At 43.6% G+C, this 144,179-nt stretch overlaps 2 protein-coding genes across 6 annotated transcripts in view; both read left to right on the top strand.

Annotated features, from left to right (window-relative positions):
• NIBAN1 (niban apoptosis regulator 1) overlaps positions 1 to 74,338 on the top strand; it is a 122,225-nt gene extending 47,887 nt beyond the window's left edge. Inside the window, exons 3-14 of the mRNA XM_037145690.2 lie at positions 2,275 to 2,406; positions 5,650 to 5,764; positions 10,254 to 10,421; positions 47,008 to 47,123; positions 53,241 to 53,345; positions 53,663 to 53,825; positions 55,653 to 55,840; positions 58,447 to 58,608; positions 60,239 to 60,349; positions 62,902 to 63,009; positions 66,667 to 66,778; positions 69,654 to 74,338. Coding sequence (XP_037001585.2) covers positions 2,275 to 2,406; positions 5,650 to 5,764; positions 10,254 to 10,421; positions 47,008 to 47,123; positions 53,241 to 53,345; positions 53,663 to 53,825; positions 55,653 to 55,840; positions 58,447 to 58,608; positions 60,239 to 60,349; positions 62,902 to 63,009; positions 66,667 to 66,778; positions 69,654 to 70,762 — 2,589 coding nt within the window. The 3' untranslated portion in view covers positions 70,763 to 74,338. The remainder of the gene's footprint in view (positions 1 to 2,274; positions 2,407 to 5,649; positions 5,765 to 10,253; positions 10,422 to 47,007; positions 47,124 to 53,240; positions 53,346 to 53,662; positions 53,826 to 55,652; positions 55,841 to 58,446; positions 58,609 to 60,238; positions 60,350 to 62,901; positions 63,010 to 66,666; positions 66,779 to 69,653) is intronic.
• A 14,318-nt stretch (positions 74,339 to 88,656) lies between these two features.
• On the top strand, positions 88,657 to 142,270 carry EDEM3 (ER degradation enhancing alpha-mannosidase like protein 3). 5 transcript variants are annotated; one of them, XM_053658277.1, is made up of 20 exons: positions 88,657 to 89,028; positions 93,188 to 93,233; positions 103,876 to 103,976; positions 104,499 to 104,538; positions 105,036 to 105,148; positions 106,137 to 106,290; positions 109,067 to 109,201; positions 111,817 to 111,922; positions 115,092 to 115,189; positions 116,705 to 116,830; positions 117,017 to 117,100; positions 118,583 to 118,666; positions 119,192 to 119,316; positions 123,208 to 123,373; positions 123,613 to 123,767; positions 124,664 to 124,760; positions 126,793 to 126,984; positions 128,392 to 128,557; positions 131,806 to 131,991; positions 138,574 to 142,270. In XM_053658277.1, the coding sequence occupies exons 1-20, from the start codon at positions 88,868 to 88,870 to the stop codon at positions 138,981 to 138,983; spliced, it is 2,745 nt and encodes a 914-aa protein (XP_053514252.1). In that variant the 5' UTR covers positions 88,657 to 88,867; the 3' UTR covers positions 138,984 to 142,270. The 5 variants fall into 5 exon arrangements, with proteins under 5 accessions (XP_053514252.1, XP_053514245.1, XP_053514247.1 ...); XM_053658270.1 differs by having other exon boundaries at positions 124,664 to 124,817; XM_053658272.1 differs by having other exon boundaries at positions 124,661 to 124,760.
• Positions 142,271 to 144,179: the final 1,909 nt, after the last annotated feature.

Below are 144,179 nucleotides of genomic sequence, written 5' to 3'. Positions count from 1 at the left end.
GTGGGGGCGACATTGGAGCAGAAATGGGAGTGAAGTAAGCATAGGCTGTGTGCACATCTGTGGGAAGATGACGTGACCAGGGCACATGACATGACCAGTTCAGAGACCCTGCAGCAGCCTTGGGCACATCAGAAGGCTGGAGTGCAGAGAGCAGTATGAGCAAGGGAGCAGGGATGAGAAATGACTGCAGAGTGACAGGTAGGGACTAGACCATGTGGGACGCATGGACTACAATCAGGTGTTTATTTTAAGTGTGGTGGGAAGTTACTGAAAGGTATTGAAGACAGAGGGACTTCTAATTTTAAGTGATCTTTCTGGTCTCTCTACAATGAGAAGACTATGGGGAAGGACAGAGGGGGAGAAGGGGGACCAGCGAGGAGGACAACGTAAGCAGCTCAGGAGAGGGATGGTGGCCAATGGCACTGGGGTGGTGATGGTGGCGGTTATGAGGACAGGTCCAGGTCAAGGTGGTTGAGACAGAGCTGATAGGACTTGCTGATGGACTGGATTAGAGAGAACAGAGAAGAGAGAGAAATCAGGAATGACTTCCTGCAAATAATTGGATGGAGGTGCCTTTCAGATGGAGGAGTTGGAAGTGGGTGGGAAACATGAGGTCACTTTTGGCATCTTAAGTTTAAGACACTTATTGAATATATACTCGTGGAAATATTGAGGAGGTAGTTGAATCCCCTGATCTGGAGCTCCGTGGAGAGAGTGAAGCTAGAGAATAGAAATCTGGGATTTCTTAGCTTATAACTGGGAAGGATCTGGTTGAGACAGAACAGAGAGGAAAGAAAGGTTTCATGCCCAGCCTTTGGCCCCTCCAATAGTTGGGATCGGAAAAAGAAGGATCCTGCCAGATGGACAGAAAAGAAATAGCCTGCAGAGCAGGAGAAAAGCCATGGAAGTGAAATGTTCTGGAAGGCAAGAAAAAGGACTTTCTGGAACTTGGGGGTATGAAATGGATCACATACTGCCAAGCGGTTGAGTCAGGTGACCAGTGGATTTAGTGGCCTGGGTGCGTAGGGATAACTGATGGTCATCTCCACAGAACAGTGATTCTCAAAATTCAGGGAGACTGTTAAGACACACATTCTGGCCCATACTCCCCAGAGATTCTGTTATATTAAGTCTCCGGTGAAGCCACATTTTAAACAAGCGTATCAATTGATTTCAGTGGCCTGGGCTTAAGAAATGCTACATATAAGGACTGTAAAGAGTTCAGCTTATATATGGTTTAGGTCTCATGTAGAGAGAAAAAATGAGGTCCTCTCAACCTGTTAATGAGGCAAGATAAGAGACTGCCTTATTATTTGTGAGGACAGAATATTAAGCCCCGGACTCTGGAAAGGAATTTATTTCATCCCTCAGACCGTTCTTAGAAAGATTAGCATATATACACTCTCAGTGCAGTTTTTGAAGTGAAGGGCTGAGTTTCTAAAGGTGGTAAGATTTTTCTAATATAGGGAACATAGAAATAAACTCACAGGAAAGACAGAAGGTCCCTTCCTGTATATTGAGATAAAACAGGATTTGCACTGTGAGGCAGGATGGGATTGAGTCCGGACACAGTTAGCCAGGTGGGAGACCTAACTGGGAGTCTCCCAGAAACTCGCCTATGGAACCTGGGCCACCAGAGTTCACGAGAAATCCTCAGACTTTTAAGCACCAGAGGCAGAGCGGTGCTGGTTTGCCTGCCTGTTCTTTGATCAGAGAGCCGACGTTGTCTCCTTGAGAACAGGTACCGGTTCAGGGTGTGCAGCCTGGGTCCCCGCGGTTTGGGGACTGGGAGAACCACTCAGCACAGACTCCTGAGGCTGCCTGGAGGTGTGATGAATAGGAGAACAGCCCGTTAATTCTCCTGTCTTAGGGGAATTAAACCCGATGCATATGCCTGGTGTCAGGATAGAATTCTGCAACTTACACTTAACTGCTTTGCTCCCTCTCCTCCGCAGAGTTTATCAAGGATTTATTAAGTGCCACATGTATACCAGGTGTAACCTTATTACCATAACCCCTGCCACCATTTGCTTCTGTTTCTGTAGCATAATGAAGGGAAATGAAAGCCATAACAATATCAATAAGACACATATGTGCGGTTGGACGGGTGGAGTAGGAGAGGGAAGTGTGGCGGAGGGGAAAAGCAGCCACTTCTCCAGGATCTCAGCACAAGACAGTTTCCTGAAATCGTCCTTGACGTGCATCGACAGCCTTCATGGTAGCGCAGTATGTCAGCTTCTATTATCATGACTAACCGTATTCATCTTCTTTAAGCCACCCTTGGACCCTGGCACTGTGTTATATGAAGCAGAACTATCCCAGTTTGCTGAAGACATAAAGAAATGGAAGGAGAGATATGTGGTGGTTAAAAATGATTTTGCTGTGGAAAGCTATGAGAACAAAGAGGTGAGATATTTTCTTGTTACCCTTGGTTCTTGCAATATTCCTACAAATCCGGTGGATTGATTTTCATGCCCTCTTCTTCAGAACTGATGGTTTTAAGAAGCCCTCACTCTCCAGAAGGTGCTCATTTCAGGGAACAGATGTTTACTGAGCGCCTACTATACGCCACATCATGAGAGGTTCTGGGCACAGGGCAGTAGGTCAGACAGATGTTCGCAGTCTAGTGGACCAGACAGACCTTGAACAAGCAATTGCAAATGAGTGTGGAAATAGGTTGTACGGGTGACCAGTGCAGAAGCCTTTCCTGCAATCATTCGGCTTCAAGGTCACTGTCTTGGTATCTGTCCCTTAGCTCTGTGTCTCCACATCTTCCCATTCTTTAAGCCTCCTACAGGACAGGTGGCTGAGGAGTTATTTAATAAGATTGTGGTTGAATTTGCATGAGTTCCTAGGAATTCAGGACATTTTATATACTTACTTAGCATATATTTACAGATTTTTTCCTTTTAACGAATTCTTGGTTATCACGTTATTTTTCTTGTCTGTGAACATAGGGAGAAAATGAGATAACGTATGCAAAGTGCCCAGCACCTGGAAGGACGTCAGTTTTTATGGGTTCCCATTTGTTTCCCCCGTGGAGAGTATAATACTATAGAGGGAGGAACACTGGGCCATGAGCTTGGGAAACCAAAGTTTAGTTTGAGCTTCAGTTAAACTGGAGAGTTAGGCTGAATGATCCCAACGATTCTGTTCACATCTCCTACCGTACATGCGTTAAATCTACATAGATTCTCAAGCTTCCTTTGAAATGAATAGCTATTATTTATCAGTTAAAAGTAGCAACATCAAAAACTCTGCTCTCTTGACTCCAAGAGCAGCCAGGGTAACCACCACGGATACTCTGAGCAATATTCCTGGTGCTAAACCTTTAGGGGGAGGTTTCAGGCTGATAGATCAATATGTTTCCTTCCCATTTCTGGCAGAAAATAGAAATAAAATGCAATGTAAACTTATTCTACATGTAGCCAGGTAATGCTGTCTTCAGTAGCCTTGTTCTTTTCAACACTCATTAACTAATATTTTCTCTGTTTATCTATGTTAAGATTTTATTCAACTCTTGATATGCTCTCCCACGCCAATTCCCAATACACTACAAATAATAATGATGATGACAAATCATTTTTATTTTGTATGACACATTACACTGTCCTCTCAGGGAAGCTTGCAAAGAGGCAGTATGGTGTAATGGTTAAGATTGGGGGACTCTGAATCACACCTTTATCAGGTACTCGATGTGTTCTTTCATTAGTTATAAATCTTCTTGAGCCTCACCTTTCTCATCTGTCAAATGGTCAGCGTGCTCCCTTGCTCACGATTAGACAGAGGAGCGCGTTGAAGCACTCAGCATGCGACTGAGCCCTGGCAGAGACCAATGCAGGGCACCTGTTGGTACGCTCGCCATGCGGTCATTGGGAGGAAACACTCAGAGAGCTTCCTCTTGGATTTATTATGATTTTCACCATATTTGGCACTAACTGAAGTTTCATTTTGAATCAAAATGGGTGTTTTTCCTCTTTTTATTTTTAAAGCTTTCTCCCTCAACTTTCAATTTATTTGCTCCTTATTTTCAAATGAACCTGATTGGATTTTTAAGATATAGTTACTGAAATGGATAATAACCAAGTATAAATATTTTTTTGCTCATCATTTTCGAATGCTCCTGTTTGGACTTTTAAGAGATAGTTACTGAATTTAATAATAAAGAAGTGTTAAAGAAAACTTAGAAATTAAGAAAAATACCATGCAGCTTGCCATAATTCCTCTAAGTTTTATTAACGGCATTTTTTCATTTATAGAAGAATTTGTTCTTAAAAATTATACCTAACAGTTACACATGAAGTACCTACAACTTGCTGGTTATTTTATGGAGGGTTCAGTTTTGGGTGGTTATCGAGCAGGAAACATAAGCAGTCTCAGCTGATAATCATTTCACTGGTCCACTTGGACTTGAACTGGACTGGACAGACCAAGTATGAATACAGGATTTGTCATCTACTCACCAATGGGCCGTTGGCAGGTTATTTAAACCCTCTTCTCCTTTGTGAAATGGAGATAATCGCTAATTCATAGTGTCATTTTTAAGATTAAGCAATGTAATGCTTATAAAAGCCCAGATTGGGGCCTGTTACAACAAATAACATAATTCAGATTTGAGGTCAGTCAATCACACAGCTTTCAGTTCTCTCTGGGTCCCTGATGCTCATAAGCAGTTGAGTAGCAGTTGGAAACAACCTTCTTAGGTATGCGAGAGTTTGTTTTGTTTGAGTCTCTTCCATCACTGCCTTGTTGATGGAGAGTGTGTTATTCTTACTCTGATTATGTGGCCCCCTGATCAACATTCTTTCAGTTATTCCCCAGAGTCCACGCTATATTTTGGGTCTCCCAGTTCTTCTGTGTCAATTCTCAACTGGCTTTTAGCTTGTCATTCTCAAAATTTTGCCTCGACTCAAGCCCTGCCGTCAGCATCAGATGCGCCCACCTAACTGTACCTTCTCTGGGGTCCCTGTGGGCCTCTCTGCTTTATAAATGCTTCCCAGTGTCTTAGCAATGCTTGCACCTCTTGTGTGTTTCCTGAACCACAGAGCTTTCTGTCTGCTGGCTGGCATGTGTTCTGCTATTGTGATAATGCCCTTCCACCCTAGATCACATTTCTGTAAAACAGTCTCATGCCCCAGGGCCAAGTGGTGGCATCTTCATCATGGCAACCTTTTTTTGTTTGTTTTTGGTGAAAATCCATGGCAACCATGATTGCAGTCACCTGGCCCATGGTCTCGTTAGTCACCAGTCGGCCGGCACTCAGTGTTGTGAACGTCTGTGTGTACATCACCCTTGTGGGTATCAGAATGAGTCGGCTGCCAGCGCCTGCAATGGTACAGTGCAGGACTTCTGGAAGTTACTAAGACGGTGTTTTCCTCATCTGAGAAACACACCTACGGTGACTCTCCCTGAGATGAGGGACTCTGACTCACCATGTTGCGACCATCACACAAAAGCACTAAAGGAATATCTTGCAAGCAGCAGTTATGAAAAATGTATTTTCTTAAATGCATGGCTCGTACTCAGTAACACAGGGTGAGAATTGCTTATCTCTGAGTGCCTGGGTCTGTCTATTTCTAATATTCTTGATCTTTTTCAGAATGCCAAATGAGGGGAAATAATCACTCATGTCTGCCTTTCCTTTCCCAGGCCTACCAGAGAGGAGCTGCTCCTAAAAGCCGCCTTCTTCCAGCGGGTGGCAAAGTGCTAACCTCAGAAGAGGAATACAATTTGTTATCGGATCGGCATTTCCCAGACCCTCTTGGTGAGTGGCTGAGCATTCTTTCCCAAGGCAACGTGCCTAGATTTGCTTTGTTTAGCTAGTGGTTCTCAATGGGGGAGGGAGATTTCTCCCTCTGGGGCCATTTGGCAGGGTCTGGAGACATTTTTGGTTGTCACAGCTTGGAAGGATGGTGCTTCAGGCATTCGGTGGGTGGAGGCCCATGGTGCTGTTAAACATCCAGCAATGAACAGAAACAGCTCTGAAAATGAAGGCTTATCCGAAGTGAAATACCAGTAGTTGCTGAAGTTGTGAAACTCTGGGTTAGATACACAGACTCCACAGACAAACGGGAGACATAATTCTCCTAATATAGGTAAACATTGTACCACTTCTACTATTTTGAGTCGCGTTCAGTAATATGTAAGTCGGTTCCTGTGTTTCTAGTGCACCAAGCACATGCCACCGGTTGGCATCTTAAGGCTTTGGAATATAGTTGCTGCTTTGGTAGCACAGCCCAGGATAACAGAAATGAACGGGCAGGGCTCAGTCTGTACAATGCACAATCTTGTCTTTCAGTAAGCATGTCAAGGGAATATGATTTTCCTAGTTTTAGGAAGACATGCCATAGAATACCCTAATTCAACACAATGTTTTTTAACAAGCGTTACAGTAACTCATAGCTACAGTGTAAAAAAGTGTTGTGTTCATTAGCATTTTTATACGTAATAGCCGAAGGCTGCGGTGGAAAGCACATTGAACTGGGAATTGGAAGGCCGGATTTTTATCTGGCTCTAACTGCGCCCCTTAGTAAAGGTGCTCCCTGGTGTTACTAAGCTTCTATAATTACTGTGTCTCCAACACCAGGGCCTTGAACTTTGAAAATCTAGAAGGATCTTTTCAACTCTGCTGTTCTTGGATTCTCATTCATTCTACCTTTTCCACGTAGAGAAGGTGATGGATAATATGTGTGTATAGACCAAATAGTGCATTTCATAGAGATTCATGATCTGTGGATAGTGTGATAATTCCATCTGTCTTTGTGTAAATCACACCACACGGTCATTACTTGTGCTTTATGAAGAGAGCACTGGTTCTCATTAATGGGTATAATCATTTCATTAGAATTTATGGGGAAAATATAGTCATTGTTTTCCACTGTTATTTTGGTGTGGAATTCTTAGCATAGTGCTTCTAATGGCACTATTATTAGATTGGTACAGGGACCATAAACCTGGGTTAACACACTATTATTAAATATGCAGTAATTCAAGCTAAAGCAATACTTTATGTGCACTATACATATTATTAGATTGTTTTGACATCTACTTACATGTCATCTTGGCTCTGGAGCGACCGCTGGAGATGGGAATACCAACATGCTGATTCTTCGGAATCTCTCTGAAAGGACTTCCCAGTGGAGTCAGTCAGCACAGACAATATAGTGATTGGTTAGTTGATGAAATCATGTCAGAAGGAATGAAGAGGAATAAAAAACACAAGTCCTGTGTGACTGATGCCATTTGGCTCAGGGCTTCAGATTGGGCCATTTCATGACTTTTTCCTTATTGTATGGTGTGGCCTTTTGAGTTTTAAAAATAAAACATTCTACAGTGGATCATTTGTGAAAGTCTTGTAACTCAACTCAGAAAAAATGCAGACGAACGGCCTCTGGAAAGTTGTTGTAAGAGGTTAAATAGGAGTGCATTTTATGGGGCTTTCTGAAGCTTTTAAATGCAGAAGGTCTGTGTTTCTGCCAGCTGTTTGTATAAAACCGTGACATCTTGGAAAGAGCCAGAATTGCTTCACAAAACCATGTTAACAGGACTCCCTGTGAACCACCAGTTCTACTGGAAAGGACGTTACAGACTGGGAAGGCCCAGGAAAGATGGGAGGAATTAACCTCGTGTAAGAAAAAGCACTCGAGGCTTATCAATGAAAATGTCTCTCTGCTAACGTGATGTATTATATATAGGTGCCCTCAGGTCTCGATGAAGTGACTCATTTACTTGGCATTTTATTAGTTAGAATCTAGCTTGCCACGCACAACAAAAAAAAACTCGAATTAAATAGGTAAAGTTCTATTGTCTTGCTAAAAAAACACTTGGCTTTAGCATTCCAGGGTGGGTGGGACAGTACCATGAATGTCAGGGACTCATTCTAGCTTTCTACGCCTTTATTTCTATGTTGTAGCTCTTTTGACATAGCGCAAGGTGGCTGCCGGAGAGCAGGCTGGGCTTTCTCCTCCCAGGCAGCAGGAAGGAGAAAAGGGGGAGGAGACAAACACATTTCCTCTCTTTCAGGAAACTTCCAGGAAGTTTCACTGCCTCTTCCATTCCAGGGGGGCCCAACCCATGCCCCGTGGGCCGTATGCAAACCGGAACGGCTACAAATGGGGCCCAACACAAGATTGCAAATTTACTTGAAAGCTTTTATTTTTTTCTCATCAGTTTTTGTTAGTGTTTGCGTATTGCATGTGTGGCCCAACACAACTCTTTTTCTTCCCGTGTGGCCCAGGGACACCACAAGGTTGGACACCCCTGGCACCCTATTAGCCAGAACTTAGTGCCTGTAGCACTACAAGCAGAAGTGAAGGCTGGACATGTAGTCTTTACTCTGTACAGCATTTGCTCAATGAAAAATCAAGGATTTTATTCCTGAGAAAGAAGGGAGAACAGACACGTGTTACTAGCAGAGGTCTCTGCTACGGTGTTCCGTCATTCGTTCATTTGTTTGTTCATTCACATGCTGACTCATCTTTAGGTTGTTATGGGCCAGGTCTATGTGACCTACAGGTTTCTGGACATGGAAACATCTCCCACATGTACACCGGGAAATCTGTTCTTTTCTAAGCCAGTCTTGACTTATTAACTTGCCAGTAGCAAGGCTCCCTTGTGGAGCACCCTAATGTCGTGACCCATTTCTTGGTATGCCTAGAGTGTTCACTGGCCTCTTGGAGGGTCCTTCTTCCCTTCCTTGCCCTGAGGGGAGAGCATATGGTATAGGCAGGGAGCACAGAGATAATTGTTCATGTACTTGTTCTCCACAACTCAAGGGAGAAGCTGGGTTTCATTTAACCAAGTGCAATAATATCACGTCATTGTAATGCATGAAAGGGAGTAAAGCTTAGCTGGGGCATCTGAGTACTAGTGCAGCTTAACATGAGTCTCTTGGAACTGAGTTTGAGGAAAGAGGTCAAAGTTTCCATTGTTTAAGCCTTTTAAAATTTCCTCCGACAACGTAGCACATTTATTCATTCAGTAGTTCCACATCTACTAGGTTCCATGACTGTGCCTTGAGTGGGGGGTACAAAGATACGTCAGACACGGTCTCCCTCTCCTGGGACTCCCAGGGCAGCGGGGCAGCTTCCTGGGGAGCGTCAGTGAGAGAGCTTCTCTCCATCTGTGCCCCTCGCCCTCAATGTGGGCGCCAGACATGGAAACAGATTATTACTCTATTTGGGGAGAAAAGGTAGGGAGTACCCAACTCTGTCTCTGGTAGCAAAGGAGGTGCCGACAAAGGGACCTCATAGCAGGGGGCTTTTGCATTGACTTTTGCTGGATGTGAGATGTCTCTGTGCAAGATTGTGATAGGAGGGGAGGAGCAGAAGTGACGTGAACAGCAGAAGCAGTCTGCAGAGTCATGGGGTGGATGGTGGCACCTGGGGAGAGTGGAGACCGAGAGTGAGGTGGACTCCAGGACCAAACAGGGAGCAAGTGCCAGCACTTACCTGGGGGATGCAGAGAAGGCACAGAGGAACCAATAAAGGGGACAAAGAAGAAGCAGTTGTTTAAAAGCATGAAGGAGGAAGTAAAAGGCAGAAAACTGTACTTGGAAAATAATTAAATAAGAAAAAAATTTTAAAAATAAATAAAAGCATGAAGGACCAGGAGAGACATGCTTTTAGAAGTCATGGCAAGAGAATGTGTTTCGAAAGAGGGGATAGCCAGCAGTAACAGATGTTTCAGATCAGGTTAACAGTGTAGATAATAAAGAGGAAGCCACGGGCTGGCAGCCAGGGTGACATTAGTGACCTCAGCAGTTTGGTTTTGGGGCTGGTGGGGCAGGAACACGACTGAGGTGAGAAGGGGGGTTCATGGCGTGAAGACAGGGAGGGCAGGGAGGAGGCAGAGAGTGCAGGGCAGAGAGCAGACCCAGTGGCGTGGGAGCCTGGGGCAGAGAAGGGCGAGTGTCTGCAGAGGTGGTCAGGGTAGCTCGGGGAGAGCCAGTAAGGAAGAGGAGGCTCTTTTCACTCATTTCGTCAATTTAAGGAAGTCCGGAAAGATTGTGTCTGATGGCCTTGGTTGTCCCCAAGGGGTAGCAGGTGAGGCCACCTGCTGGAGTGAGACAGGCAAAGCTGGTGGAAGGATACGGAAGGAGCCCACACTCTCATTCCCCCAACCCCCCAAAGGCATTTCAGAACACCTTTCCATCCTGTGTCCTGCCCTAGAAGGTGACCTTCACAGCCTGAAATACTTACTTTAAGAAAAGATACACATTTTAAGACATCTTCGTGTCTTTGATATTTCTGTAGCATCCATGGAGAAGGAGAACGCCCAGCCCTTTGTGGTCCTGCCGAAGGAATTCCCCGTGTACCTGTGGCTGCCCTTCCTCAGACATGGCTACTTCTGCTTCCACGAGGCCGCTGACCAGAAGAAGTTCAGCGCTCTCCTGAACGACTGCATCCGACATCTAAACCACGGTATGGCCCTTGCCCCCAGCTGGGCTGTTTTCTCAGTTGATGTGCTCAGCCATCTGTTAGAATGCTTCCTAGAAAGAGCCACAGGCGGCATTGCCCCAGGTGTGCTGAGCGAGAGTCTTGAGTGCGGGGAGCGTGGAGAACATGCTGGTTGTTTAGTCTGGTCTGGAGGCCTCGGTGGGACAGAATGCAGAGCAGGCGTCTGACCCCACACATAGGCATACTTTGAGGCACCATCTTCCACATGTAATTTTGCATATAATTCATCCTCCTGCTTGCAACTGATGGTTTAAAATCTACATGACAGCAAGAATGTTTCAGGTGTCCCTGGCAAAATCCTGGTCCTTAGGACCTTTCTCACTTATTCCCTCCTTCCTCTGAATACTAGTTACTCAAAACTTGAAGGTACATAGGAATCCCCTACAGAACTTGAACACAGATTTGGGGGCCCAATTCTCAGCTATTCTGACTCACTGGCTCTACGGTGGGTCCCCGATTTTGCTCTTCTAACAAACTGCCAGCGCTGGTGGCACTGTTGGCCCCCGGGCCACCCTGCAGCGGCGTGGCCTCAGACCACGGTGCCTCAAGGTATGGATTTCATTCACTTTATGTCTCTAACAAAGCTTTTCATCCCGATATGTCCTGTTGTTGCTGAATGGATGTGAATGCTGGTTTTCTGGCCTCCACGAAGCTTTCAGTTACAGGCCGTTCACGAGAGAACGTGGTAGTTATCAGTGCGTTAGGGAGTCACTGGAGGTTACCACCTGGGGAGGAAGGGAGCCCAGCGCTTCAGCCCCTTCGAGCAGGTAACAGTGGGGTTGTCCCCTCACCCACTGGGCCTTTACTTCCTAATAAGGCCAATTTCACTGTGCACTCACTTTAAAGCTCTGGGATCTCCCCAAGAGTATCAGGCCCACGGAGTGCGAGTCACTAGTGGTGCCTATCAGCCTGTTCCTGATTTTAGCTCGTGCATTGATACACCAAGTGGGAGAAGATAGTGTCACTTTATATTGCTATAGCAACTCTCAACAACATGGGTCATAATATTGTCTCCTAACTAGCTAGGGGCTTTATAAAAACGACACCGTTATTAATATCTTGCCTTGTGGTTTTGGGGTTTTAGAGACAGAGTCGCCCAGCACTGCCGGCCCAGTCTGGCTCCTTTCTCAGCGCACTCACACCACCTCTGGGTCCGGGGCTTTGGTCTAGTGCGAGCATGCACTTGGCAGTCAGTGCAGACAACCGCAGAGTTTCCTAAGCAGGGAGTATTCTCGGCCCAGCCAGATGGGACTTGCCGCACTCCCCGTCCATGGACATAATAGGAATTTCTCCGGGGAGTCTTTGGCTGGCGTGCGGCCTGCATTCAGACTCCATTTATGGAAGCGTTCAGGCGGCTGAGAACCCGGCTCTGCTCTTCTGTGTGTTATCGCAGGCAGCAAGGTCAGGAGGTCCTGTCACACGGCTCTGGGTCCGTGTCACATTCCTCTGTCTCAAAACCGAGTTTCCTGACGGAGGCTTTATGCAGACTTACTGTGATTTGGCATAATTTCCAGTAGCTCTAGGCAGAGCTGGAGACAATCAAAACATCTCAGGGGACTGTCCCTGACCCTCCCGCGATGAGCTCATGGGTCTTTCCCTTCCCGCCTGTGTTTCTGCGTTTTGGACAGTGCGGCGGAGCTCTCTTCTTTATTGAGCCCCTCCCCGCTTCATCTCAGTCTCTACCTGTTATTCAGTGTTTGATCTTGAATAAACTAATAAGGGGATTCTCAGACAGCTAGTTAACCATTATTTTTTCCATGATTACCAGAAGGGATTAGGCATTAGAGGTGTGATAGCTGCCAGAAACCCTGAAGAGCCTTGGGGAGGCTGCTGGCTTCCACCCTCAGAGTAAGCTCCGCCCCCTGCCTCTATGCTTCCTGGACTCAGGCCCCGCCCACCTCTGTTGAGAGCCAGGAGTGAGACATCAGCTGGTGCTGGGCCACTGTTGATCCTGTTGTCTACTCACAAGTCCTCAGAGATCCTTCCCCTCCCCAGTTTTACTGAGATATAAGGGACATATAACATCGTATCACTTTAAGGGGTATAATATAATGATTTATGCATATATTGCAAAAGGGTCACCAACATATAATTTTAGTTAACATTTGTCACTCACATACTTACAATTTTTTTCTAGTGATGAGAACTTTTAAGATCTAGTCTCTTAGCAGCTTGTATGGACAGTACAGTGATGTTAACTCGAGTCGCCGCATTGCACGTGATATCCCAGAATACCTTTGGGCCCCCTTTCACTCATTTCTTCCACCGCCTACTCCCTGCCTCTGCGACTACCAATCTGTTCTCTGTTTCTAGGAGTTTGGTTTTCTAAGATATCGAATGTCAGTGAGAGAGTACAGTATCGGTTTTCTCTGCCTGACCTATCCCACTCAGCTTGAAGCCTTGGAGGGATATTCCAGGGAAGGTCATTCTGTTGCCTTTGGGCTAAATTCCATTCAGGACGTAGGTCACTTGGGGTTCCAGGATGGCTCCTTAGTGCTCACATCCCACCAGAGCCCGACCCACTTGCCCCGGGAGTTCTGGGCTCGCACGGGTCTCGGTATCCATGACCATTTTGAATCCAGAACTGCTTCTCTTGTTCTTCCTTATGGGTCAGGTTCATTTCTTACTTAACCCTGATGGAGGGCCTGATTACACCCTGTTCTTGGAAAAGATGTGCTAAGAGAGGGAAGGACAAGTAGAGGATTCGCTGCTCCTCCTTCCTTTAAGAGACGAAGCTGCTTCTGGGAGCCTCAAAGACTATTTACACTTCTGAGGAGCACAGAGGCATATGTGATGTGTGCGTGTGTTTTGTTTCTGGCACCTCCTCACTGAACAGGCATAAGAAAACTCCATGATGAACCTTTAGCAGAACCTCCCCTTCCAGCGCACTGGACTAAATATCCACTCAGTGCATGACCGGTGTCCAGAGCACCTGCCAACCCGTGAGCTTGGGAACTAACTCCGTAACCCCTTGTCCCGGATGAGGAAAGGCCAGGATCCAAATGTCCCACGCCACAAAATGGGATTTATGTAAAGCCACGATATTCCAAGATGGTCCTATTGCCCAAAGATCAGCCCATTCTCCAGAATTTTGTTTGCAAAATATTGTATCTATACTATACTGCAGTTACAGGGATATGGCCGAAACTCACAGTGAATGCAGAGAGCTGTACACATGCCATGGAGAGTAATGGTCATTATTACTGCGTGTCCGCCCTTGCAGCTCAGGATAATCCTTTTTCGGCGTGGGAATTTGCAGAGAAGGGGAAAACTGTTTCTGGCAGGCAGAACAGGATATGTAGCGGCCAGGAAGAGAGGGTCAGCGCATGGACCATTAGAGGAACTGAAAGGATTTTGTGCGGCTGGTGCTTAGAGAGGAGACCCAGCCAAGTGAGGATGGGAAGACAGGCAGGATTCAGGCCATAAAGGGCTTTGCAATGCACATTAAGGGATTTGCACTTTATTCTAACAGCAACAGGAAACCATGAAAGGTTTCGAAGCAGATAAGCGACTCAGCCTATATTCCCTTTAGAAAGGTCACCCTGGCTGGCGTGTGGGCAGTGGAGGGGAGGGTTGCATACTGGGAGGCCAGGAGGCCACTTAGGAAGTTTTGGCAGCAACAGATGGTGGCAGCTGGCACCGAAGAGGTGACTGTGGAGATGGCAGGAGGTGGCTGGGTGAGAGAGTTACCCAGGAAGCAGAGTCAACAGAAACGAAGGATAGATGATGTGTGGAGTGGGACAGCAGTGGGGCAACCCAAGAAGAGCCCCCTACATTTCTGCCATTGTCTGAGACGGATCCTTGGGCAAGGAGGAGCCGTGTCCAGGGAAAGGGGGTGGTGTCCTGTGTTGCAGATGTTGTGGAGGAGACCTCTGGGCACAACCAGGTGAGAAGGTCTCTTACACAGATGCACAAACAAGGCTGGAGAGAGCAGGAACACACACTGATGTGGAGACACAGGTGGGAGATCAGCCTCCTGGTGTGGTCATTGAGGGCGGGGCTCATTTTGTAGGAAGGATGTCGCTGGCAAGCCCCCTCCCTCAGAGGCACAGGCTCTCTTTTATCTCTGTGTCCCCAGCAAATGCCCTAGAGCCTGGAGCCTGGTACAGGCTCTGGGAATATGTCCGTCCTCCACCCTTAGATAGACTTGCAAATGTGCCCATGTGGGAAGAAGTGTGGGGCATGTGTGTTCGTGCACCCGACAGCTGCTTGTACTCAAACTTTAAACATGAAAGTAAAAGGGATTGGTGCTTTTGTGTTAAGCACTAACTTATTCACTCGCAGCATGGACCTATGATTTTACCTTTGGAAGTTGAAGCAGCAGATTTATTAGGAATCCAAAGCCCTTGTGAAATTCGGTGACTCAGGCTCTCTGACTCACCCTCTTTGTACTCAATTGCCAGTGTCTCTTCTGTGTTCTATTTCAAGTTTGTTGCCACCACCCTACTTTGAGACTCATATAAAACATGTCCAGAGGCTATTAGTTGATCTTACTTTTGCCAGTTACTGCCACGTCCTTCTGCATGTGACAGTCAGAGGCACCATCTTCTTAAGCACAGTTTTTTTAATAATAATCTTTCCATCACATTGCTGTGGTCCAAAAGAAGAAACACTTCATTCTACAGGACACTGACTGGCTGGGTCTCATTTCCTACTGTCCTCAAGCATAAGCCTCCGTCCCCCCTAACCTTGCTGCACCCTCTCCCACTTGCCCAAGTCAAATGGAAGTTTTCCATGCACATCTTTGGCCTTTTAATACACCTGGAACAGCCACTCCTCACCTACTCCAGTCCTCTCTTGCCTCTTTAAGAATAAGTGTCAGCCTGACCCAAGCCATGCAGGTCACAGGAAGGACTTCACCAGCACCTCTTATCAGTCCCACGGATGGAACACTCATGGCATCCTGCCTTCTATCATTCATTTTCGTGTCTGGTCACCCTGCTTCTCTAACTCTACCCCACTGCCCCATGAGAGCTCATGGCCCCCTTTGTACCTCTGGCTGTGCTCAGATACCTTGTGTTTCCTAAAATGGTTTGAAGATGCTAATAATGTAAGGGTTTAAGTGTGATTTTAGGGATGGTCATTATAACTGGTTTGGGCAAACAGGAACACTTTGGTGTGAGTGAGTAGAGGAATTGGTGACTATGCCAGTATAAAGCTTCCAGGCACTAGATGAATGGTGATTCTGAGAAGGAGATGGGATGCCCGTGAAGTTTGGTCCGGCAGCACTGTGCTTGCTTGAAGGACAGCCAGAACAGCCACTAAATGAATGCCAGCATCTCCATCACCATGAACAGTAAGGAGGAGGGGACAGTAGAATGTCTGGGTAGCATGAAGGCATATGAGCTGAAAAAAATTAGTATAAAAGAAGAGCTCAGAGGATTGTGATGAAAAGAACACAGTCATGAAATGACACTCAGCAGGCTTCACGTTGTCTCTTCAATCGTCCATGACAAGTATGACGTCTGAGGGTGCTTGTGATGGAGTGAGCCAGGCTGAACCTGGAACTAACTTCTGAATCGGTTGCCGTGGGGTTGCATGCCTGGGCTCTTACCCCAAAAATCCCACATCCAATCAAATGCCTTTATTACATCGGATTTTGACGTTTGCACATTTTAGTTCAGTGTTGCTGAATCAAATTGACTTTTAAAACACAAAAGAATCTTACGATTCAAATTAGGGCAAATCCTTTCTGGTGTGTTTATTTGAGCACAATGTTCTGTACTCTTGGTACAACAGCAGATCTCAAATCTGTTTTCACTAACTTAATTTCTACTCAGCTTGTTATCATCTAGGACTCAAGTTCATTACTCGAGGGATTAAGTGTCTGACGTGGGCATCAACTGATTTTACTAAAAATATATGATGAATTTTATTTTGTTACATATGAAAACATACTTCTGATTTTGTGGCACAAGCTTATATTTATAGCAACATCTGTGAGTCTGAAAATTCTAACTATGCTTGGGCTCTTTGGGATACTACAACTGAATAGTGTTTGGACATAGATAAATAAAAGTACAATTTTTATAAACATCTCTTCGTATGCTTTTACTTAGATAAGGTATTCTGTGATGTACTTTTGTTGCAATACCTAAAACCTCTTTGCATTATAAGCAATAATACTTGCTAAATTACTGTTTGGTTCCAGTTTCCATAGGACTGTCCTAAATGGAATTCTTTCAAAGGACTCTTTTTGCGAGGAAACTTCATTCTTTCTTTAAGCTTAATCTGTGCTCTTTGCCTCACACAATTAATACTCTACAAATAATAAATGTTTCTCTCTTTCCCTTTGTGAGTATGGCATTTTCTCTTAAGAAGTTATCACTTCCCCTCTCTGACCCTTGCTTACTGTTCATAGAACTCTAAATTTGAAAGGAAACTTAGAGGTTACCTATTCTAAGCCTTCAGAGTGGATTTATGATAAGGTTGAAATAGGGACTTACTTGCCCAAGGTGACAGCTAGAGGTAAGGGACCAGTTGTCCCAACACCTGGTTTCTGACATCAGTTTCAATTGTACATACCATATTGCCTCTTCAGCGTTACTTTTGAAAAGACTTTCTCCTGGGCGGCGGTGTGCAGGGTGGAGGGGAGTGAAGGGGGGAATAGAACAACTGTAATGGCATAATCAATAAAATAAAATAAATAAAAAATAAAAAATATATATTAAAAAAAAGAAGTAACAAAAAAAGAGAAAAGACTTTCTCATCTCTTTGTCTTTTAAAACTCATCACTATTAAATCAAACTGCTCCTGCAGTACATTTCCATGACCCAAAGAGAAGCAAACCTGGGCGTAGTCACCTCAGGTCGTGTGAGACATGGGATAGGCCTGATTTCCTGATAAGTAATGCAGAGTTTAACTCAGTATTTTGCTCACCAGCTAAGCATGAGTACATCTTCTAGTTTAGATATGCTCTGAAGATAAAATATTTGTTCACGTAGCTTGTTTACTGGTTAAATTTTGTGCAGTGTAAAATGCAAACCATATATGGTTTTTCGAAATGTAAACAAAAACAAAAATGCTTTTAGGAGGATTACACTGCTTATAAGGACATGGATTGGAATACTTTAAAAATAACAGATCTAAAATAAGCCAGGCGGAGGAAAACCAATATTGCACAGAATCTCTTATATACGGAGCCTAAAAAAAGGCTGAGTCGTAGAAACCCAGGAGAATGAGGTTGCTAGGGAGAGGAAGAACTAGGGAGACCCTGGTCCTAGGGCACACGGTCTCAGCTGTAAAATGGGTTAGGTCTGCTGATATCAGGTGAAACATAGCGACTATAACGATAATGCTGTGCTATCTAATTGAAATTTGCTAAGAGAATAGAACTGAAATGTTCTCACCCGCACAACAGGTAAATACATATGATGATGAATGAATTCGTTAACTAGATGGGGGAGTCTTTTCACAATGTATGTATATATCAAATCACCGTGATGTACATCTTAAATGTCTTCTAATTTTATACATCAAGCATACCTCAATCAAGCTGAAATAATCGGTCCAAACATGGTTTATTCGGCCATATTATTTATCCTTATGGATTTATTTTAACCAGTTGAAGCCTTCAAAACAATCTAACAGAACTGACAGGACAGGTCTCCATCAGAAGCTGGAATAAACAGAACTGCTGTCTCTTCACCATTTAGCATTTATCACCACCAGTACACACAGAGCTTTAGAGTTATTTGTTGCCTAAAGCTACGTTGTCATGGAAATACTTCTAAATACTTCTTTTGGCCTGTGAAACACAGCCATCATTTCGGTGAAACCATTGATTCTTGCCCACACCCCCACTGCTTCCCATAAACCAATAGCTATCTTGGTAGGAAGGTCTAAAAGTTGTGTTATTATGGTAGTTAAGGGTGACAAATTGCAACAATAATAAAAAAGACTAAACAGAGAGTTGAAGCTAATTCAAGCAGTCCTTTTTTTTTTTTTTTGTCTGTGCAGTTTGGACTGGGTAAATTCCCAAATCACTGGACAGTTTGTGATGTTATTAGGACGGACTTTGCCAAGCTTAAATAGCTTTCAAGTTGTTTTTTTTTTTTAGTTGTGGGTGGAATGTGGTGAGATTGGACATACTTATTAAAATGACAGAGCAAGTGGGATGCCTGTTTTAACCTGTGGCTAGATATCCAACATTATGAAATAACTCTATTTGGCATACATTTCTGGACTTGTTTTAAAAATCGACACGCAGGGGAACTTGGAGGAAGTTCTCACTGAGTGTTATGTAATGGTGTACCACAGCTCTCTGCCTCAGACTGGGACCAAACTTAGAGAATGGAAGATGAGAGAGAACCATGCTAAGCTGGCTTTTGTTCATTCTATGAGATGTTTCGAGTTTTTAAATCAACTATTGAGTAGTCATAAAAGAATGCTTATGAAGTATGAAGAGCGTTATTGCTACTTCTGTAATTTTCCAGGCACCCTCTCCAATCCTATTACCTCCTTTTCCCATTGAGAGAGCACCATTCTGGATTTTGTGTTTTGCTTTTTATTTTTTTATAGCTGTATTATGTACGTTATTAATCAATTTTGCATGTTTTTAGACTTCATCCTGTGGAATTTAATTACACGTCTCCTTCCATGACTTCCTCTTTCAATATTATACTTCAGTGATTCACCCATGTTATTCCTTGCAGCTGTATTTCATTGCAGAATATAATCTATTCTATTAACACACCGTAATTTCTAATATCCATTTTACTGTTGACAGGCACTTGGGCTGTGTCCATTACTTATTAATAATAATGCTGCTGTGAACACTTTTTCTTTGTTGCTGGCCTATAGAAATGCAACTTTGATTTGGTTCGCCTCTATTTAAAGGAATGTTTACATCTGTGTTTGAGTGTGTTTTACCTGCAAGTTTTCTATTTTACAATGACATCTTTAGATTTTGCTATCAAGATTAATCTTGCTTCACAACATGAGTGAGAGAGTATGCCCCGTTGCCTTTTTCTTTTTCAATAGTCTACACTTAATTGTTCAGATCTGAAATTACTTGTGTTTTTGATATTTGAGAGAGTTGCCTCTCTCAAATATCATCCTAGCTTGGGGTTCTTTTTTGAGGAAAGATGTCAAACTACTGACCGAGATTTTTAAACTGTTAGAGGGTTATTTAGTTTTCCTATTTCTTGAGTCAGTCTCAGTAGGTCGCAGTGTCTACAAATTCACCCACTTTGTCTATATTTTAAAATTTAGTGGCATGAGTTGTGCATAATATCCTCTTATTTTTAAGCCCCTTTTATTCTCTGTAGTGTCTGTTGTTGTCCCCGCGCTTACTTGTACCTCCTCTCTGTTTTTTTAAAATATATTTTATTGATTATGCCATTACAGTTGTCCTATTCCCCCCTTCATTCGCTTCCACCCTGCACACTCCTCCCCCACACTCCCACCTTTAGTTCATGTCCGTGTGTCACAAGTTCTTTAGATTCTATATTTCCCCTACTATTCTTGCCCTCCCCTCTATCTATTTTCTACCTACCGTCTATGCTACTTATTCTCTGTACCTTCTCCCCCCTTCTTCTCCTCCCACTCCCCTGTTGCTCACCCTCCATTTGATCTCCATTTCTATGGTTCCACTCCTCTCTGTTTTTAATGGTCAGTCTTCCTAGAAGTGTCTCAATATTGTGAACTTTTCTAAAAACCAAACTTCCACTTTGCAGATTATTGCATGTTTGTTTTCTGTGGTGCTGATTTCTGATGTTGTCATTTTAATTGCTTGTCCTAGATTTCCCTGGGCCTTATTTTGCTAGGTTTCTCTCCCCTTACCCCTAAAGGTAGCTGCTTAACTCATTGCGATTGTTTTAAAATGCTTGCAAATTCTTGGACGCTCTTTCCTTCAGAATGTTGGGGCCCAATTTTCCTCCTCTTGAATGTGGGCCAGACTTGGTGACTCACTTATTACAAATCGAATGTGGCAGAAGTGATGGCAGATGACTTTCAAGAGTAGGTCACAAAAAGAACAGCTTCTGCCTGGCTCTTTTTCCTCTCCTGCGCCACTCACTTGGGAGAGCCTTGCCGCCATTAGTGAGAACACACAAGCCTCTATGGAGGCTCCTATGGAGAGAAGCCTTGTCAGCCACGGGAGTGAATTACCTAGGAAGTGGGTGCACCTGTTTCAGCATGCCTTCAGATGACGGTATCTTTGACCACCAATGTGCGACTGTAACCCAGCAAAAAACCTTAAGCCGGAACCACGCAGCTGCGTGGCTTTTGAATCCCTGACCCATGAACTGTGAGATGGGATAAATACTGATTGTTGTTTTAAGCCATTGGCCTTTGAGGTAGTTTGCTTTGCAACAAGAGTCAACTAATATACTCACTAATCGTCAGCCCTTTTGGGGGTAGGGTGTTCTGAACCCTGTTACTCTCTACTACCTTTCTTCACTTAGAGATAGCTATAAAATTCCAGAAATAAACATGTACCTCTAGAAGTTATGCAGTGTATCCCTCTTTTTGTTCAGCTGTCTTGGAAGCTGTGCTTAATCAGGGTAGGAACCTCATGTTTTAAAATTTTGAGTTAACCTAGCTGCCGCCTTTAAGTGTTATACAGATCAGAAGTCGTAGTACAGGAAATAACAGCCAGTGAGGGCTTTTTGAGAGCTGCTGTGTGTATAGGAATAAAAAGAACTGTGCTGTGGTCCTGGACAAGTAGCTCAGTTGGTTGGGGCATCATCCCTATATGCCAAGGTTGTGGGTTCGATCCTTGACCAGAGCACATACAAGAATCAACCAATGAATGCATAAATAAGTAGAACAACAAATTGAAGTTTCTCTCTCTATGCCTTCCTCTCTCTCTAAAATAATTATTTTTTTTTACAAAAGAATGGTACTGTTTGCTCTGTAGGCATTAACTCAATGATTCTCCAACTCTTGTGGGCATCAGAATCCCGTGGAGGGCCTGTTAAAACAAAGATTGGTGGGTGGGTCCTGTCCCCAGAGTCTCTGAATCAGCAGGTCTTGGTTGGGTGCTAAGAATTTGCATCTCTGACTTGGTCTTTGATGATGCCGATGCTTGCACTAGCAACGGTACTTGCAAAACCACTGAATTCACTTATTTACTCCTCACTGCAGTCCTGCGAGGTGTCACTCGGATGCTCATTTTGTCCATTTTTATAGAGGAGGATTCTGAGGCAGCTGGGAAGACAGCTGGTGATCAGTGCACTGTAAACCCAGGCGGCTGGACCCATGCTCTGTCCAACCCACTGTACCATGTGACCTCTCAATCAGCAAGTACTTATTAAGCACCTACTGTGTACCCATATTTGACTGACTACTATAAAAACAAAATTGAATCCAATTCTTATGGAGGACCAGATGATTTAAAGTTAGTCACATCTTACTGAACTTGACCCAGCATGGTTAATTTCATAATATCTGTGTGAAAGGGAAGTCAGATGTTGCACATTTGTTGAAATCCAGGTGGCAGTTGAGAGACAGAAGTTAAGGTTTTTCGCTGCTGTGAAACATGAAGTTGTGCTTTAACCCAGATGGGTGTTGCCATGGTAAATTGTGAATATGGTAAAAATGCTCTCCAAAGCCAGAATGTTTTGGCTTATGTAAATACACTGCTAAGAATAATTTTGCGGGGTGTGTTGCAAAGGTGGGATGGTCATGCACTTTGTATGCATGACCATCTCCTTAAGCTTGAAGTACTTAGCCCTGATTATTATTTTCCCCTTCCAGCATTTTCATGTGCTGACTGGATTCCTACACTGGCTACTAGGCGGAGGAAGCTCTGACTTGACCTGAATTTTTGGTGGAGACCACACATTATACTTCAAGTGACCACCATCTGGCTGTTGGTGGGACCTGGCTTTTTGAGGGACTTAGAACAGGAGGTGAAAGAGAAGGAAGTTGGAGCAGAACAATGACATCATAACATCCAGTTTGGGGCCCAGCTACTCCCCATCAGTTCCCTTTTCTGGGGGCAATCAGGGCATGGTCTGTGCTTGGAGAACTAGGCTAGGAACCGAGACTTCTCTTCCTTCGTACTTCCCTATTCCGTCCCAGCTTCCCACAGAAAGTAGAGGACTGCCCAGATGGCCCAAATGCCCAGTTTTGTGCATCTGTGTGATGGGCAAGTGATACCTTCAATGACAAGGTAGGCAAAAGTGCAACAGAAAGACCTTTATTCCGTGTCTGCTGTATCCAGAACATTGTCTCAGGTGCCGGGTGAGGGGAAGCAAACAAAAAACGTGCAGCCCCTGCTTATAAACAAGACTCAGGTGCAAGGGCCGCCCATTCAACTGATAATGGAGATATTGGGGAATCATTTTCTCTTGGTTTTCAAGAAGACATGAGCTAAAAGAACCTGAAATCACACCAGAAACCTCATCTCACCCCATCCCATCTCCCTTCAAGTCGCTCTTGCCAAGCTGGAGTGTCTCTGTTCTAAAGAACATGGTGATTCAGGCCAGATGCCCTCTTATAACACACCTTGTCCTGTCCTGTCTTCCTTCTTCAATCCCTGGGAGGAAGAGCGTAGCTGAGGGTCTCCCCTCCTTTTTTCTTTTTTAAGACATCAGATGTCTTAAATGTTTTGAGAATCAAAAGCCTTTGCACAAAGTTGTAGAGTCCTCTGATAATAGCCGTGAGCCATTCTCGCCAAGAACACAAGTAGTCGGCACCCATCTACCACTTCTTGTCAAAAGGAGCCTCACTCACACAGACCGAGCTGCACTTCCTGGCATGATGTGCCCTACTCACAAACCACACAATTTTGCAACACGTCCTTTCAGAAACGGTGTTCAGCTGGGCCACTTTCGATATGTGTATTGTGTGTGTACACATGCATGTGTTGTGTTGTGTCTGGTGGGGACCACGCCGCAGCTTCTGATTGGCCTTACTGGTGCCGCTCCATTAACATAGGTGTGCACTTTGCACCCTCAGTGTGCGCGCAAGTCATCATATTTGGTTTTTGCCTTTAAAGCGAACCACCTTCCCCATGTGTGTGCTGTTGAATGAGCAACAATAAGAGGAAAAAGAGATATTGAATTCTGCTTGTCTGAAACAAGTGCTAAACTTCCAGTGTTTCCTCTCAAAGGAATTTGCAAACAAAAGCTTTTTCAGATTGCCAGAATGTTCTAAATATCTTTGATTTTGAGATAGGTTGATTGACATTTGTGGTTGGGTTTGGTTGTGATGAAGCATAGAGCAATTTCCAGCATGGATGAGCGAGTTGCCATTGACCAGAGAAAGTGGTCTAAATGTTTTCTGTTTCTGGTTTCTCTTCTGATTTCTAGTTTTATGTAATGTTTCGTGGTTTTAAGTGAATCTGGTACTATGCTATTCATACTGCTTGGCCTTGTACCAGGTCAGGAATCTAAGTCGCTTATGGCCTGATTAAGATGTTCCTAGAAATGTGAATTTAATAACTGTAGAGAAAGAAGCAGATTTGAAATTGAAATATTAAAAAAGAGAGCTAAATGGACTGTTACACATTATAATCTTGAAATTATATTTCGTTTTCTTAAGTTTCCACCAAAGGACATCCCTGTGGATTACAATCTATTTTCACCGCCTTGTGCTTCTTTCTGCCTCAGAAATAAATCCTGGGCCAGTAGCTCACTTGGGGCTCCTTAGTGTGATTTTTCTGAAGGCCTTAACTTACACGTAATTACCCCTGGAAAGAGTTTCTTACTCTTGGTAAAAGAGTAAGATTCTTCTCTGATTTTCTTCTTTCTATCTGTGCATTCATCTTTCCTCCCTGTTCCTGCTTCCACCACAGTGCTCACCATGGCTTATTTTCATGGACTGCTTACTTCTCCAACTCCTAAAACGAGAAACCCTTAGGAGCTGGGCCATGGCCTTTTATTATTTCATCTCAGTCCCTGTCACCAGCCTATGGTATAATAAGCACTTTTTTTAGTTTATTATATTTTATTGTTGTAACTCATTTTGTTTTATCCTTGTAACTGAATGAATGAGCATGGAGAGAAGGAGGTCATTATTTGAAGAAGCACCTGGAAGTAGTTAATAAAGCTGCCCAGAGCATTTGCGAGAAGCATCCCTTTGACTCACGATAACAGCGAAGACAGTTTCCTTGGAAGATTCTGCTTTCTTCCTCCGCTACCCCTGGGGCAACCTGTTTGCTTTCAATTTCCCCCAAAGTGCATCCACTTTGCAACTTTTTTCTCACACTCCTCATCACTTCCCCTTGTTTCTGTTTGGGCTTTCTTCCTGATGTCAAACAAAACTTTTGGCTTATTTTTTTTGGATGATTTGTGAAACTCAATCTTACTAGTCAGCTTTCTGACTATTGAGACTGGCCAGGCAAAGGGAAATTTGTGGCATTGTGCATTTATTTAAACTAATCACTTTGCTGGCTCTCCTCCCTTAAACAGTCCTTCATTTTATTTAACAATTCCTTTAGTATTTTTTACGCGTTTTCATTTCACACATACTTCTTTGCAGTCACATTGTGACCTTAACTGTCACTTTGGTAAAAGTAATTTAGCAAGAGAAGCATGCGAACAGTATCACTTCCCTTCCTGAGCCTTTCCCTCCCGCATCAAAGTGACTTCTGAGACCTTTCCCTTCCATGAAGCTTTAAGGGAATAATGCAAAGGAAGATCGTATCTTCTTCCAGTCCTACACCATTCAAACATGCAGTCCACACTTGTTTGCTAAAATAATACAGGTATAGAATGTTTATTTATTATTACGTAACTCGTGGAGGAAGGAAATGGAAATGAAATGTCTCATACATGACAGCTTGTCAGAGATAAGATTGCTGATTGTAATGGTAAAATTAACACGGGTTAGTATTTATTGAACACCTGCTGTGTGACAACAACTGTGTGGATTACTGCTGTTCTCCTGAGGAATCTGAGGCTTGGACAGGTAAAGGAACCTGCTAGAGGTAGACAGTTACCGAGTGATGCCCTCAGAATTCAATCCTGAACCTTTGACTCCAAAGTCCATGTTCCCAACTGCTGGGTGATAAACAGCTCAGTACCTGAAGACTTACCTTTAGTTTTCCCGGCCACATTCTAGAGGGTTTTTGAAAGTAATAATGCCAGCAGCCAATTATTGAACGTCTGCTAAGACAGCTAAGGTACTCGGTTCTTGATATATGTTCATTAAATCCACATGACAGTTCTAAGGAGGATTCATCTTTAACCCCATTTTGCAAATGAAGAAACTGAGACATGTGGAAATTAAAATTTTGTTTACTGTTACCAGGCTCACAGAGAGCCCAGCCTGATTCCCCCACAGGTCTGCATTCTCATTCTTGCTGCTACAGCGTCAGAATGTGCTCAGAGGGGTGCTGAATGGGCGGGGTCAGGAAACTAGGTGAGGGAAGAAGGGTTCGGTGTATGTTGTCAACACTCTGAGAGGCAAAAGTGTCTCTTGTGCATGATCCAGATTCTGAATTCACAACTGCAGTTGCAGACATTGAATCTGCAATTTAAAACCAAGGGTTGTTAAAGCCCATGAGTGGTTTCTGTCACGTGTATCTTCTAAACGTGCATTTGTGTTGTGTTCGAAGGAAGGGCACTTCTATACCAACAGAGGTAAAACCTCAAGTTTGTTCCATATCTGCCATAAGAAATACAAAAATAATCTCATCTTTCTTCTTTTTGTCCTCCTAGGAATGAGGTGTCAGTAGTCCCAAAGGGACTGGCGGGGTAGACGAGGGGAATTGCCTTAGTGCTCAAACCTGCATCAGGCAGAGGGAAGGCAGTGGGGTCAAGGCAACCACAACGCCTGCCCTGATAGTGTGACAATGAGGTGAGAGTCAGCTGCGAACTGTGACATTTTCAGAGCTCTTTAGAGGAGGAATGTGAGGTTAAACTAAGAAAACCCAGTGAGAAATTGATCACCAACCAGGAATGGATGTGAAGGGGATCCAGACCCAGCTCTACACAGCCTGAGAGTTGGCAGGTCGCTTCCCATCGCAGTATCGTGCTGATGTTAACAGGTCAGGGGGAGCATTTAAGGACAGACAGGCAGTGCGCAGGGCAGGTCTAAGGTAGTTTTCTAATACGGACTTTGGCATGGTCTGACGCTGACTCGGCATCAGGGAGAGACCCAGTGAATCTCACAGTGGGCGCCCTTGTACTTGTGGAGGAAGTGTAGGAAATGAGTTTTTCGTTTACATAAAAGGACTCTGGGTCCTTTGGTTCTTATTGGTCCCGTAAAACTGCACAGTATTGGTCACAGAGGCACTGGGGAAGGTCTGTCTAGAACGCACTAATTCCATCCAGAACACAGAACCAGGTGAAGCAGAAGGCACTGCTGTCCCCCCCACCCCATTCCTTCTGCCGACTCCCTGAGCACCTTTTGTAGGTCAAGTACTTGACAGGTGCTGAGAATCCAGTGGTGTACAAAGCAGATACAGTCCCAGCCTTCTTAGAGGTTGCAAACTAGTCATAATAAAGAAAAATTGAGCCCCGGCTGGTGTAGCTCAGTGGATTGAGCACGGGCCTGCAAACCAAAGGGTTGCTTGTTCGATTCCCATGCCTGGGTTGCAGGCCTGGTCCCCAGTTAGGGGGCCTCTGAGAGGCAACCACACATTGATGTTTCTCTCCCTGTCTTTCTCCTTCCTTTCCCCTCTCTCCAAAAATAAATAAATAAAATCTTTTTAAAAAAGAAAGATAAAAAACAGAAAAAAAACTAAAGAAAAATTGAGATGTATGTATGAAAGATTACCCAAAAAATTGTAATGGCACGACTTGATTTCGGTTGGTGGAAGGGAAGAACTACTTGAAAGAGCAACATGCAAATTAGCCCTGAAGAATGTGTGGACTCTTCTCTAAAGAGCTGGCCAACTGCAGTCTACAAGCCACATCTGGCCACCAGCTGTTTCTTTGTGAAACTTGGCCACACCCTTTGCCTGGGCATCCTCTGGCTGCTTTTGCTGCACTACGGTGGATTTGAGTACTTGCAACAGAGACTGTGTGTCTGCAGAACCTAAAACATTTCCTATTTTGTGTAACAGGAACAGTTTGTTGACCCTTGGTCTAGAACACACTTGAAAACAAGAGCTGTGGTGTTTAGTGTGACCCTGCATTTTCAGGCACCATAGACAATATGACCAAAACACCTGTGGACACGAAATATTATATTTGGACAAGAATAGTGTATGTCTCTTCATGAATAAGGCTTTGAGCAGACAAGAAACTGTCTTTGAATCCTGGCCTTGCCTATTTCAAATGGCTTTTCTGTTTGTGGGGAGTGTTCTGGCCTGGTGGTCCTGAGCTTTACATTTGGAATCAGATAGTTTTGGATTCAAGTCCTGGCTTCCCCACTGAGGTTATCTTCACTGCTTTTCAATTCTCTCATCTGTAAGGGAGAGGTACTCTGAAAATAAGCCCAAGAACTGTGGGGTGGGGTGGGGTTGGAATTAAAGCTGTAGGATTAATGTATTTATTTTGTGAAATATATTTATTGTGAAAATTATAGGAGATAATGCAAGAGAGGACTTAGGGCAATGACTGACACACAGTAATACAGAATACATATCACGTATTATTGTTATTATTATTATTATACACAACTATTTTCATAAAACCTTATGTCGATTTTGTAATGTCATCCCATAAACAATTCTCATGGTTTTTCTTTGTTTTATTTATATTTTTAAAGATTTTATTTGTTTATTTTCAGAGAGGAGGAAAGGAGGGAGAAAGAGAAGGAGAGGAACATCAGTGTGTGGTTGCCTCTCACACGCCCCCTAGTGGAGACCTGGCCCACAACCCAGGCATGTGCCCTGAGTGGGAATTGAACCAGCCACCCTTCTGTTCACAGTCTACTGAGCCACACCAGCCAGGGCTTTCTTTGTTTTATTTTAAAGCAAAAATTTTGATGATGTCTAGGATAAATAAAATTGGTGACTACTCAGTCACAAGTTTTCAATCTTATTATGAAGCTGATCTTATAATACGTTGAAATGTTTAGCCATGTTTACAAAATTAAATTCTTTTTACTCTGGAAATTTAAAGAATTTCCCTGCTATGCCTCCCCGCCCCTTTCCCTCCCCCTCACTGACATACATACTTAGGGGGTGGGTGTGTACTTCTTACTGAACTCCAATCCTTGCCTCCAACTGCCTACAGCCCTGCATATCTCTGAATACCCATCAGTGCATAACTTCCTCCTCACTTCCTCAGTCTACAACCTTGACCTATATTCATCATAGAGCTTTAATTCCAACCCCATTGAACACCACAGTTCTTGGGTTTACTTTTAGCTGGGAATGAGAGGGCCCATTTTTCCAACCTTTTCTTTTTTTCTTTCTCTGTGTCATCTACAGCTCTGATCCACCCACTCCCCCCACCTCACCCTAGCTCATTCTGCGCTGAAGTCCTGGCTTGGGTTCCAGTTCCTGTGTCTCTGATGTGCAAGAGCACTTAGGTGCTGGATGAATACCATCAGAAAAGCTGGGAGGAGAATGGGTGGCAAGGGTGAAAGCTGACTGCCCGCTGCCCACCCTGCTCAGCTGTCCTCTTTCCTGTTCCTGGTCTCAGTTCCCTTGCTGAGCCATGGAGTTCTCACCGTGCTGTTCATGAAACTGGCACTCTGCCTTCCCCTAAAATGATTATTTCATGGCCAGCAACCCGCCGACAGAAACTTAGTCAGCATTGCAGAGCACACCAGCAACGCACGGCAAGTGAGCATGTTTACACATCACAGGGAGGGTCCCATAGCATCGTGAAAATAATAACTGGCTTGAAAAAAATGAGAATGGGCAAAATGGAAATCAGGTAGCGGAATGTCCTCTGTTTCTGCTTTCTGAGCCTGTTTGATTTGTTGCCATAAGCTCCATGGTGACTGGGGACATAAAAACGTAGCCTCGTGTTCTCTGAACTGAGTGATGTGAGATGCAGAAGCATCACATGATGTCAGAGCCAGAAAGAGCCTCAGAGTCAGTCTGCTCCCCTTTGCCACCCTTTGACGGATGAGGACCCAGGGAGGTTGAGCACCCTACCCAGAGTCACATGGAGGGAAAGTGGCATTGACACTATGGGTGGGCGGAGGACAAATTTGCAGGCAGCAGAGAGGGTTTTACTGAGCCAAGTGATTTTTGAGCCAAATTTTGTTTCCTCCTGTTTTGTTTTACTTTATTTAAAAATTCTGTCGTCTATCCATCTATTCATACACTGACATATATAAAATATACACACATCATTTTATATAAATGCATAAATTTGGATCATATTTCAAATGCTAGGCTATTTTTCTTGTTCTCTCCTCCAATTCTCTTCACTCTTCCATAAACAATATTACAAACACTGTGTCCTTCCATTTTCCCCCATATACATATAATACATTACAGGCGTGTTGTTTTGTTGGAGGGGGTTGGTCACTGTTTTGTTTTTTTTTTTTTTTGTCAAACTGTGTGATACATACTTTTCTACCTTCTGATGTTCTTACTCAAGTAGGGCTTCATGGACATCTATCCAAGTCAGCGGACACAGTTATAAACTGTTTATTAGTGACTAGGTAATACCCTGTGGTTTGTGTCCTACCTTATACAACATTGTCCTATCAATGGCCCTAACTTTCTCTCCAGCTTTTCCACTGTAAATCATCATAAAATGAATATCTGGTGCATATATCTCCATGTTCTTATTTTTATGAGACAGTATCCAGGAAGTGGGATTGCTGGGTTTAAAGGTAAATCCATTTTTAATTGAGTGGATGTTTCCAGACTAATTTTCAGGGGGACTGGCGTGTCTCCCATCCCTGCAGGGGAGGAGGGCATCCTTGAGCTGCATTCCTGCCACCAGCGTTGCTGCTCTTTCTCTCTGACAAGCTGATGGGGAGGGAGGGAGTCTCCCTGTTACTGTGAGTGCCTTTTCCCCAAGTGCCAGTCAATCCGAGCATCTTATCCAGTACTTAGTACCGCTGGGATTTCATTTTATTTGAAATGTTCATCATGCTCTTTGCTCATTTTCATTCATTCATTCTCTTGTTCTTAAAAGAACTGTGTAAAAATTTAGACATTAACTTCTTTCTGTATTTGCATCAAAAACGTGTTTTTCAATGTTTGTCTTTATCCCTGAGGAATTATATTGTCATTAACCTTTAATTATACTATATTTTGCTGTGCAAAGGTATCTCATTTTTATGCAGCCAAATATGGTCATTTTTTATGGCTTCTGAATTTCCTGCTTTTGTTAAGATTTCTCTGCTCCTGAATCATTTTTGTAATTTCTTTGATTTTCCTTGAAGTTTTTATATTGCTTTGTTTTTAACATTTAAGTCTTTAGTGGGCCTGGAAGTCATGTGTGTCTACGTATGTCAGAGGGCTAAAACTTACCCTTTTAATGAATAAGCAATTATGCCAGCACCGTTTATTAATTATAACCTCCCATTGAATTAAGCTACATCTTTGCCATTTTAATTACATGTATAAAATATGTAACATTATATGTTACCTAAGTATCTTCTTTTTAATTGATTTACTTATTCCTATGTGAATGCCATTTTGATTCTATTGTAGTAAGTTTTTGTTGTATGTTCTTATCTGATAAGGAAAATTGCCCCTTATAATTCATTCATATTATACTTTCTTAACTCTTTTAAGGTATATATATATATACTTTTTTGTGAATGTATGTTCATTGTAGCTAATTATCCCCTAGTGCCTAGTGGGATTCTAACTGCAATCACATTAATTTATAAATTACTTTAGAAAATCTTATTAGCATGTTGCATGTTCTAGTCAGTGGAGGATTTTAAAAACTCATTTTTTCCTTTATTTTTATTGTTGACACTATTATAGATGTCCCTATTTTCTCCTCTCCTTTGCTGCCCTCCCTCCAGCCCCCCCCCCTCTCCCTTTGGCCATCCCCACAGTGTTGTTCGTGTCCATGGGTTATGCATATATGCTCTTTGGCTAATCCCTTCACGGTCTTTCATTGAGTCTAAAAATTCATTTTAAAGACCAGACTCACCCTGATGGGGATAGTCTAAGTGCAGTAACTCAAGTCTGTAGTTAGGACGCTGAGTGAAGGACAGGAGGGAATGTCACTCACTGCCACAGAGGCCCCGCCCAGTGCCAGGCTCTGTGTTCCCAGCGTCTCACGGCCACACAGTGGCATCTGGGTCCCCGTCAGGACGACCCTGGGCCTCTTGGCCTTCAGAGCCCACGAGCTTGCACCCTGTCTGTCTAGAGCCTTTGTAACCACAGAATCTTATACTTGCCCCTAATATGAGTTAAAAACTCTGCAGGTTGTTTGACAATTTCATAGCTTGGGGGTTTAAACACAGGAAATGCTGTGTGGTTTACCTCTGTGCTTTGGGTTGGGATCTCCCTTTCGCCTTGCACCCAGTCCAGCCTCCCCGGTGGACTTAGGTCCCTGCTCCAGGGCGATGTCCCCTCCACGTCAGAGGGAGCCCACCCCTTCTGAACTCCCAGGGGCCTTTGCTTTCTCCCATAGCACTTAACCCAGGCTTTATTGTACTGTGGACAATGGAGCATCTTTTTGACCAAACTTTTACCAAACTGAGCATCTGCCTTGTGCTTGTGTCAGAGTGCTGGAGATGCAATGACGAACAGGTGGCGGCTTTAGCAGTTTCCCACAGTGAACCGAATCTTGTTCCCTTGTCCTCAGAGTGCTCTCCACAGTGACTCAGACACCGAATACGCTCACCAGTGTTTGGTGAGTGAGTGAGTGTGTGATGGGAAATGAAGTAGACATTAAAAGCCCATTCAAATTATTAGGTCATGAGGCCATAATTCTGGTTGAAAAATGATTTTCTCAGTTCTACATCTATGATCGCTTTTTCCTTAGCCTTTACATTTTTACCCTTATTTTGAGTATACTGTGTTTATTGGGGTTTTTCCCCCTCCAGTGTCCTTGGTCAGATTTTTCTAAGTTTGCCAGAATTAATTTTTCACTAAATAAGTCAATGATGAATTCATTTATCATTGGAGCCCTACTATATTTCGGGTACCAGATAAGCATTGGGGATAAAATCCAAATCAAAAATAAATTCACATCAATAGGATTTTTAAAAAACTGGGTCTCTTTTCTCCAGATGACGTGTCAGCACAGTATTTTAAAATCTAAAACCATGAAATCTAACATAATACACAAAAATATCAGTCATGAACCTAAAATAGATTTACTATTTTATTTCTATATTTAAATTGAGAAGTGAATGAGCATAATTCTGAATATTGTAGGCTTCTCAACTCAGTATTTATTATTAGGAAAATACGGGAATAAGTTAGAAATAATCAGTACTCCTAATCCTTCATTCTAAAGAAAAAAACTTTTTAAAGAATGAATTCTACCAGTATAACCCACTTCCTTCTATACTGTAATAAAATGAACATTTATTTTAAATTTAGACATTTCAGTTTGTCTTGCCCAATATACTTACTAATCACATAGAAACATGGGTAGGAATGAATACTTATATATTCATTTAATTTGAAATTGTGTGGATTTACACTCATCAGATGTACATTCATTTATTCAGCAGATGTTTGTCAAGCATTTACCATGGCCGTGCAGTGTTCCAGGTTCTCAGGGTACAACAGTGAGCCAAACAAACATCCCTGTTCTTGTGACACTTATGTTCTAGGTAGAGACCAATGGTGGAGACAGGAAGTAAGTCCCAAACACACTAAATACACAAATTATGTAACACAATAGAAGGCAGTAAGTGCTATGGAAAAATAGTGCCATAGACTAAGGGGGTTCGAGAGAGCTGGAGGCAGAGGGGTGAGGGCAGGCTGCAGTATATAATAAAGTCATTTTAAACACGCACAGAATTACACAAGGAGAACTATGCCCCACCTAAACCCACCTAAAATGTATGAGATGCAGCCCTGGCTGGTGTGGCTCAGTGGACTGAGTGTGAGCATCAGCCTGTGAACCAAGGGGTCGCTGTTTGATTCCCAGTCAGGGCACCTGCCTGGGCTGTGGGCCAGGGGCATGTGAGAGGCAACCACACATTGATGTTTCTCTCCCTCTCTGCTCCTCTCTCTAAAAATAAAATAAATAACATCTTTTTTAAAAACGTAAGAAACAAAAAATTTTTTTAAGGAGATAGGGTGGGGAGGCAGAAAACTATACTTGAAGAACAATAAAAAACATAAAAGATGAAAAATAAATAAAAATAAAAATGTAAGAAATGGAGTTGTATAACGATGTCAGAGGAGATCCAAAAAATGAAAGCATGGGGTTGAAAAAGAAAACCTGTCAGAACTGTCAGAGAGGCATGCGTTACTCAGCTTGAAATAAGAGGTCTGAGAGACACGATGATTTTGCAATGGTATTTCTAACTCCACTGAACATGCTACTCGCACAAATGCCCTTAATTGTAGTCAATAACATGAGAAATGTAGGGTGCCCAGGAGAGAGAACTGCCTGATAAGGAGACCTCCTGCGCTTTAAAATGTTATCTATGGAAGGATTCAGGGGACGTCTTCTGAAGGAGTTAAACTTGATGAATTTAAATTTGTAAACCCACAGGGAATGCTCTATTTAATAAATATTTGCTTTTGCAATTTGAAATCATGAGCATAGGTCTGGAATTAATTATATGCTGTTTAATTTATTTAATAAATAAATGCCACGCTATCAGGAGAGAAATGAAGTAGACATTAAATGCCCATTTAAATTCTGAGGCTCCATCATGTCTTTCCTAATGGTAAAAATTCCATTAAGAACTGCGAATAATCAAAAAAGACATTTCCTTGTAAGTAACACATCTATCAGAGGTGATACATACATCCTCCCTGTCTCTCTCCCTCCCTCCCCCACCACTCCCTCCCTCTTTCCCCTGGGATACATTGACAAGCATTGACACTTCCAACACAGGGATTGAGGTTTTGTTTTCATTTCCTCTTTCTCTGATTTACCATACGGTAATTAGATCACTGGGCCAATTCTTCCGAATAGTTTCAGGGGATGAATTATTTGCATCTTGTGCGTGGAGTCTACAGCAGCTGCTGAGATTGTCTGAGGTAGGAACTGGAGGCTCCTGCATCCATCAGGCATTTCAGTTTTTTCTTTTTGGCGGAGGCTGAGAGAGGGGTGACCAGTTTGTTACAGTAAATATAGCAGATTGTTGTAAGGCTGTATCCTGTTTGGAAATGATCTCATCTAATGTGCTGGTTGGTGGTTAGCAGTTTTCTGCCGCACAGGATGGTGATAGTGTGTTACAGTTGAAACCTCAAGGATTCCTCGCTGCCCACCGTGCAGGGTTTCTGAGTGAGATACCATTGTCAGGCCCTTATACTCTAACCTTAGTCCATACAGGGACTTGTTATAAGTCATCTTGTTGCTTATTTCTGAGCGTTATTTTGACCCTGGGCTTCATCTGTTAGATGAACTGTGCTGTGTGCACAATGACAAATGAGAGAGTCGGAGGTCTTCCTTCTTTATGGACTTAGAGTAGAAGCATGTCTGAACAGGTCCACCTTGTAATAATGCTGTTTGAACGGGGTTTGGGTGTCTGGTGGCATGCCCCCTTTTATCGCCCCCTCCTCTGTCCCCACGCAGATAAGCCGTGGTCTGAAACCATGGACATGCACTGCTGTGCTGCCCAGTGTGGTGGACACCGGCCCCACGAGGCCGCTGACCACTTGAAATGAGGCTGCTTTGAAATGCAATGTGCCACAGTGTAAAATACATGAGACTTCAAAATCTTAGTGCTGAAAAAAGATTAGAAGATGTCTCGTTAATCATTTTACAGTGCTTACATATTTTGGCTGTATTGGTGTAAATAAAATACATTACTGAAATTCATCTAAATTCTTTCTTTTTACTTTTTTGGTGTGGCTACTATAAGATTTAAAATTGTATATGTGGCTTTTATCATCTTTCTATTGGACAGAGCTGGTCTAGAGTATCCTTGCCCACCCACTTCCCCTTTCCTTACCCCAGAGGAGGCTTTTAAAGTCAGTGTGGATTACTACTGTCTACGGCCCAGGGCAATATTCATGCCTGTGTTGGGGGCAGGAGCGGAGACCAGAGAATGTTCAGGGGGGAGGAGGAGGAACAAAGGGCGGAAGAGAAGGGAGCAGTTCCGACCCATTTCGGTCTGAGATGCCAAGCACTCTTACTTGAAGAAGGAGGAACAGCTGAGCCGAGTCAGTTCCCCACCAGGCAGCTCTGCTCTTTGTTTTAAAATGGAGTGGATCCCTGGGACATCGGACTCATCTGATCGCAAAATAAATACATGCACAGCTTCTGTAACTTCAGTACAGAAAAGCACACACCACGTTTTAAGAATCATTGTCATGGTGTCCTTAGTCAACAAAGATCATCAAGGAATGGCTTGTCTGCCATTGGATTGTGCTGATCTGGACCAAGGATCATGATATGTTTTGTTCTGCCACATTTCACAAAAGGGAAATTTCTCCCTGAGATCTAATTTTTAATGGCTTTATAGTTTAGACTCAGATAAATACCCGAAAGGATAAAAATAGTGGGGTTTTTTTTTTGAGAACTAAAAGAATTTTTGAAAATCACCATGCTTTTGTGAAATGTTAAATTAAGAGATAACAGGCAGTTTCTCCTTTTTTAAGAGGAAAAAATAGGTATTTTAGAGACCAAGCCGATCTGATCACCTAAGTTAATGATTTAGTGTTTTATGTGAGACAGATCAGTTCTATTACAATCTTGTCATGGACAGTGCGGTGGCAAACTCGAATCTTTTCACTCTTTTATTAGCTTAGTTAATTAAACAGCCCATGTGGTGGGCCCAGTGGAAATAACCATGAATTGAACTGTCATGCAGGTTAAATGGAAAGGCAAAAGGGAGGACAAAGAGCCTCAGATCGGAATAGAACTGTAATGAAAGCCACGTATGTAATTCAGTGTTTCCCAGTAGCCATATTGGTTACTTCCTGCATCCCAGAGAGAGATGCGTATTTGAGCGAGAAAGTGTCGCAGAAAGGAAAGGGGGGGGGGGCTGCAGCTGGAGCTCCACACCCCCCACTGGGAGCACTGCCATGGAAAGTGCTATCCAACTGTTGATAAACTAGCTGTACTCGAGGTGCATCACAGAATTACACTATTCCAGAGCTGGAAAGGGAGACCTGACCACCAGTCTCTCACTTTGTACGCAAGAAATGGGGCCCAGGGAAGCAATGTTGCTCGCCTCAGTTCCCACAGCCAAAGTGGCAGCAGTAGAAAGAGCACCCAGTTTTCATGCCCACCGGACAGTTGTCCCTGCTACTGCGTGCTGCCTCCGTATCATCGAGTCACTCATTTCTTGGCTCCCTGGTCTATCAGAAGGACATTTGGCACCAGGTGCTGTGCTGTGCTGTGGCCTTAGGGTTCAATGATGCATATGGCAGCCTTTGACCTCAAGGACATTATAGTGCAAGGCCTATGAGTCACACAGTTGCATCGTGGACAGACCTCCAGCTTCTGACTCATGTCACACTGGAACCATTGCCCTGGACTTTGCTCTGCGTTCATGGCAAGCAGGGGATCCTAACACTACTTTAAAGGACACTTGTGATAAGCCCACAGGTGCTTCAAGGTACAAGGGTTTTCCCTCCACTGATGGAAAGAAAACACGCGCAGGAGGCAGCAGAAACCTCTTCTGAGTCTAGCATGCTGAACAGTGCCTTTAAGGAGAGGAAAAAAGCAATGACTTCTTTGGTTGAAATCACACTGGAAACTGCTTGGCGGACCAGACCGAGAGGAGGAGCCAGGCTCGAGGCCCGCCCCTCCCGGGGGAGAGGCAGGTTGTTCCACTTACATCTGTGAATTCACTTTACAAGCACCTCAGTATGGATGCTGGAACGGCCGCGATTTGGCAGCTGCTGGGGCTTGGGAGCTCCCTGGGGGCTCTGGTAAGCTCACTGCTACAGGACTGTTTCAACTCCGGAAAGGCAACTATTGTTCATGAGCAGATTGGTTAAAAAAAAAAAAAGTCATTAGATCAGCATGGATTTTCCTAAGAATAATAGTATCACATTTCATAAAGTATGAACCACAAAATCCCCCATAACTCACTTTTCATTTCTCATGCATTCTTTTCTAATCATTGCTCATACGGGCGAAGATTTTACCTTGCCTAATCAGGATGTGTGTGTGTAATTTGTATAATATGGTTTCTGCAGTTACAGTGATCTCCAGACCACTTTTTCATGATGGGTCTAAGTCATCGTAATTGTTATTTTAATGACCGCATTATACTGCACGTAGGAATTCTATCGTGGGTTACTTAGACTTGTTATTAAACAAGCTTCCCCTTGGACTTCACTGAAAATAATTATGCATGCTGAGACTTTTCACAATCAAATTGCACCTTTACTTTAGGTGGAAAACCACGCTCAGCGGACCTCATAGTGAGGCAACTTATGCTGATGCAGAGTCATGGGCCTTCAACCATCCCAGTGTCTTTGGTTCAAAGCAGCTACGCAAAGCCGGTACGCGTTGTGGGCTCAGTTACCCCAGAAATTAAAAAGAATTCTGTTGGCAGCGCTGCCGTTTCTGTAATAGGTCTGGAATGCAGACGCTGTTTTTATTGGTACATGACTGCTCAAGTTTCTACAAAACGATCTGGTCCCCAAGACCCCGAGGCCTAAGTTCATACCGCCTCCCGAACCTGGGGAGGAGGCAGTGAGATCCAGCAGGGCCCTGTGCCCGGTGAGGCCGAGGTTAGGGTTCCCAGGTGTCTGTGGCTGCCTCTTTGGAAGGCAGTGGAGCACGGGTCAATTTAATTTTTTAGGTCTTTGGGGAAATGTCACACATAAAGAAACTGAGCTCTTTTATCCTAGACAAAAGTAGATACAACTTCTCGTTGCAGTTGTAAGTTTTAAGTAAGATTAAGTCCTTTTTAAAATGAGTCAGTGTGGGACCAGATATTTGTTTTATCCTGTTATTTATTTTTTTAGTCTCACTTGCTGACCCAGTAAAATGAGTGGTACATTGATATGACACTAGACAGTGACTCAAACTTCATTGATTTTCAGTTATTATTATTTTCCGTTTTCTACCTGGGAAGGATCACTTCTGGCTTACCTGTCTCATGAGACGGCTGGGAGAATCCAGTGAGATGTAAATGATAAAATATTCTGACAAGTACCAACTGGATGCCCTTCTGAATCACTGCGGGTGAGGATGGGCGGGAAATCCCCTGAGAGCACCATCAGAGAGCCCGGTGCCCTGTGGGTGTGTCTGGCTGGGATCTGATGATGCTGGTCGACACCAGTGATGTGTTCTGTAAGGCAAACCCTGCCATCACTCCACCGTCTGCCTTTATTTGTAGAAAACACGCTCCCATGGGTGAGCATAAAGTGGGGCAAGGTGTTCTGAGCTCACAAGATGAAGGTCGTCCATAGAATTTCCCTACTACGCTTGTGTGCTCCAGCGGCCAATTAAACCAAGGCCTGTGCATGAATAGTCATTTCCAGGAAAAAGAGAAAGTGTCATAAAACATAAAGCTTGTGCCTGTGGCTAGCGGGGCATCTTCTCTGTTTATCTGAAAACTCAAGCTGCCTTCTAGTGGGGCCCAGGTTGTGTGGTCGGCGTCTGCCTGCGGGGACTCGGCCACGTGACTCCCCACAATGTCACGGAGAGTCACAAGACCCAGTTTCTGTGGTCAGGGCCAAGACGGGCCTCAGCCTCTCCACTCCCACAGCCCTTTGTCCCGCTCCACAGGGACCACTTTTTTCTAATTTACATTTTAAAGAGGAAATTTGACCATTTGCATTTGTTTTGCTCAGATTTGGGGGTATAATTTATCCCCCCCAGGGCATTTCAGCACCATCTGCACCGGTAGTTACTAGGGGATCGGGTGATGGTTCTGCACTCACGGTGTTAGAATACAAAGTCTCACCCGTGTAAAGCCGAATCTATGTGTCCTGGGCTGGTAGGAAATGATTGTGCCCTTGTTCTCTTGGTCTGGCACTGCCCAGGGATCGATGGTGCACGAGGGGACAGATGAACACTTTCGGGCCACGGGAAAGATAATATTCAGTGGACCCAGCTTCGGGGCACAGAGCACCTTCGTGGCCTCGGAAAGGAGCAGCCTCTCCCATCCCTTACCTGGAGTCTGATGACACCGTCCGTCGTTTTGGAAGAGATGGGAACATGGGTCACTTTTATGTTTTTAAGGCTTTGAAAAAAAAGCTTTTAAGTAAAGGAAACTGCTAGAGAAACTGCCACAGAGAAATACAGCCCGCAGAGCCACCGAGTGCCCCAAAAGGGAAGAGGAGATGCACCCAGGTTACCCCTGAGGATTTATGACCAGCCAAGATGATTGCTTCTGAAAGGAGTGGGCGTTCCCTCCCACGGCCAGAGTTCTAGCCGTTTGGGATAATAATGTCCTTATAAACCTGCCCGAGGTGCTGACTCCTTCTACACAGGCCTTTTGATAGAGCTTCATCATAGGACTATTTTTATACACTGCTTTGAGGAAGTTCGAGGGTTTATCTGTGTTAAGTGGGTGAGCATTTAGAGGGGGTGTTTAACCTGACAATGAGGGGGTGAAGTCTTTAAGACTCTAAGCCTCCAAGAGCTACGGTCTTCCGTTGTGTCTTTTCTAGGCGTATATTTTTTTCTCGAAATATGGTCTGTAAGTCACCTGCAACAGAATCACCAAAAGAGCATCTTTAGATGCAGATTCCTTGGTCTACCCCCGGCCTGCTGAATCAGATTCTCTGGTACGAGGTTAAGGATCCCAGTATTAACCAGCACCATAGTGCTGATGAAGCATTTCCCGTCCCAGGGCGGGAGGGGGAACTTTTGACATCCTACTGGAGCGTACTTCACCTCATACCGAATCAAAATCTGCCACTCTCTACTTTATTTTTTTCACCGTTGTTCATAATAATAATAATAACATATTTTATTTTTCTTGTCTCCCCCCTTTTATTTTTAGGTTAAATAAATGTTTAATTACAGTTGACATTCAGTATTATATTAATTTCAGAGGTGTAACACAGTAATTAGACATTTATATAATTTAGGAAGTGATTCCCCCCAGTAGGTCTAGTGCCCACCTGACACCACGCACAGGTATTACAATATCATTGACTATATTCCATGTGTTGTACGTTGCATTCCTGGGACTGTTTTGTAACTGCAATTTGTGCTTCCTAATCCCTCACCTTCTTCGCTCAATCCAGACCTAAGTCCTTGAATCCACATGTAACAAATCTATTCTTCCCGTACATTGTAGATCTTCCCATCAATGAAAATCTCCTCCCTTCAGGTTCTGCCTTTCCAAGGCTGGGAGGTTCCTCATTCATTTGGTCGTCTTCAGAAGTACTCCCCCCTTTTTTTCTTTATTTGAAAAATGTTTGTAAAATATTCGGCTGCTTAGCATGAGCTGGAAGTATGAAATGGTAGGCGCAGAATCCACCTACGACTGCCCTTGTCCTTCATACTCCGCGTGCCTGGGCCCATCCGCATCGGCCGTGCGTACACCGGTATCACCCCACTGACTTGCTCTGAGCCCACAGTTAAGTGAAACCCTGGAGTCCTCTGTCTGTCTGTCCGTCTATCACCTTTCCCGAGTAATTGAAAATGTGTAAGGGCAGGCCCTGGAGATTTTCCTGTGGCGAATCAGTAACCTCAGCCTTTGAACCAGCACCTACCATTTATTCAGGTTGTTTAATTCTTCGATTGTGTTCATTGCCATTTCCAGCCAATCTAAACTTTTTTCAGTATGTCCGCCCAAATCACGCAAGACTTTAATTGTTGCCTTGCTAAGGTCTGGATGCAGGGCATCCAGCAGCCTCCTCTCCCACCGATCTGACGTGTCGGTGTAAAGGAAGTGACCACAGCCTGTCTTCACGCGTTCTAGTAATTGCCACTTTCCTTTCCCTGTTGGCAAACCGTCTTTTAATGCCTGTGGACAAGTCGAGAATTCGTGAGCTGCACTGCTCTTAGTCACATGAGGTATGTGGCATTTCTCTGTACACTTTCAAATTTCAATCAAAACAATATGCACACTTAGAAACTTCCATTGATTTGAGAAGCCTTTTATATGCTCTGTGGGAGACTTAGAGCAAGAGTATTTGCACCCAGAGAAGTCCCATTATAACCCATCCCAGGGTCCCTGTCTCTCTGTGAGGTATATATATTTTTTCTTGGCTTATGCCTTTTCTCTTCCTGGTAGATGTGTGTCCACTAACACAGATATGATCTGGTCAACAGGTGAACATTTTAGTCTAGTAGTTTACCAGGTACGACTCAGGAACTTCTAAGTAATCCTGGGGCTAGTTCTCAAAAGGGTTATCACTTATAAATGGCAATCAATATTTGCACAGGTTGGTCATAACTAAACACAATTTCATAAAAAACAGAAGTTGGATTACCATTTTGTGAAAGTGGACACCATTCGTTTTTAATTCCAGGGAGGGGCGTTTAATTTGTTTTATTTTTAATAAGGTCACGTCACATTCTGTCACTCATTCAATGAGTGGTTTGGTGTGGATGGCCCCTCTGGAATACTCAGACTCCGGAACTACATGATTCTAAACTTGGAGGAGGGAAGGATATTTAAGATCATTTAAAAACACACGAACACACACACAGGTGCATGTGTCCCCACATCCAGTGATGGAATCTGAATGTGGCGTTAGGTTGTGACAACGTCAGTTTCTTGGTTGTGCTATTACATTATAGTTTTGCAAGATAGTCCCATTAAGAAAAACTGGGTGAAGGCAAAAGCATTAGATATATCCGTATTAGTTCTCGCAAAAACTTGGGAAGCTACAGTTTTCTCAAAATAAAAAGCTTTTAAAAATTAAACCGTAGCATGGTATAACAGGACTCTGGAAGTAAGGAACCTTTCCAAAACTCAGTTGCTTTGTCAGCCTTTAAATGGGAGTATGAATTCCTACCTAATGGGACTGTTGGAAGGATTATGTGAGACAGTGTGTAGACATCTCCTATGGTTCCTGCTCCATGATCGCCTTTGATACACGTTGGTTCCTTCCCCCTGTGCTTCTTGCCCTTCGTCTTAGGGAAGAAACTAGGGCAGACAGGCTTGCCACAGCTCCCCTAGAAAGGACACATGGCCTGAAGCTAAAGGCAGTTTAGACGCAAACATTAGGACGCCGAACCTCATAGCAGCGCGCTGAGTAATGCTGTTACACAACGCGTGCAAATCGCCAGGAGGATCAGCTAACGTGGTTTGGCGCAGCTGACCCGTGAAACGAGGCAGCTTCCCAGCCCAGCCCGAGCCAGGGAGTCCCGGCCGAGCAGCCAGAGTTGAATCCGGAGTGACTGCATGGGCCTCGGAGCTCTGGTATTGTGATCACCGCAGACGTGCTGTAAATCTGTGTGAGTGGAAAAAAACAAAAGTGATTTCTCTCTGGCTGATCCCCTGCATGACTGTCCCCAAGGGGCCTGGAACAGCTTCCCTTCCCTCGGCAAATCCTTAATCATATCTCCCGAATATGAGTTTTCCAGGCAGCTGCACAGATGAGAGATAGGGAGAGACGATGGAGAACAGACGTGCCTTGGTCCTCAGGATGTGACTGCTGAATGAATGGCCAAGATGTGTCTCCCACATGTTTCCCGAAATGTTTAGACTTTCCCAGGGCTCTGTCATTGCCCTTGACCTGACAAACGTTTGCAGCAGGAGAGGGGGAGAAACACAGAAGGTGGCCTCGCTGAAGTTTTTAATGACGCCCAGGCAAAAGGGGGTTTGGGGACAGAATTATACTTTTTAAATGATTTTGGCAGGTTCTGGGGCCCTTAGCTGATCACAGTAAGGTATAATTTAATAGGAGTAATGTCAAAACCTGTACCTCAAAATCCAGAGCAAACTACAAGTTAGGAAAGGCTTAGATGAAAAAGGATTTTATATGAGAAAAGGCATAGGGATTTTATTTGGCTACAGAATGTTATGAGTCAACAGTATGATGTGGCTATAAAAAAAAGGGGGGGGGTTAGGGACCTGGAAAAAGAAAATAATCTTTCTACCTTATGTAATTTACACAAGTTAGACAATACTTGGAGTGGTATATTCAGGCTAGGGGCCAAACTTAAGAAAGATATCGATAAATTGGAATTGGTCACTAAAGGCAGGAAGGGAGAAGAAGGGCCAAATTCAAAAACTCTCAAAACTCCATTCTTTAAAGAATGGTTGAAGGAAAATAAGGCTATTTAGCTATCTTTTACAGTTACCATATGGAAGAGAAATAGACATCTATTTTGCTCTGAAAGGCGGAAATGGGATTCATCAGAGAGAGTTACTGGGAACAGATTTTGGCTCCATAGAAGGAAAAAGTTTCAAATAATCAGAGCAGTCCAGTGACGAAAAGGACCATTTCATTAAATCATGAGGCTCTTCTCACTGGAAATATTCCAGCTAAGGCTGGACTAGTGTCTGTCTGGTGTTCTGAAGACCATTAGCATTGAATGAGAGCTGCCGGGGACCTTTAAGATTACTTCTAATTCCCATAGTTCATGATTGAAGTCAGCATGAATGCCAAGGTCACCTATTATATGCCAGAGCCACTTTGTCAACTCTTGGCTCTGGTTCTGACCAGCTGTGTGACCTTCAGCGAAGAAATGAACTGTTTCTCCGTCCAGTTTCCTCAACCATAAAACAAGGGAGCTGGATTTAATGATGTCCAAGTTCTCCCCAGCACATATGTCTCCTGCAGCATCCTCATGATTACAGCACATTTGGAAAGGAGAATTTGAGTTGATACCTGCCATTTTTTCCTAAGTCTGCTTGCAGGGAGAAGGCTTTGAAAGAACCAACACCATTGTTGATTCTGGGGCCATTCACACGAAGTCTCAATTGTTTGTTGGCAGGAGAGTGGGTGATTGTGACCCTAGACTCTGCTCCCACGAGACCTGTGGCAGGAAGTTGATCAAATAACTGGTAATCTGCTTCCTCTCAAACACCTGCGCTTTCTGGCTGAGTTCAGCAATGCCTTTGCAAACAACTTAGAAGAAACGAAGCTCATATTACCTTTGCAACATAGTTGTACGTTTTGCAAAGCAAGCCTTTGTTCTTTATTTCCTCAACAATCTGGCTGTGGCTGTTGAATGGGGTTTATAATCACAAAAACCAGTATCTATAAAGCAACTTACCATGCGGCAGATGGTGTTCTTAAAGTTTTATATAAATTAATTTAACTTGTTTATAAGCTGAAAATTGAATGATGAATCAGTAGATTATATTCTTCTTCCCCTCTGGAAAAGGATTAGTTAAAATCCATTAAAGTCTGTCTTGACCGGTAAGGAGGCCAGAATTCGAATCCACACCCTCATTCTTTCTGGCATTACTGCTGCTGTTCAATTACTATCATTTCTTCTGTGGTCCATTTGATTACCAATACTTTTCTTTAGCTATGTGAAGGTGGCCCTACCCTTCCACGTCACTGTATTCCAGCACTTCTATTTCTTCTTTGACAACACTGACTCACACACATCATTGTCTCAAATCTCTTTTCTTCAGTTATTTTTTTCCCCGATGATCTCCGGTGATGCAAGCTGCAATGGGAGTGTCATCCTTTGTTTTGATGTAGATAGAAAGAGTATGTACAGGATTACAAATACCTCCTCCAGTTACTGAGATCAGTGGGGGAAGAAATAAGTACACTTATGCTTCTTGTAAGGACGGAAGAATTTCAAACTTCATTCCCAGGCTCGCGGGTCTGGCAATGCTCGCCCCTTCCAACTGCCACATTTTATTCCACCTCGCCGTTTCCTGAGGTTGGGAATGAAGACAGCTGTTAAGAATAAGAGCACACGAGTCAATCTTGAACTTCAACGTGATCATTACAGTTTCTGTCTCAGTGGGCAAAGGCCCTCCCGGGGTCGTGAGCCCCACGCCACAGCCCACTTACTGTCAATTTTATACGAAGGCCTTCATTTTTGTTTTCCAAGCCTCTAAGATTAAAGACTAAATCAATTGCCAAACCAGAAAAAAAAAATAACAAGGAAGAAAATGCTTCAACTTAAAAACTTGAGTCTTGGGACATGCTTTAAAAACTACAATTTAGATTCTGACCACATCTCTCCGTGATATTAGAAATATCAGTTACTGTTCCACATTTTCTTTTACTTTTTTAAAAAGATTTTATTTATTTATCTTTAGAGGGGAAAAGGAGAGAGGGAGAGAAATATCAACGTATGGTTGCCTCTCGTGCGTCCCCTGCTGGGAACTGGCCTGCAACCCAGGCATGTGCCCTGACTGGGAATCGAACTGCAGTTGTTTGGTTCCCAGCCGCACACTCAATCCACTGAGCTACACCAGGGCTGTTCTACATTTTGTCCTACACGGGCAGCAGCAGGAGGCGAGAGATGTGGCTTGGAGTCACTCCACTCCGCCCGCTTTGTTTCCCCTTCCTGCAATTTGATTTCTTTGTTGTTAGATGATACTGTTTTTGTAATTCATTACCTGCTAAGATATGTATAATTCTGTTATCGCTGTACCCTCCAAGGGCTGGTTTTATGTGTTGAAAATTGGCTGAGTTGGTTTGGACTGTGGTAACAAAAATGCCGTCTCCTCGGAAGTCCAAGATCAAGGCCCTGGTAAATCCAGTGTCTGGAGGGAGGGAGGGGCACAGGGGAAGGGAGGGAGGGAAAGACTCCACATTCTCTTTCATAAAGGCACTAACCTGGGCTCGACCAGCCTAACCTAGTTACCTGCCTTTGGTTCCATCTCCAGATGCCATCCCACTGAGGACTAAGGTTTCGGCATGTGAGCCTGGGGGGACAAAAACACTCAATCCACAGCAGAAATGAAGACATTTGCATGTGCGCTGCGTCTTGTGGAATTCTGGGAAGGCCATTGAGCCACAGTTAAAATCCTGCCATTAGATATTAATCTCTTTGCGGTGGGATATTACCTCTCAGATACAACACCTTTCAAAATCCACTATGCTCGTGAGGGTGAACCCATACAGTCCGTATGTGCGGTCGTATAGTGTAGTTCTTAGAAGCAGGCTCTGCAGTCAGACTGCCCAAATTCATGTCCATACTAGTTGTATGACTTTGAGCAATTAATTCATCTCTCTGTGTTTTGGGTCTCATCATCTATAAAACAGGGATGGTAACTTCTTAGAGGTTTTTGTGAGGCCGCAGTGAAATAAGTGATGAGCTTAAAAGAACAATAGCCTGCTCTGTAGTGTTAGCAATGATCACTCTGCATTTGCATAAATCAGCATATTGGTATCCGTGTCCTTTTGACAGTAAGCTGATGGCATGTCACAGAGAAACTGGAGTTTTGTTCAGGAAACTGGGAAGAGATGGAGACCATGGGTATACGAGGCCTTGCTGAGGAAGGGCTGGCCTCAGCGTGAGGGGTTGTGGTGGGTCGTGTAAAGCCACCAGGTGCCTGAGACGGAGAAGCAATTACGAGAGAGAAAGAGGGACGGATGTGCCTGTAGTCCTAGGAAGTACGCCCAGTAATTGATAGACTTAATCAGCTAGTACGCTAAGCAAGTGGCGTGATGTGTACACCTGCAACCGGACTCTGAATTCAGTATCCGCTTAATTTTTCTGTCTCATAATTCTGCTCCTTGTAACAATCGGGTAATGCTAGGTTTCGGAAACAGTACATGTGAGGAACCACAGACGCCTGTAAAATAAAGTCTTTATCTCTGCTAAACGCCCTTGCCTCTTTCTTTTAGATTACATGAAGCAGACAACGTTTGAAGCCCAGGCCTTTTTAGAAGCTGTGCAGTTCTTCCGACAAGAGAAGGGTCACTATGGCTCGTGGGAGACGATGACTGGAGATGAAACCCAGGTAACACGGAGCTCGGGGTTTGAGGTCTTGTTCTCTGCCTGGGAGGCAGGAGGTCAGGGTCACCACAAACAGTCAAACGAAGTTGCAAGGATGGAAGATGCGGGACCAAAGACCATTTCTCTCATGGCCTAGAAAGTGATTGTCAGCCTCTTCATCTCATGGCACATATAAACGAATTGCTGAAACCCTGCAGCACGCCAGAAAATATATTTTTTGTCAATTGGACAAAAAATTATACCTATTTTTGCCTATTATCATGTTGGCTGTTGTCATTTTTTTTTATTTGGCAGTCTAAGGGAAAAGAGGGCACGCCCCTAACTAAGTAGTCAGGTACTGCATGTTTTAAACATTCTCGCACACACCCGTGCGCGGCGGCACACTGGCCGACAATCGCTGGTCCACAAGCCTGTGGTCTGCAGGCCCACAGCTGGGCACCCACTCCAAAGACCGCCAGTTGGGCATGAAGTAGGGCAGCCGACAGACTGCACGGGCAGGGAGAAGGGTTGCTTCTCCTTCTCCTGGAAAAGGGATTATTCTCTCCAATGACCTCCTGCTTCCAGCGCGGAAGCAAATGTGAACGGCATGGTTGAGTGAAAAGTTTGTGGTGGGGGTTTGGGGCAGCGGCCTTGGGTTAAATCTCCCCAATTACTTCACCTCTTTCAGTCTCAGGTAACTCCCCCAAAGAAAAAATACATTTCAGCTTGTAGGGTTGGGAGAATTAAATGAGATGTTTGGAAAAACAATTTGGCACACGGTTACCTTTATCTTTTGAATGATTGATAAGTGAAGTCATGAAAGGAGACACATTTTAAGAGCACGAGACAGTTTTCATTTGCATTTTCTAGTTTTGCATTCTCTGTGGCGCAGTATAATTTTTTTATGACCTTAATTGAATGCCAGTCACAAGCTTAGTGCCATGACCGGGTCCCTGGGACCTTGTTACAAATCTCTAATGAAACCGTGTTTCACGACGTGAGCCCATCCTACATGAGGGCGACGGTCACGGAGCCGATTCCACCCGTGGGAGGGAGGGAGGCTGAGCACAGCCGTCATTTAATTAGAGACACACAAGAATGGTACTCATTAATTTCCCCTCATCTTCGAGTGCCTCTTGTGGGGGCCAGTGAAATTTGTTATTAGGGGACAATATTTGGAAGATGCCAGATGGTGCCTTGCCTGTGGATGGTTATTAAACAGCCACAGCCACCAACATGCTCAGTATCAACATGATGAGACTATTCTTTATTGTTTTACCATGTGACTCAGAATCCTTTTATTCTTTTTTCGGTGGATTCTAAACTCCTTTATTGCCTGCCTTGAGACTTACTCAAGAACTTAAACCAATTATTTTTTTAAACAGTATTTTTAAATGTTGGAGAAGTGCCTTTTTTTCATGAAGATTTTATTTATTTATTTATTTATCCATTTATTTTTAGAGAGAGGGCAAGGTAGGGAGAAAGAGAGGGAGAGAAGCTTCAATATGTCTTTGTGTCTTGTGCGCCCCCTACTGGGGGGTCTGGCCCACAACCCCGGCATGTGCCCTGACTGGGAATCGAACCGGTGATTCTTTGGTTTACAGGCTGGTGCTCAACCCACTGAGCCACACTAGACCAGGCAAGAACTTCAAGCAATTCTTGGTTTCTGATATTTTGGGGAAACACCTCCATATATTCATCTGAGAGGACTAACCACTAATCGTGCTTATGTCAGTAAGAAAACAAAAGGATAAAAGAAGGCTGGAGTATTTAGACCCTGAATGTTCTGTCATATGAACAGACATATTTAGTAGATTTGCCATGATTAAAATGCGTCTGTGCAATACTGTTTAATGTTCATATCCTAACTCTATCTGTTCATCTTACCCGTCTCATAAGGTGAATAGAGCAGTCATTGTTATTCTCATTTTGCAAATGAGAAAATTCAGGCAGGCATTTGGCCGATAAGCAACTTACCCAGTTTCATTCATTCAACGACTGTTTACGGAGCCACCCTATGCCAGGCCCCCACTGTGGGGGGGGCAGTGACCCAGGGGCAGGCAGGGCAGATGGGGCCCTGTGCTGAGGAGCTGACTGTCTCGGGGCCCACGCTAAAGGGACAAACGACAATGGAAACTCTAGCTTTTGACTCTGACTCTGACTCCCGTGGAAGTTCCACACCAACCGTGGGAATGCACTAAGTTGCACGATTATTCAGCCCCTTGAGTCCAGCCGAGCTACTGCTTCATTTTTTCCTTCCATTTCAAATCGCATGTCAGTTCCCAGCCCTCCACCATTGAAAGCAGGAATGTAGTCAGCCCTCTCTGGGGTTGGGTATGGGGTTGGCTGTCTTTGCTTTTATTGACTTTCTGCACTTTGCTCTGGGCTGACATTCGTGAAGTGCTCTGAGGTGCGAGAGGACTAAATGACTCATCCCCTGCCCCCGGTGAGGCATGGCCTACCTAGAAACATCCAGAGAGCAAGGCAGCACTAGAAGTGTGTGTGGGTGCGCAGCGGGCCTGTGCACAGACAGACCTCTCAGAGCTTTTGCACAAAGCAAGTGTGGGAAGGTGCTAATTTGGTAGTATCACAACACCCTAACTGGGAAAGCAAAACACACGCCGGAGATCAGGGAAGCTGGTGTTAGCACGTGGCCCAAGAAGTTTTGCTCCTCCTGGAACCTGAGTGTCTTTCATGAAATCATAGAGTCCCAAAATGTGGGTGGTGGGCATGGGGGTGGCATTTCAGGACCATTTGCCCAGCACCCTCCAGGGGAGAGAAAGAACCTGCAGAGAAGTTAGTTGGCTGAAGTTGAAGTCGCCAAGCCAGTCTGTGATGGAAATGCATTTTGAGCCTTGTCAGGCTATCCTTGGAGGAACTGGGGAAGAAGTGGCTTCCAGAACTCTCCCTGTGTGGGGCCTGGTGAGATGAGCTTCCCCGTAACCCTGTACACACAGAGCCGAAGCATTGGCCATCCTCGGACTCACACAAAAGGAGAGGCAAGCGGCCCTAAGTGTCTGCCAAGTACTTAAGGAATGTGGCATGCCATTACCGGTTTGAGAATATGACATCTTTTGTTTAAAGCACTGCACTTATTTGTGCTGTTTCTGCTAAGAGCTTAATCATAAAGCTATCCTAACCCCCTTTCCCGAGGGGCTGGTATTTTGATTTTCATCATTGTTACTTTATTATCTTCTTAGTCGTGAGTCACACAGCAAGTATGGCAGGCCCTCGTGGTCATGGTGATTTTAGGCACAAGTCCAGGCAAAGCAAAGGTCCTAGACTAACTTGCCTGACAGACTGTTAATACAAAACATTCGTACGGGTGAGATTATAATAGTCCCCCTTATCTGCAGGTTTGCTTTCCACAGTTTCAGTCACCCGTGGTCGATCACGGTCTGAAAATACTGAATGGAAAATTCCAGAAATAAACAATTCATACGTTTTGAATGGTGCACCGATCTGAGTAGGGTGATGGAATCTCTCACACAATCCCACTTCATTTTGCCTGGGACGTGAATCATCCTTTTGCCCACTGTGTCCCTACTATGTCCCCACTGTGTGTGTCCCCACTGTGTTCTCCATCATCATGAAGTAGCGGTCTTGGTTGTCAGATTAGCTACCAGAGAGAGAGTGAAAGAGAGAGACCCCATTCACATAAGCTTTTATTACAGTGCACTATTATAATTGTTCCATTTTATTACTTGCTTACCACAGGTATGCATGTATACCATCTGCAGTTTGGGGTATCCCCTGGGGGTCTTGGAATGTATTCCTCACAGATAAGGAGGGACGACTGTGTTTGTAAACCAGTAAATATAGTTTTCATCCTGGCTGGTGTGGCTCAGTGGATTGAGCCATGGCCTGTGAATCAAGGGTCGCCAGTTCAAACCCAAGTCAGGGCACATGCCTGGGTTGCAGGCCAGGTCCCAAGTAGGAGACCATGAGAGGCAACTGCACACTGATGTTTCTCTCCCTCTCTTTCTCCCTCCTTTCCCCTCTCTCTAAAAATAAATTATATTCACAAGTAGAGATATACATATATTTCTACTTGTGAATATAAATGTGTCATTGGAAAGCACTTTGCAAAGTGTAAAGATCTAGTTATTTGTTGTTTGCCTTTAAATTAAGCCCCTGGGCCAAGAGAGAAGCACCCCTGCAGAACAGGGGGCTTCAATCCAAGAAAACTACCCCATCGTTTGGCCTTGTCCCCAGGGTTTCAGGCTTAGAGGAAGCCACACTCTGCCCCGCCCCGTGGCTGATCCTCAGCCCCCTCCCCCGGCAGCCCATTCTCATCCCCTCCTTTTTTTTCTAGATATGTTTCCTCTTCAATTGCTTAAGTTATAAAAATAGAACAAAATCACTTGAAACATTACATGGGAAACACTGAAAGAAAACCCTAAGCCCACCCAAATGGAACATTTACTTTCTTTGGCCTTTGTAACATTTTCATCTTTTCAAACCCATTTCAGGCTTATGCTCAGATTCAAGCCAATCTCTCTGCAAAGGGATGAATTAGTATAATTCATATGAGTAGGGCAATTATCTTGCATTTCACACTTTTCAACCGAGGTAATATTTCCCGCTGGTTTTAAGTTCTGGCCTCAGTGTCCGTATGCTCTGAGCTCACGCTCCCCAAATCACACGCTCATCCCTCTCGGGCAGTTGTGTTCTGAATGAGAACGGACTGCACTGAGCCGGGTGGGGGCCAAGGATGATTAATTACTCACTTTGATACACTTGTTGGACCTCCTGATTCCCGTGGAGTTTGTACACGTCAAGTTCTTAAGTTCCTCCAATTGCTGGTTCACCTTTTGGCTCCCCCCAGAGAATGGTTAAGAACGTCAGAAATGTCCCCACCAGTGGATTACCGGGACCAGTGGAAATCATGTCTCCCGTGTACTCTGTCACACCACGGAGTTCCACATCACAGATGACAGGCCCCCGCAACTTGCTGCATTGACCCGAGCAGCTGTCTCTCCCAGGAACCCACAGGCACACGGGGGGGGGGTCTGGATGGTTTGCCCACCTCCACACGGGGAGTGTTCCTCTTCAGCTCTGCTCAAGCGTTACACCCCGCTGTGGCAGACCCTGAAGAAAGGCCGCATGTAATGAGTTCATGAGTATTTCCACTAGCAGGTGGCTGAGCAGTGACCTCAGAGAGACTCTTTCTTAATTCCCCCAGTTTAATTTGAATTTCTATGAGGTCAATTATTTTGGACAAATATTATTATAAATGCTTGCAGCAGATGTCAAATGATTCTGCAGTGTTGTACCTGCCTCCATTCCCCTAAATGGCGCTCGTTTTTTTTTTGTGAGCCTTGGTCTGTAGCCTGACCTTGGAAGCTGAGCTGTGAGCCCGGAAAGATTCATGGCAAAGTGACTTTGAACAGGAGGACTGCTCCAATCGGGGCAGGGTCGGGGTGCAGAAGGAAGGGCCAGTGCAACTTTGAGTATTATCTGGGGACCTGTGGAATACCGCTGATTCAGCAGAAGCACTTTCATGAAACTAAGCCAAATTTTAGGAGAGACTTAGGATCAATTAAAAAAATCACCCTGAAAACTTTAGCACTCCCCCATGTATGTGCTGCCCACCCCACAATATCTAGTTATTCCAAAGCATCTGTTAAACCCTACTTTTTCTGAACTTTCGAGAGAATGGAGGTGGGGTTCAGGAGACAGTCACATCAAAGACGGGAAGACACTCAGATCCCAAGGGGAACAGCGGTCTCAGCGGCCACAGACCAGGACTGAAGGCACCACAACCATGCCTGCCCCCTTTACCCTTTGGCTAAGGATGTCCTCCACCAGATTGAAGTTCCCCCTCTTTTCCTAAATGCACTGGCTTCTTCTCATTTACACACGAGAAGTTTGAATTTGAGGAATGTGTCCTTTCTAACAGGAAAACATTGCTCCTTGTGGATGTTGAAGAATGTTTAGCCCCCGCCGTTGCCTTAGTTGAGGTTTCCGTGGCCCGAGGAAAACTACTGACCTAGCAGGTGTCAAGTTGTTCAGGACAGTCTTCTGTAGCCAGGATGGGCACGGCCAGTCTCGATGTTGTCAGTCGCCGTGAGGCTCGGAATTCGCTTTCACCAACTAACAGACTGGGGGGGGGGGGCTCTCTTCCTCTTCTGCTCCGCAGATCCTGAGTCACCTGGTGATGGAGGAGCTGCTGCCAACCCTCCAGACAGACCTTCTGCCTAAAATGAAGGGGAAGAAGAATGACAGGAAGAGGGCCTGGCTCGGCGTAAGTGATGGCTTTGCCCTGCCTCTGTGCTACTCAGAATAAGCATCCTTTCTCTTCTCTTTTTAGGGTAGCCTTTCTTTGAAAAAAAAAAAAAACGAATCCCTTCCCTGGTACAGAACAGACTATCTTGAGCTTGCTCATTCTTACCTCAATAAGGACTAATCCGAACAGACTCTGACTTCGAAAGAAAAGTCAGAATGTGTGTGCAGTTCTGTTTAAGTTGCGATTACCTGGGATTAATCCTCCTCCCTGCACGGGACCCTGTCAGGCTCTCACACTTGGCGGAGCCCCGATTCACGTGTGGGTCCCCGTTGCAGCTCCTGGAGGAGGCCTACAACCTGGTGCGGCAGCAGGTTTCCGAGGGCCTAAGCGCCTTGAAGGAGGAATGCAGAGCGCTGATGAAGAACCTGGAGGGCACCATGCGTTCCGACATGGATCAGATTGTGAACTCAAAGAACTTTCTAACTGGGAAGATCAGAGGTGAGTGGCGATAATTCATGTTCTGCTGACAAAACAAGCTGGTATGTTCACTCAGGGCTGCTCACATAGTCAGAATTTGTGGTTTCAGGGAGGAATGGAGCTGAGGGAATTGTTACAAAAGAAGGGGTAACAGTGGTAACAGCAGCTTGGAGCTGCCAAGGGCCCCACCCTCCCACGGAAGCTTCAGAGAAACCCGGTGGAGGAAACTTTGCTTCTCGCCTTGGGTGGGGCCTCTGAATTCTGACAGCACATGCACCTTCCCGGTTGGAGCGTTTCTTGCACTGAATAGTCATGGCTTATGACCCGGGTTCATGATCATTCTGAAGTTTCAATTAGATGCTTTTCAAATAGGTCTTCTCTCAAAGTTTACTGATAAAATAATTCATTATTCTCCTGGCAGGAAAATGTCATAGTTGGGGAGCAAGCCAGCCATTTTGAGAACTCACAGATGGTTTCTTATTCAAATCATGCAATGAAAGGGTTTTTTTCCTAATAATTCTAAGACGTGATTAATACTTCATATCCCCAATATTTATGAGTTAAACATAATTTTAATAGTATTGATCACCTTCAGTTGTCAGAATACAAGGCAGCATGATCCTCTATAACTCTGTGAAATACATCTGTGAATCGAAATAAGAATGTGACCAATCATCTCCCTGCAGGATAGTTACTCACCAATAAAAAATTAAGACATACACTTGAAGTGTAGTTCCGTTTCTGCGCATTAGGAGGTGGCCCGGGTCCAGCCAGCGAACACCTCCAGGCTCCCGTTTTCCCATCTGTACCATGGAGGACTGGACAGCCAGATGAGCGTGAGCCCCCTTTTCAGTTGGGCGCTACTGGGACTAGCCCACGTGACTTTCCTGGCCCCTCAAAGCCCCGCCTTCCGGTCCAGCCTCAGGCTTCCTTCCTGGGGTCGCTGTTCCAAACCCGGCCAGTGGTCAGGGTTACCTTAGCGCTGAACCACAATGACAAAACTAGTCACAACACAGATTACCCTGTCCCTGCCAGGCTTCCTGAAGCAGACTCTTTGCTGGGCTCTTCCTCTGCTAATCGGAGGGTGGTTTTGCCTCTGGGAAGAGGGAGTACGGTTACATTCGTTTCCGTCCCTCTTTCTGATTTTTGGGGGCTCTTTCCATTTTTTTGTCACTGCTCATGCTGTCCTTGATTACCAGAACCAAAAATAGTGTTTTTTAAAAATCGGGAGTGGGCATGGGATGTGGGGTAACAAACTGAGAGGAATTTATTTTCCATTTGCCCTAAAAGACTGTCTTTGAATTTTTAAGAAAGTCTCTTGAGGAAGGGAGAGGGGAATTGAACTGTATTGATTGATTCTTAGAGGAATAAATTAAAACATAATAAATTGTTGTATACAAATGATTAATCATTATTTTATGCACCTGAAACTAATATAATGCTATGTGTCAATTATACCTCAATTTAGAAAAACTTAATGAATTGTGTTTTCAGCAAACTCTGTATGTACAATGACAGTGATTGATGGGCCACTGGCCTTTTCTTTTTTGCGTTGGGCATGGCGTGTTTATAGGGCCAAGCAGGAAAATGTGTTTTGCCCCAGCAGAGGAAAGCTGGGGGGGGGGGGGGGGGGGGCAGAGAGATCCTGTTTGTTTCCATTTTCAAGGCACCTCATGGTTTTCTTTTCTGGCGAATGCCAGTGCGGAGCTCACTGTGCTGGTCTGCAGTGCCGTCAGAGCTTGCTGGCCAGGGGCTCTGTGGGGTAACCAGCCCCCTCTGGCCGGGCCCAAGCGCCCTTGAATCCGATTTTGCCGTAAGTCGCAGTTTTCTGGTTCTTTCTTCCCGCAGCGATGGTGGCCCAGCCAGCAGAGAAAAGCTGTGCGGAGAGCGTGCAGCCGTTCCTGGCATCCATTCTGGAGGAGCTCATGGGGCCCGTGAGCTCGGGGTTCAGTGAAGTACGCTCCCTCTTTGAAAAGGAGGTGGATGAACTGAGCCAGAACTTTCAGACCAGCAAAGACGGTGCCCAGCTGAAGGAGGTAGGATGTGAAGCCAAGGACTTCAGTGCGAATGGTCTGCCCGAGGCTGCCTTTTCCATGGGCTGTATCAGCATCCATCTCTTCTTCCTTCCTTCCCTCCTCCCACTGCCCCTCCCTTCCTCCCTTCTGCGCATCTGCCTTCCATCCCTTCATCTGGTCTGCCTTCCATCCATTCATCTGGTCTGCCTTCCACCCCTTCACAACCCACTCATCCATCCAGCCATCCCTTTTCACTTATTAATGGTTTTAAGTCGCAAAAATAATTACATGAATATATATATATGTATATGTATATATATATGCAAAATGAACCAGCCATACCCACCTGACCCTTGTTCACCTCCAATTCCTAGGCCACCTCCCCGCCCAACTCCCTGAATTAACTAACATAAGCAGCTTAGAATGTGTTTTCACATACTTTTTCCTTGTTCATACAAATATACAAGCATGTAGCCTCATTTATATAAGTTTTGTTGGTTGGTTGGTTTGTTTCTGAAAATACAGGCTCATGATAAAAACCGATGTTTCTCAAAGTGTGGTCCTTAGACCCACAGCGGCATCATCACCTGCCTGTTAATCATGCAAATTATTAGCCCCGCCCCCAAAGATCTACCGAATCAGAAGCTCTGGGGGTGGGCCCAGCAGTGCATTCTAATGAGACTTCCAGAGGGTTGATGCACCCGGAAGTGTGAGAAGCCCTGACAGACACAACTTGTTGACTTGGCTTTACACTTGACACATGATGGACATCCCTACCAGTCAGTGGATAAGACCAGATATGTCTGTCCCTTTTCCTTTCTTACTCCTCTGTGCATACCCACGCATGGCATTGTCATCAACGAGCTCATTTGTATCTATTTTGACGTTTTTTATCGCAGCCTTCTTTTTAAATGTGACTTTACTCTCGCTCCTCCCCACACGCCACCCACCTCCCCTCAAGTAATCAGTGTCCACACCTCGGCACATGCCACCCTGTAACTCCCCACGGTTTACAACCTGTAACACGCGCACATCCACAAGCCATTGTTTTACATTGCTTGGTCTTAGCCAACTGGGATTATATCACCCAGACTACTGTGCTTATCAGTATTCTCACTCCACAGTGCCCCATGGAACTGTTTCCAAGTTGACTGTTCTAGTTCTAAGTCATTCATTGTAATGGCTGCGTAACATTGCATGTGTGATTTAGTCAACCGTCTTAAGGTCACCACCATAGGACAAAGCTGTGGCAAGGAGCCTTGTAATGTACATTCTCACACCTGGTGCTTCTGTTTGTACAGGGTAGATTCCTAGGACAGGATGGGTAGGTGGAAAGGTGGGTTCATCCCTCACATTAACAGATGTTATCATTTGTGTTCCAAAAAAGGGGTTTAAAATCCACATTTCTACCGACTGTGTGTGGTGGAAAGATGTTCCCCTCCATATTCCCATCAGAAATAAGTCTTCTCACTGGTTCAAACTTTCACCAACTTGCTAGGAGCAAAGTGGCAACCCATTTTTCCTCTCTTGTCTGCCTAACTGGTGTTTCTTAAAAATAGTCCCATGACGTGTGTTGTGATGAGGGTCAAGTTCAAGCACCATTAATTCCACCTTAGCTGGGCTGTCTGTTACCACTTCTTAAAGGGGGCGATACTTTCCCATTACGAACACAGTGACAACGAGCCCCCTTTAAACTTCTGTTCAGAGCCATCGGGGAATGCCGACTGACCTCTGACCTGCGCCCTGAAAACGAGACAGCACCCCCTGGACTCTGCAATCCTCCCCTGGCCTCCATTTCCAGCACCTTTCTTCCTGTCTATCTGCACCTGCTTTCTCGTTTATTCCAGCTCTCCAGTATTCGGTTTTAACTCATTTTAGAATAAGCGTGGGAAGTAAAACTCACGCTGTTGGCGACAGCACTCATAGTGTCTGAGTGTGTCGGCGACCCCTGGGGTCACTGGGAGAACAGGTCTGTCGCCAGCCCCTCCCTGGAAGCCTCCGTAGTCAGGTCTGCGCTTGCACAAACTAGAGAAGGAGGGACCCAGGTGTATGAAACTGGGTACCGCTCCCTGACCAGGCTCCTCCTACCTCCTACGTCCTGTCCACTAGCACCATAGAGAGCCTGAAGCAGTGGGAAGTGCCCTGCGTCCTGACAGGGCCTCAGGGAACTCTGGGGACTCTGGCCTCACGTCCAGCAGTCCGGAGGTCACTCTGACCTCGCTGGGATTTTCTGAGAGGGATGGCACTCCTTTATAAAGGCTGTGGGAACTCATGGGCTCGGTAACATCTCATGTTACAAAGGACCTACCTGCTAGCTCTTGAGTTCTGGAAGTGGGAGCTGGGAGGCAGTCCATCAAAAGCATATGAAGACTGGACACCTGGGTGCATCCCTGGGTTGTCCCATCATCCCCTTGGTTCTTCTCCGGCCTCTGCCCGAGCAGCAGGGCTGACCTGGGGACCCACTGCAGGGAGGAAGACATCTGAAGCAGTCACAGATGCAGTGATTGGGAAGTGATTCACTCTAACAACACCTGTTGGACTGCTGAGAATTTACGGAGTATGTAATATGTGTGTAGCATTGCTCCTGAGTCTGAAGATGTTTCATTTTCCCCCTTCCCCAAACGTAGCATCTGGACCGGCTTATGAATCTGCCACTGGATTCTGTGAAGATGGAGCCTTGTTACGTCCAAGTCAACCTGCTTCAGGAGCGCCTGCAGGACCTCAAGAGCCGCTTCAGATTCCCCCACGTCGACCTGGTGGTGCAGCAGACACAGAACTACATGCAGGAGGTGGGCGCCCCGGGGGCATCCTGGGGCTGAGGACGCAGCCAGGGGGAGCGGGCACTGGTGGATGGGACCGGTGGGCTGGGGCGCTCAGGTGTGCGTCCATCACCTCTGTCGTCACAACTGTCCTTCCAGCAGGGCTTCATCTTCCCTCCATACTGATGAATGTCCTACACTGGGAACATCTCCAGGAAATAAAGTGACAATTAACTGCTTCATTGAAGCTCAGGTGCACATGGGAATTGTCTGGGGGGCTTTTAAGAAATGCTAGGCCCCACCTCCAGTGATTCTGATTATACATATATATTTTTTGAAATGATTTTTCAATTATTGAAGTTATATATCTACAATTCAATCATTTCAGATTTTAATAATTTAAAATGATGTTTTAAATGATTTAATAATTTAAACATTATATTTTAATAATTAGAAAATTTCCTACTTGTTCCCACTGCCTCTAATACGTGTCCAGGACTGAGCCCCACTGGCTACAGTCAATTCCCTAACCCAGTGTAGAAGCGATCAGGGCCTCAGTCACAGCTGTATGTTTGGATCTCTTGCGTTTACCTGATGGGTTCCTTCCCCCCACGAGGAGCAGGAGTGAACAGCCCGGACTTTTCCGCAGTCTGGCGGTTTACGCATGAGGAAGGGGTGTGCTCACTGCAGCTGTGAGAGCACAGTCCTGTCTCACGGATTCGCCGGGGGAGCCCATTGTGGGGCTGGACACTGTGCCCACTCCCACTTCGGGGAGCTCAGGGCGAGGCAGGTTCTCAGATAAATGTACCCCTGCGTTGAGAATGCAGCGAGGAAGGTGTGTGTTGGAATCATGGGCATGGAAAAAAGAGGCACACTATTTTTCTCAAATGTTATAGGCAGGACTAAGTGACCCACCTTATACTATCTAACCTCTGAGTTGTGGGGTTAAAGATGGAGAGGAACTGCCCTGGGCAGTCATTTCACAGAGTCCCCGTCAAACACTGGTGAAGCTTATACAGGCACAAGGACAGAGAATGAGGAATGAGCTCCTGCTGTTGCCCACCTCCAGAGCCTGTTGCCACGTTTGCCCCGAGCCCCACCCCTGCCCCGTCCAACCTGGCAGAGTTGTGAGCGGATGGGTGGGAGGCGGACAGAGAGATGTTCTGGGTGGTTTACCTCCACCTGAAAGTGTGTGTGCAGAAGTAAGGCAGCCAGAAATCATTGGAGAAGACTCCCTCCTCAACCTGCTAAGCCCTGGACGCAGGTACCAGAGGGTGGAGGAAGGGGATGGCCACAGGGGACGATGGCATTTTCAATCCCACGGTCTTGGGTTTTCCAGTCCAGAGTGGAAGGAGCAGAGATGCGAAGAAAGGATGCACAGGATACACACAGGTATACACACATACATATGCATGCACACATACATGTGCGTGTGTGTGTGTATTCCTGGTCTCTTACTGACCCCACAGTGACCATATGCCTATTTATGTCACAGCTCAGGTAGTGGGATGAGGGCCTGTCACCCTGGGTCACTCTCAGAGCAGTGGCTGAGGGGACTCCTCTCAGATGCTCTACCCCTCCCTCGGTGCCGCTGTCCTAGACGGACCGGGGCAGTGCCCCCTCCCTGACTGTGCTGTCTCTGTGTCGCTTTGGCCTCCAGCTCATGGGGAATGCGGTGTTCACCTTCGCACAGCTGCTGGCCCCACATCTCGGGGCCGAGGCCCCCAAAACAGCAGTCGCCATGGAGAAGGTTAAGCTCCGAGTCTTAAAGGTAAAACCTTTTTTTCATTTGTGGGAAGCACAAAACAAGGGTGTGACCCCTGGGGGAGGTAGAAGGGGTAAAGGGGGGACAAATGGTGACGAAAGGAGACTTGACTTGGGGTGGTGAACACACGGTACAATATACAGGTGATGTGTTACAGAATTGTACGCCTGACACCTACATCATTTTACTAGCCACTATCACCGCAATATATTCAGTAACAAGGAAGCAAAATAAAAGAACATGACCACTGTTTTTTTTTTTTTTTTTTTTTAGTGGAAAATACCATGTTCTTTCACTTGCCCGCTTTTCTTTCTCATCTTTCCCATCAATCCTCCCCAGGTTCCAGTGACTGGCAGGCGGTTCCCCAGCACGATTCTCAGGCCTCTTCTGCCATCTAGTGGCCTTTTTAGGGACCACAGGTCCTCAGCATCCTGGCCCAGCAGCTGAAGTGACTTGTCTCCGTTTAATTTCAAAGCATTTGCACTTGATATGTATTGGCTGCCCCCTACAAGCAATTGCATGGAATATAAAAATAGACCAGGCACAGCCTATTTCTTCAAATAGTTTACATTTAAATTAGCCAACATATGTTAAAAAAAATACCTCATGGCAAAGGAAATATACTCCAAGTAAAAGATAAATGTCAAAAATTTTTTTAAAGAAAAAAGAAGAGATACCTGCCACATGAAATTGTTTTATTTGTATTAGGCTTCCTGTTTAAGTATCTATGAAAATGGTTTTAATAATAAGAGCTTGCCTAGACATGCTATATTTTTAAAGCCTTTTAAAAGCCTAACTAACCTGTTTCATTTGATCCTCACCGGCACTTGTGAGATAATTAGAATATGTGCCCATTTTAGATATGAGGAAACTGACTCTCCGAGAGCTCATGTGACTTATGTAAGCTTCATGGGCCAGTCAAGGTGAACCGGAGCTTAAACTATACTTAAACCCGACGAACTCATTTTTTACTTCTTCTTTCCCCAAAACCAGTGATTTTCAAAAGGTGTGGCAGGAGAATTTGTAAAACATGCAGTACCTGACTATTTTGTCAGGAACACTGTCCTCTTTCCCCTTAGATGATCAAATTTTAAAAATGACAACAGCCAACACAGCAGTTGCTGTCTGGTGTGAATGAATCAAAATCATACCTATTTGGGTGGGACAGATCAGCAAAAAATATATATATATTTTGGTGTGCCACAGAATTTTGTAATGAGTTTATGTGTGCTATGAGGTGAAAACCGTTGAAAATTGCTGCCCTACTCAGTGCTTGGAGCAGAAGATTAAATTCCACGGAGCCTAGAAGGGGGTCCCTGGATTTCAAGCCTGATTTCAAAGTCTCACAGGCAGTAGAAAACTCTGGCAATTAAATTATTGAAAAGAAAAGCAGCTCTGGCTGGTGTGGCTCAATGGATGAGCATCAGTCTGTGAACCAAAGGCTTGCCAGTTTGATTCCCAGTCAGGGCACAACGTCTAGGTTGTGGGCCAGGTCCCCAGCAGGAGGTGTATGAGAGGCAACCAATCAATGCATTTCTCGTACATTGATGTTCCTGTTTTTCTCCCTCTCTTTCCCTCTCTCTTAAAGAAATGTCTAAATAAAATCTTTTAAAAAAGAAATTAAAAGCAATACTTATCACGGTGACACAACTAATAATGAACTTATAATTGAGAAAGAAAAGATATCAATGCCAACACCACCCCTAGTGTCAGGACACTTTCTGCCTCTCATGACAGTCCATTCCTTCTCTGGACACAGGTACATGCTTCCTAGTGTTAAAAGTCAAGGTTCTCAGTGGTTGTCAGTCTAGTTCTGCCCTGTTTGTTAATGTCCTTCTTCCACATGGCAGCCTCCTGCTGTTTGAACAGAGCTATAATTTAGCCCCAAATTGCTACCTCTGGTATAAATGGCTTCATCTCTTTGACCATTCTTTACGGGGCCTGACCATTCTGCTCACGTGTATGTGTCTGTGCTTCAGTGTGTCTGTGACCCCCTTAAAGTGACACTGAAGACCACACTCTGGTCTCTCAGTTTGGATGATCCATGGGGTACAAAGCGAGTCCTCATCTTTCTTGTTCTAGATGTGGAACTCCTTTGATTAACAGCCACAGTGCCCGTGTAGCTATGAGCCAGAACCTCTCTTCCCTCGCAGAAATCATTATAGCCCACAAAGCCTGCTTTTAGGATGTAGAATGAAGGAAGTAGATGACCAGGAGCCTTCAGGACCCACCCAGGACTGGGGGGGACAAAGCACAAATCACCCCCCAGTTCTATCCCCAGCTTCTTTATAACTTGGAAATTGCTGTGTTGTTGGTCTCGTCTCGGTTTCTGTATCTATAAGAGGGGAGGGTGGGATGAGTGATTAGCAGTCATAATCTCCACCTACAGCGTGAGAGAATCGCATAGAAAGGTCTCCAGGACCTCGGAAACACCACAGGGTGCTCAGAAATCAGAGGGGAAAAGGCGATGAAGTGAGTGGCTGGGATTTTTGCTGAAGGAAAAGTGAACAGATTGCAGTGTTGCTATTGAGCATATGTTTCCATCTCTGTATTGACAGCAATACGATTATGACAGCAGCACCACGCGGAAGAGGATATTTCAGGAGGCGCTGGTTCAGATCACACTTCCCACCGTGCAGAAGGCCCTGGCGTCCACCTGCAAACCAGTAAGGGCTGGGTCACTCCAGAGAGACTGCTCTTATCGCCTGTGATGTCCAAGCGCTTTTTTGAGGAGAGGGGGGGACCAGGATGTGCTTGCAAACAGTAGAAGGGGTTGGCAAACTTTCTCTGTAAATGGTCCAACAGTAAATATTGTAGGCTTCATGGGCCATGCTGTTTCTGATGCAACTACCCAGTTCTGTTGTAGCAGCCCTGAAGCAGCCGTAGACTGTGCATAGACAAATGGGCAGATCTGAGTCTCAGCATTGCTTTATTTACAAACCCAAGCAGCTGGCGAGCTTGGCCGACCCCCGGCCCAGACAGAAATCTTGGAGGGTGACGACGTGAGCACAGAGCACCTGCAAATGTCACGTGTTTGTCATTCAAGTATGACTCGTGATTCCTACATGGCCTCTGAAACTTGACCACCCCGTCCAGGAAAAGATCTTAAGTAACATGATTGACTGCAGGAGATTTGTTCTGTGAAATCCAGTAACATTTGTTTGGTGAAATCAATGAAGCAACTCGTTTAAAGCTGTTATGAACCCCAGGTGACCAGTGACAGCCCTGATTACGAAGTGTGACTTAGTCTGCAGAGCAGAGTAATGACTGAGCTCACTCGGGGGGCTGGGTCTCTGGGTTCAAGTCCTGGCTCCTCCAGGTATCGGCTCTTGGGCCTTGGTTCAATCACTTTTGCTCTTTTTTGGTCTAGACTTCACTTTCCAGAAAATGGAGACAGTAATACCTTGCAGTATCCTTGTTCAGACGGAGAAGACTAGAATGAAGCAATTAACACCCGATGAGTGCTTACCACGTGCCAGGCGCTGTGGGAAGCACTGGGCATGGGTTAGCTCGATGATTCTCCGGAAACCCTGCGAGGAGGTTCTATTTATATCCTCACTGTAGCAATGAGGAACCCCGAGGGCTTACGTCGTGGGCCCAGGATCACAGAGCTGGCCACCGGCTGAGTCTGCACCCAGCTCACATGCATTGGTCCATGGGATGCCCTCAGTGAGGGGCAAACACTGCTTTTACTATTTCTGCATCTCAGAAAGGATCCATGAGCCAGGACATGTGCGGGGCTCTTAGAGCAAAGGAGAAGGAGCGTTTGGAATTTAAACAGGGCTTTGTGGCAGCGTGGAGCTCTCCAAGCATTGGACCATTGAGTCCCTCTCACGAGTCATGTGCTGGGGCAGCGGGGCAGTGTCCTCGGTCCCTGTTTTTACATTCTGTCAATGCCGTTCTTCTTCAAAGTGTCACCAGCATATCTCGTCCATGGCGTTTATTCCTGGGGGCATGTTTCCTTCATAGAAAGGGATCAGACGATGCCAGGGCAGCAACCCGTCCACACGAATGGCCCTTGGCCTACGTGGTTGGAAAAGTTCAGCCGCCGAGTGGACGACTCAGCCCACCTCCGGACGTGTGGGCACACCAACTCTCTGTAAAGCCTGTTTTCCTCTTCTGCTCCCAAAGGCGGCCCTGGTGGCCTTGGGACCTCCTCCTCCCCCCAGAAAAGGGGGAGGGTGCAGAAAGCCTTCTGTCCTTCTGCCCTCCTCTTTTCAAACACCAGCAGAGATGTGCCCAATTTGTAAGGAGCTCTTGTGACTTCTAATCAAGAGAGACCAGTTTCTGAAGAACCTGCAACCCACAGTTTTCTGTCCTGAAGGACATGGTATCAGGGTCAGGAGCCTTTTAAACATCTGGATTTACAGACTGGATAAACTAGAGGCATTCCAGCCTCAGAGGAGAGTTCTTCATTTTATTAAAGTGTAGTTTTTCTTGGCTCTTTAAGTTGCAGCTTCCTAGACCTGGGATATTGAACTCAAGATGCACGTCAGAATTGCCTAGGAAGCTTTGAAAAACACTGATTCCCCAAGACCCTCCCTCAGGGATTCAACTTAATTGACCCAGGGAATTCAACACAGGAGTGTCGTAGTTCAATGTATTTCGTCAAGAAGGTCTGTTTTGTGAAGCCAGCCATGTGACAGCTGTATAAATATCCCTAGAAATTATCTCTCTCCACAGAATTCTTCAGCTGGCTGAAATGTTGAAGGTCTTCTGTTTATTCATCGAACATGCATTCAACATGTCTCAGATGCGATCCAGGCCCTGGGCCCGGCCCACGGCCCTGCTGTCTGTCCTGAGGTCCATTCACAGCCCAGAGGCAGGAGGCACACAGGGTGCCGTGTGATGGGCTTGGCAGGAGCCGGATGGGGGCAGCTCCTCCCACTGGAGTTCCGAGGAGGTTGCCTGGCTCTGCTTGTGGGTTGGGGAGGGCCACCCGGAGTCCTGCTTTCGCCTAGTTCTAAGGGCGAACAACTGTCAGGGGAACACGGAATGGGAGACCAGGCGGGAACATGGAAGGGCGCTGCAGACATGAGCCTGTGCCCCTCACTTCACAGAGGAGGAGAGGGGCGCAGAGTGGTCTTCCCTCCAAGATGCGTATATGTAAAGGGACCCCGTGAGAGCCCTCTGTGACCTGGTCCCGCCTGCAGCAGAGCCCCCAGCCCTGGCATGGGGAGCTGTCTGAAGTGGTGGCCTCTGACCCCTGTCGTCAACCCTGTCACTCCAGGCCAAAGGCATCAAATCCTGCTGCTAAGTCCCTGGCTGTCTAGGAGGCACAGGCACTGTTTCCAGCACCCTTGGGTGCAAGGGTTACTGAGTTAAACACGGGAATGGGATTGGGTGCTTTTCAGTCCCTGCTCCAGTCTCGTGCTGATAACAGGCAAGCCGTTGGGAAACGCTTGGGAAGAAGGAAGGGTTAAAGGGTTTTGCATCCTGCCCCGGTTGTCTTGGAGGAAGAAGTGAGTGCCAGAGCCAGCCAGAGGGAAAGAGGAGAATGTCCCTGATTTCCCGAAGAGTCCTTGACTAGAGATTCTTACACCTGGAAAGGGGCCTCAGTCTAATAAAGTCAGACACACGTCTGCTCCCCACCCAGCAGTCTCGTTTCCAGGAACCTACCCAAGACGAGTCAGTCCTTAAATCTACAGAAATCATGCACGAGAATGTTCGTAGCATCTCTATTCCTCACAGTCAAAAAGTGGGAGGAAAACCTCAATATCCATCAACAGGAGTGTGGATTAACAATTTTAGTTTATCCATATGAGGGAAGTCTTATCCATAACAAAGAACAAGCCACTGATAGCCAAGCAATCAGTTTGTTTTCATGGACGACTCTCGAAAACCAACACAAAGAATAGCCAACTCATTCTGCTTACATGAAGTTCAAGAACAAGAGAAACTAAGGCCACTGTAATAGATGTTGAACCAGTGCTTATCTCCAGGGAGACGTGGATGGGAAAAGGGCATGCAAGTGATGCCCTCTGTCTTGATCTGGGCTGGGGTTTCATGAGGTTACTTGTGTATTTTAGATCATTGAGCCATACTTTTCATGTCTGCATTTTATTGTGTGCAACGTATACCTCGGTAAGTACTGTTGGCACTTAAAAAAAAAATGAAGAAGCCAATACTCTGGTTAGGATGGGGTAGAAGGAGACCTCCAGACCCCTGACACTCCCTGAGGTGATCAACTTTCTCATCTACCCCCTTAAGTGCTCGAGACGTGGGCCCCGTGTGAGGAGTGGCATCCCGGGTTTTGTCCTTCCTGCATCTCCCACACGCACTGGCAGCTCATGCCTGGTCCCTCTCTGTCTCTCACGCTCCAGGAACTTCAGAAATACGAGCAGTTCATCTTCGCGGATCACACCAACATGATCCACGTGGAAAACGTGTACGAGGAGATTTTACACCAGATCCTCCTCGATGAAACTCTGAAAGGTGAGGGAGGTTTACCTGGTGCTAAGGTGGGGGGGAACTCTGGATAGAGGGGAGCGCCCCGGAAATGGGACCCAGTGCGGCCAGCTAGGTTTCCGCAACAGAAACGAAATGGGCAGGGCCAACATTGCTGCGGAGACGACCATCAGGTGGTCTTTCTCTTTCAGCACAAATAAGGACACTGTGGGATGGAGTGTTAAGCTTCATTGTTCAGATGAGAAGACTGAGGTTTGGAGAGATCAAACCTAGGGTGCCTCATGACCAGCAGCTGTCTTCTGCCAGCTGTTCCAGGCAGAACAAAGGACAAAGGGCTCCTCTTAGTCACAGGCCCACAGCTCCGCCTGGAGCGGGAGGAGAGGTGACGGCCGAGCAGCTGCTCAGCACATTCCTCACCTCCTCTCAGCTGCACAGAAGAGACCCAGGCAGTGACACCGTGCGCTGGGAGGCTGGCTGGGACTTGGGCAGCGCACAGGGGGAAGCAGGCCTTGCTCGGGGCAGGGTGTGAACAGGGAAAGCTTGGGTAGAGCTGGGGAGGGCCACCCATAAACCTGCAGGCCCGACCCATAGCTGGTCTCCGTGGGAAAGGTGTGGAGCACCCCAGAACTCTCCCACAAAGGAAACTAGCCAAGCGCAAGCCCCCAGGTCCCAACGGCTCATCACTGGGGATCTAATGAGATAAGGGATGGAAAGGTGTCCGCAGTGTCTACACAGAGGACGGGCTCAGTCAAGGCCACTGCCAGGCCACCATGGCACCTGGGGACAATTAGAAAAAGGCTCCTTTCACCTGAAATCTATATAACTTTTATTAACCAATGTCATCCCCCAAAAACTCAATTTAAAAAAATTAGAAGTTACAAAATAGTCACGGGGATGTACTAGAACATAGGAAACAGTCAGATTATATCGTAATAACTATGTATCAGGGCCAGCTGGGTGCTGGAAATGCTGGTGGGAAACACCTTGTAAAACACGTGATAGGCTAACCACTACGCTGTGCACCCGAAACTAATACAAAATAACACTGAACAATACTGAGTATAAACTATAATTGAGAGAAACATTGATCGGTGGTCTCTCACACGTGCCCTGACTGGGGATCAAACCCACAACCTTTTTCAGTGCACAGGACGAGGCTTCAACCAACTGAGCCACCTGGCCGGGGCTGAATGTAAACTATAATTGAAAAATAACACTTTAATTAAAAAAAAAAAAGAATTTGGCTAATCTACACAGGGACATGATAGCAACAGCAATAAAAGAATTCCTTATTAAAAAAGAAAAGAAAAAGGCTCCCTTCCTGCAGGCTCGTGATGCTCTCTGTCCAAAAACGACCACGCTATGCCGAGCGTGTGCGAGCGGACCACGCATCCGCAGCTGCTGCAGAGACTGCGCTCGAACCCGTGCTGTTTCTGACGAGGAGGCCCCGCCCCCCGGGATGCGACACCGTAGCACTCAGTGCAGCGTGCGCCGCCGTAATAAGCAGGGGTTCGCTGTCAGAAGTGTCCGCTGCTGTCGTTATTCGTGTCGTTGTCCCTCCTCTCCAGGCCTCAAAGGCTGAGCTGGGGGAACGTGGGTCTTCGTTTTGGTGTGTCCGGTGTTTTTGCTGCAGCATCTTTGCCACAGGCATTTTTGGCCCAGAACTAATTGGCCAAAAGGCAACTTTCCCGTGAGAAAGATTAAATTATGTCACACAAAAGAGGGACATGAAAGCGGAATAACAAAATAGAAAAAAACCTGATTGCCAAATGCAAATATTTGAATACATTTCATATGCGTGTCGATTCATGGAAATTTACTGTGCAAATAACAGGTTTTATCTTGTGGAGTGTGTCTAAGGCCTTGCCTTTGTTTCATGGGACACGTGAGTTCAACTCTGCACCCTCAAAGGCCCTTGGGTGCCCCTCTTTCTCTTCCCAACGTAGTGTTTCCAAATAAGAAACCGACTGACTCTTGGGGCAAACATCACCATCATCTGGGAAAAAAATGCCAACTATTTTAAGATCACCACTATTTATTTCCTCCGCTACTTTGTCAATGGAGAAATGAAACCAAACCTGAGCAAAAATAAACAAATAAATAACCCTACAACTAAAAATAAACCAATGCAAAAAAACAAACTATCAGCTACTTATTTAAAACCTTTTATGGTGATTGGTTCATCAATGAAGAAATGAAACCAAAAAGACCAAAAAAGACAGTCAACCAGCTATTTATTCTTTTTTATAGCAAAATAGCCTTATGGCCAGTTAGTTAGTTATGCAGCAAAAAACGTTTGCAGCAAAGTTGGGTGTGGCAGAGGCCTCTGCAGCGAAGAGGCCATGGCCACAGTGCCGGTCAGCAGGGCTCCTGTCTCCGGGTGCTCGGGGCTGAGAACCTGGCGCACACTCAGGACTGCACTGTGCGGTACGCGGAGAAAAGCAGGCCAGCTCCTGTCCTCAAGGGGTCTCAGGCCAGGCGGCTATAAACTGGTGCCGCACAGATCGGCCGCTAATAAAATGCGGTGGGGGCCGTGTGTGTAATCCAAGCGCTACCGTCATGGATTGCAAGCTCTTCAACAGCAAAGGCTGTATTTTCTTCGTCTCCAGGTTCCCGGAACCTGCCCCGTAGTCACTGCCCAGTGTTTGCTGTTTGAATAAATGAATGCGTGGAGGAATGAATGAAGGAACACTGGGGAGATTCAGAGTTTGGTGTGTGCTTTTAGGCTTCCACGTTCGTGGCAGGCTACCCAGAAGAGGGTGAGTGTAAGCCGGAACTTGAACTTGAGACATTTGGATAGGTAGAAAAGTTGAGAGGAGAGTTCGGCTTCTGGGTAAAACCAGAAAAGCCAAATCCACCGGGGCAGAGCTCTAACACCCTGTTCTGTTTTCCGGTGCCCCAGTGATAAAGGAAGCTGCCGTCCTGAAGAAACACAACTTATTTGAAGACAACGTGGCCTTGCCCAGTGAAAGCGTGTCCAGCTTGACAGATCTGAAAACCCCCGCGGGGTCGAACCAGGCCAGCCCTGCCAGGAGAGCCTCCAGCATGCTGCCAGGAGCTGCCGACAGCGAGACTGCCAGTAACGAAGTATTTCAGGAACCAGGGGAAGCGAGGCAGCCTGGGGGCCCTAGTCCATTGGCCCAAGAAGAAAGCCTTTCTTTGCCAGGTAGGGATGGGCGGGTGATCACGTCAAGCATGGGTGACCCTGTTGAGAATCTGGTGGCTGTAGAGGATGTGGCAGGAGCCCTCAGCACACGCCCGCCAGAGCTGGAGTTTGGAGGGACCCCTGAGAACAGAAAACCTGTCCAGGAAAAGCCAGAATCCACCTCTGCCTCGGGCTCCTTGAAGGAGCTCCGAGATTTGTTGACGGTGACCATCGAAGTGCCAATGGAGTCTGCGGCCCCCGAAATTAAGAGAGATGCACCTCAGGAGACCCTTGTGCCCCAAGAAATCGAAAAAGAAGAGGAAACAACCCCAGCTTATCCAGAGGCCAATCAGACAGCTGCCTCCAGCCAGGACACCTGTGAGGATGCTGGAATCAGAGAGAGAGAGGCCCATTCTCCTGTTGCTGCGGAGGCCGAGGCTGGTGGGGCGGAGTTGGGGGTCTGTGCAGAGGCTCAGCCAGCTTGTGGAGGGCTCAGCCAGGGCGCCAGGGGCCCAGGCACCACAGAGGAGCACGCAGAGGCAGGGGAGCCCCGTGGGAGGGAGCCCCCGGGCAGGCCTTCCGGCCCTGATGCCCAGGAAGGAGGTGTGGCCATGCCGCAAGGAGATTGCATTGTAAGTTCCGAGCCCAGTGGCCCCGGGGAGAGCCAGGTCTCTGTGGAAGAGGAAGCGGCGGGAGGGGAGGACGGCGAGGCCCAGGCAGCTGCCACCACAGATGCAGAGCAGATCAAGGGTGCCCGTGTTCACGAGTGTCAGTGGGTAGTCGAGAATGCTCCAAACACCGACCTCCCAGGTCCACAGAAAGAGGACGAGAGGGAAAGCCGCCCAGAGCAGCCCTCGGAGGAGTGAAAGGGACAATTTGGCCAAAGTATTTCTTTGAACAAACTAACCCTAAATGGGTGAGCTATGGATATATTTAGGGTTTGCATGTGTGTTGTTACCAAACAAAAATTTATGAAGTGCTCCCTTAATTTGCATTGAAATCAGAGGGAACATAAGGGAGGGTGTGAGCGCAGAGGCAAACCTTTGTGGAATCAAACTGTTCTTCCACGAATTATTGCTTTAGCATTTTAATCAGAATTACAAAGGTAACGCAGTGTCTGGGGTGAGAGGGAGCTGAGGGTGTCCAAGGGCGGGAGTGGGTGTCGCATTGAAGACGGAGGAAGCAGTAGGAGCACAGTTTTCAATACACTCTGCACACTTTCTTCTAATGCACTTTAAGGCTTTTCAGTCCTTTGTGAGAATGCCCGTCTACTACCCCCACTTCACCGTCTCTTAAGGACTCAGCCGTTGTCCACAGTCTGGCTGGCCTGGCTGCCCGAAAGCGAGCGTGGCCATCAGCAGGGCCCTGCCGTGTGCAGACACCGCAGAGCCGGAGCGAGGGCAGGAGAAGCCAAGCAGAAACCAAGGCTGGCTGTGGTCTGCGAGACTGCCCGGGCCTGATACTAATTCTGCTTTCCACGTCTTGTCGATTAATCTTGTGGATTCTTCTTCATTAATCACCTCTTGGGGAAATTCAAACAAGGCGAAAAAATTTCCCTTGCACATTGGAGCGTTCCAAATTAGCCTTAGACTGTGCAGAGAATGAGCTTAGCTAAATTATTGGGTGTGAAGCCTACCAATTAAACAAATGTTATTGAGACAGCTACTCTTTGCCTCACGCTAAGTTAAGCATAGTACCAAAAAAAAAAAAAAAAAAACCAGAGAGAGAGAGAAAAGAAGAAGAAGCGATAAGGTGCTTTTGTTCAGTATAAATTAAAAGGCCCAAGGGAATTTAAGAAAATGTCAGTTTTCAAATGATAAATTTTCTGTGCTGCCAGGGAAAAACTTTCTGTCTTTCTACTGAAGCCATCCTGGTTCATTCCCAGAAGGAAATAAAGTGAATAAATGAATTCAGTGAATTAAAAAAGAGAAAGAAAAGAGAGAGAGAGAAAAGCCAAGATATATCCAAGCTCTGAAGATGGTACCAAGGGTAAAGATCACTTGTGCAGTCAGTTAGCAGGTTAATGGAATCCGTTACGTCCCAGGCACTGGAGGTCTGTGCTTTAAAAGATCTGTTCCTTTCTCCCAGAACCTACACATTAGCAGAAATAGACACAAATACATCTTCCACATTGATTGTGACCTATTCCTGTTAATGTTACAGGTGGAATGGACTTCCAAAAGATTAAATGAAGAACTATTCTATTGTCCTTCAGAAAATATTACTTTATTGCCTGGCCGGTATGGCTCGGTGGATTGAATGCCAGCCTGCAAACCAGAAGGCTGCAGGTTCAATTCCCAGTCAGGTCACATGCTCAGGTTGTGGGACAGATCCCCAGTAGGGGGCAAGTGAGGGGCAACCGATTGATGTGTCTCACACATCGATGTCTCTCTCCCTTTCTTTCTCTTTTCCTTCTCCTCTCTCTAAAAATAAATAAAATCTTAAAAAAGAGAAAATATCAGTTTATTTCCTAAAAGCTTCAGAGCCAGCACTTCATCTTCTTTCTTTCCACAAATTTTAATAATAGATCCCAATATCTTGCCCAAAGACCTGCATTTGATCATCATCAACAAGGAAGTTTGCATCAGCTCTTTAGAGGATTTATCCCACAGTTCAACCATTTAAGCAGGAATTCAAAATGGATTTCTAGGTCTTCAAGGATGAACTATAATCAGTATCAGTATAATCTCCTGTTACAGCTTTCCTGCGAGTGCTCCCATCCTCACACCTAGGAAGGCTCTCCCGACAGGTGGAGAAGGTGAAGGCCACTCCTCCTGGTCCTTGTGACACCAATACCCACTCATATCTTTGCACTTAGCATGAAATACTGAAGTTCTCTGTGCTTCCTGTCTCTTCCAAGGGCTCTTCTCTTCCAGGGCAGGAAGGAGGGTTTAGCCATTAGATGTGCTTCCTGCGAGAAACACACAGCCTTGAATAATGGCTCTCTGCCTCCTGGGGTCACATTAACATCCCTAGTGCCCAGCAAGGAACTGGCCTGTGCCAGGCTGCTCAGGAAATGTGAGAACCGAACACCCACCACTCTGCTGTGCCGCGGCTATTTGGGGCTTGCTGTCAGCCAGGGAGATGTTTTCCAGTTGGGCTTCCTGCCCTTGCGAAGTCGTCCCCTAAATCAAGTCCAGATGGCCACATGGTCAGATGCTGTGCCCAGCAAGGCAAGGCACCAGAGGAACAGTGCCCAGCCCTGCCCGGGGCTGTCCTTCCCTCCAGGAGAATTGCGGCGAGGGAGGAGGTCACGGCTCAGGCAGCCGCCAGCCCGGAGCTCCCCAGCTTTCTTCCTTTTCACATCAGGGCTTCTCGAACTCTCAGAAAGCAGAGTGATTCTTTCCAACCCTAAAAGAGAGTGCGTGTCACTGCATCGGATGGATGGACATCAGTGTAGACCCGAGGGACAAGGCACGAAGCGGGAGGATGCACTTGAGCATGCAAAGCACTTTTTTGTACGTGTTTCACAGAAGACAAATTCACTAGACTACACAGGGTGATTGTCCCATTCGCAGGTGGAACAGGAAACTAAAGTGCATTAAAAATATTCCTTGTTCATTTTAACGTTGCACAGAATAACTTCGCATCAGTGTGGGTTTGTTGCTTTTCGCAAGGACTTCACCTGGGCGTTGCAGTGGTTTCCAGGTCAGAGCAAGGTCACTGGGATTCCGTGAGCAGCATGGACGAGCCTCTGCCGGCTGCACCAGGGCTCTCTCCTGCGGGCAAGTCTGTTAGAAAGGCATCAGACCACAAGACATGCTGTTGGGCAAAAATCCCATGACTTTAAATGGGCTATGTTGTTGTTGACCTTCCACAAATAAGGAATACATTTCTTTCCTTAAAGAAATTAACTTGTCATCTTCTCCTTTGCAGCTTAGACTAGTGCCTTGCATTATGGAGAGTAAATTCTCTTTTCAAAAAAAAAAAAAAGTATTTTGGTGACCACGAGGATGAAATTCCAGTTTGTCCAAAAGCTTTCTAAAGAGTCTGGGTGTGAAGACCTTGCAGGTCGGTGGGCCTGATCTTCTCCATTTGATTAAGAAGGTCCTCAGGTCTGGTGTTGTAACCTCCAGGCTGGAGCCAGTGATTTCAAAGGGCTTCCCAATTCTCCCAGACAGGTGACTTTATTTCTTTATAGTAAGCTCTAAGTGATACATGCTACACGGCAATTTGAACGTGGGGAAGGGGAGGGCGCCCCTGACTAAAAGAGAAACACGGTCCATTTGATAAATGTGGGCTACATACACCTTCTTTACCATAAACAAACAGGTTTGGGGAATTGCCTTCCGAGGTTTGCAACTTCAAGAAAACAACAACAACACTGCAGATTGATATTTTTTTAGCCACTGTGTAAAGCAAATATCTTGAAAACACTTTGTAACCATGCATTTACTCTGTCGAGTGCCTATATTCCAATAAAATGTTCATCCTCGAAGAGATGTCCAGATGTCCTGTTTCTTTGGAATGGGGCTCTTTTTGTTGTCTTTTAAGCCGATGTGGTCAGTGTGGAGCTGGGAGGAGCAGCCCTCAGTGATGAAAAGGTGAGGCTCTGTTGCCACATTATGGAACTTTTCATTTTCTGTCACCGGGAAGAAATCCACAGGGAAGTCCCTTCATGTCAGATGTAATTATGCTTCCAAACTGCATGTGCTTGTTTCGCTAGGAATTAGATTGTGTCTAACTACAGCCATGGGCAATTACTCTTGACGTAATTGAACGGCTGTGCAAACAAATTTATTCTCAGTGGGTAACACTGAGTGACACATTCATTCTGTCTCTAATTGTAAATAAGACAATGCTTACTTGCCAATGTCAATAGTTGCTCATTCTTCCATGAGTTCCCTTCATCCCAGAAATAATGACGGCGGATCAATTACATGCCGGCGCTCCAGTGGCTGCTGGGGAAATGAGTGCACAGGGTGGACATGGGCAAACTCAAATTCTCGGGGTGAACATGGCCAGGGAGAGCTCAAGAGGGGTTCTTTGCCCCTTGCCTGGCATAAACCTTGTCTATTCTCTTAGCTTTAGTTCTATGGCACCAACAGCTTCAGACTGTGGGGGCAACTTTCCTCGCAAGTCCTCCCAGCCGCCACAGATAAGGGTAATCATGACTGAGACATGATGTGATCTGTTTGGGGAGGAAAAGTGGTCATTTTCCCAGAGGAAAAAGGCTGTGAGCAATGGCCAATTTCTCAGGGAAAAAAGGTGTTGAGCTCCTTCCTCCAAGGGCTTTTATTGGGTTGTAATACACAGGAATACAGGCGGCAAGGATCAAACAGTAGATAGCATTTCAAAGAAATCTGAGGGCTTAGTACGAGTCAGTCTCAAGAACAGAGTTTTAGGATTTCCTGCTCGAACTCTTGACATATGAATGAAAGCACTCTTAGCAGAGCAGATTTCACAGGTTTATCAGGAATTCTTTGTGATGCCAGATTTTTCCCAGTACATGCTGTAGCAAGGCAAGGAGCTGCACCTCCCCCCAACAGGTATTCAGGTTTAAGGGGATTAGAGCCAGGAAGTGCTTCTCCCAGAGGACATGGGGACTTGGACTATGTCAAAGCCAGGGGGCGAGAGTCCATTGCTCCCTCTTTGTTGCAGCCCCCTGAGTACTTCCATGAAGGCCTCCCAAGTGATCGAGTCTGGCTTAGGCTGCCTCCCACTGTGAGGGGTCTTACCCGTCATTGACTTCCAACCAAGCTTTGGGGGCAGGGAGAGGAAACTGAGGCAGCGTTTGCTACCAGAGACAAGCTTTGTCTCCTGCAGCTCCCATTCCAAAGGTCCTCCCTTGCCTTAGCCACAAGGGGTCGAGATACAATTCATAGGACCAGGCAGAGCTGTCTACAACACTTTAGTTCTATGGCACCAACAGCTTCAGACGAGAGAAGAAGGGACATTGGAGGAATGAAGGCAGGGGTGATGGGACAGTGGGTGTGGTGGAACCCTCACCACCCCTTTCTTCCCACCATACCAAGCACCCAGTACCCGAGAACCCTTCCCAGAGCAACTCCTTTGCAACTGCTATTGAGGGCCAGTGATCAGATTGGAATCGGAGGGGACCAGGTTGGTTTGAAATGGCTTCTGCATAGTTTTTCTTAGATTATATGTTTATTTGGTGTTGCTAGGATGGGGCTGATGGGGGTCTTGAGAGCAGTCAACTAAACTTGTATGCCGTTTCTATAGTTGCGGTATCAATAATTGTCAAAAACTAGGAAACAACCCGTATGTCCTTTAGCTGGTGAATGTACAAACTGTGGTACATCCATACAGTAGACTGCTCACTACTCAACCGTAAGAGGAAGTGTTCCACCGACATACACTGGAACACGGACGAGTCTCAGAATGATTACAGCGAAAAAAGCCACGAAAAGCGAAAAAAGGAAGCCTATATGCTTCCTTTTATACAACATGCTGGGAAAGGAAAAACTATAGAGCCAAAAATAGATCATTGGTTGCCTGCAGTTGGGGGTAATGGGAGGGACTGATTGTGAAGTGGCAAGTAAAAGAATTTGGGGGCGAACTGTTTTATATCTTTCTTTAAAGATTTTATTTATTTATTTTTAGAGAGAGGGGAAGGGAAGGAGACAGAGAGGGAAACATTAATGTGCAGTTGCCTCTCATGCGCCCCCTCCTGGGGACCTGGCCCACAACCCAGGCATGTGCCCTGATGGGAATCGAACTGGTGGGAGGCCGGCACTCGATCCACTGAGCCTCACCAGCCGGGACTTGATATCTTGATTACAGTTCTCTATCTTGATTACAGCGGTTGCTCCAGGACTGTATATGCATTTGTTAATTCTGATGTAACTGTGTACAGAAAGGGTGCATGTTAGTTCTATGTAAATTATACCTCACCAGACATGACTAAAAATATATTTTCTTAAATGGCCCAAGTTTTTAACAATAAGGAAGTTATTAACTATATTGTGAAACTCTATACAGTAAAGCATCACACAGCTGTTTTGGACTTTGTTAGACGTTTTCTCTGCCTAGTAGGTTATGAATATCCTTTGTGCATGGGTGAAATTTCTGTTTCTAATTAGAAGCAGCCAACGTGTTTTTCCACTTTCCCTGGTAGCCACGGCATGGGTACATGATGTATGCTCTGCCAGTCAGTCTCACTCTTATAACATTTCCATTCCATAGAGTGGTGAGAAAAAGGAGGTGTCTGTGAAAACTCTGTCCTGCTGCAGTGGTGGACTGTGGCAGAGAGACCCCCCCGGCTCTCAGGGGGTCGGTGACAGAGGGTCTGGTAGTGAGTGTCCCACCTCCAAAGCCAATGGTACAGTTAAATTTTTGAAGCATTCTGCAGCTATGAGTTGAGATGTATATTCCTCAAGCCTGGTTCTCATGCCCTCCAAGACTTTAACATATTTACATTCATTTAAATTTTAAATGAATTAATTGAATGAGCAAGAGCGTTGTTTCCAACCGAGAACCTGGACTGACAGAACAGTTGTTAAAAATTATGAGTATGACCAGATCCCCACCAACGTGAGCTAAGACTGCATCATGGATACTGTGGCTTAGGCCATCCCCGTGCAACGTGACTTGTGCCCGGCGATGACGTCCTTACCACGAGCACATGGTGGAGGTGAACTCCATCATCTCCAGCAAGAACCTCTACAACAAGATCCAGCCCGAGTCACTCCTTTGACGAAGTGGAAGTGAAGTCTCCACTTTAAATGCAGGAGAAAGACAGAGGAGAATCAACCGTGTTCTCCACCTGCAGATCCCCTGACTCACAGATGCCCTGAACGTAAAAGCACCAGGAAAAGCCACTTAGAGCTTTCTGCTGAGCTATTTAATTTTCACTATATCGGGGTGTACCAGCTAACCTGGAAAAGAATTGTTTACAAACAGTTTGCAATACTGTGGGAAAGGCTTAGTTACAGTTTTGAGTTTTTTAAAAAATCACAACAAAATTACTATACATGCACAGGCCAAAAAAAAAAAAAGCCTCCAAGAAAATGTAATGAAATAAAAAATGTAGTTTGAGCTGCTGAGATTTTAAATGGTTATTATTGTCTTTTGAATCCTCTCCCTGCCCCTTGCATTCTATAAGGAAGATGCATTACAGTCAAAATCAGAAAAACCTGAATGTTTAAAAATATCTAAAATTTGAATCTCAATTTGGCCAAAGGTTCCTCTGTTTTCCCAGGATCCTATATCTCAAGGATTTATTTTATGTTTTAGGCCCGTTAACAACAGTGCGTAATGGGGAGTGATATATAAAGCAAAGGGGGAGGAAAAAAACCCCACACTAGACACAGTTGTCCAGATAAAATTGGCTCCCTAAAACAACCTTTTGATGGGCATTGTTCCGAAGGGCAGAGCTGCTTCTTTGAAGTTCTGATCTTGACTCAACTCTTCTTCCCCAGAATTCCTGGGTGATGTCCTGGCATCTGCCAGACCACCCTGCCGATGCTGCCTTCCCACCATGGGGGGCCAGACAGGCGCCAGGGGCTGGCAAGTCCTGACAGACGGCCCAGTGGGGAGGTAGGAACTCCTAGGTTCAACTTTCAGTCGCGTGTTACTGATGAATCTCCCCAGAGGTCTGACATGAAAGACAACTCAATTTATTCAAGGCCAATGCCGCCTGCTTGATATGCTTTCAGAAATTACAAACTGAATTTCTGAAATCACACTTGTTAACGCACAGCGCAGCGCCTGTGGAAAACACGACAGATGTTTATTTGAACTCTGAAAAGCCTGAGGTCGAAGTTTTTCTTCTGAACAGCCTTTGATGTATAAACCTTTCTTTCTTTCTTTTTGATTCTCTAAAAAATAGTGATTCCTAGATCAAAACCACAGGGGGAAACTTTCTCTAGGTGAGTAAAAAACACCGGAAGATAAAATTGCTAGACTCCATTAATGGATGAGGTTAAACACATGGACACAAAGCATTTTAAACAAATCTCCATGAACAAGACAATCCCATAATTACTCTATAAAATTTAATGAAACTGTAAAAATTGGAGAGACACTCCTTGAAATGAAATATATATATTTTCCATTTTTAGTTCTATAACAGTCATCATAAAAGCAAAACTCTGTTCCACCGAACTAACACTGATGACCCCTTATAAATTATACCCAGCTGTCATCATTGAGAATTATTTTCGAAAATACTAGTTTGGAATTAGTAATGCTATACTAATGCCCTTGACAATGGGATTATGCATTAAAATTTTGTGTCAAAGACCTCTTCGTAACAAAACCAGTGCTTGGATGTAAGTGATGAAGTTAACTGGGAGGTACATAAAATTTGCTTTCTTCTCCTCTCTTGTTTTCCTGGACCTTCAGCTAGGGTTTGTTTTTCTCAGTACTTTGTTCTCTGTCATATTTTAGCCACACCAATAAGATGTTAGTCACCAAGTGCTCCTCTCGGTCACTACTGTTTTGGATGCTAGTGACAAAACCCTACTCAAACTGGCTTCGGCAAAAAAGAGCAGTAAGTGTCACATGGAAACTAAAGAACCTGAAATTCATCAGCAGGTAATTTCCCCATCTTTCTCTGTGATGCCTCAGGTGACCAGGTCTCCCATTTTTGCTTCTCTGTGCACATCTGTTCCATTCTCATCTCCGAAGTGTAGCTTTCTCTACTTGCCTGTACAAAGGGAGGCCTGTGACTAACTTACAGTCCCTGACGTTTTTACTCCCACATCCAGGAACCAGCTAAGACTATAACTTCTGAATCTTGATTTCAAATTCCTGGGAGAGAGATTCTGTAAGACCCAGTTTGGATCAGGCGTCTGTCTACCTAATCTGTAGCCAGGTGTTGGGAACTGCCCTACCTGGTTTCAGAAGCTGTAACCCCATCATGGCTAAGGCTGAGTGAGAGACCTTGGGACCCTAAGCCACTAAGGAGACAGAGCTTATCTCCCTGGCAGGGGCGCCTACTCTGTCCCCTTTACTTCACCCTGCTTGGCCCCAAGCCTGATGGGTTAGCCAATGACGAGTAAGATTCCTTAAGGAAGGGACGACCTAAGACAGAGACAGTCACAAAGGGGCCCCCAGAGAAGGACTTGGGGCGCTACAGAAAAAGGGGGTGATGGACCCTCGCCTCTCAGCTTTGACATAGCCTGAGTCCTCATTCTATCTGCAAGAAGTCTCCTAATCTCTTGGCTGCCTTGCTTCCCCTGCCTGACTTAAGCCTGAAACAATGACAGAGGGCAGTGCAGCCCTGTGCTGAGAAGGGTAGGTTCCCCTGGGTGATCGTGCCTAAGAAAGAATACATAAAATCCTGTGAAACCTGCTTTGATAAGAATGCTCTCAATTTTCTGATAAAGGTCTGAGCAGGAAATGAGTTTGTTTTCCAAAGTTTTATAACCCCTTAGCTAACTGGCTCTGACTCAGAATAAGCCCTCATTGTTCTTAGTATGTTATCTATTGTTTGACCCTTACTGCCTGACAATGACTGATGAGCTTCACCTGTATTCCTGTGAAAACTGAGCCCAATAAAAGCCCATTGAGGAAAAGGCTCCTGGCCCTTCTCCTTTGAGAGATTGGCTACTTTTCTTCCCCAAGTAGATCATGTCTTGGTAGACTTATTCTTACCTGTGGTGGTCAGGGGTGCCCTGTGGACAGAGCCCCCCAGCCAGGGGGTACGGTGATGTTAAAAAGGTGAAAAGAAACAGGTGAAATTAGTTCATAATGTATTTTATTTAACCCAACACATCTAAAATATGGTCACTTAAATAATGTAATCAACGTTAAAATCATCAGATAGTCTCCATTACTTTTTCATTGCGGATCTTTGAAAGCCAGTATACATTGATGAAATAACCACATTTCATGTGCTCAAGAGCCAAATGTGGCAAGTGGCTACCAGCCCAGTTCTAGAATCTGCCATTAAGGAAATCATGAATCAGATTTCTGGGAGTGAAAAACAAAGAAAACTTCAGAAATGCATGAAAATGGTGCCTAACCCCAGGTTCCTTGGCATCCAGAAGGGATGGAAGAGCTAAGAGAGCACTGCTGTTTAACTAGGGTGTGTTCATACCTCCTTGGGTGCCTCCCTCCTAATGTCCCTGCTTTCTCACCAAAACCTAATACTTAGTAAATTAAATGACTTGGCAAACCATTAAGATTTCTTAACAACTTCCAACAGACTCCACCTGTCCAAGTGGACCAGTGAGTCCTTTTAGGTTAATCCTATTATATTTAATTCTTTTATTCCACAAGCAACTGCAATGACTCAACTCATAGTACTGCTTCTACTGTTTACTAGCTGCGTCTTTTATCACCAAGAGATTGAAGTACTCTCGAGGGAAGCTGCCTGAAAGTGTTTCTAGTAACACACTATCTCTTTGCATCTTATACAGAGAGGAAAGAAAAAGGCAGGTCCTCCAGAGAAGCAACTGTAAAATCTACCCAAGGCTCAGACAAAATAATGATTTTTTTCCACACCTCTCCAAGGAGATCCTATTATTTGTTGATAGTACTTAAGGATTTGAGAGATAAACTATACATGATAAGCAAAATTAAAAGTAAAATGGCACAGGTCTTTCAGTTAGCCCATTTTAGGAATCCATGAACATAACAAAAAGTCATATTTGCATCTTCATTGTGAGTATAACCATGACTGTAAAAATACCAAAGCAAGGCTTTGGCATAGAATAACAAGGGTCTCCTAATATTTGGTATCCTCTTCTCCTTTCTAATTATAGAATTGACGTTTAAGCTGGGTATGTACCTTCCCAGTTAGAAGCAAAAATGTCAGTTGATTAACTCCTTTCCAATGAGCCATGAGCATCAATGAGGTGTGGACCTCCTGGTCACATCCTTTGTGACCCTCCCCTCTCTCCTTCCCATCCAGGCTGGCTGAAAGGTTTATGGGATGCTGGTGAACCAGCATCTACCATAGAAATGCCTAGCAGGGGACAGAATAGCACCCTGAGGTCCTGGATGACTTTGCAGGGTAGAATTGCCCACTAGCCCTGAACCACCTTCCTGTTTCTGATAGTTTCTGATATTATCTGGGAGATAAACAACTTTCTTGTATAAATCATTGTATGTGGGATCTTCTTCTTGTAGCACCTTGGCTTATACTGTAACAGGGTACAGCCGGGGGGGGGGGGCGCCAAATAGGGATATGTAATGGGGTCCAGAACTCAGGGTGTTTAGGAAACATTAGAGAAATATATATATATGATGTCCTCACCCCCACCAGTCTGAGCTGGGGGATGGGACACATGGAACAGGGCCATTGAGAGCTGCTTTGAACAGCAACAGCTTTGCAGCTAACCTCTGGCATGGTCATTTAACATATCTATAACCTTTAACTGGTTGCACAGATATGTTAAATAGCTGTGGCCCTGCTTTGAGCCAAGGGAACAGGAGTGACTTCAACCCAGGATATAACTAGGAGGCAACTCCCCCTAGTTACAGAGTCTGCGTGAGAGATTAGAGATGATGGGCTCTACGCCAAGGGGCCATGCCTGCCCAGACTTACTATGGCAGTTCAGTAAAACCAGAAGACAGGAATGCTGGCAGGTGTAACTGATTATGGGAGAAGTTGTAAATGGGGCTGCAGAGGAAGATTGGCTCGAGGATTTAAACCCTGGTATGGCAGCCGTACCGAGGAGGATTACAAGGCTTAGATGAGAGTGAGGACCACGTGGCTTTGGGTTGCTCCCTTTTGCCACATGGCTTAGGCAGCAGGAGAGACTTTGCCTGGAAGAAAAGGGGATATAGGACTCTTGCTGATGGGCCATGAGAAGGTGCCACAGGGCTCTGAATTAACTGGAGATCATGGCAGCAACACAGTGGATGGTGCAGGAACCGAGGGGCTGCCACGGACTTCTACTTCTTTTCCTGAGATACAGTACCCTGGACTGGGCAGAGGGAGAAGGAAGGACTGTGTGTGTCTGTGGGTACTCTAAAGGACTTCAGTATTTTAATGAAGACATTAAGTCACTACTCTAAGTCTGTATAACTTTTAAATAAATAATTCCTTTCCTCTTCACCAATCTCTAGCATTGAGGGACATCTTTCCTCTGGCAGCAGGCAAAGCAAACCTAGTCTGTAGGGGGAAACCCCTGGAGAAAAAAGTGGGGGTCCTTTTGGTAATAGTATTTCATTCACTACCCCTATCTGTTCTGTAATGATACCGTTATAATGAAGAGTTTATTATTATTATTATTGTCACTATCATTTGTGCTATATTCAAACCTTTTGTCTATTTTTAAGCATTTTTATATATGAGACTATCTTTTTAAAAGACAGAGGGCCTTTTTTTTTTTAACTTAGAAAGAAGGCTTCCATGACTAGTTGCTCGAGGGAATTGTTGCTATTTATTAAATGATACGCTACAGCGTTTATGAAACCTTTGTAAACTTAAAAGGGTTGCAAAGCAAAAGTCATTATTTTAATCTCAAACTAACAATCCATGACAGCAGGCGGTTCGTGGTATTTCTGCAAACATTTTAGCCAGCTAACCTGGCCCCCTCCCAGGTACCATTATCTAGTGGACACGCGTAAGCTTCCAGAATAATGAGTGTTTCAGGCATTGTAATGTAGCAGAAGAATGGATGCCAAGGTGCCTAGAGACACCACCTTTTCGATTCCTTCATGAGAGTGGCTGCTCAATTTACCTGTGTGTAAGGGTAGCTCGGCTGACTTCATAAAGTAGCCTCATAAGAACTGTCGAATTTCATGTTTCATTTGTTAATGTAAGAGCAAATCTGCTTCATCCTTTCATTGACATATCATTTTACTTGTACTTTGCTCCCCCCAAATTGCTTAATGGTTAAATTATCTTGTCAACAGTTACGGAGCATTCAGGACTTACACAACCCACCCTGAGGGAATGTGCAAGTAAGATAAATACCTTTGGTTCTTATCTTATTTGAACTTCCTGCAGCTTGGGACACCACGGGCCACGCCCCTCGGGACATTTCTCACCCTTGACTTCTGTGGCTCTTTTCTCTGGTTCGATTCCCAGCTTTTTGATCTTCTTTTCTGTGGTCTCGACTGAACGCATCATCTATCCCCCTCTCCCCAACTGCCCTTCATCCTCTGGTTTCCATCTTGGTGAGTGGCACCACCACCCAATAAATGGCTCCAGTGATGAAAAAGATTCAGGACTGAGAGTAAAACCAGGCCCCTGGGGGCTGGGGAGCAGCTGCATCGGCCCTGGAATCTTACTTTCAACCCTGACTTTCTAGCCCATAATAATGAGAGTATCGATAGCTGCTATTTATTGAGCCCTTTCAAACTGCTAAATATTTTACATACATCTTATTATCTAGACAAGACCCCTGTAAGGAAAGTATTCCAACAATTAAACCATTTAATCTTTCTAAAAAAAAAAACCCACTGAGTGAGGTACTCCAGCTGTCCCTTGGTATCCTTAGGGGATTGGCTCCGGGATCCCACAGATCACCCAAATCGGCAGATGCTCACGTCCCTCATGTAAAATGGCATAGTGTTTGCATATACATCCAAGCACATTCTTCTGTCTACTTTAAATTATCTCCAGGTTACTTATTACCACCAAATGCAATGTAAATGCTACGTAAATAGTTGTACTGAATTGTTTAGGGAATCACGTCAAGAAAAAAGTCTGTGCGTGTTCACTACAGAGGCAACCATTACAGGCCTAACTATGTACCACACACCAGCAACAATGTAAGTTTGTGACGGAGTCTGTTCAGTCCGAGGTTGGTTGAACCCTGGAGGCAGAACCCAGAGATACAGAGGGCCCACTGTGTTCTTGTTCCTGTTTACAAATGAGGAAACTAAGGCACTAAGAAATTCAGTAAGCTACTTAAGATAACATAGCTATGAAGAAGCAGAGCTGATTGGGAACCCTTGTTCTCGGCCACCGGGCCACCTCTGCTACCTGTGTGGATGCCGTTGAATGGGGCTGACTTAACATCTGTGTGCCTGGACTGACATGTCAAGGAAAATCTGTGTGAATAGTGCCAAATGAGGGTTTCGGAGAGGGGCCAGGGGCAGGAGGAACCAGCTTGTGAAGAGTCACGTCACTTGCCTTTTTTTTTTTTTTTCCTGATACATAATGGAAAATGGCTACAAACTGACAGACCCAACGACAGCAGTGAGCTTGACATTAAACATGACTCGGGAGCAAAATCTCTTGCCTGAGAGAGCTGGTGTGGGTGTTATTGAGAGAAATGAAACAATAATCTGGAGCTGAAGTGGTTTTGAGGATCTCAAATCGTGATCTGGAAACATCATTAGGGGTAGTAAATCACCCAAACTTCCCACTCTCTTTTCTTTGCATTTGGAGAAATCAAGCAGACAGCCAGGCATGGAGTCAGTCTACAACACTCCCCGAGTACCTTTTTTATGAAGTACTCTTTCCAGCGCCTTACAGTCTCAAGCTGTGAATGTAGAATAAGTACTGTCTTTTTTTTTTTTTTTAATGTTTGCAAGATCGGGTTCTCAAAAAGAAAAGTGTTCTGTGAATGCCAGACACTATCATATAATAGGAAGAGTGATTTGAAGAATGACAAAATCACCACTCCCAAATTCCACACCAGAGTTTAGGAGTAAACAGATCTGTCGTATTAAAGAATTCAAATCATTTAGGGGCAACTGCTGCTCCATTGTCAGTGTCACACAGCTGGTGCAGCCTCCTGGGACTCTGTCTGAGTCACAGTATTAAAGTGGAGACTATCCCTTGTTTGCGAACCCATAGGATTCTAACCAGGATTCCCTCCCCTCCCTAACTCCAGGTCCGACCAGGCAAGTAAACAAAGAGAACACCAGGTGAGCATGCGTATTTACATAAAGCCACAAGGCCGAGCAAACAAACTCTTAACTGGTTAAAGGGCATCTTATTAACGACTCTTATTTCTTGTCGTTTTTAATGAGCCTTCCTCATCTAAAATCTTGTCCATATTCTTTAAAAGTCCTTATCCCCCTTCTCCTTAATGCTTCGCACAAGTGTTTCTCCCCCTGCGTGACACGCCAAGGGCTCTCTTGTGTAACTCCGATATCCTTTTCATCACTAAGCGTGAAGGTTCTAAAACAATGTGTGTTGGTTTTTAAATAATGAATGTAAATTTTTCCCCAGTGTCTGCAAGCTGCCCATTAGCTGAGAATTTCTATTTTTGCCATGAAGGGGTTAAAATGGATTCTCTTTTGAAATGTGCTGTGCAAATATATATTTTCTTTCACTTCCAGGGGTTCTACTTCAGATATGACAAACTGCCGCCCCAACCTTCCCTCTCAGGGGTTTGCAGAGATCAGGAAGAAATAGACTCAATCATTGGCTAGAAACTGAATTTCAGTAAGGGAGCAAAAGATGCTCATGATTTAGCAAGTCAACAAAGAACATATTCTAGGTTCTCATTATGCATTTTTAAAATGCAGTGTTAGTTTGAAAACAAACAAATAGGCCAAGGAGGAAAAAAAAGAGAAAATTCTACACATGAAAGGCCAGTATTAAAGGTCACTGATGATTTTGCTGTTCCCTTTGTTCCGAGTTTTCAAATACTGGATGATGGGTGTTGACCTTCAGCTCGTCCTGTTCTCTATGCCAGGACCCAGAACGATTCACAGGCGTTATTTATTTAGCTAACTTCATCATTAAAGCTGCCAAAGAGGATCCAGGGTGGAACCAACATAGGGTTCAGGTCCATAAGAAGGGCTAAATTAAATATTGTACAGCAATGACCTCATGGGTTTTCACAACCTCCATGGTAAGTAGATAAGGGAACTGAAGGAATAAGGAAACAAGTATATCCAACACTTATTGAGAATCTGTAACAGGAGAGGCACAGAGCTGAGTTCTTGAACAGACATATAAATAAGCTAACGTCAATACCCTCCAAACAGTCACACTGTAGTGGACCTGGCTGACTGAAAAACAATAATACACACAGAGCGCAATGGAAGAAGAGGGGCCAGGGATGACTTGTAAGGATTGGACGTTTTGGAGGGGTTTTTTGGAGATGGAGCCTGAGACTTAATGGGTGGAGAGTGTTATACAAAGATGGCAGGATGATGAGGGGATAGTAAGAGCAAAGGCACAGAAAAGATATGAGAACCTACTAGTTATAGTATCGGGGTCTAGGGCAGGGCAGGGGTAGAAGGGAGACGATGTGTGCAGAGGGTTTACAGTTGTCCTAGAATGCTAACTCAGGTAGCAACATACAGAAAAGTAGGTTGGCAGGGAAATAATTTAGGAGGCTGTTGCTATGGTTCAGGAAAGAGGTGATGGAGCTTGGGACTGAGCAGAAGTAGGAGTGAAAAGAAAGGCAGTGATCACAGGAGTAGAATCTATCGAATTTGGCAATGGATGGGGCATGAACCACGAAGGAGGAAGATGAGTTGGAGATGATTCTGATGCATTCATTTCACCAAGTGAACCCGTAACCCTTGAGCCACCCTTGGGCCAGACAGAAGGGAATTTCTACTAGGGAGGTGGAGATGTGTGTCTAGAGGTCAGGACTGATACTGATTTAGAAATCAACCGCAAGGATATGACAGTTGAATCCACATGAGTGCAAGATCTTACCAAGGAACAGAGAGTATAAAGGGCGGGGGGAGACAAAAAGAAAACTTTAACATGCAGGGAAGAGAGGCAGGGAAGGAAGAGGAGTCACTGGTGTCATCAGTCCCAGAGGGAAGTGGATGATGCAAGGTGACTGAATTCAGGGAATACAAGTTTCCAAAAAGAGAGCTGAATGCGGCTGAGGGGGTGAGTAAGCAATTTCTTGCGGTCACAGAACTCACCTCCAAGATCCCAAACTCTGCACATACCTATTGAATTATCACACATTAAAAACAAAGTGGTTTCTCAAGGGGAGCCTACTCCTCACTTTACAAGTAGTTAACACGGGACTCTGTCACCAAAAATAAATTGCAGGTTCCAATCTCCTACATTAAACTTTCTCTGCAGCTCACACCACTCTCCTTCCAGTGAGCTTTTTAGATAATTGTTATTAATCAAGTCTGAAGCCTCACATGCTCTTCTTCACTCTTGTGGTATTACACCGTGGTTACATGCAAGGGCTCCCAGGCTCATAAGGCTGGCTGGACTCCGATCTAACCTAGCAATGTGACAAGGGCTTGTTCCCCAACTTCCCTAGCCTGAGCTTCCTCATTTGCAAGTTGCAGATGGTCTTAGCTATCACAGTTGGGAAGAGTGCATGAGAGACTGCAAGTAAAATTCTTGGCAAACTGCGGTGGAAGGCTCAATTCTTTATTGCTGTTTCTGTTTTATAATCTCCCTGAGGGCAGAGGATCACTCCAAACAATGCTATTCCCTAAAGTGTGTGGCACTGACCAGGGACAGTTGTGCCTCGTCCTGCCAGCCGTCGGGGAAACGTCATTCCCGGCAAGACCGATAAAGAGCTGGCCAGCTCCCTCACAGAAGGGCTGGCAGCAGAGACCCGGGCAAAGGCGGATCCTAGGACCCCCCCCCCCCCCGTGACCCTCCAAGGGCCAACGACCCAGGACGCAGAGTGCCCACCCAGGGTGACAACTCAACTAGGCGGAGTCGGGGTGTCGGACCTCCGGGGAAGAAGCAGGGCACGCTGGGACCGGTAGTCTTCAGGTCCCCAAGTTCACGGCTGGGAGGAGGGCCCAAGCGACAGAGCCCTGCCCAGTCCCGCCTTTTGTCCACGTCTCACGTCTCCGGGCCAATGCGGCCTCCCGCCCCTGGAGCCAGCCCCTCCGCGATCCGGACCCCATTGGTCCAGAGGCTCAGAGGGCGCGGCCCTACCCGGAAGTAGCGCCTGGGGAGGTGGTTTCCTAGACTACGACACCGGAAAGCTGGGGGAGGTGCTCCGGCTGGAAGGGCGGAGGGTGCAGGCGGCGCTGGCTGGGGACCGGCTAAGTGGCTTCGAGAGACCGTCCGGCGACGGCGACAGCGACAGCTCGCTCTCTTCCGCATCCCGCCCTCGGCACGGCTCGCAGCCCTCTTGCCACACGCGTCCGGCAATGTGTCCCACCGGCCGGGCGTAGCCGCTGCGCGTGCGCGGAACCGCGGGGCCATGAGCGAAGCCGGTGGCGGCCGGGGCTGTGGATCCGTGGTCCCCCAGCGAGCACCATGGAGCCTGGTGGCGACGACGGCCGCGCTGTGCCTAGTGACGGCCACGTCCGTGTGGACGGCTGGGGCCGCACCCATGAGTAGGGAGGAAAAACAGAAGCTTGGGTAAGGGTGCTTGGCAGACTGGGGTGGGTTTCCTTGTGTGTCTGACCACAGGTGCCTGTCATTTCGAGCCAGGCATTTAGTGGCCTCTCTTTGCGATGGGATGTTTGTGGCCTCCAGAGAACCCCCAGGGGTGGACAGGTTCCGGGGAGGTGGGGGCCGCCGCCCGCTTTGCGACCTCGGGGGACTGTAAGGGTGTCGCCTTGGCCGTCGGTGACATGTGTAGGTTCCTTGAAGGCAGCCGCGATGTGTCGACGCGGCTGCCATGTCAGTGGCCCGTGAAGTGGGCTACAGCCCCTCTTGCTGGGCGGGAGAATCCTGCAGTTGTTTGTCCTGCGAGATATGATGAGATACCTCGCACAAGTGAGCTTCCCGTTGGGAAAATGTTGCTGATATTACAGTAGTTGAGGAAATAATGTTTACACGTGTTATTGAGAAAGAGGGTCATTGGCACTTGGGCATGACACGTTTTACCGTTTCTTGCACTGCTTATTCATAACAGAACAATAGTCGGTGGTGTTTTCAAAAGCCACAATTAAGTATACCTATTCACTTCAAGTAGTTTTATCAGTCTGAAAGTGTCATAATCTTATCAGTTATAATTACAGCATTTCGGAGTCAATATTCCCAATGTACACTAAGTCCCAGGAATGTATTAAAAAAAAAGCCAAGAACCTGTAGAAAATGGGCAAAGGGCTTGAAGATTTAACTCATACAAGAAGAAATGCAAATGATCAATAAACATGAAAAGTGACTCAGCCACATAAATGTGAAAGAGGCATCTTAAAGCAATGAGACAGCTGGTTTTTTAGATCATCAGATCAATACATAGAAAACATATGGATAGAACACTTGGCTAGTTGAGGTGTGAGAAGCAAACCTTGGTGGGAGTGATTTGCTATAACTGCTAAAACTTAAATTGTATGTACTCTTTGACTCAGTAATCCCACCTCCAGGACTCTATCCGATAGAAATAAAAGCACTGTTAACATAGAGATAGGTGTACAAGGTTGTACATTTTGAAAGAACAAAATTGTTCCTTGGAGTATCCACATCATGGAATGACATTCAGACATTAAGGGGGAGGTAGCCTTCATTGGAAGGCTATCCAGGATGTATTATTCCAAGACCAACAGCAGCAAAAAAAATAGAATAATAATGTGTATAGTACCTTCCCATGTTTTTTTAAAAAATAAGAAAGAAATTGTCTAAGCTCAGAAAAACATAGAAAGACGACTGACTACCTTCAGGGGTTGGGAGGTAAGGTGAAATCATCAGGTTTTACTTTATATAATTCCTATTATTCATGTTGTTGCAAGAGTCTTGTATTTTTAAGTACAATAGCAATAAAAGACCTTGGTGGAAAAAAAGATCAAATATCAGCTATTAAAACAAAATCACCACTAAACTCTTAATAAGCATCTTTAATTTTCCCTTTTGAATTGAATGTGTCACTGGTAACTTTCTGAAAACTGTACTCGGTGCCAGGCACTTTCTGTTATCTCTGTAATCCGCCCTGTTTTTTAATGAAGCTGGATGTAATCCCCATTTTGCAGATTTGGGAATGGAGACGCAGGGTTGACTTGTTCAAAGTCATTGAGCTACTAAATGGTAGAGCCTGGTATTCAAACCCATAAGAATTGGAGAAGGAAGCTTCAAGTATCTTGTTTGTCTACCCCTCCCCCTTCTCCCTCTTCTATTAAAATCTTCTAGTTGAAGAATATGCCGCTTTTGACCCAAGATAATTTTTAACTGGAAAAACCCAAGGGATTCAGATCAATTTTGAGATTGTGTGTGAAAGGAAAGTTACAATAACTTAGGCTTGTTGATTTACATTTCCTTATAATATGCTAAGTGTAGAATTAAGAGTTTAGAGCTATAAACTACAAATACACAGTTGCTTGACTGCTTTTCCCTCTGGAAATTTTCAGCAAATGAACCCTCGATTCATGAAGTTTATGTGTAAGATATTTGTAAATCCCTAAGAATGATTTATGATAGAAAGCAGAATGCCCCACCCCCTTTCTCCTCCCCTGGAATCAAACTGGCGATAAAGACTGGAATTGTCCAGAATAGCAAGCAATTGCATAGTTGCTTGAAGTTTATAGTTCCTGGAATTATTTACCTAGTCCTCTGTAGCCTTCTCCTTCCTGGAATAACTTACCTTTTGCTTTTGTGTTTTAAGTGTTACAGCGGTTAATACCACCTTTTCATTAAAAAGAAGTATAAAACAATCCAATTTCTGTAGCTTGTTGGCAGGCAGTGTAACTTTAGAAAAAGCTGCCTTACAGAAATTATTTAGAAATGAAGAAAGACCTAATTTTTGAACTATGGATCTGATTTCCAATATATTTTAATCCATTCTGTGAAATAGATATACAACTTTACAGAAACACTTTTTGTTTAATACAGGAATTACCCTACCATTCTGTATTTAGATAGACTTTGTTATGACTTTTATGATAAAGTAAGAGAGAAGGTTAACTGAACATTAAATGCCTTCAGTTTGAAGTATGTGTTGTGGAATTTGTTGATCATGTGCTGTATAACTGTAAGGACTGAAAAATAATGTGTCCTTGTACGCATTCATAATATATTCATAGTCTTGAAAATTGAATGCTCGCAAAGTTGGGTTAACAGGTTAAAGCTTATGTTGTCTGTACTACATATGACTAGGCACCGCCATTGACACAGGAATTTCTGCGTCTTGGTAACAGTCTTGTATTTTACTTCCAGGGAAGGAAAAAGCATTCCTATACATGACAATAAATGACATCACTTATTGATGTCATTGCCCGAAAGGGAAATTTTAATTTCTTATATATTTTTTGGTTTATTGGCTGATTTGAGAGATCTTTATCACTTGTAAGGCAATAAATGTCTTGAAGGATTCTTTAAGATACTCGGTAATTTTCTTAGATAAATCAATCCATATCTTATTACACATATAGACACAAAGAATTACATTTTAGCGAAGGGATAAAGTCTTGTTTTTGGTGAGTAGGTGTCGCTGAACAATTAATATAAAAAGTTGTCAGGACTAAGTTTATTCAGTTCAGAAGTTTGAGTTTTGATTTCGTGGCCGTAGGATCTGGAAATTAGTCCTTTTCTGTTTGCTAGCTTCATTATTACCAGTATTTCACCATCCATGGTTCCAGTTTTTAAACTGACAGTTGCAATATAACAAGAGGCAAAGTAAAAGTACACCCAGTCATTTCCTATAACACTTCTTCAGTTCTTACCATGAGGAACTTGGGAATAATAGTAAGAGTTAATAAGATATTATTAAATATTTTCCCTTCCTAATTATTGAGAAACTTTAGCCATAACATTAACTTTTACAGTTTTTCCGATAGTTCTCGAGTCCCCAAACTTGAGAGCATTTAATGGAAGGCTGACTTCTTGGTTCCAGCCTTGCCTGTTTGACTTAGTAAATCTGGTGTGGGCACCAGAAATCACCATTTTCAACAGTCAGTTTGGGGATTTTGACAAACAGCCAAAACATGCAAATCTTGTTTTTGAGGATAAGTTTTCTCATTTTAGAGGTGAATATCTTTTATTTGGTTTTTGACAGTTTTTTTTAAAGGAGATGAGAGTACACCATCAAATCATCAATGTATCTTCTGAAAATGTGACAGACTAGACATTAGTGATTTTAGCCAGTTTAAGAGGAGAGGCGGAGGCTTGATAGTATCGTTGTTTCATATCAATATATACACATACCCACGCCTGTCTTTGGCTATAAGCAGTAGTCATTGCCATAAGCAATAGTCATTTCTTCTGGGGGCATTCTAGCAATAGTCTTCCTTTCAGAACAGATGTTAAATAATTTCGTTAAGAGGTAATTGTTTTTCAGCAACAGATTTCCTTCTTTATCCATGGCATGCATCATTCATCAATTTTCTTTGGGAAAACTTTAAGATGAATTTTACATGAATTGCTGGGAAGGAATACTGATAGTCTGTTCAAGCTGTGCGTGGGTCATGAAAGCTTATTGACTAATGCTGATGTACTTCCTGACTCTGCTTTTGTCTCTTTCTAAGTAAATATTATTATTATTATTTCTCTATTGTTGTGTGTTTGCAAAGGAACATTTACTTTTTGGAAGTAGAATAAATAGAATATACTTAACTTTTTTCTATTTCTGCTCTTTTAAAATTAGGAATCAAGTACTGGAAATGTTTGATCATGCTTACGGTAACTATATGGTAAGTAGAAAGCTTATCTTTATATATCATTTGTGTGGACAGATTATTGTGTGAGCACAGTCCTGGGAATTTTGAAACCTGAATTAATAGCACTTTTTTTTTTAAACTTAAATTTTTGAAAATCAGTGCAAACACAGACTGACAATGTTCCTGGGAGTGGTCATTAGAGAACCAGTTTATTGAATAGGTAAGAATAAGTTGAGTTAAATTAGGAAACTAAACAGTTTCCTCTGATGCCGTCAGCAGTGTTCATTGCGTGCTTTCTGTAGCTAGATGTTGTGGCCGTAAACATGCACAAGATGTTGTTGTCTCTGGCATTAAGAGAGATGACTTTCTTAGTAAAAAATATATACGTACAAGAATGTTTCATATACTCTATAAAGAAAATCATTACTTAAAAGAGACAGACTGTTTTGTGCACCTCTACTCTCTGTCCCAGTTCTGTCCCCATGCTGGGCTTAGATTTGGATATATTTTGCTTTCTGATCCACACGGTTTTAAAATGTCTTCGTGCTAGCTTGAGATGAAATAGCAGTTTTAGCTTTAAAGGATGAAAAAGTTCTGGAGGTCTTTTGCACAACACTTAATATACTCAAACTTGCTGAAGCTCCACTTAAAAATGGTAAATTTTATTTATTTGTTTTTTGCCACAATGAATGTAATTCCCTCGTGGTACAGGGAAGGTGGGAGGCCAGGAGGAGGGTTTCCCACGTGGGACTTGGGGGGGAGGTGCCACAGCTGCCCCCGATCTCCCCCTGCTTCTTGCCCTTCAGTAGAATGATCTTAAACTGCAAAATTGTTTTTTTTATTTTTAAAAAGATAAGTTAGCAAGCAGATTTTAGAGTTCAAAAGAAAATTTCCTTTGTAATTTTGTAATGACTTCAATCAAGTTATTCTGGTAATTACTGCTTAGGACCTTGTTTTTATTCCTTAAAATATCAGCATGTTTTCTTTTGACTAAGGCCTGTAAAAATGTAGTTGGGAGAGAGTTGACAGAGAACTAACTTTAGTTTGCTTTTAAATATTTTTAGGTGAGTTTGTGAATTCATTTTTCACTATGTATTACTCAAATATCTTCATGTAGAAACATTATAATATCCAAATACATATACTTTTTCCATTTTTGTATTTTTTAAACACATTTGTTGATCCTTATTCCCTTTTATATTGAACATTTTTAAGAGTACGTACTGATTTCTTAATAAATGTTTTTAGACTATGATGGCGATGATGTTTTAGGTATTTTTAGCCATATTGAAAGCACAGACTTAAATTCATTTTGTGGGATCTCAGCCATTTCCTTCATTTTTTTTTCCAGAATCACTTATTTAAAAAAGCACGTCTGCGGTGCGTGGTACTTGTGGGGCAGCTCGCCTGCTCTGTGTGCCGAGGGGACAGCAAGAGGTTTTGAAGCCTCATTTTCAGTGTCTGGGCAGCTGGCAATGGTTGGTCCTGGTGCCCATAGGGATAAAGAAATCATTTATCCCCGATTAATTCAGTTTGGGCAAAGCGTAATCTAACAAGTTGTTTTTTTTTAATTTATTAAATTTTTTTCAAGTACAGTTTTCTTTTCTTTCTTTCTTTTTTTTTTTTTTAAATGGAGCTGCCTTCTTTTTTTAAATTTATTTATCTTTAGAGGGGAAGGGAAGGAGAGAGAGAAACATCAATGTATGGTTGCCTTTTGTGCGCCCCCTGCTGGGAAGTGGCCTGTAGGGAACTGGCCTGCAACCCAGGCATGTGCCCTGGCTGGGAATCGAACCTTCATTGTCTGGTTCTGAGGACCGCACTCAATCCACTGAGCTGCACCAGCCAGGGCTAAGTACAGTTTTCTATTTCTCCCATCCCAGCCCACCCCACCCCATGCTCCCCACCTCCCTCCCATTAACAAGTCTTAGCTAGTGGTTTTGAGGTGGCCCAGTGGGTCCATGCTATACCCTCCAATCTTAGCCATCTCAGAAATGCCTGCTTTTGGATCCAAAGTTAAATGAAATGCTATATAGCTACATCAGTTCAATACATCCCACTGTGAAGAGGATCTTTTTTTAAATAAAGCACAGTATCTTTAATACCTTGTCACTTACTAGGTAAACAGCAGAAAGGTTTATCAATATAATTTTTCTGCCTTGGCAAGTGTGGCTCAGCGGCTTGAGTGCTGGCCTGAGAATCAAAGGGTTGCTGGTTCTACTCCCAGTCGGGGCACGTGCCTGGATTGCAGGCCAGGTCCCCATTGAGGGGCATGTGAGAGGCAACCATGCATTGATGTTTCTCTCCCTCTCTTTCTTCTTCCCTTCCCCTCTCTCTAAAAATGAAGAAATAAAAATTTAAAAAATATATATATATACACTTTTCCTATTATAGAATGCAGTTAACGAATGGGTTTGTGACAGAGCAGGTGTTGAGGGAACTCCCGAGAGGACCTCCTTTTCCAATTTCTACTTACTGGACCCTGGCTGGGTACCTTCCTATTACAACTACTCACTTACAAGACCTAAAGGAGAGGAATTTTGGCTCCAAAGACTGCGAACTACCAGAATTAATCCTCCCCTCTTTTTTCCTGGTAGAGGGACACCCGTCTGCAGTTGGTGCAATACTTATTTTAAAACGTTCACCTGCTTTACAACAAGTGTGACCCTCAGTGTACTTGTATTATGCCCATTTTATGTGAGTTTTGTAACCCAAGATTTAGTCTAGAATTTACGCTTCCCCTTTCCATGTTCTCAGCTAACATGAAATAGTTCTAAAATATTAAACACGGAGTAGGTGCCCCGTATTTGTTATTTGAAGTCAGTGGAAATTTCTTTCTAGTTCTTACCCTCGGCAGTGCTCTAGAGTAAAAGTGCGTGGGTTTCGGGGTGAGATGGGTTTGAGTTCCAGTCCCACCTCGGTGGTTTCGCAGCCTGGACCCTGCATAGGTCATGTAACCCTGAGCAGTGCTATTCTGTGGAAAATGGGGATGGTCATAGAGGGTGTAAGATTACAGATACAAGATTTTTGGAAACAGGGACACTTATTTAATATTAATAACTTCACCTTTTATATGTTCTGTGTCTAGCACCATGTCTGGTATGTAAATACTTACTAAGTTATTATTTTTTTTCGAGAGCACTGAATTGAATTCTTGTGAAGATTCAATGAAATAGTGCTTAATTTTGTGCATTTGATTATTGTGATATGTCTTTGCCTTTTAAATGCAAGGAAATCATTTTATAAATTATTAAAAATATGTTTGTGGTAAATTGGAGGATATATAAGCTTTAAATTTAATTTGATTTTTAATAGTCAGTTGCCCACTGTGCTAAAATGCCAACCTGCCTGGCACATGGTGGGCTTTTAGTAAATGCTGACAGCTTTTCATTTTTCACTAGTTTTTTTAATATTACTCTCCAGTCCAGTCTACAATGAGAGTAGATCGTTTTTACCTTCCTGGTTCCCAGGAGAACAGTGCTATTTTCCAAAGGCAGGCAATGGAATATGACTAAGAGCAAGAACTCTGGACACGGACCAGGACAGCTGGCAGTGGCCCTGCCGCCTCCCAGCTGGGCCGCATCTTTCTGAAATGCCCGCCTCACAGGGTTGTCGTAAGGGTTCGACATTGTAAGTGCTTCACACCAGTGTCCGGCGAGTAGGAAGCACTGGGTGACTTCACTGCTGCCACTGACCACTGCTGTCACGGTTCATTCTCTGCCCGAGGTGGAAATTGCCTCTTAAAATTCAGCAGCTCATTCCCCAGATCGTACATAGAACTTCCTTAAAATGTACATGTCCTTCCCTGTTCTAGGCATGTGCTTTTTGAGGGTGTTTTTTTTCCTTTTTGGTTCCCCAGCTTCTGTTAACACGGTTCCCCAGAAATGGTGGCGCTCTGCCAGCCTTAGGTAGATTGCTACGTCTCTGCCATCCAGGAGTTTTCTGATTTTATCTGTGATGGGCATATACATCGACATTAGAACAGCTATGTTTAACAAGTCTCTAGCCCCAGTCAGCCTGCAGTTTATTCCCAGTGAATTGCACAGATGGCTTTCTCTTTTCCCTAAATAACATGGAATCAGATTGTTTTGGCAGTCTTTGTGTGCTCTGCCTTAACCCCAGACTACAGGCATTTTAGGTCTTCTGTTCGCCTGTTTTCAGCGTTTGTGCTGAGGTCAGCCTGCAGATCAATTTAGACGCGGGAGGATGTGCATCGAGGCTCCCAGCTGCAGACCCGTGCTGGAGCTGGGCTCTGGTCTGGTCCCTGTCCTCCAGCATTTTCCCTGTCCGCTGCAGGCGGCATGGTCAAACCATGGTGAACGAAAGCTGGACTCAGTGGAGCTCTGAACGTTTCAAAAGGACTCTGAAGGAGCAAGCACACTTCCCTTTAACTAGAGAATTGTGCCTACCAGCCGCTTCTACAGAAACGGATGAGTCTTTTCGTCATTCAAGCCAAAGGAACCGTTCTAAAGTGTGTCTTCTTTATGGATTTGTGTGCATCTTCTTAGAACTACTTTTTTCCTCCTAATGTTTATTTTAAAACATTTTTATTGTAGTAAAATGTTCATAACAAAATTTGCCATTTAAATCATTTTTAAGTGTACAGTTTTATATAGCATTTAGTACATTCACGTTACACAACCATGACTGTCTCCAGAACTTTTTCATATTCCCCATTTGAAAATCTGTACCTAATGCTTTCTTTTGATAGCTTGTTCATTAAAAGGAGTAATCCTGTAAATAAAGTAGTCTAGAAGTGGTATTGATGACTCAGAGGAGGGAAGATAAAAATTTGTCATTTTTTTGTGTGCAGATGATTGTGGGACTACTTTTTGTTAACCATTGTTCCTTGTTCCTTGGCCTGTACTTCTAGAACACCATGAAAATGACATAAGAAAATCTGGCTCTGGCTGGTGTGGCTCAGTGGATTGAGTGCCCGCCTGTGACCCAGGGGTCGCTGGGTCGATTCTCTGTCAGGGCACATGCCTGGGTTGCGGGCCAGGTTTCTAGCTGGGGGTGTACGAGAGGCAGCCCATCGATGATGTTTCTCTCAAACATCGGTGTTTCTCTCCCTCTCTTTCTCCCTCCCTTCCCCTCTCTCTAAAAATAAATAAGTAAAATTTTTAAAAAGAAATTATGTAGTATCCTTTCATAATGTTTTATCGTCACACTCTGATACTCCATATAACTCAGTAGAACCAAATCTTTCTGCTTAATTAGGTATAGTTCACAGAGAAGAATTTTCTGATTTTAAGTGCTGACTTTGACCATTGTATGCCGTTGTTTACTCTCACAGATGTGTTAATAGAGCATTTCCACCACCCCAAAAAGCTCCCTGGTCCTCCTTTTAGTCACGTGTCCACCCCACCCCACCCCCAACCAACCTCCAGCCCCTCTGTGACCTGCTTTTTTGTCACCGCAACTTTCCCTTTTCCGGGATGTCATATAATTGCCACCATAGTGTATGTGCTCTTTCCGTTCGGATTCTGTGGTTAGCACGATGCTTTTGAGATTTATCCGTGTTGTTGGATATATTGTCACTTCTCTGTTTTTCGCAGGAGTGTTTAGTTGATTTGATAGAATACAATTTGCTTATCCATTCAACACTTGATGCATTTTGGGCTTGTTTCTGGTCTTTGGCTGTTATTAAAAAGACTGTGAACCCGTGAGTGTGAATTTTTGTGTAGGCACATTTTCATGTATTTCCCACCCAGGAATGGGCTTGCTGGGTCATATGGGAAGGGTAAGTTTAAGTTTATAAGGAACTGCGGACTTTTCTAAAGTGGCTGCTGCAGTTTGCGTTCCCCACCAGCAGAGTCTTAAGAGTTTCATTTACTCCACAACCTCTCCAACGCTTGGCGTTTTCAGTCTTTTAATTTTAGTCATTGTAGTGAGTGTATAGGAATGATTTGTTATGATTTTAATTAATTTTTCTGATGACTAAGGATGTTGAAAATCTTTCCATGTGCTTTGTATATCTTTTTTTTTTTTTTTTAGGTGTGTGTTCAAATCTGTTACCCATTTTAAAATCAAGTCATTTGTCCTGGTTCTACTGAGTCGTAAGAGTTGTATATTCTGGATGTCAGTCCTGTATCACATATACAGGGGTGGGCAAAAGTAGGTTAATCATAATAAATAATAACTCAATGGTTAATAAATAATGATACAAGAATAAACTGTTTTACGTACTTAACAACTGTACTTTTGCTCATTCCTCACCCCTAGTCTATGCTTTGCCTTTTAATTTTCTTACCAGTCACTTGAAATGCAAATGTTTTCAATTGTGACCAAGTCCCATTTACCCTTTGTTCTTTTATGCTTCATATCTTTTATAGCCGACCTAAATAATATTTGCCTAGCCCAGAGCCATAAAGATTTTCCTGTTTCCTTCTAGGTGTTTGTAACTTCAGTTTGTTTATTTAGCTCTCTCACCCATTTTAAGTTATGTTTGTATGTGGTGTAAAGTAAAAGTTGATTTATATGTATTTTTTTTCTGTGTGGCTGTCCAATTGTTCCAGCATTGTTTGTTGAAAAGAATACCGTTTCCACGCTGAATTACTTTGGCACCTGTGTGAAATCAGTTAACCTTAAATGCTTGGGTGTGTTTCTAGACTCTGTATTTTTTCCTCCATTGATCTAAATATTTATTTGTACACCAGTCTCACAGTGTCTTAAATGTGATACTAAGTCTTTCAGCTTTGTTCTTTTAAAAATTGTTTAGAATATGTTAGATTCTCCGCATTTTCATGTAAATTTTAGATCATAGAGTCAAGTTCTAAAAAAAAAAAAGTGTCGAGCCATTGATTTGGGTTGCGTTCACTCTGTAGATCAACTTTGGGAGAACAGCTTGGCAATTTCGAGTCTTCCAATCCAACACGGTGTCTCTGTCCATTTAGCTCATGTCAGCATGTTTTGTAGTGTTCATTATACAGACTTGCACATCTTTTGTTAAATTTATGCATAAATATTTTATATTTTTAATGTTATAAATTGCAGCTTTTTGACATTTTAATTTCCAGTTGTCCATCAACATTATACAGAAATAAAAAACGTTTTTACCTGTCAGCTCTGTATTCTGCAGTCTTGCTGAACTCACTTATTATTTCTAGTAGCTTTTGGCAGTAGATTCCTCAGAATTCTCCACATGGTCAGTCATGTCCTCTACAAACAGAGACTTTTCCTTCTTCCTTTTCAGTTGTTAACCTTTTGTTTCTTCTTCTTGCAGTGCTTAGGACTTTTAGTATTATGTGGAAAAGACATAAAATCCTGGCTTTACTCCCGATCTTGGGGAAAAAGCGGTTTCCTTTCACAATATAGTAAGTGTGATGTTAGCCGTCGGTTTTCCTAGATGCCCCGAACTAGATTAAGTTCCTTTCTGTGTCTCGTTGGCTGATAATTTGCATCATTACAGACTGTTGAATTTTGTCAAGTGCGTTTTCTGCATCTGTCAATGTAATCTTCCTGAAAAAATCTGTTAATCCCAGGACTTCATTTCATTATAACTTTATTACTTATTATCATCTCTTTCAAATAGCATTTCATAAGGTTGATACAATAATTATCATTGATCCAATTCAAATAAATGCAGTCTTAAACCTGAAAAATAGTTTGTTAAGTGGATAGAAGTAGTGAACAAAAGGGAATAGAGAAATTTGACCTGGAATGAAAGGTAACTGGTAAATTATGCAGGTTCACTCATTAATTAGCATGTGCGATTGGTGGGTGATAGATGGTTTGTTAAATATTGTTTAGTGTTTATTTCAGGAGGGAATACCTTATCTGCCTCAAGGAGGGAGGTCCTTATTGATCTAGAATAAAACATTTAAAAATGTACATAAGTTTATTGGAAATGAAATAGATTTGATATTTTTAGTCACTTTAATAAATAATGCTTTGGTTTTATTATTGTTAGTAGAATAAAGTCTCTCCCCTTTGCATAGTTTTGGTGTCGGTGTTACGAAAAGTCAGTTTTTGAGGCTGCTTTGACTTGTTTTCAGACGGAGTTTTATTGCTTCAAAATGCTAGTAGACTGAGAATCTAATGTGAAGAGTCTACCATGTTTTGTTTTGTTTTCTGTCTTGCTTTTAGCAAGGCGCACTTTCTATTTAGTTCATTTTGAATCCTTACCACCTGAGTTTTGTTCCTGAGTGATAATTATTAAGTGCTCTTCATGGCTCTGAGTCGTAGCAGTGTGAATTACCCCTAGTTCTGGCATTGCCTCGTGAAGAGAAAGTGTTACTGCACCTCAGAGAGCCAGAGTGTTTGGAGCATAATATGGCTGTTTGTTTGCCACGTATGCATTATTCTGCATTTATGCAAACCAACTGCAGTTCGATTTGTGGTTAACCCAAAGAAAAGGCTGTGGTTTCCTTTTTATTCTTAATCTTGAAACAGGAACATGAAGTATTTTTACACCTTGGTTCAAAACCCCCTGATTTGATTATTCTGCTTTGCAGTTGCTGTTAATATGTTTCTTATCTGGATAAGCTCAGGGTTGGCGTTTCATATGTAATGGCGGCATTGCCGCCCGTCTGGGTGTGTGTGTTGCAAAACCCCCAAAATAGCAGCATGCAGCTTTCTCAACAGTGGCTTCAGCAACTCTGGATTTTAAAGGAACTTCAAAAAATCAAATTAACATCTGAATGCTATCTTTCAAAACACATCAGCAAGTTTAAAAAATATGACTTTTCTTGAATTAATTCTCAGTGTTTTTCTCTGTGTTAAATACAAAACTACAGAGCAGTGGAAATAGTGGGTGTTCTGGGAGTCATAGTGCTATTGGAATTAACACCGAAAAAGTAGCAACTTGACATGTAAAAGATGCATGTTAAAATAATTATTAATTTATACTGAAAATCTGTGATAATTAAAATGGCAAAATATTCAATTCAAAATTTAATAGTTCCATGTGGATTCTAATTATATCAAAACATTTGTTGCCTGGAATCTTTTAATTAGGAAATGAATTATTACAGAGCACTGAAGTTTTTAAAATACCTAAGGTGTTGCAATCTTTACTGCTTTTTGTATTCTTTAGCCTACTTCAATTATTTGGATTATGTGGGGGGGGTGTGTCTTTTCCTTTCTGTTGACCGCCTGTTCAGTGTTTTTGCCTTCAATTCTAGTTTTCTGCGGCTGATGTGCTGGGAGTTTGGGATTACGTAATTGAGTGTAATAACAGGTAGTAAGTTAGAGTTGGACAGGAAATCAAGAATATTTTTGCTGAACTTTAAGACTCATATGGCTGCACAGTATGAGAGGGACGAGAAAGAGTATAAATTGATGTCTTCAGTTTGATAGTAGCTACCAAAAATTATATATCTACACCTTTGACCCATTGGGTCTGTTCCTAAGGATTTAATCCATAGCAGTACAAGCATATGTGCAAAATATATATGCATATAGAGGTTTATTGCAGTGTTGTTGATGTAGTGAAAAACTGAGTTCAGCCTACGAGTTTATCAGTAGAGGAATAAATAAACTCGAGCATGTCCGTACTTTGGACTGTGAGGAGAAGGCACTGCGCAGCGTGGACACTCCGGAGTCAGGTGGTCAGGTTTGAATTCTGGATCTTTCCTTTGCTCTTTGCATGCCGTGGGCTCACTTCCCTCCTCTGGGCCTCGGTTTTCTTGTCTATAGAATAGAGGTACTTGAATCTGTTTTGGAGGGTTGTGTGACAGTGAAATGAACTGAAGTGTCCGGAACAGTGCTTGCAACACACGTACTCGGTCACATCAGCCTGCGCAGCAGTGTGACCCTGCAGCTGGAGCGGCACTGCGGCGCCAGTTAAACTGTCCGGGAACTGCGGACGGTGCCGAAACCGAGCACCGAGCGGTGAAGCGTTTTCTCTTGTGGTGGTGTCCTGACTCGTGCTAGTTCTACAAGTGCGACGCGTCCCGAGCAAGCGCCGAGCGGGAGAGTTTTTTTCTTATCAAAATGTGACGAGTACAGGTTTGGCGAGTTCTGAAGCCGACGAGTACCGAGGAGTATAGAATTCTCGTAGGAAAACCGTGACTTAAGTAAACAGATTGTGGAGCGTTGTGTTCGTATGACAGGCACACCGATTGTGAATAAAATTGCAAAGTGACATGTGCTCATGTATTTTGATATGTGCTGATAAATCTGGGAGGATAAACTCCAGTCTTAACAGTAGTTCTCTCTGGAGAGTGAGGTTGGGTGGAGGGGAAGCAGATTACCAGATTTTTCATTTCATTTCATTTCTTTATCCTCACCTGAGGACATTTTTTCATTGCTTTTAAAGAGAGGAAAGGGGGGGAGAGAGAAACATTGATGTGAGAAAGAAACATCAAGTCCCTGCCTTCTGGTATGTGCCCCGACTGGGGATCAAACCCACAACCTGGGTATGTGCCCTGACTGGGAATTGAACCCATGACCCTTTGGTCTGCAGGACAGTGTTCCTACCAAAAGAGCCACACTGGCCAGTGCTAATTATGAGATTTTAAAGAAATATTTTCTTATATATTTTTTTCAAGCATGTATTACATTTACAACTAAATTTTTTTTGTAAAGAAAAAAAGATTCAATAGACCATAAGGATAGTAGAATATTTTTGACCTTTATTATACTCTTAAAAAAATGACTGTGAAAAAATTACGTTCTTTAAGTGATGCGTGTTTTCTCTTACTTTCCTAGTGACTCACTCAGATTCTCCTTGCAGGAACACGCCTACCCAGCCGATGAACTCATGCCTTTAACCTGCAGAGGTCGTGTCAGAGGCCAGGAGCCCAGTCGGGGTGATGTGGATGATGCCCTGGGCAAGTGAGTGTCAACACAGGGCTGGGGTGGCGTCACCAAGTCCCCAAGCCTGGGGCTCTTAGAGGCAGTCGACAGTAGTATTCCTGGGGATTGCTTGAATTTCAAGGACTGCTTTAATGTTACATGAGGTTTCCTTGTTCCCTGTGTTAGCTTTTGTAAAAACATCAGTTTGGCTCTTTGATCAGTGGAAAGTTGAGTTGTTGAAGTAAGATGAACATCACTTTTAACATGTATGTAAAGCCATTGACACGTTACAAGGTTTGAGGCTTTAATGTTTTTCTTTGCTCTGAAAAGAGCTGATGAATATTTCTATTCATTTTGAAGGGTGTGGAACTGAAAATAAATGTAGCGTTAAGGCTTTTCAGGTCCTTCCAGTGCTTTTTGGGTTCCATTGTGCTATCGATGCGTAGAGTACTGGTGAACAGGGACTGCCAGTCCGTGGGGTATACTTACGCCTGCCTGTGCATTCAGAGATGAAATACTCAGAATTCTAATGTTTTGTATCTCATTATACTTGTTTTTTAGGTTTTCCCTGACACTGATCGATTCTTTGGACACTCTTGTGGTAGGTTTAATTCTTCTCGAATTGACTGACTTTATAAATTTCATAATATACACATAGTAAGTCTGAAATTCTGAAAAGCCTTCGATCTTTGCTTCTAAATAAATCCTTCACACTATGGAATGAATGATGTCATGTGATTGCCAAGTGAAATTATGTAGAATCATGGAGATACTTGAATAATTTATGGGTGTGTCAGCTTATATGATGGCACCTTAATCAGGGAGGTTGTTGCTGCGCAATTTATTGGACTCTGAGATTGAGAAGGGAAAGCAGTCAATTTAAAATCGGGTTGCATATTATCTTTTACTTGGGGCATACCCTGAATTTTACTGGCATTTTACTCAGGTATTCTTGTGGAATGTTTTCTAAGTAGAATTTTTAGTGAACGTGTCAAATGAAGTGAAGAAAAGCACTACAAAATATTATCAAATGTTAAGACGAAACAGTCAAGGAAAGGAAAACTACTTTTAATGGTTTATTTTCTTACTTTCTTCTAGGTATTAAATAAAACGAAAGAGTTCGAAGATGCAGTAAGGAAAGTTTTAAGCGATGTCAATTTAGATAATGATGTAGTCGTGTCGGTCTTTGAAACAAACATCAGAGTTCTCGGGTAAGTGCGAAGACACGAGGCTATACCTCTAGTAACAGACAGGCTTAGGGTATAGTGTTTATTTCCCGATGCTCATGAGTAAAGCAAGACAGTTCCTATTTTTAAATGATGAAAGGTGGGATATTTATGAACAGAGGCTCTCGGGAGGCCCTGCATTAAATCAGGATCAGGCAGCAGCAGGTTTTGGAAAAAGTTGCAGACTCAAATCAAAGGTAGTCCCTTTGATTTTTGTGTATTGTTAAGAAAGGACCATAGGTGGAACATTCTCATATTAGCCACAGTACAGGTTTCTCACTAGCAATGTGGTTTGCTAACCTTTGCTAGCACCTCTTCAAGCCAAATGAAAGTAAATTTATAGGACTACACAATTTGAAGTACTCTTGCAACATATAAAAATATAGAATTGTAGGATTTATTAACTCAAACTTCAACATTATTAATTTTTATATTTAGTAAGGTTACTCTTGTGTTATTGTAATTCATTTCCTTTTGTCAAGGTGAGTCTATTCTTCAGTTAAATTTAAGAAATAATTTTTTTTAATTAAAAAATTTAAGAAACAGTTATGTAGCTTTTCAGAGTTTGTTACATTTAATGTTAGTGGGGGTTGTTTTTTATTTTTTTAATGTTACACTAAGAATTAAAGCTTTCATGATGGTATAATTAAATTAGTTAACTTTAAATTGTGTTAAGATTAAAATTTTCAAATTTGTTGAAATAAGTGGCTTCTTTGACGTTCTTTTCTTTAGGAAAACTTAAGGTTTTACAAAATACAAACCCTTTACAACAGGTACAGCATCCGTATTCTTTTTTGTACTTGCTTACCCAATATAGAGGTTTGCCGTAAATGAGAAGCCAGACTTAAGTAAAAAATTAAGTTCTTCTGTGCCCTTTCCCTGCGTGTGTGAGGTTGACAGGACGCCTGCGTCCGTGTGGGCGGTGACTCGCAGGCGCCGTAGGTGCCGACGACGTCTCCCTCTGTGATTGCAGGGGCCTTCTGGGGGGCCACTCGCTGGCCATCATGCTGAGAGAGAAGGGCGAGCACATGCAGTGGTACAGCGATGAACTCCTGCAGATGGCCACGCAGCTGGGTTACAAACTCTTACCAGCCTTCAACACCACCAGTGGCCTGCCTTATCCACGAGTAAGTAATTTGGAGAAACTCAGAAGCGTTTCGATGCTTCCTTTGCTGTTTAAGGTAAAAACCAATCATGAATTTTTGTGATTGGAGCCATTGTTTCTCACCGGCTCGAGGCTGAAGGAAAGGGCCCCATAGCCAGATAACAAGTTTATATGACATTTCAACTAATTTGGATCTGAGTGGTGTGAGAATTTAGAAGAGTTTTAAGCCTTTCATGGGTCACTCATGACACATTAGATTGTGCCATCGAAGGAGGAAACTGTGCCGACTGCAGTTTGGGCACGGAATGACCTGTGCAGAAGGTACAGCTGAAGCAGTGAGAGCAGGTGTGGCCTGTCCAGAGGAGAGGATAGTGAAGGACACCGGATGGAGGGGACCGAGGAGGAAGCAGAGCCATGAGCAGAGAGAGCAGAGACGGAGGAGGAGAACCACAAAGTCGTGCAAGGTGTCAGAAAATCATAACCAGAAGGCTTTGAGAGGAGATGTTCTAGAAAACATGAGCGCTATGTGCAGAGAGAGCCTTGAAGAAGTGAAGTGGTAGGTAGAGTCCAGGGGAAAGAAGCGTTTGGGCAGTGGAAGTGCAGAACCATTGGTTTTGAGATTTCTTCTCCGTTAAAGAGAGTTGGCAGCAGAATCATTTGAAGGAGTTTTATGTTTTTCCCCCCAAGAAAAAAAGGTTATGTTTAAAGTGGAGGGAAAGAAGCCATTGAAGATAGAAAGAACTCTTCTGATTTATTTCATCCTTCATCAACACTATTACTTTCTCTCTCTTATTCCAGACAGACCTCAGCCATTACCAGGCCTATTTTTTCATGTCTTGTTGCTACTACACAAGTTAAAAGTGATATAATTTCATTCTGAAGCTATTGTAATTCTTGTCTTATTCTTTTCTCTCTGATTTATGGTTCAGAGCTTTAAAAATTAATCTTACTAAAATGTTTTTATCAAAATGCTCTCAGAAATTTTACAGACTCTTCCTGTTATACTCTTCTCGTCTTTTAACTTTCAGAACTCCTTGTGGTTTGCCAATCAGCTTCCTTTCTGATTTCTCTCCCACCCAGAAGCTATTAGTGTCCCTCAAACCACCTCGGGTTTTATCTTTTTGGTTTAGTTTTATTATTTTTTCATTGCTCTGCCTTTAAGTGTCCTCTCAATAGTCTGGAATAACTTCTCCACCGACACAAATCAAGTAAGACTCATCTCCTTCATCAGGACACTTCCGGCCAGAGATAACAGTGCCTCTCAAATTAGAGGTTGCAGCCCATTGACTTCACCCCTCCGTTTACTGGGTTGTGACCAACACCGTTTTTTTCTGAAACAGACTAGTGTTAAATCTCTTATTTAAATTTTTAGTTTTTGATGTTTGAAATTGCCCTTCTTTATACACATCTTTTTACCTGTTTCTTCCTTGGGATACAGTTCTAGAAGAGGAAATAAAGTCCTCTGCCCAGTTGTTCTGCAGAAAGTTTCTGCACTTGCAGCTCCTGAGTGTTAGTTGTATAAAAGCACGTGTCACTGTACTTTGCCGTTGTAATAGTTATTACCATTCTTTTGTCAGTTTAACAGGGACAATGGGGCCATTTTTTGCAGTACCAAAGCCCACACAGTGACCCATGTCTCACCTACATTTCACGTTCGTCGTTTTCTGCTGACATCTGTCTCTGGGCTCAGACAGTCCAGTCTGTTGACCGACGCCGTTCGGGTCAGATGCACACCCAGCAGCTGGGTTCTGCAGACCAGTAGAGATAAAGTTACTTGAGCTTCTGTTTATAAGAATTTGAGTAATAACTGATTTGGAAATATACTCATGATGTTTAACATTTGATTTTTTTTGTTTATTTTATGCAAAGTTATTGGCATGTGCTTGGTTTTTGGTTATTTATTTGGACTTCAGAAAAACATCCTATTTTTAGTCAGTTTAGTTTGGTTAATGAAGGTTTATACTGTGGTGTTATAAAAAGGCAGTATGACTGTCTTTGAATTATAAAACAAAATAGTCCTTTAAAAGTAATTTTTTGTGTGTTGATTTGTTAGTCCATTAGCAAGGCAATGTATTACATTTTAAAACTTTTTAAACCTGAAACAAAATTTTAATTTCTTTAAAAATACATATCATAACTTAATCAGTGTTTTCCCTGTGAAGACCCATATAATATAGCACTGGTTTCTCACAAATTCTCAATTAAACCCAGTTTCTTCTAGGGTTGGTCTATCTAGTTGTCTGTTCTTGTACTAATTAGTTCAAACTGTCCTGCAAACAGAACTGTTATAGAAGTTATTTTCTTTGTGTAATTTTTATAATGATACTGAATTTCAATATCATTGAGGAAGGAACTAAATGAAAACTTACTGTGTGCATAGAATACATTTCCCTCGATAATAATAGGAAAGTCACAAAGATCGTCAGATTGAATGTAAGGATTTAGTTATTTTGTGAATTATTTTCATGTTTTGATAAAAAGTCTTTTTTTACAGTTTTTTGTTTGTTTGTTTGTTTTAAAGATTCTATTTACTTTTAGAGGAGAAGGGAAGTTTAAGAAAGGGAGAAAAACAGCAACTTTCGAAAGATACCTCAGTAAGTTGCCTCTTGCACGCCCCCAGCTGGGGACCTGGCCTGAGCCCTGGCTGGGAAACGAACCAGAACCTTTTGGTTTGCAGGCCAACACTTAGTCCGCTGAGCCACACAGCCAGGGCTGATAAGAAGTCTTGATTGAGAAATATTCTGATGCAGGAGTCAGTATCTCTTTAATGCTAATAACCATCTCCTGATTTTATTTAGATTAACTTAAAGTTTGGCATCAGGAAGCCAGAAGCCCGGACGGGGACGGAGACCGACACCTGCACGGCCTGTGCAGGCACCTTGATCCTCGAGTTCGCGGCCCTGAGTCGGTTCACGGGAGCAGCGGTGTTCGAGGTTCGCTCTTCACAGTCTTCCGTCTCCCGGGCACTGGGCACAACTAACTTGGTGTCTTTTTCCCATGGGTCAGTTATTAGGATTAATGGTCGGAGGGGCACTGTTGTTTTAGTGAACTGTGTACCTCCCATCACAGTTTTTGTCAGAAACATGGAAGTCATTGTGAGGTAAATACATTAACTGCAACTTCACATTTTTTCACAAACTATAAAATTTAGTTTTGTTCTCAGATTTTTTAGCCATATTACTATGAATTTGATGCCACAAATGTCTTACATGAAATAAGACATCTCCAGGTTTTTTATTTTCAGACTGTGAGGTGTTCTAACGCATTTCTAAAAACTTCATTAATCTAAAACACGATGAAATTTTTACACTTGAGTCTTGATCAAGAGTCTTGTCTTTAATTACATCAAGGGAAATGTTATTAATTGTCCAAAAGACTTAGTGTCCTTCACGTAGTTTATTGTGGACTAGCAAAGTCTCACATTTAAAAAAATTTTTTTATCTAATTGTTTAAGCTTGGCATTGGAGAGCAATATTAACACAAAACACCCTTTTTTTTAATATGTGCGGCAGGAGTCTTTTAAAAACTCGTCAGATGGTGCAGGTGGAACAAGAAGAAAGAGGGAAATGTGTCAGCTTTAGAGACATTAGATCGGAATGTAAATAAAACAAGTCACATTGTGTGTGTGCGCGCTGAAGTGTCTCTCGGACAGGTGTATCATGTTTGGTTTAGTTTTCATTCTATTCCTGGTCAACTATTAAGTAAAGACACTCTTGCACACTAATTTGAACCACAGACTCTGAGATTCGGGTGAGAAGAGTGAGCTCAGAGGGTAAGATGCACAGCCGGTGGGTGAACGAATGGAAGTGGAGTTAGAATCCTTGCCTTTCCGAAGTCAGAGCCCATACTCCTTCCTCCAGGCTGCTTTGTGTTTATGAGTAACTCTGTTGAGAGTCACGATTTTTGAAGCTTCTTGAAGGGTCAGTGATTTACTATGAGCAACCGAATGCAGGTGGTAGAGCGCCGATCTGACCCAGGACTGGAAACCGCAGTCTGCAGCCACGTCTAGCCAGCGTCTGTTTCTGTGAATGGAGTTTTACCGGAGCAGAGCCGAGCTCATCTGTCTGGTCTTGTCTGTGGCTGCATTTGTGCTACAGTGACACAGTTGAAAAATTGTGACAGCGCCGAGAAGACTTACTCCCTGGCCCTTGTCAGAAAAAGTTTGCTGACCTTTGGGCCAATCTATAAAGAGACCTCATTTAGTTGTCCTATAATTTAGTTTTAAGCTGGGTTAATCTTTGACTTTTACTAGGACTGTTTTCTTAGCTGGAGGATAGAACAGGGAAATATAATCTTGATGACACTTTCCAGCTCTGGAACTATGGCATGTAATGAAAGTTGTAGTCTGCCTTGTTGTACAAATCAGCTTAAATAGTGTGAGGCAAGAATTAAATGTCTGCAAAGTGACATGTTGGTTTATGATTTCTTTTTTAGAATCTCTGCAATGCTAAGTAGATTTATGCTCTTAAATTAGTTTGAACTTGGAAACTATCCAGTACATGTCCAAAACCAAGAATTTGATCAGGAAATTAGTGTCCAATGGGTAAAAATAAATGAAAAAAAGAAAAGAAACTATTATCATAAGGTTAAAAGTTTGGTTGTCAAATGAATACTAGTTGATTTACTGACTCTCTAACAAAGAAGAGTTGTTCAAAAAGTGGGATCTTTGCCCTGGCTGTTGTGGCTCAGTAGATTGGGTGCCAGCCTGTGAACCAAAAGGTCACTGGTTCGAGTCCCAGTCAGGGCACATACCTGGGTTGCAGGCCAGGTCCCTAGTTAGGGGCATGTGAGAGGCAACAGATCGATGTGTCTCTTGCACATTGCTGTTTCTCTCTCTTTCTCCTCTCCTTCCCCTCTCTCTTTAAAAAAAAGTGAGATTTTAAAAAAAGATTTCATTTATTTATTTCCTGAGAAAGGTGAAGGGAGGGAGAAAGAGAAGGTGAGAAACATCAATGTGTGGTTGCCTCTCATGTGCCCCCAACTGGGAACCTAGCCTGCAACCCAGGCCTGTGCCCTGACTGGGAATTGAATCATCAGTCCTTTGGTTCACAGGCCGGCGCTCAATCCACTGAGCCACACCAGCCAGGGCAAAAGTGGGATCTTAAATGCCTGTTTGTGTTTCAGAGATGGTGTACAAGCTTTCAAAGCTCTTCCTATTTTCTAAATAAGAATATCTGAGGAGATTTTCACTTTGCATCTAAGTGACACATCAAGTGCATTTAATTATGTCAGCAATTAACTTAATTTAATAATACGTGTGTGTGAATGTGAACTTGTACTACAAGAGCAGATGAATCCGCATGGTTTCAGACTGAGATCATGGCCACTAAATAGCATTTTCAGAGTCATTGTTTTTAACTAGATTTGACTGGCTGCAAAAGAGCCGAGATTTGACTTGTGTGGAAATGTAACATAAATTATTAATGGTTATCTTAGAAGTTTAGTTATTCCTTAAAATAGTCTGTGGGCCTTTGATATTTGTTTCTTTGTTCCTGTTTGCCAGAGACATGAAGTTATTAAAGTATGCTTTTTCTTTTTTTAATTATAGGAATATGCAAGAAAAGCTCTCGATTTTCTCTGGGAAAAAAGACAGCGAAGTAGTAATTTAGTGGGTGTGACTATAAATATTCATACTGGAGACTGGGTACGAAAAGGTATGTAAGTTAGGTTTTTTTTAATCAGAACTTCACATCCTAGAATGGTTGGGATTTGGATTTGTTGAAGTAGCCCGGGGGTCAGTATAAAGCACATTTCTCACAAGATTGCCAGAATTATGACTAATTTAGCCTTACTCTTTTCTCGGTGTGCCAAACAAGAGCACACTTTTTCTAGACAGCTTAGTGTGCTATTTCATAGCTTCCTGGGTGTAGCATTTTAGGAAGAGGGTTAGAGGGACAGTAGAATAGGTTTCTTCGACGGTCTCCGCCGTCTGCATCCTCAGCCGTCTCACACGAAGGTGTAAGTGGAACTCCGTGTCCAGCAGTGTTCTTGCCAGTTCTTATTAAATGAATTCGAATCGTGAGACAAAGCATATTATGATGTTACATGAACAAACAGGGTACAGGATTGTGTAAAGAATGTGATTTCCTCTTTACAAGACCCCTTATAAAACATGCAGAGATGAATGGAAATATACTGGATATTCCTTACGACATTATCTTGCTTATGTGAGTTTCTGTTTCCCAAAAGTCTTATGATGTTACATATACATAAAAAAGAACCACCTGCTATTAAATAAATTAAAAATATAATTATTAATTTGAACCTATGAAAATTACTGCCTCCATTCACTATTGTATAAAATTTTTCTAAGTTTTATCTAAATGGTTTCTGAAACTAATCAGAATCCTGGCTTCCGATTCTACAATCTTTTTCTTTCTTTCTTTCTTTCTTTCTTTCTTTCTTTCTTTCTTTCTTTCTTTCTTTCTCTTTTTTTTTAACTTGCTTTGGAACTCAGGTGCAAATTAATTAATCATAATTCAATCAGTTATAATTGTTGGCTTATGACAGTCTCATCATGGGCCCATGTGTGGCCCATTTCACTTGGTCATTTTTAATGTGTAACAAGCACCACAAATGGACCATCTTCTGCAGAAGCAACCACTTGACAGCCTGTTACTCCTGTGTGTAGTCTGGACTCTCCCTGCTTCTGCGATTATATTTGGGCTGACTTACACCATTCGTAATTTCAGTGCACCCCATCTTTTCTGTTTCTTTGATGTGTTTCTTTGTAACTGAGCCCTGTGTTTGCCTCCCAGTGAGACAGGAACTTGAATTCAGCACGCACTCCCGTCCCTGTGTCCCCTCCCCCTCCCTCCAGTCCTCATCTGCCTTTACCCTGATTTGTGTAGTGATTGCATTCTGTTCACTATGGATATGTTTTCTCTCTTTTCTTTTGGTTTTTCTTCCTGTTTCTTTAAAGATAACAAACTATATTAAGGTATTTGGTCACATGTACTTTGTATATTATTTGCAACATCTCTTAGATTTGTCTCTTCTTATTTAAGTATTTATCCCCAACTTTTTTCAGTAGTTTTTAATAGTTTCTGAGGCCTTACATGCCTGACAGCAATTTTATTATGCTTTCATGTTTGAGCGACAGTTAGGCTGGATATAATTTTAAGTTCTTTTCTTTCACATTCTTGAAAATACAATCCATTATCTTCTTACATCCTATTAAAAATCTGGTATTCTGATTTCTATGCCCTTGTATGTGATCTACTTTTTTTCTGTGGAAGATTAAGAGTATCAAAGCCAAAGAAAAAATTCTAAAAATGTTATCATAATTTTAGCTGTAGACCTTTATCTCTCCTTTTGGTATCCTCTGAATCCTTTCTATTTAAAATCTTTGAAAATCGCTAAGAAATTGGTCCTTATTTTTTAGATATTTTATCCTTTTCATTTTTATTTATCTCTCTTTTTGTAGTTCCTATTAGGTAAATTCCTTCTATTTCTATCCTCCATATATGTTAACATACATATTGTTTTTTCCTACCCTATTTTTCTTCTAGAATAAGACTGCTGTGGTCTTCAGTTTGCTAGTATGTTCCTCAGCTTTTGCTTCTATCCGTGATGTTATTGAAACTGTTACGTTTCTTATTCCATATATTTCTGCTCAATTAAAATAGTTTTTTTTCTTATTTTGTATTGCTAATATCTTCTCCATCACTTTAATATGTCCATTAGAACAATTTAAATTTTTGGTGTGCCTATTCTAAGTTTTTCTCGCCTGATAAACTTTTATTCTAGCATTCTTTTTCTTTTAAAAAAGTCATGCTGGTTAAATGTTTTGGACTCATAAGTTCATGTTTCCTTGTCATGTACTTTGTGGCAAATTCACACTCGAATTCCTGTTCAGCCCAGTGATTTTAGAAATGAATTCCAAGAAGTTTTAAAAAACAGCAATGCCTGGAACTCTGGACATTCTAATTTGAATGTGCCCTGAATATAGGGATTTTTAAGATTGTTACTATAATTATAATTTAGATTGTAATTCAGTGGCCTGAGGAGTTTGGAGGGGAAACGGTGGGGAAAGAAGGGCTAAAGTCAGTTCCGACTTCGTTTGTTCGGCTTCTCATGCAGGGCTCTGTGCTGCGTGGATCTTAGCCCTGAGAGTACCTGGAGCGTGGATCTGAGTCGTGGCAGGAGACACTGTGTCTCAGGCCGTGGCGGGGAGAGGCAGGAGCCAAGCTCCAGCTGTGTGTCCCTCCTATCTGACCCTTCATAGCCAGGCTGGCTGCCTCTGCTCCGGGCCACAGCAGCCCTCTTCTCTCTCTCCTCCCCTCCCTTCCACCCCTGTCCCCACCCCCTGCCACCAGGATTCATCATTTTCTTGTTAGTTTCTCTCTTTGAACCTCTGTGATGATCTTGGAGGAAGAAGCCAACAATCAGTGCTAATTGTAGCAGTTAGAACTGACAACTCCAAATAGTAGCATTGTTTTCATGCCTGTTATAACTGTAAAGATTGATGTCTTCGTGATTAAGGGTCTCATTAAAAAAATACATAATTTAGTGCTTCCTCTTTGGAATTCCTCCCTGAGAAAATGATCTTAAAAAATTCTTAAAGCTAGTATTTCCTGCTTTTAAATAAGACCTTTGTAAGCAGTTTTGGCAAGTAGCATTCTAAATATATAAACTATTAGCAAAGGAACTATTATTCATATAGTAGGGTTAATAGTTACGGCTGCGTGTAATTTTTACTTTAAACAGTTTCATGTTTAGACTGATTTTTCATTCTTAGTATACTGGTACCCTCATTTGTACTCTGTAAAAGAATTTTTGACTAGTTTAATAAAGACTCACATTTATACTCATTTTCCGTAGATAGCGGAGTTGGAGCGGGCATTGACTCCTATTATGAATATCTATTGAAAGCCTATGTCTTGCTTGGAGATGACAGTTTTCTGGAAAGATTTAATACAGTAAGTTGATCCAGTTTTGTATTAACTCTAGAGCCAACTTAATCTGAGTACCAGATTTTGATAGAAACCCAATGATGAGGGACATTCTGAAAGTAATTATTTTTAAATGTGTGGCAGGTTTTTAGTCAATTTTTCCTGGCGGTGTCGGACAGGGACAGGGGAAAAGCCACATACATTCCAAAAACTAGTCTACAGAATAGTTTTATTTTCATCTCTTGTCAGGAAGTTTCAAGATCTGACAGTAAGTAATATGTAGATTTGAGTTTTACCTAATATCTCATACAAAGAAGAGAATTTATTGGAATAAATTACTGGTTCGCTTTTGCCTTTTTTGGGGGGGAAGTTTGGTCCTCGATCACATCAAGTATGTAGGGCTGTGGGAACGAAACTTGGAGAATCTTCCGGGTGTTCATTTTAAAAGCTGTCTGCAAGTCTGAAGTCTGGATCAGGGCCATGGGCAAATTAGGGGATGGGGGATATTATTGAACCCGGTTGGATCACCTTTGTCTGTAATTGAAGGAAACTGAAATGAGCAGACTCATTGGCCATATCACTGTCCTTTTTGAAATACTCCGCCGTTTCTTGGCCCTCCCATCAGTTCAGCCACATTACTGTGAGACAGTGTGGCACAGGGGTTAAAGGTGCAACAGTTTTCCTGCCTGGGTTTCAGTCCTGGTTGGGCCACTGGTTTTGTGACTTTGGTCAAATAACTCTACACCATTTGCCTCTGCTCCCCCTTCCACAAAACGTGAGTTCTGGTACTATGTATTTATAGAGTTTGGGGAGGATTAAATGAGTTAATGCATAAGGAGTGATGAAATAGTAGATGAGTTAGGGGAAAAAAACTACTAAGAGTGCTAATAAGCCATCAATTGGATTATAACAAGATTTTCTTGAGGTTAATGAGGAGAGGTATTTTTTTTGGCTCATCATTCATGGACTCGAACAGCTCAGCTTGTTACAGCTGAGGAACAAGCAGGAGAAGAAGATAAAAGAAGGGGAAAGAGTTTAGGCGCCTGAACGGCAGACCTAGCAGGATCGCAAGAGCAGCAGTGGAAGTTAGATGCGTTAGTTCGGGTAACGGTGAGCACCAGAATATTGTTAGCCAAGAGTCCAAAGTTCCCAGACACAGGAGAAAACAAACTAATTCTGTTAATCTAGAAGCCTGAAAGTACATTTCAAGAGGATGTAAGAGCGCCCTTGGGCCACAGGGGTATACTCACCATGGGCTCATCGCACAGCATAGCCAGACTCAGATCTGCTCCCCCGAAGGTCCCATGTCAATGGCAGTCTTTCATATTCTGCATCAGTTAAAGCACACAGGGTGTCTATACCATATGTTTTAGGAAAATTGCGTATATAAATAAATATTTACATAATAACGGTGTTGTAAATGTATTTATAGTGTATGAATGCAGGTTTAATTTCTTTGCAGTGCTGTTTAGTGAAATCCTGTGTTTAGAATAGCTCCCCTCTTTTGGTCTCCCTTGCTGAACACACGCTGTGCTCTTGCAGCACTACGACGCCATCATGCGGTACATCAGCCAGCCCCCGCTCCTGCTGGACGTGCACATCCACAAGCCGATGCTGAACGCTCGCACCTGGATGGATGCTCTGCTCGCCTTCTTTCCAGGTCTGCAGGTAAAACGCCACACACTCTGTTGTCCTGACACTGAAGTGAAATGATTATAACTAGTGCCCTTGTGATCTCTGAAAGAGAATTACCAACAGAGTCACATTTTAAAATTGTGTAAAGCTACATTTCCTTGCTATAAAATGATTATAATTAAAAAGGCAGGTAACGCTGTTGTTAATGTTGACTTTTAGGTCTTAAAGGGGGATATTAGACCTGCTATTGAAACTCATGAAATGTTGTATCAGGTGATTAAAAAACACAATTTTCTACCAGAGGTAAGTAAATTATCTTTGGGATTCTAATTTAAATATATAGTAAATTGCTAATTTTAAGGTAGAAAATGTCCATTTTTTACTATTTATTTTTTCTGCATTATATAGTTTATTTTTGGCTTACAGAGCATTGTATATGTTTTTTCTTCGTGTATTCAGAAAAGTCTAGTTTATGGTAATTCTGACACTTGACTTATTTTATGTAAAAAAAATCCTGAATTAGTTTCTCAACCCTTGCCAATCCATAGCATTCCATGTTATTTCATTCTAACTTTTACATATACCCACCAGGGAGACCTTTTTACTTTTTATTTTCTGAGGCTTATTTTATAGAAATGATATACATCGACTGTCCTCTTGCTGATCACACATGTTCCCTGGAAGTATGGGGAATACAGTTCTTCCTTGTGCTGATTGACGGTTACTCCCCCTGGCTTTTATACACCATCAGTAATAGGTGTTCTTGCTAGCTTCATATGGCAAGATTTTAGTAACATACCTTTTGGCTTTCCAGAGGTGTCCATTAAAAATCTGCAAATTTGCCCTGGCTGGTGTAGCTCAGTGTATTGAATGCGGGCCTGTGAAGCAAAGAGTCACTGGTTTGATTCCCATTCAGGGCACATTCCTGGGTTGCCGGCCAGGTCCCCAGTAGGGGGCGTGTGAGAGGCAACCACACACTGACGTTTCTCTCCCACTCTTTCTCCTTCCCTTCCCCTCTCTCTAAAAAATAAATAAGTAAAATATTTGAAAAAAAATCTCCACATTCATGAATGGCCTTATTCTGCCCCTGCTTGTTCCCTGTCCCCGGTGAGAAACCCAGGCATCCCACCAAGTGCTTGGGAATGCTTCCCCCAGGGTTTGCCTCGGAGAGTAGCATTTTATTAGCCTTCAGGTGAGTAGGACTGAGCATTGTAGAAAATTCACATTCCCTCAGAATAAGCTAAAGCTTCAACTGAATACATATTATCACCATGGAGATTTTATTTGGTTCTCATAAGGGTTTTCATTGGCCTTTAAATCAGTTGGCTCTGTTACTGAGTACATTTCAAGTGAGACTAGTTTTATTTTTAAATAATGCCTTCCTTATTCCACAGAGAGTTTGAGGTTGTTATAAAAGAAAGCATAAGCAAAAATAGAAACATGAGAACTGGGGACTCCATTCAGAGAAAAAGTGGAAATGGGGAAAGAAGACACAGCTGTGTGGGCTGTCGGGCCCCGTGTGGTGTCCCTGCTCAATGTCACAGTGTCCTCTGAGCTTCCCAGCAGCCACAGTGATGGTTCAAATTTCATCCAATAGAAGCCTTAGCAAAGACGAATTGTGGTTTTTCAGCAATGGAAATTTTTATTGTGTAGATGAAAATTTTTATCAGTATTCTAATTATTTTTACTCGTTTTTGATCTAATTTATATACTACTATATATTCTAGGCCTAGTTTATTATTTCTTAATCACTCTTTTTTTCTATTTGTATATTTTTTTCTCTAGGCATTTACCACAGATTTCAGGGTACATTGGGCTCAACATCCTTTAAGACCAGAATTTGCAGAAAGCACCTACTTCTTATATAAAGTAAGCTAATTTGCCTTCCTTGTTGCTGGTTTGTCTCCCCACCCCCATTTGCTATTGTGAGAGTGACTGGGCTTTCCAAGTCCTCGTTCAGTGTTGTAGTGGTTGGATATATCAGGGCTCATACTCATCCAGCTCCGAGAGTTATGGGGAGATGCAAGAACTGATACTTGAGTTTTATGCCTTTTCATGATAGCCATGTAATCATTTCTTTAAAGAGAAATTTTGTATTCTAGAGCTGCTTTCTAAAGCATGCCTCTTGCCTTCCTTTAATCAGAAAACCTTTTGGGCATTAGAAACTTACTGTAAAGGTTAAGATACACAATTGGATGGCTTTCCAGTGGTGTGTTTAAGTCATTCTGTAAAGCAGATTCCATGGCTTATTTTCAGAGCTAGGTTCTGTGTAACTTGTGTTCCTGTGCCTGATACAATGCCTGGCACCTAGTAGGTACTCAATAAATATTTGAGAAATGAATGTATGGTAATACATAAGCTATATATATGTGTATATATTCTCCTTTTTAATAGGCTACAGGAGACCCTTACTACCTTGAAGTAGGGAAAACACTTATTGAAAATTTAAATAAATATGCTAGAGTGCCTTGCGGATTTGCTGCCATGAAGGATGTTCGTACTGGAAGTCATGAGGACAGGTAAAACATTCCCCGAAATGCGGCTGGTGGAGTTTGGACACGCGTAATCTTCTGCAGAGGGTGTGTGAAGGTGCAAGCCATAGTTTGTTGGTTTTATTTTTAATTCTCCTGAATAGGCTCATTTTAAATTGTTTGAAAAGTTGATTTTTATCATAGTACCTGGCATATAGAAGATGCTCAAATGATTTTTAAAATGATGAACAAATGAGTGTTAAATATCAGAACCTTGGTATTAGGAGTATTAGGAATATTGAGGTTTTATTTTTCCTTTGTAATAGTTTTTTTATGTTACATAAAATGTTAGAAATTATCAAGGTGCTGATGAATAATCTGGATTATGATTTGTGTTCGGTCAAGAGTTCCTCAAAAACAATGTCGTGGTCAGCGTGTGTATGATTCTGTTGCAGATTTGGAGGCTGGGAAGGGTGGTTGGCGGTTTCTGTGTCGCTGGGCACCAGATAGATGTAGACGGCACGAGTTACTCCAGATACAAAAAGCACACTTTGGTTAAGGTGATACTCAGTAGCATTTCTGTTCTGAGATCCCTTATCTGGCTATTTTAACTCTCCAGAACATAACAACATACTGCTACAAGAATAGTAAAGCTTCTTTGTTTATTTGGTTAGCAAATGTTCATTCCACAAATACTTACCCAGGTGTCTTATGTGCCAGAGTTACAGTATTTTCGAGGATTAATGATATGGGAACCTGTCTTTTCTGTCATTGAATTGCTCAGGACAGGCAGATAAATGGGCTTTAAAACATTGTGTAAGTGCCATGAAACGTATTAAAGGGACATGAAATGCAAAGTGAGATGTGGCAGTCACTGAACAGTTTCTGGAAGGTCCTGTGTCCTTCATCTACTCGGGGTTGTCCCTTGGTCCTTCCCTCGGAGTATTAGGTTGTGGTTATTAGCACTGGCACCTCCTTCTCTGACCACAGCTGATGCACGAGAAAGGACAGGTTCCCGGAAGCAGGCAGAGAGCAGCAGCAGGGGATGGGAGCAGACAGCCTGTGTGTTCATCCTGCTTCCTGCGTTCCAGGCACTCTTCTAACGAAGCACTTTGGATGTTGACAACAACCTTCTGATGTGGAATTTCTATTATAATCTTCCTTTTCCACATGAAAAGACCAAGGCACAGAGAGGTTAGAGAACTTGCCCAAGGTCACACAGTGAGTAAGGTTAAGTCATTCTAATCGAGGCAGATTGGCTTTTGACTACAATGCTAATGAGTCACTTAACTATATGCCAGGCACTGCACTTCATTAAACTTGAGGACAGAAAAATAAATTAGAATCAGTCCCTGTCCTCTCATGACTTGTAGTCAGCGAAGAAAATGGTGTGTAAAGAATTAATTGCAAATTACAGCCATGCGGTAGGTAGGTGCTGCAATAGAAAGAGGAGTAGTAGGTTGATGTATTGGAGAGGAAGCCATGATTTACTGTTCAACAAGTTCCAGTTTTCTGAATTTAATATGCCCCCCTACTGAATATTCCTTACATGACATTGTTTCAGGAGCTCTTACCCCACTGCCTTTGCTCCATTCTGATTGTATTCCAGCATATGCAGCGTCTCTTAAAATAGCATGTCCAGAACAAACCACGCTCAAGACATGCCTGGCACATCAGCACCGTTACCGTCTGGATCCAGGCCCCAGGTTGCTCATTTTCCCAGGGGCCGATGGCCTTGCCCTCTATGCAGTTGAGGGTCGCTGTGTCACCGACTCCCTCACCGCAGCGCGCACCCGTCTTCGTCATAGGGTGCTGCTGGGCGAGCTTTAGATCTTTCAGCAGCTTTACTGTGTTCAGCTCACAGTGAACTTCTGGCCAGTTGATCTCAGACACCTCATTATGGCCTGGTGACAAATGGGCGTCCCCCACCCTGCTGTGCAACTGGCTTTTTTTTTTTTTTCACTGTGAAGTAGAACTTTACACTTATCCTGGCAGAATTTCATGGTTTTTTGTTTGGGGTTTTTTTTTAGTGCTTTTAGACCAAAAAGAGAACTTGATTCTCGTCTCAGTCGTCCACTGTATTGGCTAAGCTTCCTGTGTTTAGTGATCTGCAGTGTAGGTAAGCATGCCTTAAAAAACGTCCACCTACAGTTTCGGGAAGGATGTTGGCCAGGACCACGACTTCGCCGCTTTCTCTTATGAGCTCCCCGCCTGTGGCTGCCTCCTCCCCAGCGGGCCTTCCAGTGCGTCGCCTGGCTCCCCAGTGTCCTCACACACACAGTTTTGCACACAGAAGTGTCTGTAGTTTCCTGATAGTGGGTGACCACTGGACAGAATTTAGATGGCAAGAGGAATATGAGGATCTTCCTAAGACACTTCCCCTGCTTGACCGCCCTAAGATAACCACCACTGGAAATTTGATCAGCAGTCTTCCAGACATTTTTAACACCTGTGTGTTTGCACGTGTGTACATGTTTATTGGTTTTTAATACAAATTAGGTAGATAAGACACCCAATGTGCCAGTTTTACCCGACTCATACGTAGTGACCAGACCGTGTCCTTATTCTTTTCCTAGTGTTTCCAGGTGTTTCTCTGTTTTGCAATCAGTTCTAGAATTTGTCAAAAATCAGCATCCTGCTTGTGAGTCTACTGTTCTCAAGCTGGCAATTGCTTGTAATAATAACTGTCATTCCTTCAGAAAATGTTAACTTGTCGTAGGTGTGCGGCAGGTTGAAAGGGAAGTGGCTTATCTGTTCTGTAGAGACTGACATCTAAAATGTTCAGAAGGGTTCTGAAGCATGTCAGGTGAGTTGTTTCAAAGTAAAACATCATTAATGTGTAGGGAGAAGAATGATAGTTCTGTTTTTGAGCTCGTATGTATATGCCGGGTACTATGCTACATAATAGATACAGTATCTCATTTAGTGTTTACACAAGTGTTAGGTATGTAGTGATGATGTTCTTGACAGAAGAATGTGCTGAAGTTCACAGTCCCTGTACAATATAGCCATGGTCAGGGGAAGGTCTTTTCTATTTCCAAAGTTCATTACCACTATGTTTCACAACCTTTCAAGTTCATTCTTTAGTAATGCTGTGTACACTTGCATTCAATTCATTAAATGTCTGTTGAGTGCCTACTGTGTGCCAGGAGTTGTGCTTGGCCAGAGGTATGAGACTGTGCAACCTGTCCAGCAAACTGCAAGTTATTTATTACTGTCAAAAACCAAGATGCTCTGGGAGGTGGTCCTTTAATTAAGGCTCATATTACTATCACTCCAGCTAATAGCCATGCTCTTTTTCTGCCACTTTTAATTGTATGAAAGCTTTTAAAAATTGTTTATTAAAACATTATAACATTAAATAGTCCATAACATTACATATTTTTATTGCTTTTATTTTTCTTTACAGGTATTTATAGTTATACTCTATGTGATTTGTGCTATTCTTTTTTCATGCAACTTTTTGTACAAAGCCCTTGCCTTCAAAGCCTTTTTGTTTATCACTTAAATAGCTGCATAATAAACTCCATCAAAGTTGTATTACTTCATCCCATTCAGTTAATATTAATTGAAGATTATACGGCTCCCAGTAGTAGCGTTTGTCTGCATTACCTCCCAGCTGTTGGTTCCCTATAGAAGAAGTGGAACTCTCCCTCACTGGAAGGCCAGTGGGAGAATCTTGTCTGCAGGATTGGCAAGATTCAGGGTACCCGTGTGGTGGGCAGGTGCACTGGTGGTTTGATTTCTTTGGGAAGTACGTGGAGTCAGGGCTGACACCCCCGGGGACGGATGTGTTCTCTAGTTCCTTGGACGTCCACATTGGTGTAGGTAGATCAGCGCCTCCACGCTGGTAGACCAGCGCCCTGGACTCTGGCCTCCAGGTCGTTGGCATTAGCATACCCCTGTGCTCTTACATTTACTTGTGTCCTCTTATTTTAGAATGGATTCTTTCTTCTTGGCTGAAATGTTTAAATATCTTTACCTGCTATTTGCGGATAAAGAAGATATTATTTTTGACATAGAAGATTATATATTCACAACAGAAGCTCACCTTTTACCTCTTTGGCTCTCTACGACAAATCAAAGCACCTCTAAGAAGAACACAGTAGGTTACATTTTTAATCACAGTCTTATTTCGTATTTTCTTCTCTGAGTTTGTTCTATTTTTCCATGTGGAAACTAATCCGTGACTAGAATTCAATAAATGTAGTGTGGTAGGAGGAAAAATATACTCGCTGTTTATTGCATCCTGTATACACTTACATGTTATTTAACATCTCCTTTGAACAAAGTACAGTGTTAGGTGAAATAGTCATGCTCACGTAACTTTCTTTTGCATCGTAGACTTCAGAATATATAGAACTGGATGACAGCAATTTTGATTGGACTTGTCCAAATACTCAGATTCTCTTCCCTAACGACCCGCTGTACGCTCAGAGCATTCGTGAGCCCTTGAAAAACGTGGTGGATAAGAGCTGCCCCAGAGGCATCATCCGAGTGTAAGATGTTTGTGTTTTGTACCATTATCAGAGTTATTCTTAGTAGATGCCAGGGAACACGGGGGACATAGAAGGGTGGCGACAGTCGTCTCTCAGACCAAAGCTGTTGAGGTGTGTAGTCTTGCTGATTCAAATAAAAACTGTGAGTAAAGTTAGATAGCAAAGTTTATTCTGCAGTGTCTTTTATTATTGTGAAAATTTTCTATTTATCTCGTTTAATGAACTTAATAGTCAGTGGGCAGCATATAATTTCAACTTGTATAGCTCATTTTTATATGAAATGGTTTCATCAAATATTTTCATGTATCTTGTATATGTAGAAAATATTCTTCCTTTTACCTGTAGTTTTTGTGTAGTGCAAATATAGTTTTTCTTTTGTTTGATTTTATTTTTTAACAGGGTGCTTATTCTTAGTTGTTAAGTAAGATTTTGGCCTTAATGAGTTCATTTTTTCCAAGTGGTTAAATTAGAAAGGCCATTAATAGAAAATAAAAATAAAAAATTTAAGTGAATGTTATCATTCACCGATACAACTATTGTTTTGCTTTTAAAATATGGGGAGAAAAAACTCTTTTTTAAGGAAGAAATCAGTAGTAACACATCCCAAAGCCAATCTACTCTGTGCTTTCAAATGGTTCTAATTTTGCTTACCAATAATACCTTACAGATAGTATACATGGTTTTACAACTGTAAAATAATTATATTTAAAAGCTGTACCACTTATTAATAACCTAAGATATATATATAGGCAAATGCCTGTTTTCAGTTAGTCCATTTTCACTAGTTCTAAAACTAGCAGTTTTGCAAGGATCTAACATTATTTTTATTTGCTTTATGTTTTTCCCCAGTTCTGATTTGTAGTTTTTTAAGCCTTGCCTATCATTGCTTTTAGCAGAGAGGAGAGTTTCAGGAGTGGAGCTAAACCCCCTCTGAGAGCCAGAGATTTCATGGCCACTAACCCCGAGCACTTAGAAATCTTGAAGAAGATGGGGGTGAGTCTGATTCACCTGAAAGATGGGAGAGTCCAGTTGGTTCAACATGCAATCCAAGTAAGACATCCCTGCGCTAATCAGGTCCAACTCCGCTGTTCTGGTCTCATTTGCTTAATAAGAGAATGACATTGGGCTTTTAAAAACCATTTGAAGTGTGGGTTAAAATTATAGACTCAACATTTTAGGACTTGAAAATATGTTGGAAAGCCATCCAATTCGGCCCCTGCATGCTGTAGTGGGTCCAGTAGGTTGGGTAGTTTGCTTTAGTTAATAAAGTCAAGTACAGGACTCACGTCTCAGTTCTCTGTTTCTCCGTCTCGTGTCTGCATTACCTTTATTTACAGCAGAGTCTTGTGATCATTGGTTTTAATATTTGTATCCATATTTTACATTATGTTAGTTTCCAAAGAGCTACTGAATCTAAGTATTTTATTCCCTATAGAAATCAAAATTTGCATTCATTTGTTTATGCATAGAAAAGATAACATGTCTTCTGGGGAAGTTTTTATTGATTTTTACTTGAAAAGTATTTATAACATGGGCTCTTTAAAATACTCATCTTATTAGTACATTACTTCTAAGAAAACTACGTAGTTTGCTAAGTAATTTCAACCTAGGACCATTATCAGGTGTCTGTAAATCTTACATTCAGACCTCCCACAGCCTCCCCTGCCCCTCACATTTCTGTCTCATCTTCGTTCTTGCCACGTCCACCCTTTCTTCAAAGAACGTTCTGCCTGCTTCCTTATGCGTCACTCACTCTTTCACTCCTCAGTAGGAGGAGTGGCATCTCTAACGACATTCAGGCCACCAATGACATCCTTGCCACCCACTGGCCTCCTAATCCTTATGGGATGGAGCTGTTCTGTAGCTGTTGACTGACCCCTTTCTGAAGCAGTCCCTTTCCTCGGCCTCCAGGGAAGCCCAGCTTAAAGGTTGTCTCCCCAGGGTCTAGTCAAGTGCTGGAATGGAATAGTCACCTGATAAATATGTTTTGAATTTAATCTGGTAGTTGGTTCATAATTTCAAAGAAAGGAAGTATGGATCCGGTATGGGTTTTACTTCCTGAAAGGGGAGACCCTGGTGAAAACTAGCAAAATGAGCATTCAGTATTGGGTGACAGTCAATTCTCAATTTGTATCAAAAGTGTTTTATACAACAGTAAAAAAGATATTGGTAAAAATTACAGACATAATTTCCAGGAAATATTTCTAGAAGTAATATTTTTTTTTAATTTATTGAGTTATTTTTCAAGTACAGTTTTCTTTTGTCAATTTCTCCCATCCCAACCCCCCCTCCGCCCCGTCTCCCCACAGACCTCATCCCTGTGTCTTTCATACTTGTTCTTCAAAATCCCTCCTCGTTTTTCCCCTTAAATTCCCTTCCCTCTCCCCTCTGGTCGCTGCCCACTTGTTCTCTATTTTAGTGTCTTTGTTTTTATTCTATTTGCTTATTTTGTTATTTAGCTTCCTGTTAAAGGTGAGATCATATGGTATTTGTCCTTCAATGCCTGGCCTATTTCACTCAGCATAATGCTTTCCAGTTCCATCCATGTTGTTGCAAAGGGTAGTAGCTCCTTCTTTCTCTCTGCTGCATAGAATTCCATTGTGTAAATGTACCACAATTTTTTGATCCATTCATTTACTGACGGGCACCTAGGTTGCTTCCAACTCTTGGCTATTGTAAATTGTGCTGCTATGAACATTGTGGTGCATAGGTTCTTTGAAATTGATGTTTTAGGATTCTTGGGATATAATCCTAGCAGTGGAATTGCTAGGTCAAAAGGCAGGTCGATTTTTATTTTTCTGAGAAAATTCCATACTGTTCTCCATAATGGTTGTACCAGTCGTAATATTTTTTAGAATGAATTAGGCCATAAATATTTGGTAGGGACCAAAACTGAAAAGAGAAGATTTAGAGTGAAACACTATAGTGCAGTAGTACTTGAGAAATCAAAAAGTTGAATGTTTCCAAAAAAAGAAAAAAAAAGGGGGCCGTTCCCTGAAAGGATGACGTCGAGTTTCTTTCCCAGGCCGCTAGTTCCGTCGACGCGGAGGACGGCCTGCGGTTCATGCAGGAGATGATCGAGCTGTCCAGCCAGCAGCAGAAGGAGCAGCAGCTGCCCCCGCGGGCCGTGCAGATTGTGTCCCACCCGTTCTTCGGCCGCGTCGTGCTGACGGCCGGCCCCGCGCAGTTTGGGCTCGACCTGGCCAAACACAAGGAGGTGAGTGCACTCACCAAGTGCTAGTGGCGGCCGAGTTAAAAATGCCATTAGAGTGTTGTCTGATTTCTTAGTCTCTTTTCAAACTTAGTAGTTTGAATTCATTGTAAAAACCTAAGTCTTCAATGTCTCAGAATAAAGTTAAAAACATATCTTAAGGTTTTTGAGTCTTAGTTTATATACACGATATGTTTTCAGAATTTTATGTAAAATATTGTTCCGATACTGTCCCAATTCTTGGTCTCTTCTCTAAATCAGTACCTTGAATCTAAAATGGTTTTCAGTTTGTTTTTTTTTTAACAACTGCTAAAACTTTCTCTGGACAAAAATCAGGGTTGGAGGCTTAATGCCGAGGTGCTCAAGTGAAACATTTTGAAACCTCTTCTTTGCTCATCAGTTTTCGTTAGTGTTCGTGTATTTAATGTGGGGCCCGAGACAGCTCTTCCTCTTCCATTGTGGACCAGAGATGCCAGAAGGTTGGACACTTCTAAAGACATGCTTAAAAAACTCCTATTACCCCTAATTTAGACCAAGTCTAGTGTGCATTTTAAAGCTAGGTGGGTTTGCAGATTGCTTTGTCCAGTCAACAGCCCTTTATTGAGCTGCTGCTACATCGAGGCACTGTTTTAGATGGTTACTGTCTGTCAAGTTCACAGACTCTGTGAAGACCGTGCCCTCCCTCATCAAACTGACATCCTAGAGCAGTGGTTTCAAGCACGGTGCTGCAAGTCTGTGTAAAATACATAACACCCGACCATCCAGTCAGGGGCACTGACCTCTCTTCCTTTAGGTTGTCGGATACAGACATGACAGCAGCCAACACCACAGTAGCCACCTAGTGTGAATGAATCAAACTTATACCTACTCTTTTTCAGAGCAGCAAAACCAGCATTTTTTGGTGTGCTGCAGAATTTTAGTAATTAGTTTGTGTGCACCATGGGATGAAAAAGGCTGGACATCGCTGTTCTAGAGGGGCATTAAACACTGTCCCACCACCGTCTCTGCGGCCGGCGTTTGGTGTGCAGGCGGGTGCGCCGTGAGTCCGCCTTCAGGTCCCAGCGCTACCACTTACTGCCATTGTGTCCTGGGGCAAATTATGTAGCCCAGTCTCAGTGTCCGCGAGCGTGGAATGAAATACTGTCTGCACCATCTCGCTCAGGGTCGTTATAGAGATCAGGTTTAGTAGTTTATGTAAAATGCTTTATAAACGTCCAAGTACAATAGAAACATTGGCAGTGTGCTATGACCTGGAAAATGTTCAAAGCTAAAGTTTATGCAAAATATGTATGGGACATGATGTCGGTACTAAGAAAATGAGGTCCACCTAAAGCTCTAGATATGGAACTTTTTTAATGACTAGATAGTGATTTGAGAAGGTAAAAGAGTATTTGTCATCTTCATTTCTGACAGACGCGAGGATTTGTTGCAAGCAGCACACCGTACAATGGTTGTTCAGAGCTTACTAACCCCGAGGCAGTGATGGGGAAGATCGCTCTGATCCAGAGAGGCCAGTGCATGTTTGCGGAAAAGGCACGCAACATCCAGAACGCTGGAGCCATCGGTGGCATTGTTATCGGTACGTCGTCCTCCGCAGCAGCCCGTTCTGTTGACTAGAAGGAAGTCATTTGTAGGACTTTTCCTTTTGTTTTCCAAAATTGTACAGAAAGTTTATCGGATTTTTACTTCACTAGATGGCATACTGCGTAGGTAATCCAGCGACTCTCTCAGTGATTTCTGTAGGTCTCATATCTTTTTTGAAGGTACTTAGGGACAGGCGTGGAGATGAGTAGAGGTGAGTGGTAAAAACAGCCAACACCGTGGATAAGAAAAGGTGCCCACAGGATCCAGAGCCCCCAAGGGCAGAACTGCATCCTGCCGCCCCCATGGGGAGCCACCGAAAGTGTCTCTTCTGCCACAAAGACCTGGGTCTGGAGTCGGACCCGTGGCGGAGCACCCCTGGCTCTGCCACAAAGCATGGCATCGTGCCGGCCCGGCTTTCCTGGTCTGTGTCCTCAGCGGAGTGTTGTTTGAGCTCCAGTGACAATGGTGATCAATACCTTTCAGGTGGTTACAAGGTTTGAAGATAGTATATATAAAATGCGTTAGCGTAACAGCTGACATATCGGAGGGATAAACCCTAGTTGCTAGTAGATTTTATCTCCTTGGGCCTTTTCCCACCGAAATTACAAACTTCAAATCACTTCACTTGTGTATTTCAACCAGTGTTCTTTGATTTTCATAGAAAATCACTTAATACCATGACCCGCAGGCCATGACTGTCAGGGAAAACAGAACTTCTTCTGTGCTTTAAGTTGGGAGGGGTTCACAGTTAGAAAGAACCAAAAGTCCTGGTGTCACATCCTCATCGCAGAGTTGGTTCGTTTGCCAGCTTCTCTCACAGGGGAAACCCACTTTGAATCTTTTTCTATTTAGTAGGGATTTCCATTTTGAGTTTAGGGTAAGTAAAAATTATGACATTGAAAACATTAGGATTTATTTCAGTGAAAAGGTATTTACTGTTCCTTTTGTTTATCACATGTGGACACTCTGGTGTTGGTAACTTCATCAATGCATAAATTTCATTAGTTAAGTAAGTACTGGGAGAATTCGGCTTCCTAACTTCAATCAGTGGTTGGCAAACTCCAGCCTGCAGGCCAGCCACTCGCTGCCTGTTTCTGTAAAGAAGGTTTTTCGGCACCTGCCGTTCCAGCAGCTTACGTCCTCCCCGTGGCTGCCTCCCTGCCTCGGTGGCTGCAACAGAGAACTGAAAAGCTGCAAATATTCACCGCTTGGCAGATTACACAAAATGTTTGCTGGTGCCTGACTTAAATCCTTTTACCCTCCGCTATTTTTCGGACTGAGATTGTTTTTTAAAGAATTTAATAGCTTGACAACACTGTCATTTCCAACATCTCTTATTGAGAGTAAAGGTATATTAAAAATAAAGTCTGGAATGTATGTAGGAGATTTTAGAGTCCCCCTGTTTTGTGGTGACGTCTCTAATTCTCAGGTATTCTCCGCTCTGCAGGATTTTTCAGGTCAGACGTTTTCTGTTTATTACAGAATCCTATACTGAGTTCTGTGAGTTAGTCATTTAAGAGGCAATGGTCCTTATTCTCAGAAAATTTAATTTTTGAAGGGAAATTTTCTTGTGTTGTAGCTCGTTTTCCCTAAGTATTTTTTCATTTGTTTCTGATAAGGCATTTGGTTTTTAGTGGTTTTAATTCAATATAAATGAGCAGATTAGGGCTTTGTTGTTTTTTTTATTGCAAGTACTAGAAGTGCAAATTATCTTAGAAATCCTCTGGCTGCCAGAGACAGTTTATTTAAGCTGGTTTAGGAAGAGAGGTTGGTTTACGATATGCAAAGCGGATTATTTTCATTGAACCCAACAGTGAGAAATGAAAGTGAACATTCTGAGGAAGTGGAATTGGGCCCTGAAAGTCATCAGGAAACGTAATGAGTTCACGGTTTTCACATCTGTCTCTCTGGGTCCTGCCTGAGGTGCAGAGGGCTGAACTCTGCATTTCTTCGTAGTTCGGCTTCATTCTCCAGCTTCTCACCAGCCTGCTCCCTTTTTGCTCATCAGTTCCCAGATGGCCATTCCCACTGCTAACATTCCCACTGCTAACATTCCCACGGATTTCTTCATGTCACTTGCAGGTTCCCCAGAGACACTGAGGGTCAGGAGCCACCCTTTGTCTAATCAGTGGTTGCTAAGGGGTGGGTATTTTACATGATATTTTCCACTTAGCCGGGCCTATCACAGCAGGCCCTCTGAGAAGGGACAGACAGGTTCTCCAGGGAGATTGGCATGTGAGATTAAGGGTGGACATAACCAGTGTCACCAGTAAGAGTATTCAGCTCCCTGGCTGATGTAGCTCAGTGGATTGAGCACCGGCCTGTGAACCGAAAGGTCGCTGGTTCCATTCCCAGTCAGGGCACATGCCTGATTTACTAGCCTAAAGAAAATCTTTTTAAAAAACAGTATTCAGCTGTTCTACTACTATTATTTTTTTTGAAAGATTTTATTTATTTATCTTTAGAGAGAGGGAGAGGGAGAAAGAAAGGGAGAGAAACATCGATGTGAGAGAAACATCTATCTGTTGCCTCTCATGCGCACCCTATCTGGGAATGAACCCGAAACCCAGGCATGTGCCCCAGCTGGGAATCAAACCAGTGACCCTTTGCTCTGCGGATGACGCCCAGCCAACTGCGCTGCACCAGCCAGGGCCTGTGCTCTCAGCCGTGCGAAGTGATAGACACGCGCACTTCTGCTCACGCAGGACAACCACTGCAGTCCTGACTGTTCTCTGTGACTAGTACTTAAAACGCAGTTCGCATTTCGTGACTTTGCAAAAGAACGTTAAGCCATTAGAGGAAGTCTTAAACAACAGTAAAATTTCATTCACAGTTCTATCTTTGTCATCCAGCCCTTTAGATTTTTTCCATCTCTAGTCTTTTTCATAAGCATATGAAATTTTTATTCATAACTATAGAATTTTATGTTCCACTTTTTTTGAGTAATAATTTTTTCCATGTGTTCCATCCCGCAGTTCGCTGTAAGTTGTTTATGGTTGTTCACAAGTCTAGACAGCAGGCACTTCAGCAAACTTCCGTGGGCATAGATCACGTCACTGCCTTTGCACGATCTCCTCAGGAGAATCTCTGGGAGTAGAATTGGTGGGCCCAGGAATTGTTTGTTGGTTCTCGGTGCACAGAATGCACGCTGCCAGCAGGTGCAAAGCAGTAGCGGGGGGCAGGTGGCCCTCCCTCATGGGCCAGTGTTCTCATTCCGTGTGCTCTCTCCCTTTTTCTGGCTAGATGACAATGAGGGGAGCAGCAGTGACACTGCCCCTCTGTTCCAGATGGCAGGGGACGGAAAGGACACAGATGACATCAGGATCCCCATGCTGTTCTTATTCAGCAAAGAAGGAAGCATCATTCTGGATGCCCTCCGGGAGTACGAGGCGGTGGAGGTGCTCCTTTCGGACAAAGCGAAAGACCGAGGTGAGCGCACAGCGGCTTGTTTCCTTAACGCAGTTTGGCATCAGCTTGACTAGTTTTATGACAAAAATGAGTGACGAAAACTTAGTTTGGTTTACTGGCAAAATAAGGACAGTTTTTAGAAGACGGTTTCAAAATAAATTTGTCATTTGGAAATAAGAGTAGTAACATCGATTTGGCTTTGTTTGCCACATGAGGATGTTTTTAAAATTCTATTCTAATGCGTCATTTATAATTTTTGCTTTGATTCTGCCCGGTGATAAAAATACAGGAGATTGCCTCGGTGGAATCATTTTCCATCCGTAGGTACTCAGCACTTTCACTGATGCTGCACCTCACGAGTCTTGTATAAGGAGTGAAAGAGGTTGCGTGGAACGGTGTTGTCTCCAGTATAAAGGAAACTGGGCTTCACTAGCTGCCTGTGATCACGAGGCCACGATCCTGCGGGCAGTAGAGACTCAGCAGCTCCTCCCCCTGAGATCCTATAGGCCACGGGAGCTGTAGGCGGCCGCCGTCTGAACAAGATGGCACGCCTTGCTCACTCATGAGGGTGCATGAGGGAGGCCACATTGTCTGTGAGTGACTTGAATGGTCTTTGAAACCCAAATGATTGGGTAAATGCAAGGTCTAACTAGCGTTCTTGTATAGCTCCACCCCCAGGAGCGGGGAGAGCAGGTGGAGGTGGGCCACGGGCTGTGACGCTGCCCACGGCAGCAGTCTCTCCGACTGCCGAGACACCACGGAGGGAGCTGTGCTTCCCCACCCTCCTAGGTGGGTCAAGCTGTGCAGTTTGCACAGGGCCGTTGAATCCCCTGGGGTGTTTGTTTGACAGATATGAAGGAAACTGAGTCCATTCATTATAACTTCCCAGTAGAACAGTAAAAAAAAAGAGAAAAAGGAAAGTTCCGCAGTAATCTGCCACTGTCCAAATCCGTGTTTGGTCTTGTCTCTCTGTATTGCTTTACTCTCCTTCAAGAGTCTTTCAAATGCCTGTTGTATGAGAGCAATGCGATGAATAGGGTATGTGTGTGCAAGGGTGTCACACACGGGAACAGACGTGTGCAAGGGTGTCACACACGGAAGCAGACTGGCAGAGAGTTCTCGTCTTCTCTCATCCTCCTACGTACCTGGTGTTTGCTCTGCGCCCTTTTTCTAAACTCAGATCTTTCCTACATGTGTGCGTTTAGCGCATCCAACAGGCAAATTATTATTCCATATGACTCTTTAATGCCTTTGCTTTTCCCCTCCTATTTTCTGCTACCATTGGAATTTCAGCAGCAATATTAAAAGGTAAAATGATTCCAAGCTACATTATTAATAGTAGTAAGTATCTCAATTAATAAGCCTTAAATTATCTATGTATATATGTATGTGTATATGTGTGTAAATACACATATATATGCACACATACATGTACATATGTGTGATTTTGTTTAAGCGGATACCATGATCGTATCTGGTATAATACACTCCGAATTTTTTCATGACTAGTCAGGTGTTCGGTGATAATTCTTTATGGATCCTGTTATAACAAGTCCTATATGTTAAATATCCCATATAATGAGAATGCACTGTCCATGTTCATGCAGGAGTCACTAACAGAGATGTTGTTTCGGCATGTATTACTTTTGGTCACTTGTTACTTGACCACAGTGTAAAATATTTAAAATATTGACTTGTTTTAAAAACACATATGTCTGTAAGAGTGCATGGGCTTAGGACTAAGATTATGTAAAAGCATGTGCTTCCCATACCAGAGAGAGACTATACGAAAACAAGAATTCTATTACTACCAACAGAAATGATCTGAACAGTATTCCCTTAAGAACCTGGCAGTAGCCCTGGCTGGTGTAGCTCAGTGGATTGGGCGCGAGCCTGCGAACTAAACAGTCGAGGTTCGATTCCCAGTCAGGGCATATGCTTGGGTTGCAGGCCCGTTCCCAGTGGGGGACAGAGGAGAAGCAACCGTACATTGATATTTCTCTCTTCTTCCCTTCCTATCTAAAGATAAATAAATAAAATTTAAAAAAAAAAAAGAACCTGGCAGTAGAGGGGTTTTACTCAAACTATAGTACGTATTTTAGAGTTTTACTTGTCTATAAATTTATTGAACTGTGGTTCTATATTAGAGCGATCTTTTTAGCAAGTCTTTAAAAACTCCCCTTTGTGTAGCTATTTCAAGAACAATAGAGCTATATTAACTAAGTCAGCAATAAGTTACAGTGTAATTGTTAATATTAATGTAAAAAATGAATGATCACGGTTTTATGAAATCGAGTGCTTTGTTCAGTCAGCAACCTCCTCTAAGACGCGAATGTCTGCAGGGGCCGCCGTCAGCGTGCCCTGTGCCATGGCTGCACGCGTGGTCTTCTGCCCTGCAGCAGAGTCAGCTGGCGTGTTTGTCAGAGGGTAGATTCCCCGGTCCGACTGCGGACTGTAGAGTCAGACTTTCTGAAAGCAGAGAGTCAGAAGCTAAAGTTTTAAACAAGCATCCCAGGTACTTGTACACTTGGAGAAACACTGAACAGGACCAAGAAGGTAGCCCTTTTTATCCCCAGCTTGTGTCTGGAATTTTTATCCCCACCTTCCTTAAAATCCGAGCAACCCCGTGCCCTCCAGAGTGCCCTTCCTCAAACTCTCACTCCTCTAATAAGTGCTTCCCTTATAAAGTCACACGGTTTTGACTGAGCACCTCTCCCCACATAGTAATACAGAAGGAGAAGCCCCAGAGCAAGCCCCCAGTCCACTCCTCGTCCTGATGGTGAGGCCCAGCCGTTAGCATGGAAATGTCCACAGTCGCCCTGTCTCCCAGCAAGAGTGTTCGGACGCCGCATGGCGCAGTCCTTCTGATCCACGGTTTCCCTCTCCACGGCTTCAGTCACCCGTGGTCAGCCGTGGTCCAGAAATGTTAAATGGAGAATTTCAGAAACATCCAAGGCGCACATTTCAAATGGCCTGCAGTTCTGATTGTGAGCCATCAACATATGCGTCTGCATGTGCCCCCCCCACTCGTCACTTAGTAGCCAGGTCGGTTCTTGGATCTTTCCAGAGTTACATCCATATAACTTTGGTGCAGGATAGTGTTATAATTGTTCTATGTAATTATGAGTTATTGTTCTTAGTCTCTCACTGTGTCTGATTTATAAAGTGAACTTTATCATAGGTATGTGTGTAGGAAGACAGCACAGTACATGCAGGGTTTGGTGCTGTCCCTGGTTTCAGGCACCCACTGGGGGTCTTGGAATGTGCCCTTTGTAAATAAGACTGTGGACTACCGAACGCATATTTTTCCCCAGATGCACAAGTTTAGTCATTTATCAAGGGGAAATGTTGCCTTGTCAGGTCTAACCAACCGCACTTCTGAAATGTGAAGTTATCCACAGAAAGTTTAATCCTGTGTCTTTCATGTGTTCCATCTTTCCTGAGTATGAAGTTTATAAATGTACTCAATACCAGTCCTAACCCAGTGCCCATGCGCAGAAGACCCTGTGTGTACTTTTACTTTTAGCTCCAAGTTGAAACAGTTTACAATTAAGAATCAGTTTCCTTTTCTCGGTATTATTTCTCAAGGGGAAAACGATCTGTATTCCAGTGCATATCTCTGCTCGCAGTTTGCAGGGCGGGCCCACGGGGGAGCTGAGTGCAGAGGTTTGCAGGGCTGCTCCCGCCTTTGCGTCCGTCTGGTCCACAAGTGGGGGAGAGAAGAGACAGGGGCCTGGGCCTGAGCGGGCAGTGTTACCTCTCCTAAAACTCTGCCCCGCTGAAGCTGGTCGGGGTCACTGTGTCCTGAAGTTGAACTCCGGGAGTCAGGTTGCTGTTGCAAAGGACTTGATTCTGCAGAGAAAGTCTAGTGTGTGTGCAGATGGCCTCGCTGCCAGGAGAGTAGCACCCAGACCCTTCTCGGTTGCAGAACTGATGGTCACCTGCCCCCTGATCCACCACGTTGTGTATTCTCGTACATTTTTGCAGTGGCAAAGCCACCTCCCTCTTTCCGGGGGTGCCTTCTTAGTCCCTTCAAGCCCCTGACAGTGTTTAGCCATTCTGAACGCCGAGTTCAAATGCTGTCTTCCTCACGACATTCTCTCTCATTCTCATCGGTAAAATTGAAGGGCGCCTATTTGACTCAGTTCCCACTTTGACACCTGCATTACACGGTGCTTTTTTATCTGCTGCTCCCCTCTGGGGTCCTGGCTTTCGGTAAACTCCCACTGTGGAGGTGAGTGGTTACAGAACAGCCGGTCTCCGAGTGTCCGCCCAGGGTTCCCTTGTCCTTGCATGATCAGTACTTCGTTTTCTCGTGCTTGCATCTTGAGATTTTCTTCATTCTTCCTTTGCTTCCTGTGTTTCTGATACACCATTCCTGAATTTAACGGTGCAGTCATTACACTCTTAGCACTATGAGACTCCCTCCCATGACCAGAGGCACCAGGGAAGGCAGGGGTGTGGCAACGTGACCTCGTGGTCTCCCTTCCCTGCCTCTTTGTGTCGGTCAGACATCCCTCCCTGCACACTTGGTCCGTGGCTGCGCTCACTCTTCCTCTAACCTGCTTATTCCTGTGCTGATAATAAGACGCTTCGCTGTTTTGAATAAATTCAAATATTTGATAAGGCAGCTCTCTTCTCACTGATTCTTTTCAGAATTTCTTTATTTCCCTTTGATGTGTATTCTTCCACAGGAATTTAAAAATAACTCTGTCTGGTCCCGAAAGTAAACAAAACTAAGTAGAAATGGGATTTATTTTAGAATGTATAATTGCATGCTTTATGTATAAATGGAAACATTTTGTTAAATATTCAGACTTTCCATCTTAGGAACATACACTTACTTGTAAATTTAATCAGATCTTGCTTTTTATTTTCATTAAGATTTTACAGTATTAAGCAATATGGGTCTTTTTCATAATAAATTCAGTTCTATGTTTTGTAGCTTTTATTTTTGTTATGAACAGGATACTTCATTTTATTTCTAATCAGTATTGCTGCTATGAAGGGGTTATGCCTATTTATTTTATTTTTTACCTTCCTTATAAAATACTTTTATCTTAATAGTGTTTTCAAAAATTAAGGGTTGCTTTGAGTTTAAGTATACAACACAATCTGAAAATAAAGACAATTTGCTCTTTCCTTTTTTTATATGCACACTATTTTGTTACCCTCTTGTATTAGCTAGATTTCTAAAATAACGTTGTCTGATAGGTCGCCCCAGGGTGGGGTTTTTTTGTTTTTGTTTTTGTTTTGGCCTAAGTATAATCTTGACTGGTAGATGAGATAGCACCACGCTTTTTGCTGTCCTTCTAAAGTAGATTGATGCTGTCTGGAAAGAAACCGGAAGGCTTCTGTGGGTGGTCGTTCTCCCTTGAACTTCGGGTGTCCTAGCATCAGTGACCTGTAAGCAGCCAGCCCCCAGGTGGCTTTCCTGATTGTCTCATTAAACTGTATCCTTCTCACAGCTGGGGAGAGAGACTCTGTGGGCACGCCCCCTGCCCCCGTGCCCCCGTGCCCCCGTGCCCCCGTGCCCTTAACACATGACCGGGATAATCTAAACTTCCCTAGTCAGGCGGTCCTGCCTAATCAGTTGGTGTGTACAATGCACCCACCTGCACCTTCCCGCGGGCCTGCCTTTCCTTCGCTTTTCCTGGTTTTAGAAGAGGCCCATCTCCCCTCCCTTCTTTGACTAATTAACTCCACTTACCGGTTAAATCTCAGTTCAAGTGTCAGCTTCAGAAGAAACCTTCAGATCCCCTCATTATGCTTTTCTAACTCCAGAACACTGCCACGGAGTTCTCCACTTACTTTGTAATCCTTCGTGAGTGTCATCTCCCCCACCTGGGCTGGAAGATCCATAGAGGCAGGTCCAGTGTTTGGTTCTGCACGGTGTACCCTGACCGCAGAGACCCGGAGGGTGCCGCCTGTGGGCGTGGCTGCTGCTGAAGCACTGTCTTGTTGGAACCTACATCAAATGCCTCTGCTGGTTTCACTGTATGTTCATTAGGAGAGGGTGTAACTTAATATTCCACCTTCCAGTAGGTTTTAAATGATTGTAGCTAATAATTCGTAGAGCCAACAATAATGAAATAGGAGTTTTATAAATAATCTCATTTATTGTCTTTATGAAAATATTTAATCAATCACATCAATGCTCTTAAGTCATCCAGAGTTTTGTATTATGTGCATTTTAATGGCTTACTGAGTGGGAATTTTCATTTTCCAAAAGTCTACTATCTTAAAATATAGCAATGGTATGTGCTATTTAAAATTCTGTTTAATATGGAATCTTCCTTGAATTTAGATATTTAATAAATGTTTGACATATAACGCAAATTTATACACATTTTAATAGTATTACTGTTTAGTGTATTTCTTGGCATTTACTAATATCCATTGAAGGCAGTCTTATCACTTATTAGATATTCCTTTCAGTTCAGAAGAATATTTTCTAATGTTCCATTTTGCAAAATAAATGTACAGAAAAAATGTAATTGCACTTTTATTTCTTCACTTGATTGCACGAACCAGAATGCATTTGAAAGCGTGACAGGTTTTTAAGGGGAAACGTTTCACGAGGTGTGTTTCTTTCACACGCAGACCCTGACATGGAAAGTGAAGAGCAGCCCTTCTCTGAAAGCGATTCTCAGAACCAGAGCACCGAGCAGCTGGCGCTGGGCCCTCGGGAGGTGGGCTCGGTGGATCAGGAGCCCCCTGGAGAGAGCTCCGCGAACGCACCCCCAGAATCAGCACCTGCGGCAGCTGCAGACGAGGCCGCAGGTGTTTCTCCCCCTGAACAGAACTCTGATCCCCTGGAACACCACGAACCTACAAGCCTTGATGGTGAATGTACAGATTTAGATAACCAGCTTCAGGAACAGTCAGAAACTGAGGAAGATTCCAATCCCAACGTTAGCTGGGGTAAAAAGGACCAGCCCATAGACTCCATATTAGCAGACTGGAGTGAAGATATAGAAGCGTTTGAAATGATGGAGAAGGACGAACTATGACTCACTGAGGAATGGGGTGGTAGGCATTTAAGAAGAGTAGGTAAACTGTGGTTGACAGACACCTCGTACCAAGCAGGCTCTCCAGTGGGAGGGAGGCTTCGAGTGTGGCGATGAGCAACTGCGTCGTGAGCGGGATGGCTGGTTATCCCAGGGGCCTGGAGCTTGCTGTGTCAGCATTGACCTGGTTTCAGACTGTCCTGTGAGAAATGGAAACTCGCAGTCCCCTCGGGTGCCAGCACCCCAGGCTGGGAGAAGACCGCTGGGTGCGCCTGGGAACCAGGTTTCTGCAGGCTCTGGGGAGACAAGAAACAAATTCAGTTAGTAGCGGCGTGGGGGACCGGGATTTGTGTAGCGCCCCGATTAAAGGAAACACATGTGTGCTGTGGGCACTCTGGCCCGGCTGCCTTCACAGAAACACTCGAAGCGACCTAAGCGGTTAGGAGGCGGGTGTGTTGACGGTGAAAACACTCTTTGCTCATCTCTTTCACTTGCTTCATTGTACAACAAATGATGAAGATGACTTGATTTTTCCTCCCTCTTAACAATGTCCTTTTCATTTAAACCAAAGGTGAAGCCATTGTGCTTTCTCAGTGAGTGCTCTGCATAGTGACTAATCATTGGGACCAGGTAAAAAGGTCATATAATAATATATTGTGGAAATTGGTTACTTAATACTCCTGAAAAACGGAGCAAGGGAGAAACTGTAATGTTGCAATATGAACTTGCCATTGAGCCTTCCACCGGGAAAGCTGCGACTACTCTGAGAAGGAGCTTAATGTTATATATCCTTGTAGGGTAAGTGATGAGTCCGTCCAGTCCATTTCTCGTGCAGGTGGTCGCCTCCAGTCCTCAGCCTCACTCCCGCCCACGTTCAGTGCGCAGTTTGAGCCACACGGCCCGTGGAGCTGGTAGTAAATGCATTTGGTTCCAGTTTCATTTTAGGAAGTTACGATAAAACTGTGGTAGTCATCTGAAAGCCTGGGGTAATATATATTTTTTCCTCTTTTGAAACTATGATTTCTAAAATTGTACCTAAGGAATCTGTCACATTTTCTGTTGAATCATGGTTTTTAAGTTTGCTTTAAAAAAACATATTTCTTCTGATGTGGACTTGAAAATTAGTCTATGGTAACCTGTGTAAAAAATTTACACAGTAGCAACTAACATATAGCCATATTGTTTAATTTTTTTTTTTGGTGGCAGTCTGGTGCTGGCCACATTGAAGTTTTAAATTTGTTGTTGATGTCTGTAAACAGCCCTGTAGTTGAAATAATTGCTTTATTCTGTTTATTTATTTTTAACGACTTACCTGAATCAGTTCTAAAGGAGTATTTGTGAGACTTCATTTTATCTCTCTTTGCCACGACATTGCCTGGTGACTTTCTCCCAAAACAGCTGTGAGGCGCAGGTGGCCTGTGAATGGGTGTGGAGCCGTTGAAGGGACAGCAGCGCTGTCTCGTAGTTCTGTATATTCGTGTACAGTGTGTCTTAGGTCCAGGTGAACGCACTCTTTTACAAGGGGCTGAATATCTGCTTTCAGAAACCCCAGCGAAACCTAACTGGGTCCGTGAACAATAAATCTCACACGGAATTCACTTAGGCGGGGGAGGGGGTGGGCAGTGGGGAAAGAGTAACAGACAAGAACTTTATTGGCCCTCAATTAAACCCGACACCAGAATGGATATTTTTAGTCACTGCATGTGAAATCTGGTGTAAGGGGATAGAACTATAATACGTAGAGTACACAAAAGGGTAGACCCAGTGCTTTGTTCACCTTAATTACAAAGCTGCCAACATAGCCGAAGCCTCGTCACTTGCCTGGATTTGTAGTGCTGGGGCTTGGAGAAAAGGGGCAAATGTTCCTCTGAGAGACTGACTAGAGAAGCCTTATGTGTAGTGATTTGTTTCTGTTTGTATCTCAGAGCCATTGTTGTCTAAATCTCAATTATCTAAAGTTGTCAAAACAAAGGCATTTTTTTTTCCCCCAGCAAAGGTTTTGTGGCATGTAAGGTAAAGCCAGCTTACTGCTGCTCTCCCTTCCTTTGGCCATAAGGGGGAGCTGTTGCCATTCATTGAGGTCTAGAAGCAAATTGCTCATTTGTTTAGGAAAGCAAATCCTTAAAAAAAATTTTTTTTTTTAAAGGGAAGAAAAAAATCAATAAGTTATATTCAGCACCCAGAAGGAATTATACTGGATTTTTTTCCCCATTTAAGAAAAGAAGGTATAAGGTTTGGCTTCAAAACTGCAACATTGAGATCGACTCTCCATTTCTTATTTGACATAATGCCATTAAGTTGTTTCTGAGCTCATTAAAAAATTCCAAAGCACTAGGGCTTTTTTTACATTTTTCTTTTTAAAATACCACCTATAGAGATTTTATTTACTTCCTAAACATTCCGGGGGTTCTGTGAAACCCTGGATTTTAGAAACATCTGGTCTACCTCAGTTAAATGTCGACTGCATAGAAACAGAGCTGAAGTGATCGCCACAGCCATGGAATTGTGGGGCTAAGAAGGGTCTACACAATGTTTACAAGCCCAGAATCAAGGGAGGGTTTTATCCAGAAGTGAGACATTAGAACAAGTATTTAATTCAGGTATTTTCCAGTTTTAGCTTGTTTACTAACTAAAAATAGCTGTAGTTTTCCTGCTTATCGAAGTCCATTGAAGTGATATACCCTAATCAGCAGTACTTGTCCCGTAAAGTTTTAGGTGTGAAAGAGTTGTGATTTACTAGGCATGTTTGGGGTAGGATATTTTGTTGGGCAGGTTCTCTTTTTTCTTTTCAACTTTAATAGGCTTCCAATAAGAATACAGTTGTTACAGCGAAACCAGCATTTGTACTCTCAGCAAACCCCACGCCAAATGCAGAACGCTCGGCATAAGTGACTCAAACAGGGCTTATAATCTTGAGGTGTCGTGGGGGGATTCAGCAAATACTCCAGCCAGTCATTTTGTGCACAAGGCTTCAGTCAGAACATAGAAAAAAACATTCTGTGAATGAAACATTGTATGTTCAGATTTTATAAAAGACATTTTTAAAAGCCCAATTTACAGCCGTATATTTTCTTATGATGTAATTTATGAAAAAGATGTCTGTACCAACAGGTGCTGTGACTCTGCTGTCGTCGGATTTTACCGTTTGGTGATAAATGTAAACAATATTTCTAAGGGGAGCTGTGTACTGTGATGTAAAAGTCTGGGCAAAATGTATATAATCCTTGTATATAATTGTGTATTTGATTATAATTACTGATTGTAAAGATTTAATAAAACATGTAAATATTCTGGTCTAGTTTTAATTTGAATTTTTAGCATCATTTACATATGTTTATACCTTGATATCTCTTAAACTTTTTTCACTGCGTCTTCCCTTTAAATTTCACTTCACTCCAGGGGAGTAAACTCTGGGGCCGTCTTCGGAAGTAGAGACAGAAACTCACATCAACGGTTTACATCTCGGCAAGTGCCTGCGACCTCCAGAGTCAAGCGAGCGACCCCCGGTGGCAGCACTGCTGGCTGGTCACGCCTCGAGTTTACTTGTATGTAATTAACTTAGTCGTCCTTTCAGTGTTGTCACCAAAAGTCACACTCACCTCTCCCATGAGTCCCAGTGGGGTTGTTTTCCATCAGCAGCCACTTTCAGGTGTGGTGACGCTCTGCTCTTTGTGCTGTCCCAGCTCCCTGAGCTCACATGTGGTGAAGGACCTAATCAGGCCACCATTACTCATTGATAACCGCCTTCTCTAAAGGTGAGCCAGCTGGTGACCCGGCAATGGAACGGAGCCCTTGCTCCTTCTCGTGTGCCGTCCCCTCCCTCCCGGCAGTCCTCACCCCTTCTTTCAGCTTCATTTTGGTTTCTACTCACCTTTTTTTTACCCAGCCAGTGCCTTCCCCGCAGGAATTGACCTTTGGAAAGGACAACATTCGGTCTTAGGTTCTCTGGGCAGCGGGCCTTCATTCCTCCAGGACGAAGCACCACTGTTTCAGGAAGACTTAGGATCCAATAGTGTCTCTTGGAAGAATTCAGAGGGGAGGCAGCTTTTCTGAGGGAAGCAAACTGGAGGTCTGTCTGCTAAGAGAAGTTACGGGTTCATTGAGAAGGAGGTGTGAGCATCTGCCGGCTAGCAAGGCTTTCACTTCTCAGAGCCTGCTAAGTCTAGAAGCCCACAGTTTTTATCTACTCTCTTTGGTGAAGCCCCTGGGAGGCCTCTGACCCTTGGGGTCTGTCTTTTAGTCCTAGAAGGTGCACTCGCCATCTCAAATGACAGGAGCAGTGCTCAAGTTCAGGAGCCCTATGGTGTGTTATAGAGCACATTTCTGCCCCCAGCTCCATCCTGGTGAAATAGCAACAGGCCATGCTGAAAGGATAATCTGAACAGAATAAGATGGGATTTCTTACATCAGAAGGTGAAAACCTTCCCCACGTGGCTGAGGAGACAACCAAAGTCCCTAAAAAGATGAGTCAAAGGGAGATCTTCACACTGAGGAGCCAGCTGTTCACCCTCCCGCCCACATCACTGCCACCCCCTGGCGGAGTTTCCCAGCAACTTGAGGTACATCCTCCAAAGGAATCCCCACCTCTGTCTTTTCTGAACCTCTTAGGAAAGCCATTGGCCTCAGGCCCAGGAGGCAATCGGACAACCACTGCCAGCCAGTTAGTCTACACTTTCTTTCCTCGTTCCCCCTCCAGCCTGCACCTTCCACGTGAAGAGTAAACCAAGTTCTCAAGTCAGTCCCAGAGAGCCGCTACCTTTAGAAGGGCTGTGATCTGCTCGCTCAGCCACTCTCCTGCCTTACCTGAGGCATTATGCTAATTGGCATCCAGCCCCAATTGTTTTAATGCATCAATAATAAAAAAAATCTAAACTTCTGTGGTCTCAGTCTCCAATCCTTACTGCCTATTCTCTCAACTCGTCCACTCATAATTTTCAGTACCACCATCCAATCCACTGATCCTAGTTTCTCCAAATCCATCACCCTTTTTGGTGATCTTGCTTCCCCACCTAGCCACCTTTAATTAACCTTTATTCCTCTGTTGCACTAACTTGGCAAAACTTTAACTCTCATTAAACGCATCCACTCACTGATTCTGCACCCAAATTTAAGTATCGGTTGGAACTGGGTGAAATACCCCCCACTGCTACTGCTGACCGGCCTCACTTTAAGTCATGACTACAGACCTCAAGCGAGAAG

Source organism: Artibeus jamaicensis, unplaced genomic scaffold (assembly GCF_021234435.1).
Source record: "Artibeus jamaicensis isolate MK-2021 breed Jamaican fruit bat unplaced genomic scaffold, CSHL_Jam_final contig_2170, whole genome shotgun sequence".
In the NCBI taxonomy this organism is placed as follows: domain Eukaryota; kingdom Metazoa; phylum Chordata; class Mammalia; order Chiroptera; family Phyllostomidae; genus Artibeus; species Artibeus jamaicensis.
This window is presented reverse-complemented; position numbering and strand designations above follow the sequence as displayed.

Bases quoted from the DNA above. Each gene is read 5' to 3' on its own strand.
- EDEM3 (XM_053658261.1), top strand. From the start codon at position 88,868: ATGAGCGAAGCCGGTGGCGGCCGGGGCTGTGGATCCGTGGTCCCCCAG. The intron at 89,029-93,187 runs GTAAGGGTGCTT...TTTTAAAATTAG, and splicing joins GAGGAAAAACAGAAGCTTGG to GAATCAAGTACTGGAAATGT. The intron at 126,985-128,391 runs GTGAGTGCACTC...CATTTCTGACAG, and splicing joins ACCTGGCCAAACACAAGGAG to ACGCGAGGATTTGTTGCAAG.